The sequence below is a fragment of the Onychomys torridus genome, chromosome 1, assembly GCF_903995425.1.
Source record: "Onychomys torridus chromosome 1, mOncTor1.1, whole genome shotgun sequence".
NCBI classification, from domain to species: domain Eukaryota; kingdom Metazoa; phylum Chordata; class Mammalia; order Rodentia; family Cricetidae; genus Onychomys; species Onychomys torridus.
In genome coordinates, this window is record NC_050443.1 from 14357364 (window position 1) to 14501542 (window position 144179).

Consider the following 144179-nt stretch of genomic DNA (forward strand, 5'->3'; position numbering starts at 1 on the left):
CAGCTAGCTCTCTCTCCTGAACCTTTGGAACCTATCCGAATTGATATCCGTTGCGCACTACCTTGCACTCTCCTGCGTCCTGTCATCCAGTGTGTCTCCTAGTGGGCCTTCAGGCACAAGTCTCCTATTGAAAGTTATTCCTGAAGAATCGGTGGACATGAAAGCTAAGCAGACTGGAGGCCAGCTCAGTGTGCTGCCGCATTTCCTCTCCTACGGCGACTCCCTCCTGTCACCCAGCGCCCACGTCGGCAGATACATTAATTGTACACGGCACTGGACATTAGAGCCGTCACCTGGCAGCGCCCTGCGCCCCTACGACGCGTCCGTGTGTCGAGAGGGGCCGAGGGACTCACCCCCTACAAGCGGAAAAGTACCCGTGCTAATTCGTCCGGTTCCCAACAGGCTAAAAGTTCGGCATTGGGGCAGCAAGAGTCACAGGCCTGCCTGGCACTCGGCGCTTGGCGGGACCGTTCGCTCCGCCCGTCTTCACCTGTGACCGAGGCCCAAGCATAATAGCCACGGATGCGGAGAGATCAAGCCAGTCCTAGCACCATCTGCCCGATGCTACTCGGTAGGCTACTACCTTTCTCGCCCCCTCCACAGTCACTCGCCTCCGTCACCACACGATGAAGTTACCTCGCCCCTCACTTACTCCCCGACCCTGTGCGGTGCCGGACGACACACTGTTCCAGTACGGCATCACAAAGGGTAACTGAGCTTGTACGCCTGATGTGTGTATTCCATGTCTCCGCCTGTATGGATTCGTGTGTGGTGCTCTCGCACTCGCGCTCTCCTTTCTCACACACACGCACTCCTTTTGCTCTCTCTCCTATCCTGGTCAGCGCAGATCAGGCTAGGTCACGTTGTGGCTCTCATGCGCTCGAGTACCTCCTACTTAGGTTAGATCAAATCGAGCGAGGTACTTTTATGCTCCCTAAATCTCTTCTACAGGCCTTATTAGAGCACTCATCTCACTCAGTCTGGCTAGCCTTCCTCTGTGGTCATTCACGGGTAGAGTGTCGCTCTTCTGTCCAACGCCTCTTACAGTGGTGCTCTGTGGAGCTCATCACACTTACTTGTTGACCAGATGCTCGCGCACGGTCTAGTGCTGTTAATTGTTGTCTGAGTCACGTTAAGGCGACTATCTCTTCTAGCTCCCACCTCTCGGTCCTTGTTTGCGTCAGGCGGCCTCTCTGTCAACGAAGCGGGTGTGGGGGCCACTCAACACCGGGGCGGATGGCTATCAGACTTTCAGCATTGTGCCCTCGAGCCCCTGTGCCGAGTTGCTGCTCCCTTCTCCGTCGCGCGTCTTCGGCCTCCGTCACGCCCACGGTGTGTCGCTTCCCCGCCCGGTCTCCCTTCTCTCCTCGCCTGCGGTGTCGGCTGTCCGTTTCTCTCCTCCTTCTAGTTCTTAGGGAGCTGCTGAAAGGCACGCGCGCGCCTGGTTAGTCCAAGTGCATCGGAGAGGTCTTCTTCATTATCAGCACGAACTGGGTTTGGAATCAAATAATGGTTTGTTGAACTTGTCTTTCCCTAAAGGTTAAACCTGAGAATGGGAAGACTTCCCTGAAACCGTGGGTAATCACGTCCAATAAAACTGGGGCCCCAGGCTGGAAATAAAGGGGACAGGCCTTGGCCTGAGTACCCGTAATTCTCTTTTCCTGCTACCATGACCTGAACTCATGTCACTTTTCAAGCATGCGTTTTCCCCACCATGATGGAGGGTTACCTCAATCCTATGAAGCCCAAAGCAAACCTTTCCCTTAGCTGCTTTTTGGCAGGGATGTCAAATACAGTAGTGGAAGAAAAAATCGTCTATTCGATGAGTTTCAACCTGCGGGTTGTGGCCGAAGTCGATACTTGCGAGAGAGTATCTTCCATACATGAACTGCTAGAGTGTGCTATCGTTTTAGAGAGACAAGAGAGCGCGCTAGTTCATACATGGGGGTCATCGTGGTGTCTCGTCTAGCTCGCAATTATGCCTGAATATCATAAAACTGATAGAATGAGTCAGTCAAGCGAATAATCTGAAGATGCGCCGCAAAGATGTGAATTATCTGTAGCATTGCTTAGGTTTCACGTCTAGGATCGGGTCATCATTATCTGTTGTGTGAAAGAGCTAAGGGATGAAGCTGTGATGCTCAAAGGACTTAGAGAGATCTTGGAAGGCAATGGTTAATAGAATTAGCGAAGTCATCTAGCTAGAGTACGTCCGTAGGTTAACTACGGAGCTGCACACTGATCGCACTTAACCGCAGTACCATTATAGAGATTGGTTTTAGCCTTTTTCTCAGAAGTGTGGAGAGAGTCCATTTATATATAGGCTACTTGCCTGAGAGCACTGAGCGCAATAGCGGTTATGAGTTCGGTAGCGGATAGGAATATTCACCACATTAAGTGCACGGCAGGGGCCCTTGGCCCTGTTGATATAGATAGACATAAATGTGATATAATACACTTGCAGTTAGGATGAGGAAGGATCGACAGTTGTTAGTTTCAGTCTAAGAACTATTTATATGGTACCATCCCTAGTTCCTTCTCACGGGACATGACTAATCTCGACAAGATGGTCAAGAATAATCTTCACTGGGGTGCTCACTGATCACTCACAGCTCCCCAGCGGCCTCAAAAAGCTGTTTGTTGGGGCAATTACACTAGGGTCGCATGGCATGAGGCTCGGCCCTACGCTCTGAGCCAACGGAGACGCAAAGGACCTCATGAGAGGCAGTCTGCGGCGCTCTCGGTTGCGCGATATCGTAGACTTACACAGCCCGGCAGGCGAGCTTGGTTAGAATTCCAGTACTCAAGAATCATAGGTTGCTAGCTTAGTAGGACTTAGGAGATGTGAAATTAACACTGGACCCGGACAAACGAGCTACGAACACAGTGTGGAACTTCGATTAGTAGATATGATACTTGGGTATGGACGTCATTCTCACATTTTGAGAAGGTTTGTTTGTTATTTTGATTGGAGTGGCTCATTAGATTCTCACGATTACACAGAACAGTGGTGATTGAAGCAGTTGCTGTGTCATTCTCGCCCTCCCATACCCGGGAGCTCGGATCGACTCAGGGAGTATTACGAACGCCACTTGCGGTATACGGAGCAACTGTGGAGGTTGGTCTCTGTCTCCATTGCGACTGGAGATAACTTTAACAGGACCTAGGAGCAATGATGAGGACACAGCATCTTGTGGACTTCGGTTCACGTCGGGTCACGCTACTCGTGATGTTTTGTCTTCGCATAATGTTTAGTCAAATCGAGGAGATCCAGGTGTTGAGATTAGGTGAGATACTAGAGAGGAAGAAGAGTGATTTGTTTGCAGGGTCTCAGTTAGTAGTGGAGCAGGGTGCCGGACTGCGAGCAGGGACTCTTTCCGAGGCTCCGCCGGCGCTCTGAGTGCACGTAAGGCTATTCGGGTCCTTTTTTACAAAACGCTTACACACTCGTCGACAAACGTTGCGGAAGGAATTTATGGGTCAGCACGATGACTCAACGGCTTAGTGCAGTACTCCCGTACGCAGTTATGTGCAGTCACGAGGTGCTGAGTGCTCGTAGTACGAGTCAAAGCTTCATACAGGGCACACTGTTCCCATTCCTGTGTAATCAGATAACGATCCCGTCTCTAATTATCATGGCGCGTCAGCGATATCCTCACTCCAATACTATGAATCTACCAATTCTCATGATTTCCACTCTATCATAGAACTCATATGCAGGAGAGTCACAAACAACTGAGTCATCATAGATAGAATCTCCAACGGGAGGTAATGCTTACCCTTATTCGGTCGGTTGGAACCAACATATGGCCCCTCCTATTTCTACTAGAGCAGTATTAGACCTCTATGTGCCGCTATACGCAGTGCTTCCACATATAATGCGATGAGATAGAGATAATGTGACTCGAAGATTTTTCACTAGAGGCATCACATTGAGATTGCAAATGGGTTATTAATTAGCGAGAATGTGTTTAACGAATGATATATGTGCAGCTCTGTATTGGGTTTCCCTCAGTGGTTGGCTTTATTTCTACAAGAAATATCATCACTATAGTGTTCAGTCTATATACGATATCACTTATGATACTATATTTTTGCGAGCAGCACACATGAGTGGCATATTCAGTTGGCAAGATCAATGTTCCAGTATTGCCTGTAAATGATCTCTGCCAGAAGGTGTATAGATCATCACCTCCGGATAATTGATGTTCGTCTCACTCTACTGGGGTAAAAGATATAGATCATGAGAAGTCTGGACAGGTTGCTACATAGATTATAAGAGCAGGTAAACACAATCACAGAGCAAGTATTATGGGAGCTATTATACAGAGAGGACTACCTTCATACATGATACGGCCCTACCACCGCGGCATGGGCCCCAATTTATGGTGGTTGGGCATGCATGTGATTGGTCTATCTTTCTCTACTATAGTTCACATACAATCCACAACTGGATAGAGAGAGAGATTGGAGATTTAACTTTACTCAGTCTGTCAATCATGAGCAACCTGATGACGTTATCAATGGATGGGTTCTTCCACAAGGAATGCTAATAGTCCCACTATGTGTCAGTTATATGTTTGATTTAGCTTTGCAGCCTATTAGACAAACAATTTCCTATGCTAAGGATCATTCACTATATGATGATATATTGCTAACCACTTCCTCACAACAGACTCTTGAGAAAGCATTCCAAGCAACCATTCAAGCATCTGAAAAGGAAGGGATTATTTGTTGCTCCAGATAAAATCCAACAGTCACAGTGATAAAATTTTCTGGGGGCGGTTATCCACCCCTTAATAATTTCACCACAGAAGGTTTCTATTCGAACTAGTCCACTTAAAGACACTTAATGATTTTCAAACAGTTGCTAGGAGATATTAATTGGGTTCGAGGGTATTCTGCATATTTCCTCGAGCAGAATTATTGGCCATTATATGCAATTTTAGAATGGCAATCCAGATGTAAATTCTCCTAGGGAAATAACTCCTGCAGCTAAGACAGCTCTGGAGAAGGTTGAAAAAGCCATGATGAAAGCCCAGTTGTGCATGGTTTGATCCTGCACAGCCTTTGATTCTGTGTATATTACAGACAAAAAATTATCCAACAGGTGTGTTATGGCAAGAAGGTCCTTTATGGTGGTTACATGGAAACTCGTTGGGTGCAAAGACCATCCAACATTATCCCACCTTGGTTGCTATTCAAGCATTGACAGGCTTCAAATATAGCTTGACACACTTTTCCAAAATGCCTGACAATTGGTTATTCCCTATACAAAAGATCAAGTGGAAGTTTTGGCTGGTACAGTAGATGATTGGGCAATACTTATTTGTGCCTTTCCTAATGTTATTGATAATCATTTGCCAAAACATGAGTTGCTTACTTTTGTTGATAAAAATGTGGTCTATTTTCCAAAGATTACTTCCAAAGTACCAATAATTTCTGCATTAACCATATTTACTGATGGTTCTAAGACTGGTAAAGGTGCCTTTTTTGTTCAAGGACAAGAACCTGTTGTTTTAGATTTCCAACCTGATACCCCACAAATCACCGAGTGCCAGACTGTTTTGGAAGTCTTCAAAAGATTTTCAGAACCGTTTAATTTGTTCTCAGACTCACAGTATGTAGTGAATGCAGTCGCTTCCCTTGAGGTAGCAGCATCTATTAAACATACTAGCACGGTGTCTAACATCCTGCATCAGATACAAACTTGTATACTGAATAGGGAGCATCCATTTCTCGTTGGGCACATTCGAGCTCATACCTTGCTCCCGGGACCTATGTCCCAGGCTAATGATCTAGTTGACCGTGCTACTCGATTCTTGGCCCTTGTGGTGACAGACCCTGTACAGTCTGCTAAGGAGTTTCACAAATTGTACCACATGCCAGCAAATACATTGAGACAAAAATTCTTAATTCCCAGACATGTGGCGAGAGATATTGTAAAATCTTGTTCTTCCTGTGTAACTTTTCTCCACCCACCACATGTGGGTGTGAATCCAAAAGGACTTAAACCTAATGTATTATGGCAGATGGATGTTACTCATATTCCTGAATTTGGAAAATTGAAATACCTTCATGTATCAGTTGATACCTATTCTGGAGTCATTCATGCCACACCCTTAGCTGGGGAAAAGGTGGTTCATGTCCGGACCCACTGCCTGGAAGCATGGGCAGCTTGGGGAAAGCCTCAGTGTCTAAAAACAGACAACAGTCCCGCATATACATCTCGAGGATTCCGTACCTTCTGTGCACAATTCCAAGTGGCACACACATTAGGCCTGCCTTATAATCCTCAAGGTCAAGACGTTGTTGAAAGAGCCAACAAAAGTATCAAAGAACTACTTCAAAAACAAAAAAGGAGGATAGCAGAGTATGCTTCTCCCAGAGAGAGAATATCTCTTTCACTCTTTACTCTTAATTTTCTAATTTTGAATGATGCTGGTGATTCGCCAGCTAATAGACACATTATGGCACCTCCTTATCAGGAAAGGAGAGTGATGTGGAAAAATGTACTTGATAACAAATGGTATGGACTGGACCCTGTAATATCGAGATCCGGGGGAGCTGTATGTGTTTTCCCACAGAATCAAGAAGATCCAATCTGGGTTCCAGTATGCCTGACTCGACCCGTTGATGATGCCCCTGAGGACAACATGGAGTCAGATTCGAATCAGGCTACTGAGGTGCCTGTTATGGATAATGTTGACCAACTGCCTCGGACCGGTAAAGTCTGAACAAATATTGTGGGCCCTGATGAAAGCCTGGCCTTATCCAATGCCACTTACATCGCAATCAGGGGTGTTCCCTTTTTTCTTTAGCTCTAATGAAACATTAGGATGGCCATCTGTGCCTGTGGATAAGAGTAAGGTGATTAATAATTTTACCACAGCTAGCCTTGTAAATACGCTCTGCTTCACGGTTCAAAACTGATCATGCTTCAACCAATCCTTGTGTTGTTCTTATCAAGCAGATGCTGGGATGGTTTGGACTCCCTAATATTACCCAGGGGAGAGAAATCGGAAAAGCTATTATCCTCACTGGATTAACCCCAAGAGCAGTTAGTAAAGGTAACGGCTCTGCTCCCTGTAGACAGCCCTCAGTTCTACCACGATGTGGTGCCTTTAAAAACTGTAGCTATTTTTTTCATTCTGGGGAGACATTTGAACAAAATGTTACAGTAAATTGCAATAAGCCCATGGAATTCAAATCCACACCAGTTTGTGTGTGGCCCCCGTTTCTTTTGATGGTTTTTAATTATATACAGAGTGTTTTAAATTGCAGTAATCAAACATGTTTATTAACCCAATGTTGGAATGCTTCATTGCATGATGCCATGGTTGTGGTGAGGATACCCACTTATGTGCCCATGCCTGTTAAGGTACAAGAAGGAGAATTGCCGATGCTGCTAAGTAGACATAAAAGAGATTTTGGTATTACAGCGGCCATTGTAACTGCTATTGCCCTTTCTGCCACTGCCGCTGGGGTTGCTGCAGCATCTCTTGCCACCTCTGTCCCTACAGCAAAAGCTTTAAATAAGCTGACAGGGAATACAGCTCAAGCCCTCAGCACTCAGACAGCTATTAATGGACAGCTGCACCGTGGCATAGTCCTAATCAATCAGCGAGTCGATCTACTTCAAAAACAGGTAGATATATTGCAACAAGTTGTCACAGCAGCCTGCATAGTCTCTATGAGTGGCCTCTGCTTGACGACGGTCCAATATGAGAATTTTAGTAGAGCTGCTAACTATTCTAAACAATTGAGTGCTCATTTAACAGGAACTTGGACAGCTGAATTTGATAACCTAACCAGCATACTGCGACGAGAGATCATCCTGGTTAATTCTACTCGGGTGCACCTGGCCACCGTGGATGAGATGCTGTCTTGGCTGCGGTCTTCTATTAGCTTCCTGAAGGAGTGGGCGGGAGTGGGATTACTTTTAGCCTGCTGTTTGGGAGGGAGTGTGTTGTGCCTGTGGTTGATCTGCCGTATGCGAGCACGTGCTCACAGGGACAAGGTCTATATGACTCAAGCTCTAGCTGCCTTGGAGAATGGCTCCTCTCCCGCCATATGGCTAGCAGCCCTTAAGAATGCCTAACCCTCTTTACACAACACTTGCACCCATAGGACTAAGTAGTCCATTGCACTCGGGAGGGTGTGTGAGAGATTTGTCTAAGCATAGCCTTTGTACCCCTGGGGCATCGGCCCATTGCACATGGGAAGGTATGCTTTTGACTTTGCTGTTCTACCATCCTCGATCGGTTCACACATCATGAGGTGGGGACCTGATTGGATGATCTAGTACAGTGCTGGCATTCTATTAAATAAAGAAGGGGGAGATGTTAGGAGCCGCCAACCGCCATTCCGAGATGGCGCTGGCCTTGAATCGCCAGTTCATAAATAACTCCATATTAGGCAATTGCAGAGCTCTGTGGCTGATTTACACTGCACCTGCGAGAGTGTTGATATCATGACCTTGTGTCCCCAAGCCTATCCCGTGGCTCCCCGTGCTTGAATTCTGGCGGAATCCAATCACAGAGTAACCCGTTCCCTTAGTTTCCCATATAAACAGCTGCTCTTTTGTTCTCGGGGCCCCTCACTTCCCGCTCTCCCTTAATCAAGAGGTGCTCCAATAAAGTGTAATCTGAGAAGAATCCTCAAGTGGTGGTCGTTCTTCCTCGCTGGTCGAGGAGCTCGCTGCAACTAATGATGAAATTGACAAAATATAAGAATAAAATGAACCTTGGCAAAGAGCTTGCAGTAATTTTTTTAAGAGATTAACAAATATCCCAAAAGCTGGAGAATTCTATTCATAAAAAGAACAAAGTAGATCTTTCCTCACATTGTAAGGGGAACACCACTATCTAAAGTTCCTACATTTTATATTGATGCAAACAAATCAGGAAAGGCAAGTTATAAATCAGGAAATTTAAGTAAAGTGGTTCAAAGCCCTTATGATTCTGTCAAAAAGTCAGAATTATATGCTATTCTGATGTTATTAATGGACTTTACAGAGCCTCTTAACAGAGTTACAGACTCTTAATATGCAGAAAGAGTTGTCTTACACATTGAAACTGTTGAATTTATCCCTGGTGAGTCAGAATTAACTTTATTATTTATTCAGTTACAAGAAATAATCAGGATTAGGAAACAACCCTTATATATAACAGACATCTGAACCCACATGGGTCTTTCCAGCCCTCTAGCACACGGTAATGAAGAAATAGATCAACCATTGATAGGAAATGTGATGGAGGTCTCAGAATCTCACTATAAAAATCATGTCAATAGCAAAAGTTTGAAAAATTATTTTTCCAAAACTTGGCCACAAGCCAAGGAAATTATAAGGAAACGTCCTACTTGTACTTTATATAACTAAACTCCACTACCTGCAGGAAGTAATCCAAAGGGTACTCAAAGGAATGAAATATGGCAGATGGATGTGTTTCATTTTGTAGAGTTTGTAAAATTAAAATATATACCCCACACCACTGATATCTATTCAGGATTTCAATGGGCAACTGCTTTGAGTTCTGAAAAGGCTGATTCTGTAACTACACATTTCCTAAAAGTTATGGCCATCATGGGTATACCTGCACAAATTAAAACTGACAATGCTCCAGCATATGTCTCTGGTAAAATGAAACAGTTTTTTGTTTATTACAATATAATGCATATTACAAGAATACCACACAACCCTACAGGGCAAACAGCTATAGAAAGATCAAATCAAACTCTAAAGGATGTGCTAAATAAACAGAAGGGGGGAAAAAAGACCTCCAGAAATAGATTGCATAATGCTTTATTAACTTTGACTTTTCTCAGTGCTAATGAGAAAAGAACAACAGCTGCAGAGAGACATTGGATAATAGAAAAACTGCAGAATCAAATCAGCCTGTATACTTTAAAGATGTGCTGACCTCAGAATGGAAACCAGAATATGTGTTATGTTGGGGAAGAGGATTTGCTTTTGTTTCCTCAGGAGAAGATAAGCTGTGGATACCATCAAAATTGATAAAGGTTCAATTTGAACAGGAGAGACCTCTTAATGAGAAATGGTGATAGTTCATCAAACAGCATGGCCGTTCAATTTAAACTAACTTTAAGACTCACTAATGCTTTTTGTTTAATCAAATATAACTTGCCAAAGGGAACCTCCCCAAAATTAGGGTTGGAAAAGGGTTTTGTTTTTGTCTTTTCAGGAGAATGAAGGCTAAGGAATCTGAAGAACACTGGTCAAATAAGACATGAAGAAAAAGGATGAATCACCCAGAGAAAATTGTCCCAAGGAAAATAGTAAGTTGGCCTATTGGTATATCACGTCTCCAACAGGATAAAATTTCATAAATCTTTCCAAATGTTTGTTTCTGTTGTTCTCTACAGATATGTAATGTCAATGGTCTTTTTGAAGTCCAAGTCTAATTAAAAATTAAAGCTGGCTTGGGAATTGGAGTGTGACTCTCTCCTTCTCTAAACCCAAGCATGCTGGTTAAAGTAAAATCTAAAATCTGTCTCAAGTCATAAGAGCCACCTGATAGGGGACAGAAGTAAAAACAAAATTTAGGAACTATTTTATTGCCACTAATTTTATAATCCCTTGGTTTTATTTAGACTATTTAATACTTTTTCATAAGATATGAATACTATCTCAAAATGTATTAATATATATATATATATATATATATATGCTTTTTGTCATGATATTAATGGTTGTATAGAATACTAAAGTATTCTATACAAAGACTTCATCTACTTCCTATCCACGATTTCAGGTTTGAGTCTCTATCAAGTAACTAGGAATTAAGTTTTTGTACTCTGGATGGTCATAACAAATATTGATCCTTTAACTCCTTTGAGATCTGCTGCATGTGACGTTTGAAATGTTTAAGTTTTCAGTAGTGAACCATGACCATGCCTAACAGTGACCTTTGAAGTCTCCAAAAGGATGATGGGGCCCCACAACAATGATTCCACCAGGACTATGATAACACCACTAAGCTGACAAACACCACCCAAAGACTGGCTTTGGATTTCAAACTGCTCAGGACAATTATGAGGTGGCCAGCTGAGATGATCCAGCCTCACAGACTATTCTAGCTGGGACGTGAGACAAGCCCTGCACGTTCCCATAAAGCAGAGACTGGATAACAAATGGTGCAGCTAGCTCTCCCGGGACTTGACAACCATTTTATATTTCTTTTCAGGATCGCCAGGCAGCAGGAAGTAATTTTAAGAACATGATGCCCATATTCCCAAGAGGTGGGATGGGTGGTTTGGTCATTCCATGGGTTATGGATATTTGTCATTATTCAGGACAGTTGGTTACAAATTGCTGTTGGTAATGGGTTTTTTTAAAAAAAGCTAAAAAAAAGAGAGAGAGATTAGATTCAGGGTACTTGTTTTGAAAAAAAAGAAAAAGAAAAAATGAATATGGAAATGATCAGATATAAGGGTAGATTATTGAATCTACTCTAAAAAGAAAAAGAGGAGTATATAGATACAATAGGATAAAAGATTATTGAATCTACTTTTCAAAAAGCAACTGCTTATTTTAAATATTTTACATTGATATGGATCTATTGAAATTTTTATGTTAGAACGTACTGTACATACACTCTAATCTTGTTCAAGGTATTGTACCTATATGTCTCACTTAACAGTGTAATGCAAATTGCTAGTCCTTGAAAGTTATTATTACCAACTAATTAGAAAAAGAGAAATGAAGGTTAGTAGGTAGGCATCTATTTCAATTAAACTTGTAGCCATAGTAGGTATGTTTTCAAGGTTAATCAGAGGTACATTTTAGATAGACAGTTGTCTTCAAACACTTCAGAGATGTATACAATATGGCATTTAAGGTGACGTAATAACATAGGTTCTTTTTTTATGATGAGACATATCTGCTCCTGGCAGCACCAATCTACTTCAGAGAAGATGATGGGCAACAAACAAACTCCATATGGAGTTTACTTTCTTTGTGGCAAAAGTTAGCCACTGGGCAAGAAACTGTTCTTGCTTGGACTGCTAACAATATAGTTTCCAAACTGGACAAGCAGTGAGGAGCCCCCTGGCAGTGAGATAGGAATCCATCCCTGATGCATGAGCTGGCTTTTTGGAACCACTACCTATGGTGGGACACCTTGCACAGCCTTGATGCAGGGGGAAGGGCTTGGACCTGCCTCTATTGAATGGACCAGGCTCTCCTGACTCCCCATGGGAGGACTTACCTTGTTGGAGGAGGGAATGGGTGATGGGTTGGGGGAAGGCTGGAGGGCTGGGAGAAGGGAAGAGAGGAAAATCTGTAGTTGGTATCTAAAATGAAGAAAATATTCCTTAATTTAAAAATATTGGGGGCTGGAGAGATGGCTCAGAGGTTAAGAGCACTGCTTATTCTTCCAAAGGTCCTGAGTTCAATTCCCAGCACCCACATGGTGGCTCGCAAACATCTGTAATGAGATCTGGTGCCCTCTTATGGCCTGCAGCGATATGTGCAGACAGAACACTGTATACATAAATAAATCTTTAAAATTAAATAAATAAATACTCCTTATACATGGAAATGGTGTTTAAAAAAATATTGGACAAGCAGGACACAAACAAAAGAACTGCCAGACTTTGCTAAGACAGGGTAGGACAGGCCTTCAGAAAATTCTGCTTCTGAGAATAGTCTGTCAGATATGCGAGGCCTATAGGTCAGAGATGGATGCCCCAATGTTGCTGAGGAACCTTGGGTGACTGTTCAGGCAGCCAGATGTTTCTGTCATTTCTCACATTTTTTGGAATTTGCTTGCTTGCATTTCCTGCTTACTCAGTTAATATTATTTCCACCTCAGGATTCTGATGGAGTTGAAGACTTTATAGTTATATAGTTTTCCTCATTAACAATTTCAGAAAATAAACTCACAAAAGAGGTGTAAATGTATAAGTTTGAGAGATAATTTTGGTAATGCAAGTTAGAATAGAAAGTGAATTAGGTACAACCTTTTGTACTCACCAAGATAGGATAGATATTATTTTCTCTGAATTTGTCAATTGTTAATGGACTATACATCTTTGATGTAATTATTGCCTGTATATATTTTATATATTTATTGTACTTATTGTATATAGCTTTCCTTATATTAGTTATGACATTCTTTTTTATTTTAGACAAAAAAAGGGAAATGTTTTGTTTGTGCCCTAACAAATAAAGCTTGCCCTGAGACCAGAGTGTGGAGCTAGCCTCTAGAGGCCAGGCAGTGGTGGCACACACCTTTATTCTCTCATCTTAGTTCTGTCCCATCTAGGTTCTCATCCATCTAGTTCCTTCCCATCTCAGCTCCTCTCCCATCTTCTTCTTTCTCATCTTGATCTCACTTTGCTCTTCCTCATCTTCCATCTTGTTCCTCTAGTACTCTCTGCTAGTACTTCAAGCTAGTTCTTCCCCATCTCAGTTTATTCCCCTCCATTCTTACCCATCTAGGTCATCCATTCTCTTTTCTCTTCTCCATCTACTTCTCCCAAGTCTCTGAGATTTACAGTTATATACCCATGCAATAGTAATGCTCTGGTTAATGTAAGGTCACCAGGCTTGAATTCCCTTGCAGTTAAAAGGAGGAGCAATAAGATCTCAACAAGGAGCAGTAATTGCCAGCCATCATCTGCAACCCAAAAGGGAAGTGAATAATGAGGAATAGAATCAACTGAGGGCTAAATTCATTTAATATCTGAGCAAAAAGGATTTTATGTGCTCAACTCTATTCTCAGAAGTGATTAGTTAAAGTGTTAGGAGTCCATCAGTGATGAGTGAAAATAAAACAGTCTTACTTTCCTTTGTCCCCTTATCTGTCCAAGCTATCTTGGCTACTGTGGTTTCTGACAGGGCAGGGGAGTGTACTCAGTGGCTGGGCAGCCTGAGTTAGCTTGATGTACCTGTACGTAGAAACCCTTTAGTTCTGAGTTAGTAGTTAAAGGTAGATCTAAAACTAGAGATAAGACTTTGGAAAGGGAGAAAGTTAAGCTTAATTAGCACATCCACCAGGCCTTCTCAAACAGATAATCTGGATGCTTAAGTCTGTTCTCAGAGAGTACAGAGGTATCTCTGATAAGATACTTTCCTCCATCTGGGGATGGCCCTGGCTGAATGCTGCCAATGATGATAATTTCAGGAAGGCTTGAACTGGGGTTCTGGCTGTGTATAGTTGTCAGCACAGAAGGTTGTCTAAATATTCCTTTAGTGGATGGTAAATGGTGTCCAATAAATGATGGAAAAGCTACAATAGCACATGAGAAATTCATAGCAAGAAATGGCTAATATTCAAAAACCAAATATCACCAACACTTCTTAATCCTCAGCTTGACTTCTGGAATGGCCGTTGGCTTTATCCAGGTATAGCTTTGTCATAATCAGCTGAACTCCTACTTCATATTTTTGCATCCTGCAGCAGAACTGTCATCACATAGAGAGGCCCGGGGTCCCCAAGGAGGCCTTGCTTCCTTCTGTGACACAGCTGGTCACCTGGTTTTCCCAGTGTCTGATGCTCTCTCAAGTAGGATTTACTCCAGTAGAAAGGGACAGAGGTGCTCTGCACTATGCTAAGGGACCATTAGAGTCACATCTGACTTGAGGAATGTCCTATATGCCTGTTACCATCACAGCATCTGCCCCAGGGACAGACATGTAATCACTTCTCTCAGAAGGAGCTTCATGTCCTGAGCATAGAAGAGGAGATGACATGTGTGTCCTAGAAAGGATGGGGTCTGGTAGTGAGAGGTTGGGTGGCCTTGACCTCAACTGTCTTCAGGAGAAGGTTTAGGAAGACACTCTGTCTGGGGGCGGGTCTGCTCCTGCCCTGGCTAACCCTTATGGGAAGCTTCTTTCCTCTTCCCAGTGTAGTGGGTAGCTGTTCCAGCTTTGACCTTGAAGCACCACCTCAGTGAGGCAGCCAGTAATTGTCACACCTACCTATGGCCTGCCCCTGTGGCATGGCTGAGATGGGAGCCCTTAAGACTGAAGATCCATCCGAGCAGCCCTCTTGATTCCTCGTGATCCTGGATGCTGGATGGCAGACTGAGTGAGAGTTTTCCAGAGAACCCCACTGGACTGCACCTCACCTCTCCTGGATCCTGTAACCAACCCCATTACTGACTGTAAGTTACCCCAACATAAACCTCCTTTTAACTACATGGAGTCACCTTGTTAAATCCTCGAATTATCTGGCCCTCATGTGTGGCAAACTCCAAATGCCTGGGTGGCTTCCACCCTCAGCCTCCTCTGTGACTGCTGTGGCATGCTTTCCACACTTCCCATGATTCCCTGTCTCTTTTAAAATTCCCACCCCTCTTGGGGACCAAGCACTTCCTGCCCCTCCTGGAGACCCATTCAGCTCATAACCACCCAGTACTCCTTTTTCCCTTCCTTCCTCCTTTCTGGCTCTCGGGCACATGCACTTGCCTGCTGAGTTCCATATGGCTAACAACTCAGCTGCACCTCACCTCTCCTGGATCCTGTAACCAATTCTTCTACTGGCTGTAAGTTACCCAAAATAAATCTCCTTTTAACTACATCAGGTTGCCTTGTTAAATCCCTACATTGTCTGGTGCCCAACATCGGGCATGAACTCATAACCCTGAGATTAAGAGTCTCTTGCTCTGCTGATTAAGCTAGCCGGGCCCTAATGCTCCAGGAAGACTCGGGAAGATCTGCTGCTGCCTCACTGCTGCTGCTGCTCCTCCACACTTGCAGCTGCCACCAGCCAAAGACCTGCTTTAGCACTACACCAGCAACACCTGCTGGCCAAAAAGTGCTACTACACCCCCAAAAAAATCACAAGACTGGTAAGACAAGCAAGCCAGTCTTTCATTTTAGGTAAAAGTACTTGATAATTTTACACCTGGAAAATGATTAACAAGTTTTCAATATTTCTTATGATATGGCCAAAAATATTACTTCACAAGAATTTAAAACTTTTTTACCTGTATGATGAATGACATTTTCCTGGAAATACACGACCTTCCTAGGACATATCTGGCATGTAATGTTTTGGCATTTACCATAATAATTCACACAGCATTCAAATACTGGTTTAATAATAATAACAAAGATGAGTCATTATTGGGACTAATACAGGCTTTACAAGATATCAATGAAGGCTTACATTAAAGGATTCTTTCTCCAGAATCTGCCATCTAGGACTTACAAATTAGTAAGATTTACAAAACAGGCTCCTTAGTTTGGAATCTGCTAACTTATTACAAGAACTTCAGTCCATTAAACATAAATGTATAGCCAGATTTGATTTTATTTATAATAAATATGAATAGTTAATGGATAGAACAATAACTCTCCAGTTATCAATACTCAGACAACTTTACAAGGAAGAAAAATTATCATTAACTGATAAAAATAAGGTCTATAGAATCATGTATTTTAGAAGAACATAAAAGGTTGCATGATTCCAATAGAAATCAGGAATCCCTTGCAAGAGAGGGGGTTCACTCCCTAGGACAGACCCTAGGTGTTTGTTTGCAAGACCTAGAAGAAACTCTCAGTAAAGATGGCAAGGGACCTAATAAGTAGAAGGGTAAGACCATATAGATCATAACATCTCTAGATGGCTCTCATACAATGGCTTATTCTGCCATCATCCATGAGAGGCCAGCAGATGATAGACACCCTGAGCCATACGTGGAATACAGATGACAACATATTCCAATGAGACATTTTTAAACATATGAAGGAAGTGGTAGTCACATATGGTATACACTCAACATTTGTAAGACAGATGTTAAATTCGTGGTCTACCTCAAACAGAATTATACAAGATGACTGGAATCAGTTAATTTCAGCTGTTCTAGAATATAGCCAGCAGTTGCAATGAAAAAGGTGGCTGAGATAGGAGGCTACAAAACCTGGTACAGGAGGTTAAGATCAGAGGTTTTGAGATCTCCCAAGATCAAATTCTTGGTGAGGGACATTTTGCTGATAGAAATGTACAAGTCACTTATGATGAATATACAATATTCCTATGCCATACAGCAGTTCCAAATGCTTGGGGGGAAATTCCATAACCAGGAAAACCAACTGAGATAAACACAAAGATATTCCAGGGACCACAAGAAACTTTCGCTGATTTTTTTTTTTACAAAGACTGACCACAGCTATAATGAAAGCTGTGCCAGATAATGAATATTAACTGAGTCCTTGACATTTAACAATACCAGTACAGAATGCAAAAGAATACTTACACCATTAAAGGTCAGATTTGCTTCTTTGGAATAATAGACTCAATATACTAATGGTATTTTGTCTCTTATCTATAGTAATGAGGCTTGAATAGAAGAGGCAATTCCCAGAAGTAGAAGAAGCCCCAGGGTACCAAACTCTTTAAATGTAGTACACCAGGACATATAAGTAAAAACTGCACATAGGGTGCTCCTAGAAGTAATACTCCTTCTAGAAATAACCCAAATGGGAGACCCCAAACTTCTGGATTATATAGAAGATGGGGCAGAGGCCAACATTGGACCAATGAGTGCAGATCAATAATAGATATACAAGGCAACTCTTTACCATTGGGAAATGCCTCAAGAGGTCTCTTGTAGGCTCCCAAATCAAATGTGATCCAAACATTTTTAGCCACTATGGAGGAAATTTCTCTCCAGGACAACTAAATAACCCAATGTCTAATGTAAAGAGCGACACTGCACAGGATGAGAGAACAGCTCTGATAGATGAATAAAAACTTCCAAAAAACATAACAAAATGAATATTTTGGCAGACTTCCATAAATGAAAAAAAGACCAAAGCTTAGAATTTGAATTAATGGCACTGTTCTGGAGAGCCTGTTCGACATGGGTGTGGATGTGACTATAATTACATCAAAATCATGGCATCTGAATTGGCCTCTTCAAGAGGTAGATGTCCAATTTCTAGTGATTGGAACCCTATCTCAGATAACACAGAGTTTGAGATGGTTGAATGCATAGTGCCAGAAGGAATGAGAGGAAGGCTGAAGCCATATGTAGCAAATGTAGCAGTAAATATTTGGGACAGAGATCTGTTACAACAGTGGAATACCCAGATTAAAATGTCTACAATTTCAGAAAGGGAATACAGCACAATGCATGATTCTAGGAATAATATCATAACATGTTATAAAAAACAGTCACCCGGCTGTACATAAACAGAGCACAACTGCTCTTGAACTCTCAGAAGTGCCAAGAGCCTTAACTTTAAAATGACAAACTAGTAAGTGCCTGGGGTTATGGCCAGAGAGGCAACTGCCCCTGGGTCCCATCGCTGGACACAGGCCACCCCGGGAGGATCTACCAAACTTGGCCCCAGTTTCCGGCCAATTGGCAGGCCCTACAGGAAGGCTCCCCTTTTCTAAGACTGCAGGCAGACCCTGCAGTCTCCACACCCTGCCCCCACATCCATCTGCTGGAGACCCCAGCCACTATCTGAGAATCAGAGACCAGTCCCCAACTTCCATCCTACCCTGGAACTCACATCTGGACCAGAGACCAGAGGAACTCCCATCTGGACAAGAGGAGCTCCCATCTGGACAAAATAAGGAGACCCCAGGGACTTCCCGAGACTCAGAGTCCAGCCCCGCAGCTCCTATCTGCCCAGCACTCTCATCTGGACCAGTGCTCCCATCTGGCCCAGAGCTTCCATCTGGACCAGAGAGAGGCTCCCTAAATCTGTCAGCTCTCTCTGGACCAAGTACACTGATAAGACCAAGAAGGAACCCAACAGGAGATGGGCAGAGGTCAATGTAGAAGTACATACAACAAAATACAGAACAATACACCATCACCAGAACCTAGCCCTTCTCCAACAGCTAGACCTGAACATCACAGAATGGAAGAAGAAGAAGAAAACAACCTTATAAATAACATCATGAAGAGTCTAGAAACTTATATAGAAGAAATAAAAAATAAAGTGGAGTAACAGACAAACAAAAACTGGGAAGAAGGCTATAAAAACTAGAGGACAGGATAATTAAAGCAGAAGAAAACAATAAGTCCCTGAAGGAAAATAATGAAAAAGCAAGGGAGACAGTCCAAGACCTGAAGAGGGAAATAGAAAAAATGAAGAAGACACTAGCAGAAGGAATGCTGGAAATAGAAAATCTGAGTAAACGAACAGGAACTTCAGAGGCAAGTATAACCAACGGAATGCAAGAGATGGAAGAGAGGATTTCTGGTGTTGAAGATACGTTAGAAGAAATAGATTCATCAGTCAAAGAAAACACTAAAACCAACAAAGTCATGACCCAAAATGTCCAAGAAATTTGGGACACCATGAAAAGGCCAAACCTACGAACACTAGGGATAGAGGAAGGAGAAGAATACCAACTCAAAGGCACAGAAAATATATTTAACAAGATCATAGAAGAAAACTTTCCCAACTTAAAAAAGGAAATGTCTATGAAGATACAAGAAGCCTATAGAACACCTAACAGACTAGACCACCCAAAAAAGTCCCCTCACTACATAATAATTAAACAACTAAATGTACAGAATAAAGAAAGAATATTAAGGGCAGCAAAGGAAAAAGGCCAAGTGACTTATAAAGGGAAAACGATCAGAATAACACCCAATTTCTCAATGGAGACTTTGAAAGCCAGAAGGACCTGGACAGATATAATGCAGACACTAAGAGACCATGGATGCCAGCCTAGACTAATATACCCAGCAAAACTTTCAATCATCATAGATGGAGTGAACAAGACCTTCCAAGACAAAACCAGATTTAAACAATACTTACCCACAAACCCAGCCCTACAGAAAGCAATAGAAGGAAAATTCCAACCTAAGGAAGGCAGATACACTCATGAAAACACAGGCAATACATAACACCACAGCAGTAAACCACAAAGAAGAGAAGTACACATACACTACCACCAAAAAAATAACAACAGGAACGAACAATCACTGGTCATTAATATCCCTTAATATCAATGGAATTAATTCACCTATAAAAAGACACAGACTAACAGAATGGATATGAAAACAGAACCCATCTTTCTGCTGCAAACAAAAAACACACATCAAATTCAAAGACAGACACCTCCTAAGAATAAAAGGCTGGAAAAAGACTTTCCAATCAAATGGTACTAGGAAGCAAGCTGGTATAGCCATCCTAATATCCAGCAAAATAGACTTGAAACTAAAATCAATCAAAAGAGATGATAAAGGACATTACATACTTATCGCAGGAAAGATACACCAAGATGAAGTCCCAACTCTGAGTATTTATGCCACAAACACAAGGGCACCCACATATGTAAAAGAAACATTACTAAAGCTTAAATCACATATAAAACCCCACACATTAATAGTGGCAGACTTCAACACCCCACTTTCAACTCTGGACAGGTCGGCCAAATTGAAACTTAACAGAGACATAATGGTCTTAACTGATGTTATGGCTCAAATGGACTTAATTGACATCTACAGAACATTCCACCCGAACAAAAAAGAATATACCTTCTTCTTAGCACCCCATGGAACCCTCTCTAAAATCGACCAAATACTTGGCCACAAAGCAAATCTCAACAGATACAAAACAATTGGAATAATCTCCTGTGTTCTATCAGACCACCATGGTTTAAAGTTAGATTTCATCAACAAAAACTACAGAAATCTTACAATCTCATGGAAACTGAATAATGCTCAACTGAATCACCAATGGGTTAAGAAAGAAATTAAAGACTTCCTAGAGATCAGTGAAAATAAATACACCACATACCCAAACATATGGGATTCTATGAAAGCAGTATTAAGAGGGAAATTCATAGCACTGAATGCCCACATAAAGAAGCTGGAGAAATCTCATGCTAGTGACTTCACAGCAGACCTGAAAGCCCTTGAACAGGAAGAAGCAAAGTCTCCCAGGAGGAACAGATGCCAGGAAATTATCAGATTGAGAGCTGAAATAAATAAAATAGAATTAAAGTGAACAATACAAAGAATTAATGAAACAACAAGTTGGTTCTTTGAGAAGATCAACAAGATAGACAAGCCCTTATCCAAACTAACCAAAAGACAGAGAGAGAGCATCTAAATTAACAAAATCAGAAATGAAAAGGGGGACATAACAACAGACAATGAGGAAATCCAGAGAATCATCAGGTCATACTTCAAAAACCTCTACTCCACAAAACTGGAAAATCTAAAAGAAATGGATAATTTTCTGGATAGGTACCACATACCTAAGTTAAATCAAGACCAGATAAACCATTTAAATAGTCCAATAACCCCTAAGGAAATAGACTCAGTCATTAAAAGTCTCCCAACCAAAAAAGCCCTGGAACAGATGGTTTCAGTGCAGAATTCTACCAGATATTCAAAGAAGACTTAATACCAATACTCTTTAAAGTGTTCCACACAATAGAAGAAGAAGGAATATTACCAATCTCCTACTATGAGGCTACAATTACCCTGATTCCTAAAACAAACAAAGATGCAACAAAGAAAGAGAACTACAGACCGATCTCCCTCATGAACATTGATGCAAAAATACTCAATAAAATTCTGGCAAACAGACTCCAAGAACACATCAAAACAATTATCCACCATGATCAAGTAGGCTTCATCCCAGGGATGCAAGGGTGGTTCAACATACGAAAGTCCATCAATGTAATACACCATATAAACAAACTCAAAGGAAAAACCCACATGCTCATCTCACTAGATGCAGAAAAGGCATTTGACAAAATCCAACACCCTTTCATGATAAAGGTCTTGGAGTGATCAGGAATACAGGGAACATACCTAAACACAATAAAGGCAATCTACATCAAGGCAGCAGCCAACATCAAATTAAATGGAGAGAAACTCAAAGCAATACCACTAAAATCAGGAACAAGGCAAGGCTGTCCTCTCTCCCCATACTTATTCAATATAGTACTTGAAGTTCTAGCCAGAGCTATAAGACAACATAAAGAGATTAAGGGGATACAAATTGGAAAGGAAGAAGTCAAGCTCTCCCTATTTGCAGATGACATGATAGTATACTTGAGTGACCCCAAAAATTCAACCAAGGAACTGATACAGCTAATAAAAACCTTAAGCAACATAGCAGGAAACAAGATCAACTCAAAAAATCAGTGTCCCTCCTATATACAATAGACAAACAGGGTGAGAAGGAAATCAGACATACATCGCTCTTTACAATAGCCACAAATGATATAAAATACCTTGGGGTTACTCTAACTAAGCATGTGAAGGACCTATATGATAAGAACTTTAAGTCCCTGAAAAAAGAAATTGAAGAAGATGTCAGAAAATGGAAAGATCTCCCATGCTCATGGATAGGCAGGATTAACATAGTAAAAATGGCAATCTTACCAAAAGCAATCTACAGATTCAATGCAATCCCCATCAAATTATCAACACAATTCTTCACAGATCTGGAAAGAATATTACTCAACTTCATATGGAAAAACAAAAAAACCCAGGATAGCCTAAAGAATCCTATACAATAAAACAACCTCTGGAGGCATCACAATCCCCAATCTCAAGCTCTACTATAGAGCTACCTTAATAAAAACAGCTTGGTACTGGCATAAAAACTGACATGTGGACCAATGGAATCAAATTGAAGACCCTGACATTAACCCACACACCTATGAACATATAATTTTTGACAAAGAAGCCAAAAATGTATAATGGAAAAAAGAAAGCATCTTCAACAAATGGTGCTGGCATAACTAGATGTCAATGTGTAGAAGGCTGCAAATAGACCCATATCTGTCACTGTGCACTAAACTTAAGTCCAAGTGGATCAAAGACCTCAACATAAATCCAGCTACTCTTAACCTGATAGAAGAGAAAGTAGGAAGTAGTCTTGAACGCATGGGCATGGGAGATCACTTTCTAACTATAACACCAGTAGCACTGACACTGAGAGAAACAATCCATCAATGGGACCTGTTGAAACTGAGAAGCTTTTGTAGAGCAAAGGACACGGTCAACAAGACAAAGTGACAGCCTACAGAATGGGAAAAGGTCTTCACCAACCCCACATCTGACAGAGGGCTGATATCCAGAATATATAAAGAACTCAAGAAATTAGACATCAAAATGCCCAACAGTCCAATTAAGAAATTGGCTGTAGAACTAAACAGAGAATTCTCCACAGAGGAAGTTCAAATGGCTGAAAGACATTTAAGGAATTGCTTAACATCCCTAATTATCCAGGAAATGCAAATCAAAATGACTCTGAGATACCACCTTACACCTGTCAGAGTGGCTAAGATCAAAAAACCAGAAGACAGCTTATGCTGGAAAGGATGTGGAGCAAGGAGAACTCTCCTCCACTGCTGGTGGGAATGCAAGCTTGTACAGCCAATTTGGAAATCAATAGGTGCTTCCTTAGGAAATTGGGAATCCATCTCCCCCAACACCCAGCTATAGCACTCTTGGGCATATACCCAAGGAATTCTCAGTCATATGACAAGGGCATTTGCTCAGCTATGCTCATATCAGCATTGTTTGTAATAGCCAGAACCTGAAAACAACCTAGATGCCCTTCAACTGAAGAATGGATTAAAAAAATATATGGTACATATCCACAATGGAGTACTACTCAGCAGAGAAAAACAATGACATCATGAGGTTTGCAGGCAAATGGATGGATCTAGAAAAAATCATCCTGAGTGAGGTAACCCAGACTCAAAAGGACAAACATGGTATGTACTCACTCATAGGAGAATACTAGATGTAGAACAAAGATGACTAGACTGCTACACAACTCCAGGGAGGCTGACTAGAAAACGGGACCCTAGGAAAGACCCAAGGATCACCCAATGACAGAGAAATGGATGAGATCTACATGAACAACCTGGACGACAGTGGGAGTAATGAAGGGCAAGATTTGAGGGAAAGAAAGCTTAGGGGAGCAGGAGATCCCAGCTGTATCAAGAACAGAAAGGGAGAACAAGGAATAACAGACCATGATAAATGAAAACCACATGAGAACAGGAATAGGCAGAGTTCTGGAGAGGTCCCCAGAAATCCACAATGATATATCCTCTGTAGACTGCTGGCAATGGTTGAGAGAAAGCCTGATCTGACCTAGTCCGGTGATCAGATGACTAAACACCTTAACAGTCATGCTGGAACTCTCATCCAATAACTTATGGAAGTGGATGCAGAGATCCTCAGTCAGGCCCTAGGTGGAGCTTCAGGTGTCCAACTGTCGAGAAAGAGGAGGGACTATAAGAGCGTGAATTGTTGAATCCAAGATTGCAAAAAGCACAGGGACAAACAGCCAATCGAATGGAAGCATATGAATTATGAACCAACGGCTGTGGAGCCCCCGGCTAGATCAGGCCCTCTGGATAAGTGAGACAACTGCATAGCTTCAACTGTTTGGGAGGGCATCCAGGCTGTGGGACTAGGACCTGTCCTTACTGCATGAGCTGGCTGTTTGGAACCTTGGGCTTACATAGGGACACATGCTCAGCCTGGAAAGAGGGGACAGGACCTGCCTGTACTGAATCCACCAGGTTTAAATGAATCCCCAGGGGTGTCTTGGTCCTGGAGGACATGGGAATGGAAGGGAGTGGCTGGGGGGAAGGTGGGAGTGTGGGTGAGAGGGGGGAGGACAGGGGAACCCATGGCTGATGTATAAAATTAAAACACGTAATAATAATAATAATAATAATAATAATAATAATACAAAAATAAAATAAAATGAAATGACTAATAAACCTGTCTGGGTTGGACAATGGCCTTTGACAAAAAAGGAGCTACAAGCTTTAGAGCAGCTGGTTCAAGAGCAGTTAAATGCTCAAAACATAGAAGAATCTACCAGCCCTTGGAATTCTCCTGTATTTGTTATTTTTAAAAAAAGTCTGGTAATTGGAGAAAGATGGCAGATCTGAGAGCTTAATAGATAATTAATAAAGTAATTCAGCCCATGGGCTCCCTACAGACTGGGGTACCCTTGCCCTTTCTTCTACCCAAAGAATGGACTACAATAGTTATTGACCTAAAAGACTATTTCTTTACCATACCTTTACAAGAAAATTATAGAGAAAAATTTGCCTTCACAGTACCTAATTATAACAATTCTAAGCTAGTCAAGAGATTTCAATGGAAGGTCCTCCCACAGGGAATGTTAAACAGTCCTGGCCTGTGCCAATATTTTGTACAAAAACCATTGGCGATAATTCATGTGAAGTTTCCAGAACCCATAATTTATCATTATATGAATGATAACTTATTAGCTGATCCAAAGTTAGACACATTAGAAAGCATGTTTGAAGAAGTAAAAAAAAAAAAAAAAAAAAAAAAAAAAAAAAAAAAAGCTTTTGCCTTGCTGTGGACTACAAATTGCTCCTGAAAAAATACAAAGAGGAGATTCTATTAATTCCTTAGGATATAAGATAGAGCTACAAAAAATTAGACCCCAAAAGGTACAACAAAGCAGAGATCAATTGCAGAATCTTAATGATTTTCAAAAGTTGTTAGGAAGCATTTCCAACTTACTGGGTATCATGGGAATACCCAAAGATGGACTACAAAATTTGATTAATACTGTAAAAGGGGACAAAGAAATTGTCCAAGGGAATTATCAGCCAAAGCTGAGAAGGAATTGGCTCTAGTAGAAAAGACAATATGAGAAGCAAATGTGGATTATGTGAATCCAGAACTTAAATGCTTTCTGGTCATACTCCCATCCAGACATTCCCACACAGGTATTTTGATGCAAGGGGAAGATATTATATTGGAATGGATATTTCCACCATGCAAACCAAGTAAGAAGTTAAAGACTTATACAGCTGTGGAGAGACACTGGCAACAGACAAAACTTCTGAGCTAAGTTAATTATTTCAAAGATGTGTTGACCTCAGAATGGAAACCAGGATACATCCTTTGTTGGGGAAGGGGTTTTGCTTTTGTTTCTGTAGAAGAAAAGCTATGGATACCAACAAAATTAATAAAAATTTGATTCGAACAGGAGAAACCCCTTGATGATGACAAGTAAAAGCTCATCCACCAATGTGACATCTCTACAAGTTGTAAGAAAAATTTAACAAACAAGAGTTGGAGCAGGGTTCTGTTTTTGTCTTTCCAGGATAATAGAAATTCTCATCTTCCAGAAATCATAAGGCCTTGGATATCTAGACATCTACAGTAGAAAGGAAGATTCTATTGGTACTAATCCACACAGGGTAAAATCTCACTGCCTAACACATATACTTCTTTAATTCTAGAAAAGCTGTGGTTCCAATTCAATTATATACCAAGCTAGCTTTGGAGTTGGAATTGGCTCTAAACCCAAGCACATTGCTAAAAGAAAAGGTTGAGAGATTCTGTCTCATATCAGAAGAGCCATCTTGTGGGGGACAGAAGAAAACCAATAAATAAATAAAAGGGACTATTGTCTTCAAGATTCTAATTCTCTCCATACTTATTCTTTATTTATTGGAATCCTTTCTTACATATCATGTCACCTTTAAATGCAAACTTTCCATTTTGATATTAATAATGTTCAAGCTTTCCATAGTAAAAAAAAATGTCATTTTCAATAGCAATCTCTGAAGTCTCTAGAAGGAAGATGGGACCCCACAACAACAACTCTACCCAGTCTAGAATGATGCCATGGTACTTACAAACATTGATCAGTGATCAACCTTGGATTGAAACTCTCCAAGATAATTCCATAAGATGGTTCATCATACTACACTTCTAGCCAGAATCTCAGACAACCTTACCATTACTCTGAGACTGGCTGCAGAATCTACCTTTTCCCAAAGGTTTCATGTTTCTCAGGGTTATGGATAATGATTATAGGGTTGGGGGTGGAAGAAAACATTGGACTCAGTATTCCCCTAAAAAGGGGGGGATGGATAGGTATAGGATATTAAGGTATATTATTGTATATACTAGTAAACCAATTCAGTAAAATATCAGTCTCAGATAAATTGCACTGTTATGGATTCTTACATATTGATAAAAATGTAAACTATTTTTATATTCTTATTCCAGATAATTTGTATATTGATACAAATACAGAATCATATTTGTTGTATTGTACATACATTTCTACTCTTATTTGAATGTTTTTATATTGATACAAATGTAAACTTTTTATATTCTTATTCCAGATAATTTGCATATTCATACAAATACAGAACCATATTTGTTGTAATGTACATATATTTCTATTCTTTTTTTCTGGATTGTATATCATGCTTTATTAATTTTTTATTCAGAACTTATATTTTATTGGACAAGTATAAAATAACAGTTGATTTCTAAAAATATGTTTATTTTATTTTTTTCATATGGATATTTGTGTTTTAATTCTACATATCAGCCATGAATTCCCCTGTCCTCCCCCTCCTGCCCCCACCTTTCCCCCAGCCCCGCCCCATTCCCATCTCTTCTAGGGCAAAGACTCCCCTGGGGATTCAGCTCAACCTGGTAGATTCAGTACAGGCAGGTCCAGTCCCCTCCTTCCAGGCTGAGCAAAGTGTCCCCACATAAGCCCCAGGTTCCAAACAGCCAGCTCATGCACTAAGGACAGGTCCCAGTCCCACTGCCCGGGTGCCTCCCAAACAATTCAAGCTATTCAATTTTCTCACTTATCCAGAGGGCCTGATCCAGCTGGGGGCTTCACAGCCTTTGGTTCATAATTCATATGTTTCCATTGGTTTAGCTATTTGTTCCTGTGCTTTTTCCAATCTTGGTCTCAACAATTCACACTCTTACAGTCCCTCCTCTTTCTCGACAATTGGACTCCTGGAGCTCCACCTGGGGCCTGGCTGAGGATCTCTGCATCCACTTCCATCAGTTATTGGATGAGAGTTCTTATTTGAATGTTTTATATTGATACAAATGTAAAATTTTATTTGTCATACTGTATGTATGTTCTACCTCTGTTTAGGATATTTGGTATAGTGATACATATTTAGGATTATTGCCATATTGCATATTATACTATACATTCCTACCTCTGCTTTAGCTATTTTGTGTATTTTCACAATTTTGAGGTCATTGTCCTTTTACTGTTCATTTGCTTACAGACTGTTTACCCTGTTTACATGAAGCATTAGTCCCTAGGTTATCCAGGTAGATAAGACTTACAGATTTATAGTCACCTATGCTTGTCATCTCTTTAGTTATGTTAGTTAGGTTCTCCAGACTTACAGAAACATATGCTAGATGGATAGGTAGTCTTCAAACACTTCATAGACCTGGAGAATATGACATTTAAATGTTTTGATAACTTGGAATTCTGTTGACATGTGACACAAGTGCTCCTGGCAGCACTGATCTGATCCCAGGAGAATGTTGGGCTTCTGAGACATTTCCATTTGGAAGTTTGTCTTCACCTTGGCACAACATGGCCTCCTGGGCAAAGAACTGCCCTTGCCTTGACTGCTGACAGTAACATGGCTGACAGATACTCTAGGCCTGCAGCCAATTTGAATGCACCAGTAATGCTGAGAAACATCAGGTGACTGTCCAGGCTGTCCCTGTCTACTCTCACAAGACTCCCAAAAGTTGCTTGTGTCCTCCCGTTTCTCAGGTATTATTATATTCCTTCTCAGGTCTTTGATGGGATTGAAGACTAACAGTTATAGTTACAATCTTCTGGTATCTTAGCTAGAACATATTAAGTATTAGATTCAGGTACATTAGGATAGGACACCTTTTGGAATGATTTCTGTAACGTGCCACTTACCTATGCTCTGGATTTTAGTATGTGTGTTTTGTTTGATATTGTTCTTGTTGGTTGTAGATCCATCTTGTCTAGGTCATTATCCCTTATTACTCCTGGACAATATTTGATAATCATTCCGATTGTATATAGTTTACATTAGGTTAGAACTTTCTTATTTAGACAAAAGGGGAAGATGTAGTAGGTAGCTGTTTTAGCTTTGACCTTGAAGCGCCACCTCAGTGAGGCAGCCAGTAACTGCCACACTTACCTATGATGTGCCCTGGGGCATGGCCGAGATGGGAGCCCTCAAGACCTGAGATCCATCCGAGCCAGCCCTCTTGGTTCCTCATGATCCTGGATGCTGGATGGCAGACTAGTGAGAGTTCTCCAGAGAACCCCACTGGACTGCACCTCACCTCTCCTGGACCCAGTAACAAACCCTTTACTGGCTGTAAGTTACCCCAAAATAAACCTCCTTTTAACTACGTGGAGTTGCCTTGTTAAATCCCAGAATTACCCCAGGTAACTCTCTTGTGGTCTATGGCATTTGTCTGTGAGAGATGCCTGAAGGGAGAAAAGTGCACCCCTGACAGAGCAGGTCCAGGAATGGGTAGTCAGGGTACAGCAGGCACCTGGGGGAACTACTAGGATCTGTGGAAACAAAGGCTGGTGGACAGGCTGTGTCTCCACCTCCTTAGCCAGCACCATGTCCATGTCTCCAAGATTTAATTTGATGAGTGTTGGTGCCGTGTCCTGATGTGGCCTCTGGAAGACAGACAAGGTGGACCCACCTCTCCTTGGAGCACTGGGCCCCAAGTCTGTTGAAGTCCTATTAAGCACTTGAAGTCAATACTAATAAAAGCTGTTATCTTTAGTGCTACTTATGTTTGCTTTCCTGGATATGAGCAAGAATATCAGTGGGGACGATGGTCAGTTTGACTCACCAGCTGCCAGCTTTAGGCCCTTCCAGGTGTCCTGCTTGGCTGAGTATGAGATGTCAGTCAAATCACCACCTGATCGAACCTTGTGGGAGCACAAGCCCCTTGGACACTCAGGGATGCTTTGAGGAAGCTCTAGTGGCAATCAGGTGTGGGCCTGGCACAGCTGTTTCAAACAGCTCTCCCCACACTTTCCCTGTAACCTCTCCACACAGCTGGGGTGTGTACTGCAGGGAGAGCCAGCAGAGGACTGTTGGGCTGATACAGCAGGGACAGTGTCATTGTTGTCAACACGACCCTCCCTTTCCATGGAGGTCTGCTGTGGCTGCTACACACACCGCTTTCCGGCTGTGTGAGCCAGCTCTTGGGTTCAGGTTTTGAGCTGCGGGGAGACAGGCCCCTGCGCTGCCTCCCCTGCTCTCCCCTGCCCTCCCCTGCCCTCCCCTGCTCTCCCCTGCCCTCCCCTGCTCTCCCTTACTCACCCCTGCTCTCTCCTGCTCTCCCCTACTCACCCCTGCTCTCCCTTGCTCTTTCCTGCTCTCCCCTGCTCACCCCTGCTCTCTCTTTCTCCTCTCTCCTGTTCCCCCTGCTTACTCCTGCTCACCCCTGCTCTCTCTTTCTCCTCTCTCCTGTTCCCCCTGCTTACTCCTGCTCACCCCTGCTCTCCCTTGCTCTCCCCTGATTTCCCATCCTCACCCCTGCTCTCCCTTGCTCTTTCCTATTCACCCTTGTTTTCCCCTGCTCTCCCCCACTCACCCCTGCTCTCCCTTGCTTTTCCTTTCTCTCTCCTGTTCCCCCTGCTCACCCCTGCTCTCTCCTATTACCCCTGATCTCTCCTGTTCCCCCTGCTCTCTCCTGCTGCCCCACCCTCCCCTGCTCTCCCCTGCTCTCCCCTGCTCACCCCTGCTCTCCCCTGCTCACCCCTGCTCTCCCCTGCTCTCTCCTGCTGCCCCGCCCTCCCCTGCTCACCCCTGCTCACCCCTGCTCTCCCTTGCTCTCCCCTGCTCTTCCAGCTTTACCCAGGAGAGGCCTCTTGTGAGGATCCTCTTCTTGCCTACTTTCAGTAGTTTGGGCTGAGTTGAAGACACCAAACAGGAAGCAGCGGCAATGGCGGCAGTAGAGTGATGACAAGTGACAGGAATGTTCCACGGGGCCGAGCAGAATGTGGCAGAGAGTCTGGCTGAGAGGTGGAGCTGCACTGAGAAGCCACCAAGGCTGAACTAGTGTAGTTGGGGATCAGGTGGGCGTGGCAAAGGAGGAGCTGTGGGGAGAGGCCTGTGGACCAAAACCAGAGTCTCGGAGTATCCAGCTGCTTTGACGATGGTACAAGGGGCAGGAGCCACAAGACCAGTGGCTGACAGTGGCAGGACCAACAGCAGCAAATGAAATGATGACAGAAGCCACAATAAAAACTGTAACTCTGGCTGCTATCAAGGGCTGGGGCATCAAGAATTCACAGACCCAGAAGTTGTACCAGGGTTGTGGAATCCCAACTTCCTAGACACACATAAGAACTGGGACAGTTGTCACACTGGGCTGAGGGTTCCAGTCCCAGAGGCCTGCATAGCTGGTGGCCCTCCCACCTCTGCTCTGGCCTGTCTGCTGCCACTCCTTGCTGCTACCAGGTTGTGGCGGGTGCTGACGCTGCCAAATGGCAACAGTGAGGGTGCCTCCCCTCACCCACCCACCTTTGCCTCACTGAGTTCAGGATCCAGCCCAGCCGCTATGCTTGTGGAGCAAGAGCATTCATTAGCCACCAGCCAGCTCCCAGCCCCATCTTTTTCTTTAAAAATAGAACTGTTGACCCCACACACCATTCCACCTGGGAACCACATGGCAACCTGCAACTGGGATGCAGGGTAGAAACCCCCAGAGCCAGTCTGCCTGCCAGCCGGTCAACACACCCACTGTGGCCCCTCTTTTGTGTCCTGTAATTGTGACCAGGTAGGAACCCCAGAGTCATTCTACCTGCCCACCAATCATTCCACCTATGGTGCTGCATAAGGACTATATGGCATTCTGGTATCTTGACCTGATGAAGATACCCTGGAGCCATCCTGCCACCCCACCCATCAGGGGGATCCCCAGGGACCATCTGTCACATTGTCCCCCTAACCACAGGTAGGAACCCAAAGCCTGGCTTCCATCCCAGTCACCTCCACCTAGGGACTGTGTGGCTTCTTGAACCCTGTACTCATGGAGGCCTGGCCACTCCCACAGTGACCCATCCCTGCCATCCTGAGTCCACCCATGAAACTTCACAGACTTCTGAAGACCAGCAGCAAGAGTCTCCTAGTTCCTTGTATCCAGAGTCCCCCAAAAACCACCAAGAGACTGAATCTGATGCAAAAGCAAAAAGTCTTTGTATTGTTACAAGTTAACTCAGGCCTCTCTGTCCATCTGAGGCAGCAGCAGAGCATGACCCTGAGTAGCAATGGGGCATGGTTTTTAAAGCAAGGAGGGCTTGGGGTCTACAGACTACATAGGAACAGACTCAGGATTAGTTTATTTGAATGGCAATCATGTTAGTAACTTTTAATTGGCTAGGGTCAGTTGGGGGTTATAGTTTCCCATTTTTATCCAGTCCCAGGCTTTGTCCTTGAGCTGCCATGGAGGCTGACTAGTCTAGCATGTACTGACTGGGGGGGCTATGGGACAGACAGACCAATCCCCAGAGCTTGAAGATAAAGGCTCTTTGCTTTTACATGCGGGATTCAGTCTCTGTGGTGGTCTTTTGGGGGTCCCCAAGATCTGGGAATAACAAGAATACATGCAGAAAGGGAGCTACTGCAAGGACTATGTCTTTTGTTCATGGCCCTCCCAGAAACTGCTTGCTCAAGTCTCAGGAAACTAAAATTGAGGCCTGATCTCTGGGAGAAGACTGTGCAGCCTGTTATGGTGTCTACTTGGTTCTTTAACTCCTGGGTTCAGAAGTTGCTCCTGTCCCTCGCTGATCGAGGAACTCTACTCATACCCTATTGGCACCATTCAGCTGCTACCCAACGTGACAAGTTAGGGTCACAGTAACCACGGACCAAACACCCACTCATCCACAGTGAGATCAGACAGAAGCACAACATGAACAACCAAGTGTCTCCTCCGGGATTCAGTGCCGCTTCATAATGCTCAGCGAAAAGCAGCATGGCTGATGCCCAAGGCAATGATTTCAAAAGCAATAACAAGTATGTCCAAGGAACTCAAAGAGGATACGACTATCCTCTTTGTTGAGATCAAGACTACAAAAAATGCAGTTGAAGGAAATAATGGAAACTATTCAAGATATGAAAATAGAGTTTAATAAAGAGATAGAATCTTGGTGGTGGGGAGCCAAAGGCAGATGAAACTTGAAACGAAAAGCTGAAGTCAAAGAGCTCAGAGGAAAATATCACCAGCAGACTGTCTTTAAATGTATTGCATTTGTGTGTGCGTGCTCCAACCCTCTCTCTCTCCCTCTCTCCCTCTCTATCTCTCTATCTCTGTCTCACTCTGTCTCTCTGTCTGTGTCTGTCTCTCTGTCTGTCTCTGTCTCTGTCTCTCTCTCTCTCTCTCTCTCTCTCTCTCTCTCTCTCTGTGTGTGTGTGTGTGTGTGTGTGTGTGTGTGTGTGTGTGAATATCTGCATGTGTATAGGTCCACCTATGTGTATATGCATGTAGAGGCCAGAGGCTGACAATGAGACTCTGCCTGTGTTGCCATCTCCCATATTAGTCATCATCTCTCACTGAACCATGAGCTTACAGTCTGTGTTAGTTTGTCTAGCCAGCTTGTTCTAGGGATCTCCACATTGGCTTTTTTTCCAGACAGGGTTTCTCTGTTTAGCCCTAGCTGTCCTGGAACTAGCTCTGTAGACCAGGCTAATGTCGAACTCACCTCCTCCCGAGTGCTGGAATTAAAGGTATGTGCTGCCACCACTGCCCACTACATGCTGGCTTTTACATGGATTCTAGAACCCATACTCCAGTCTTCACGCTTCTGCCACCAAGTGATTTACCAGAGGGGCCTCTCCCCAGCCACTATTGCTGCATTTGTTGCCCACATAAATACACTCCACAGTCTTATCACTAAGTCAACAAAACTGAACAACACTTAAAAGCCTGTAAGTGACCTTGGGTCTCAAAAGGGGACCAAATGGTTCTTCTGCACCTCTGCCCTGGCTAACAGACATCAGGGCTTGCTGAGAACTTCTCTGTGTTCAGTTTTTGGATTTTTAGCTTTCTAATCAGGGATGCTACCTTGGTAAAATGTATGCAAATCTGAAAAGCACTGTAATCTAAAACACGTCAGGGCCTCAGCATTTTGAATAGTATTCAGCCTGTGTAGTATCAGCTGGATGAACTGTGGTGTGGTACTTACTTGTAATGGGCATGGTATTGTGGTGGTATTGTGTTCCCCAAGATATTGTGCACACTCTAATAAACTTATCTGGTGTCAGAGAACAGAACAGCCACATTATTAAACCTAGAGGTTAGGCAGTGGTAGCACATGCCTTTAATCCTAGCATTCCAGAGGCAGAGATCCTCCTGGATCTTTATGAGTTCAAGGCCACACTGGAAACAGCCAAGCATGGTGACTCATTTCTTTAATCCCAGGAAGTAATGGTAAGAGGCAGAAAGGTATTTAAGGCATGAGGACGAGGAATTATAGCTGGTTAAGCTTTTAGGCTTTTGAGCAGCAGTTCAGCTGAGATTCATTTGGATGAGGACTCAGAGACTTCCAGTCTGAGGAAACAGGATCAGCTGAGGAATTGGCAAGGTGAGGTTAGCTGTGGCTTGTTCTGATTCTCTGGGCTTCCAGAGTTGACCCCAATAACTGGCACCAGGTTTGTTTTTATTAATAAGAACTTTTAAGATTCGTGCTACATGGTATCACTTCTAACCTGTTCATGATGATCTATTGCCAGTATAACAATACAGTTGATTCTTGTATATAGTGATCTGCTGCCTCTTTACTTTTTTTAAAGAATTTTTAAAGATTTATTTTATTTTATGTGTGTGTTTTGCCTGTGCATATATTTGTGCACCACTTGTATGCGTGCCTGATCCCAGAGGAGGCCAAAAAAGGGCATGGGTTCCACTGGAACTAGAGTTACAGATGGTTGTGAGCCACCAAGTGGGTTCTGGGAGTTGAACCCAGGTCCACCGCAAGAACAATATATTCTAATCATGATTTCCCATCCCCTAACTCCTCCTAGATCCTTCTTACCTCCCCACCCACCCAACTCCATACCTTCTCCCCTCTCTCTAATAAAGCAAAGAAAAAGTCCAAGAAACACATGCAACAAACAAAACCAATAAAAACACAAAATAAAAAACATTATGGATTTTTAGGGCACGTGTGTGCATATTGTTATTATACAAGCAAAGACCAGCAAGGCAAAAAAAAAAGTGCCCAAAGAAAAATGAGACAGAGGGTCTACAGAAAATAGCATTGAGTTCATTTTGCATTGACCATTGACTGCTGGGCGTGAGGCCTGCCCTTAAGTGTGGTTAACATACCCAGGGGGCCTCCATTGGAGAAAACTAAGTTTTTTACTTTGCAAGCAGGTGTCAATAGGAGCTAGCTTCTCAGTTAAGTGTGGGAGCCCATTTCCACCTCCCTCACTCAGCACCAGGACCCTGTATGGCTCAAATCTGTGCAGGCTCTGTGCATGCTGCTACAGTCTCTGTGAGTTCATGTGTGCATCAGTCCTATTGTGGAAAACACTATTTCCTTGGAGTGAGCCATTTTCTATGGCTCTTACCATCTTTCTGCCTCCTTTTTAGCAGAGCTTCCTGAGCCCTGAGGGGAAGAGTTTGATGAAAACATCTCATTTAGGACTGAATGTTCCAAAATCTCTCACTCTCTGCACATTGTCCAGTTGTGAGTCTCTGTGTAGTTCTATCTACTGCAAGAAAAAGTGTCTCTGATCACGGCTTGGTGAGGAGTTGAGCTATGAGTACAACAGTATGTCATTAAGGGTCACTTTATTGCTATGGTCCCTTAGCAGAACAATAGTAGTTGGCTTTCCCCTAAGCACATGGCCTATACAGTCTCAAGTTCTTAGCCACCCAAGCAGTGTCAGGCATGGGTTCCACCTGATAGAGTGGGCCTTAAAGCCAATCAGAGAGTGTTTGGTTACTCCTGCCCTGAGCAATTTGTGCCACTATTGCACCAGCAAAATGTAGGTTGATCACTGCTGTAGATTCCAGGATTTGTAGCGGGGTGGCTGGTTACCTTTTTCCTCTGGTGGCATGCAGAGTACCCTCCAGTCCCATGAACACTAACTCAGTAGGAGTGAAGGCTCTAGTTAGGCACCAGCTCAACTGCTCCTGTTTAGTGAGATATATAAATGTGTCTTCAGCAACAGGGCCTTCCCATCAGTTCATTGAGAGCAACCAATAGCCTTGGCAATAGCCTGGGATGTTTGTGGTTTCCATGGGTCCCTTTTGGCCAGTGACTCAACTAGATATGGCCCAGCACTAGAGGTTTCACTTGGTGGTAAGAGATGTCTATGAGAAGAGAGACTTTTGCAATTAGCAGCAAATAGTCCCAGATGTCAGGTTCTACCTCCTCAGACTGGCAGGTAGGACTACTCCTTGTATGAGCTCCAGAGAGACAGTTTAGCTTGCAGGTCTTTGAGAACACACACACACACACACACACACACACACACACACACACACACGCACGTACGCACGCACCACGCACGCACACACAGTGTCTACATTTGCAAATTCAACCAACCATGAATCAAACTGTTTAAAAAAACTATTACATCTCTGTCTGGAGTGATGGTGAGGTGGCTCAGAAGTTAGGAGCACTGGCTGCTTTTGCAGAGGACTTGGGTTTGGTTCTCAGCACCCACATGGCAACTCACAACTGTAACTCCAGTTCCAGAAGATCCAACATCCTCTTCTGGCCTCCTCAAGCACAGCATGCATGTGACATATATACATACATGCAGGCAAAATGCCCATGTTGAAGAAGGAGGAGGAAGAGCAGGAGGAGGAGGAAGAGGAGAGAAAGATTACATCTGACTAGAGTTGTAGCTCAGTTGATACAGTGCCACCTGGCCTGTGTGGGGCCATTGGTTAGATCCTCAGCACTATATAAACCACATGCCTGCAATCCCATAACTCTGAAAACAAGGGGAAGGATCAAGAGTTCAAGATCATCCTCCAATACATGGAGAGTTGGAGGCACCTGGGCTACAAGAGACTCTGTCTCAAAAAGAAATTACAGGTTTGTTAAACACATACTGACTTCTTGTTAGTCATTAGTCTCTAAACCAGTGGCCCTCAGATTTCCTAATGTTTAGACCCTTTAGTTACAGTTCCTCATGTTGTGGTAACCCCCAACCATAAAATTATTTTCATTGCTACTTGATAACTGTAATTTTGCTACTGTTATTAATAATAATGTAAATATTTGTGTTTTCCAATGGTCTTAAGCAACCCTTGTGAAACGGTCCTTTGACCTCAAGGAGCCTTGACCCATAGGTTGAGAATCATCCAACATCACTACTTGCATTGTAGTTTTAGTCTATGTATCTGGAGACAATTTTAAAAACACGAGAGACTGTGTGGGTGTTATATATAAATGCCACACCTCTCATACAATACATCCCAAGCACAGTTTCCCATCTCTCCACCCCTCCTAGATTCCCCTCCCACTCCCTTCTTCCCTGGATCCACTTCTCCTCCAGCTCCCATCAGAAAAGAGCAGGCCTCCGAGAGACAAAACCAAACACAACCAAACAAAACACAATCAGACAAGGCAAAAGCCCTCACACCGCGGCTGGACAAGGCAACCCAACGTGAGGAAACGAGTCTCAAGAGCAGGGCAAAGAGTCAGAGACACACCTGCTCCCAGTTAGGAGTCCTCCAAACTAACAGTCATAACACAGATGTAGAAGACCTGGTGCAGACCCATGCAGGCCCTGTGCTTGCCTCTTCAGTCTCTGTGAACCCATGTGAGCCCTGCTTAGTTGATTCAGTGGCCATGTTCTCCTGGTGTCCTCCATCCCCTCTGACTCCTACAGTCTTTCCTCCCCTTTTTCTGCACAATCCCCTGAGCTCCAAGGGGAGGGACCCGATGGAGACATCCAGTTTAGACTCTCCCTCTTCATAATGTCTGACTGTGGGTCCCTGCACCTGCTTCAGTCTGCTGCTGAAGGAAGCCTCTCTAATGATGACTAGATAATACACCAAACTGTGAGTGCAGCAGAGTATCACCAGGAATCATTTCATTGATTTTTCTTTCTTTAGATAGGTCATGTTTGGTTCTACCCTAGGTCTCTAGGCTATGCAGTCTTCAGTGCCCAGCCATCCAAAAAATGTTGGGCATGTGCTCCCTCTAGTGGATTGGGCCTCAAGTTAAATCAGTCATTGGTTGACCACTCCCACAAGTTCTGTGCCACCATGGCCCCAACACATCTTGCAGACAGGGCAGATTGTAGGTCAGAGGTTTTGTGGCTGGGTTGGTGTCCACATGTCTCTTTAGATAGCCTGCAGAATACCTTCCTGCACCAAAGAGACTAGAAGCTAGGGGTAGAGGTTCCATGCAGGCACCAGTTTGACCTCTCCATATTCAATGAGCTGTGTGGATGTTGTTCTAGGCAACACAGCCTCCCTGCTGTCAGTTTATGGAGAGCATTCCTCTGTCACAACATCAGCCTGGGTTATTGGGGAGCTCCATGGAGTCCCTTCAGCCAACAATTCAACTGAAATGCAACCCAGTCCTGCCACTGGAAGACTTGCCTAGCTACAAGAGTTGTCCAGTTCAGACTCCATATCTTCCATTACGAAAAGTCCTCACTAGGGTCACCCTAGGCTCCAGAGTGAGAGACTGTCTCAAAAAGAGGATGGAGAGGGAGAAAAGGGGGAGGAGGAGAATGGCTGATTATTCATCTTGATTTGACTGCAAAACCACATGGATCGAAAAGCACACCTCTGGGTGGGTCTGTGAGGGGGTTCGTAACCCAACAAATGCACTCATCAATGGATTCCAAATCTGGACCAGGGTGCTGGCTCCTAGTGGAGCTGTGGGACATTATTGGAAGCCAGTTACTGGAGGGGGCATGTCCTTGGGGGCTAGCTCTGGTGCTGGTCCCTCCTGCTCTGTTCTCTGCCTCCTCTCCGTCATGGCGACTCAACCCTCTCCGCCCACGATGGGAGGAAGCCACTGGAGGAGGAGCACAGTAAGCTCTGCTGTTAGGTGTCTGCTCACAGCAGTGAAGAGTCTGACATAGCTGATCCCAGAGAGCAGAGTCCAGAAGGAGCTAGGCATGGTGGGGCACGCCTTCAATCCCAGCACCAGAACCACAGAGGTGAGAAGAGCTCTGTAAGGTTAAGGCAAGACTGCTGCTCTACAATAGTGAGTTCCAGGAAAGCCAGGGCTATATTGCGAGACCCTGTGTCAAAGGGTTGTTATGTTTGTTTTGTTTGTTTGTTTGTTTTAAAAAAAGGACTTAATTTTCACATATGAGAGACAATATGTGATACTGTCTTTCTGAGTCTGGTTTGTTGGCTTAACACAATGTCTTCCTGTTCCATCCATTTTTTAAAAAGATTTATTTATTCATTATGTATACAGAAGAGGGTGCCAGATCTCATTACAGATGGTTGTGAGCCACCATGTGGTTGCTGGGAATTGAACTCAGGACCTCTGGAAGAGCAGTCAGTGCTCTTAACCTCTGAGCCATCTCTCCAGCCCTGTTCCATCCATTTTTGCTTCTAGCAGCAAAAATTATCTTTGTGGATGAATACTACTCCACACAGAGTATAAAACATCTAAGCTGATTCCTGCTGCTGGTGGCATGTGGGCATGTGGGCAATTGTTGTGTGATATTTTGATCGAATTCTGACAAAGTTTGCTTTGAGTCAGAAGACACAACTAGTTGCTAGCTGACCAAAATTAACCATAGAGAACTATGATGTCAAGCTCTTTAATGTTCAAGTGGGAAATGCAGAAAAGAGTCAGGGTTTTAGGTTGAGGTCAGGGCTCAGCCAAGACAGGGTCAGGAACCAGTCTTGAAAAGGTGTTCTGGTCCAGTTCAGAATGGCATGAGGGATGACAAAATGACACAGGGGTAAAAGGCGATGCCAGCAAGCTTGAGTTCAATCCCTGGGACCCACATAGTAAAAGGAAAAACAAACAAGAAACTAAAGAACGGCCAGAAGTGTATGGTGGAGCATGTGCAAGCCTGTATTCAATCCTGGTGTGTGTGTGTGTGTGTGTGTGTGTGTGTGTGTGTGTGTGTGTGTGAAGCTAGCTCATGATTCTGCAAATAAATAAGTCAAATCTACACCCTAATATTTTCTCCTGTGACCGTGGCTCAGTGTTTATTCATTTATCCAGCAATGGTTGGTCATTTGCAATAGATCTCTCTAGCTCTGTGACCTACTTACACAAGTACAATAGGGCAGACACTTCTCGCAAGAGGAAATCAGTCTTGGCTGGCACTGAAATAGGATCAGATGTCGATACATGTGAACACATTCAACATCAGACCAGAGATGGCAGACGGACCCTGTGGGATGAAACAACAAGTTATACAGAGGATGAACTGTCCAAATCAAACAGACTCGAACGAAATTAACCACAGTGCCACTGGGTGCTGTGGATATCACTCTGTGTAAATAAAGTTCTGATTGGCCAGTAGCCAGGCAGACAGTATAGCGGGACAAGAGAGAAGAGAATTCTGGGAAGTAGAAGGCTGGGGAGAGACACTGCCAGCCACCGCCATGAAAAGCAACATGTAAAGACACTGGTAAGCCACAAGCCATGTGGCAAAGTATAGACTAACAGAAATGGGTTAGTTTAAGATAGAAGAAGAAGATAACAAGACGCCTGCCACAGCCATACAGTTTCTAAACAATGTAAGTTTCTGTGTGCTTTCTTGGTTGGGTCTGAGCGACTGTGGGACTGGCAGGTAAGAGAGATTTGTCCTGACTGGGCCAGGCAGGAAAACTCTAACAACAACTGGGACTGTGAAGTATTCTTCTAACTGGCCTTTGGCTAAGTGTGTTTAGGAATAATGAGTGACGGCCAGATCTGCTGGTACACACCTGTAATTCTAGCATTTGGAAGACTGAGGTAGGAGGACCTCAAGCTGGGGGCTAGCCTGGGATACATCATAAGGCAGCGGGGGGGGGGGGGACACATGTGGGAAATGCAGCAGGTTTTTTAACAGGGCCTCTTGGAAACTCCAACAGGAGAGTCATAGTGCTGAACTGCAGGTCTAAGAGAAAAATCTGTCTGCTGAAAAAAAACAGTTTCTTATCTGGAAGGTCATTTCTGGCTGTGTCTGGGCCCAGGTTAAGCAATGTCCTGGACCACAAAACATCAAGGGCATCATGACTTGGCCTGAACATCCTGTCCCAGGTCCAGTCTGTGCCACAAAGCCCTGACATTGTGGACATGCAACGGACTTTATCCCCCAGGGCAAAGATGTTAAGGGATCAGATTCTATCAACCTGGAGGACTCAGGAAAATGCTTAGTGTGTGTCTCAGACTCCTGTAGCACCTGCTCCTCCTCCTCCTTCTAACGCCCCATCTAGAGCTCATGGGAATGTCCTGTGACTCCTTCCAGAAGAAGGAAAATGCAAACTGGGTTTCTGAGTGATCCATCATGGTGGGCGGACACCAGGCACATGTGGATGGCAGTTGCACTAGGCTCCCACTCAGAGGAAGCAGAAATGAGAGATGTAGGACATCCTTCTAGTAGGCAGAACCTCAGGAGTCCAAGCATGGCCTTCTGTCCACTTCGGTGTGGGTCTATGCTGAGCTGCATGGCTGAGTGTTGTGTCGGGTGTTGAGTTCACTCAGGTCCATGGGAGAACCAGTGTCGCTCTAGGATGAATTCTAGCCTTTTGAAGCCACAGGGGAGTCAGCCTCTGGTGAACTGACTGCCTGTAGCTTTGCAAGAGGTTATTTCTTTGGTATACAATTTGCACCTTAGCAAGTCAGTTTCTGAAGACCAAAGCCACTTATCTGAGGCTCCCCAAAAAGACAAATACCAAAGCAATTCCCAGCCACAGGACACCTCAGTTTTCTGAATCCTCCCACAACCAAGTTTTGCATAGGCTTTGAACCTTTAGGAAACTCTCAGATAAGATTTACACACTTCAAACAGAATGTACCAGACCCAAGAGGCAGCAGTCACAAAAGGCATATCAAAGCTGGTACTAACATTCCAGGAATCCAACCAGCTGCAGAGCGCTGCAGAACTCTCAGTACAGCTAAGGACTTGAAAAGAATAAAAATATAACTGGGAATGGGGAGGCTTTCGGATGGCCATCTGGAGATGGATACAGAGTGTGAGCCAGAGTGCCCCATGCACATGCCCCTGAGAGTCCATTTGCTGAGGAGGAGGCTCTTGGGTGGGGTGGACAGTGTCATCAGCAGCTTCCCAGATCTGTGGGAAAGGCACACCACCAGGAAAGGGGCCACACTAGTCACACCGCACTGATCCCCAGGAAGGGCTGCTTTGCTGGAGAGCCTTCTGTGGATTCTGAAGAGGAAAGCAGCGCAAGACCGTCTCTCAATGCTATAGTCTGGCTGCTGCAGAGTGGAGCTGAGGACTAGAAACTGTGTTCTTAGCTTTCCCAAAATGATTACCTCTGCCCCCGTGAGCATCAATAGCTTCTTTGGAAATGGCGGGACTTTTTTTTTTCTATCTCGACTGACTTGGGTTTGAAGTCCTGCCTTGTTGGCCAGAGGCTGTCATTGTTTGGGAGGCTCTGATGAGGGGGGTGTGAGGCAGTGGAAATAGGTGATACCACTTCCCAAGACACACCTCTGAGGTCCTTGTATTAGCATCCTCCTGTTGCTATAACAAAATGTCACGGACTGGGTGGCTTAAAACACAAAATGTTCTCACATTCCCAGGGACTGGAAGTCTCAGACTGCCTGCTGCACTTTGTGTCTTGGTGTGCATGTGGCCCGCCCAGTGTCGTGGCACACTTGTGAAGGGCAACTCACGGGAGTCTGTTTTCTCCTTCCACCATGCGGGTCCCAGGGATTGAACTCAGGTCTTCAGGCTTGGTGACAAGCACCTTTACCCACTGGGCTGTTTTGCTTCCCTCACTCTTTGTGTTTCCCTGTTAACCATGAAATTGACCCAAAGTCTTCTGTGTGCTAGCCAAGCACTCTGTCAATGAGCCACACTTCCAACCCTTCATGAGTAGATTTCAGGCAACTGTTCTACTCCCAGACTATACCTCCAGCTCTAAATAAATAAATAAATAAATAAATAAATAAATAAATAAATAAATAGAGAGAGAGAGAGAGAGAGAGAGAGAGAGAGAGAGAGAGAGAATCAAAGAAACAGAAAAACCATATTACTTTGAGACAGGGCCTCATTAAGATTCCCTGGCTAGGGTTGGGGATTTAGCTCAGTGGTAGAGCACTTACCTAGCAAGCACAAGGCCCTGAGTTTGATCCTCAGCTCAAAAAAAAAAAAGATTCCCGGGCTAACCTCAAATTTAAAATCTGCCTGCATCAGCTTCCCAAATAGCTGAGATTACAGGCCTGTGCCACTGAGTTCTGCTCAAAAGGTAATCTTCTCTTGACTATTTTTATTCAAATATATTGGAGCTGAGAAAAATAGAAAGAATTTGTGCATAACATATCAGGAAGACACTTGGATCTTACATTCATTTATCTCTATAAATGCACACAGCACAAATATCCCATGGAGACCCCAGTGATTTACAGAAACATGTTTCAAAGTATCCTTGAGGTCATGTGTGACTTCGCATCCTACAACAGAAAATGCTAACACGTGGGGTGTCCAAGAAGTGTGCCAACTGCTCCTTTTCCTTCCCTTCTGGTGTGTGTGTGTGTGTGTGTGTGTGTGTGTGTGTGTGTGTGAGAGAGAGAGAGAGAGAGAGAGAGAGAGAGAGAGAGAGAGAGATGTGTGTATGGTATATGCACACTCATGTGGGGGAACATGCACCTGTATGCACATGTACAGACACCTTAGGATGATGTCAGTTTCCATTAAGACATGTCTCTCACCCCACTGAACCTGGCATTAGAGTGGTGGCCAAAAAGTCCTAGTCATCCTCCTGCCTCTGCCTATCACGACACTGGTGTTACAGGTGCATGCCACCACTCCTGGCTTTTTACATGGGTTCTAGGGATTAAAATCAAGTCATTGAACTTGCTCAGAAATCACTCTTACCCCCCCCCCCAGCAATCTCCCCAGCCCAGGTCATTTCCTGCTTACATTTTAATTCTGATAATGTGTCCCAAGGGTCTAGTGTGGGTCAGGTGCTAAGGAACCAAGGCTAATAGACATTATTTACTGGTCTCCAACTATATATTTGACAAGTTGTTGGTTTGTTGGTTGGTTGGTTTTGAGACAGGCTCTTTCTGTGTAACCCAAGCTGGCCCAGTACTTGTGCAGCCAAGGCTAGCCTCAAACTCACAGCAATCCTCCTGCCTCAGTCTTCCAAGTGCTGAGAATACAGACATGCATGACCACACTTAGAAACAGCTGGTACTGTCACAGAATCAACTAACCTGGGCTCATCAGGGCTCACAGAGACTGAACCACCAACTCGGGAACCTGCCTGGGACTGACCTAGGCCCTCTGCATATGTTACAGTTGTGTGGCTTGGTCTTCTTGTGAGACTCTGAACAGTGGGAGCAGGGGCTGTCTCTGACTCTGTTGCCTGCTTTTGGGACCTTCTTCTCTTACAGGGTTGCCTCATCCAGCCTTAACAGAAGAGCAGGTGCCTAGTCTCACTGCAACTTGATATACCAGGGGTGGTTGATAGTTATTGCAGGCCTGCACTTTTCTGAAGAGAATCAGGAGGGAGAATGGATGGGAATGGGGGTGAGGGGAGGGGAGGGAACTGGGAGGAGAGGAGGGAGGGGAAACTGTGGTTGGGATGTATAAACAAACAAATAAAAACAAAAAGAATAAAGGAAGGAAGGAAGGAAGGAAGGAAGGAAGGAAGGAAGGGAGGGAGGGAGGGAAGGAGGAAAGGAGGGAGGGAGGGAGGGAGAGAGGGAGGGAGGGAGGGAGGAAGGAAGGAAGGAAGGAGAGAGAACTGGTACTGAAAAATCATTTAAAGATGGCTCTGGGTTCTGTCCTTTTTGTGTGTTTGTTTTTTGTTTTCTGAGTGTTTCTCCAGTAGCAACTACAACCTGACATTAACCTGGGCATTAGGGATCTGAACTCTGGTCCTGACACTTGCAAAACAAACACTTTAACCTCTGAGAAATCTCCCATTCTCTCCCCTGATATGGTTTGTGTTTTAAGATAGAGTCTCTCACTGGGACCTGGGGCTTGCTGATTAGGTTAGGCTGTGTCTAAAGGACTCCAGAGTCCTTGTGTTTCTGCCTCCCCAGTGCTGGGATCGAACTCAGGTCCTCATTCATGTAAACGTCCAGTGATGTCCTGACAGAACTTTCTACCTTCTTTATCATATGCAATCAGTCCTTCAACCCAAATGCAGGTCACTCTGCCAAGTGCATAACTTTCATTTTCCAGAGAACCCTGGGCACTTGGCAGGTGAAGAGATTCTAAACGGATCATTCAAGTGACTTGGAGATCATCTGAGCAGAGGAAAACAGTGTTAAAAGCCAGCCTTCCTGCTCATGGCCACATTTCCTGGCTTTGTGAAGCAAGCTTTCACTTCTCTTATTCTGTCTAATTTTTTTAAATCATGTGTATTCTTGTGTCTGTGTGGGTATGAATAGGTGTGTGTACATATCCTTAGAGGCCAAAGAGGGGGTTGGATAGCCCCTCCAGAACTAGTTATAGGCAGTTGTGAAGTGTCCAACATGGGTGCAGCAAGCCCTCTACATGCTGAGCCATCTTCCCATCTCCTGTTTCTTTTCTTTTCTCTTCTTGTCTTGTTGAGACACAACTCTCCCTAGTTAGCCTAGGCTGGCCTTGAACTTGAGATCCTTTAGCTTCAGCCCCCAGAGTGATGGGATGACAGGGGTGTACCACCAGGTCCAGTTCAGCTGGAGCTGAGGATCAAACCCAGGGCTTTGTTCACCCTAAAAAAGCCCTTGTCCACCCATCCAATGGCCCCTGAGTGTTATTAATTAGCCAAGAATTTAATGACTAAGAGGTAAAGACTGTTGTTGAGAACCAATAAAATTAGGGATGGGCTGTAGCTCAGCAGCAGAGTGCTTTGACAAACACCTGTGAGGCTTTAGGTCCAACTTCTAGCACTCAGTAGTAGTAGTAGTAGTAGTAATGATAATAATTAATATTAATAATAATAGAATAATAATAATAAAATGGAAAGGAAAACCATGCCTTAGGCAGTTCTGAAGATGAATGGAATGGGAGACCCTTGTCACTCTACTGACCTTGTGCATAGAGAGGCCTCATACAGGGCCCTACTTAGAATTAGGGAGGGAGAGACAGTCATACCCCAGGGAGATTAGACATGTGACAGGTGCCAAGGTTGGAGCTGGAGGAAACCCAGAGGGAAAGTACTTCCTTCTCATGTCAGCAAAGAAGTCTGGGAAGGTGTTATGTGGCATCGTTATCTCTAAGGAAGAAATGTTCATATGATGCTTTCTAGAATCATACCAGCCTCCATGGAGAAATCGCCACTCAAGTGCTCAGGAGTCTGGCTCTAAACTCTGGGCAAATATCTGGTTCAAGTTCTAACATGATCTGGCCTCCTTATAGTGGATGAGTCCCTCTGCCAGTAGAGAAGGAAAAATTAAGCAAGTGATTCAGCCAGGGCCCAGAATTGATTCTAGATTGAACACAATGACTGGCCTCCAAAGCCTTGAGCAGGCCCCTCCCCCCCACTCAGGTCAGTTTCAGGACCCCTCTAAGACAAAGAACTGGTAGTTTTTCAATCTTTGCATCTGCCAGACAGGCCTGTCCTCTGAGTCAAACTGCCACTGTCTTCATGAGTCCAGCTGTGCCCACTTGCAAAAGACCACCACAGCTGGTCTTGTTGACTGTTGATCATTCCCTGCCAGGTGCCACTTGTAGCAAGAGGTCTTGTATAATATTAGAGGGACCAGCCTTAATATTCTACTTCCCAGGGACTCAGGAGAGAAAACTACAAACAGTGAGGACTATTTTCAGGAAATAGAATCTCAGCACACCGAGCTCTTAGTCCAATCATCATTTATTCTTCCAAATTTTCTTCTCCATCTTTCCATGCCCTGGAGTCCTGATATATATATAGTCCTGATATAGATAGATAGATAGATAGATTCACTTACAAGCAGTAATCCCTTGGCAGTGCAAAGCCAGGCTTCCAGGGTCAAACTGAGGGGTGATAATAATCACATAGAGGGGCAGTAATTGTTAATTATCATTTGCAACCCAAGAGGGAAGTGACTAATGGGGAAATGAATTAACTAAAGGCTAAATTCGGGTAATATCTAAGAAGAGGGATCTTATATACTCCGTTATAGTCTTAAATGTGATTGGTAGAAAATGTTAAGACTCTATAAGTTGCTAGGTCAATGGGAGAAAATAAAACTGCCTTCTTTTTTCCTGTAGCTCCTATCTGTCTAAGATATCTGCTGTTTTTTTTTCTGCAGGGTGGGGGAAAGTGTGCTTGGTTGCTAGGCCACCTGTGTACAGCTAGATGCCTCTGATGATAGTTAAAGGGAGATCTGGAACTAGAGGTAAGATTTGGGAAAGGAGGAAGTTAAGCTTAATTGGCACATCCATCAGGCCTTCTCAAATGGATAGTCTGGACAGTTAAGTCTGTTCTTAGTGAGTACAGAGGTATCTCTGATAAGGTACTTTCCTCTGTCTGGGTATGGACCTGGCCGGATGCTGCTAATGACAATAATTACAGGGAGGCTTGAAGTGGGGTTCTGGCTGTGCATAGCTGTCAGCACAGAAAGTTACCTATATATTCTTAGAAGTGGTTAGTTAGGTAAGGAGCTAGAGGTCTATAAAGTTAGTAAGGCTGTAAGAAAAGGAGGATCCAAGCTATTCCTTAAGGTCCACCAGACCTAGGCAGTGTCTCTGTGTGGAATTTACCTTAATTCCGAAGACTTATTATGTAGTGGTTTGGACTGTTGTTCCTGTTAGTCCTTGAATGTGGCTAAGGGAGATATCTGATTCCAGTGCTGAAAGTGGAGAAATGGGTGGGCTGGGGGGAAGGAAGCCTTTCCTGAGGCTGTTCTCCAAATACCTTGAACGTATATGTCTAAAGAGGGATCAGTCCACACTGTTAGCAATTTTAGAAAAAATCATTTGGGAAAACTATAAAGGCAAACATGATTTTCTTAACAGAAGAGAGCTGATATATAACAAGCCAAGTAAAACCAAATGCTCCTTGGAATGTGGCTTCCTCTGGAGGAATTCCTTGATCCCTTCAGGTAGTGGCTTTGCCATAACCAACTGAGTTCTTATGATATATTTCTGCGACCTGTAGCAAGGAGGGGGAAGGGAAGAGTGTCATGGGACCTTCACCTGAGTATCAGGCCCAGTCTCCCAACAGGTGTATGCAATTCTTCCCTAATTACATGTGGCCTCAGAGACAGTCTGGAAGTACATAGACTGGGAAAGACTAGGGAGGAGGCTCCATCTATGTGGCCTTGAGGGAGTCAGCCACCTGCCAGTGTGGCCTCCTTAAAGCCACCTAGGCTCCTGTCTGTGACCTCCATTGCTCTGTCAATGAGCCTAATAAAGTCACTGGTTCCCAAGGTTGAACTTGGTGAAAAGAGGGCTAGATCCTAGACTCCTGGCTCTGAGGAGGGTGTTAGGGTCTGGACTCTTAAGTTAATGGTAAGAAGACTGAGACCAGGACCTTTGAGGCTAAGGGAGGAGGGTCTGGGAGCTGGAGTCCCCGAAAGCCGTCTGGTCCCTGTTTCAAATGTGGGAAGGAAGGCCATTGGGCCCAGGCCTGCACCATTGCCCAACGGAGGGCACCGACAAGGCCTTGTCCAAAACGTTGCCAAAGGGGTCACTGGTCAGCTGACTGTCCTAATGTCCCAAGCGACATAGGAATGCCAGACGAAGACCACCCTCCGGCTGACTTTGTAGGCTTGGCTTACAGCGATGACTGACGCTGCCCAGTTTCCACCCCAGCCACTCCCATCTCACACAGGGAATCTAGGGTAGTAATAGAGGTAAATGGGCGCCCCATCTCGTTCCTTTTGGACACCGGAGCTACCTACTCTGTCCTGAGAGAGTTTTGGGGGCCTACCTCTCTTTCTCATCTTCCTATTGTCGGGGTTGGGGGACAGCCTTACCTACCTCACCGGACACCACCACTCAACTGCATTTTCAGAGGCATCCCTCTCACACGCACATTCTTAGTGGTGCCAAGCTGCCCTGTACCTTTAATGGGAAGGGATCTTCTAGCTAAGGTAGGAATGTCCATTTATTTTGCTCCACACATTTGCCTTGTCTCAGACATGCCAGCAGCTCCTCTTCTTCTCCTAGCCACTCACTCTACTGATTCTAACAATTCTTTTCCCTTGCTAGCCTCTCAGGTAGACCCAAAAGTCTGGGATACCCAGAACCCCTCTATTACTAGACACCATCAGCCTATTATTATCCAGCTACAAAACCCTACCAGATATATCACCCAAGCTCAGTACCCTCTCTCACTCCAGAGTCTAAGGGGACTTAAGCCTATCATTTCTGACCTTCTCAGGAAAAAACTGCTCTGCCCAACCTCTTCACCCTTTAACACCCCCATACTTGCAGTTAAAAAGTCTAATGGAACCTACCGCCTGGTTCAAGACCTCCGGCTCATTAACTCTGCAGTGGTCCCCCTCCACCCTGTAGTGCCTAACCCTTATACTCTCCTGTCCACTATCCCTTCAGGAACCTCTCACTTCTCTGTTCTAGATCTCAAAGACGCCTTCTTTTCTATCCCTCTCAGTGCTCAGTCTCAGAATATCTTTGCTTTCACCTGGACTGACCCTGACACTCACCTGTCCACGCAGCTGACCTGGACTGTTCTGCCACAGGGATTCAGAGACAGTCCACACCTATTTGGACCTGCTTTCCCTGTCTCTCCCTGGCTCTAAACTAACATAATATGTAGATGATATTTTACTCTGTAGCCCATCCTTACAGGTTAGCCAAACTAACATCTCTGCTCTCCTAAATTTCTTATCCAGCTGAGGTTACAGGGTATCTCCTTCTAAAGTTCAGCTGTCAACTCCCCAGGTCACCTATTTGGGTCTAACTATTACTCCAACCCACAAGGTTATTGCTGTAGACAGGAAGCATCTAATCCAGTCTCTTACAGTCCCTTCTACTAAGCAGGAGAGTCTGTCTTTCTTAGGAATAGATGGCTTCCTACAGTCGTGGGTTCCATCTTTTTCTCTCCTTGCTCACCCCTTATATGAGGCAGCTCAGGGCTCGCCACACGAGCCCCTCCTCCATCCTGTCACTAAACCTTTTCAGAGGCCCCAACAGGCTCTTCTTCAGGCCCCAGCGGTTCATCTTCCAGACTTAACCTGTCCCTTCTCCCTCTACGTAACAGAGAAAGAGGGATTTGCCCTGGGAACCCTAGGGCATCAGCTGGGACCCTCCTTTGCACCTGTAGCCTATCTGTCAAAGAAGTTAGAACTTACCAGTCAGGGCTGAGCACCTTGCATCCGTGCCTTAGCAGCTGCAGAGCTCCTTATTCGGGAATCAAAGAAGCTAAGCTTTGGGTCACCCATTACTGTCTTGTCTCACCATAATCTGTCACATCTCTTGACTTACAAAGGCTTACAAACTTTACCTCCTTCTCGGGTTCTTTCTCTCCAGGTGGCATTACTAGAGGATGCCACACTTACTTTCCAGACTTGTCCACCTCTTAATATTTCAAATCTCCTCCCTCAACCTACTGCTGACTATTCTCCTTCTCATTCCTGCACTGAAACCTTAGAGGAACTGTTACCTCACCCTTCACACATACAGGAGGGCACATTGCCCCAGGCCACTTATACCTGGTATACAGATGGCAGCTCCTTTTTATACGAAGGGACCCGTAAAGCGGGTTATGCCATAGTGTCAGATACTAAGATAATAGAGGAACAGGCACTACCCACACACACACCACTAACCAACAGGCTGAGCTAATAGCTCTCACCCGTGCCTTCCAATTGGCACAGGGACAATTTCTAAATGTCTACACAGACTCCAAATATGCTTTTCATATCCTCCTGTCCCACACTGCTATTTGGAGGGAGTGTGGCCTTCTCACAGCAAAAGGGGGATCCACATCTAACTCAGGCCAAATAATGGCCATGCTGGAGGCTTCCCACCTCCCCAACGCTATAGGAATTGTCCACTGCCGGTCTCATCAGACCAATAGCTCTATCATCTCTAGGGGAAACAACCGGGCTGACCAGGCAGCCAGGACAGCGGCCCACCAGGGTCAAGTCTCACCCCACCCACCACAGGGAATCCATACAGTACAGCCTACACCCTCACAGGAAACTCCTGACACTAAGCAAATTCTCTCCTACCTACACCAGCCCTTTCATCCTAATAATCTTGTTCTGTCTCAATTCATAAAGGCTTACCTGCAGCTCACCTCTGAGGACTTACAGTTTTAAAAAACTATTACTGCCTCTTGTGAGATCTGCCAAAAACAGATCCCAATACCAAGTACAGGAGTCAGCCTTTTCCCACCCACCAGGCTAGACGTTCCCTTCCAGGGACTGACTGGCAGCTCGATTTTACCCATATGCCCACTGTCAGGAAAGTTAAATATCTCCTCGTGATGGTGGACTCATTTTCAAATTGGGTGGAGGCATACCCGGTTTCTAATAAGCAGGCTCAGACAGTTGTAGACCTCCTTCTCTGAGAAATTATTCCTCGGGTTGGGGTTCCTGCTTCTCTTCAGTCTGACAATGGCCCGGAGTTCACCTCTCAGATTTCTCAGAAACTAGCTAAGGCTCTTAACATCCCTTGGCATTTTCATATTCCATACCGTCCTCAATCCTCAGGAAAGGTGGAACGTACCAACCGGTCTTTAAAAACCATTCTTACTAAGATGTCACAGGAGCTTCACCTCGACTGGGTAAGATCATTGCCTCTAGCTCTTTTCAGGCTCAGGGCTCTTCCTAAAAAGCCTCTTTCAATTTCTCCGTTTGAACTAATGTATGGAAGGCCAGTTCTAACACCAGGTCTTTTATCCAACCCTCCAGCTATTCCAGATAGCCTGTTAACTCCTCTCTTATGTCACCTAAGATCTATCCTATGGAGCTACACAGACTGGTCATTACCCCAGCCGTGTGACAATCATTGTCCACCTCCAATCCACACCAGGGACCAGGTTCTTCTCTTTCCTCCAGGCCAGCACCCTTCACCCTTTTCCCCTAAATGGCAGGGACCCTTCAAGGTAATTCTTGTGACTCCAACAGCCGCTAAACTCGAGGGCTTTCCTCACTGGGTACACCTGTCTCATCTAAAACCTTTTATCTCACCTCCATCCCAGAAAAATCTCTACTCATATACAGTAAAACCAACAGGGCCTTGCACTCTCAAGCTCCAGAGGACAAACAGGGCCTTGCACTCTCAAGCTCCAGAGGACACCAGGATCCACTGCCTTGTCACCAATTCCAGAGGAATAAGGTATCACCCCTTCCTTTCCCAACTAGGGCCACACAGAGCCAGAGGCAAAAGGGACCATCAAAATATCCAGGCAGTAAGGATATAACAATCTATCACTGTTCAATACTCAGCAACTGATCACCTGTATATCCTAAATGCTAAACTAATAAAACAAATAGGTGCCTTAAATAAACCACCTTAAATAATGCTTGTCTCAGGTAAAAATCAAGCAGAGTACTAGAACATCACAGCCACCTTTTTAACATGTCTTCATCTGGACAGGCCAGATCTACCTCAGATAAGTGTCTTGTCTCCATCCGGACAGGCCAGATCCACCTCAGATTAGTGTCAACTCCAAAAATAAAATAATAATGAATCTTTTCTCTAAGCTTTTTATGTCACCAGTGTCCTGTCAGACAGAAGGTTCCCAGCCACACCATGAAGGATGGACACAGCTGCAGGACTTCATCCCAGGATTTCAGGAGCCAGCTTCCCCATCTCCCCCCAAGAACCAATCGACACCCACCATTCAGCCTGAAGCAGTCTTTGAGAGAAACAGCACCCCATACCCACTCATACACATTTTTTATCTTTTTTTAAGAGGAAATGAGTCAGGAATGATAGGAAATCACAACATGTCCACACATTGGGGCTTGCCCGGTGGACTGCCTAGTCATTTCCCGTTCAAAATAGCCATTTCCGGGTCAAACATCTCAAGTGGCTAGGACTCCGTGGCTTTACATGGTTGCGTAAAGCATGCACAAGGCCATGTAATCTATGTGCATGCGTGAAGTAGCCACATGAGTTCCTGTATGCATGCGCAGCCCAACCTTTATAAAGCAGGGACCATCTTGCATGATCTTCTTGTCTCCTTAACCACGTGTGTGTTTCATACAGGCCTGTCACATTCTCTATCCTCTTTTAATAAAAACTCTTCTGTGGTCTTGTCGTGTTCAGGACGTTTTCTCGCAAGGTAAGAGCGGCAAAATAACTAACACTGCTAGCAGCAGAATTCTTCTGTGATGTTTTGCAAAAATCAGATCAGGACCATGTGCTGGGGCTCTGGTGCAACAAAAGCCTTTAAGGGCCAGCCTTAAAGACCTCCTCTCAGGGTCCAAAGGAGACACTACAATAAGCTTGGGAAAGCCCAATGGCAAAGGAGTAAATCTGCTCACACTGTGATCCTTCTGTGCGTGTCTCTCTACTCTTCTGCTCTTCTCCTAATTTTCTTGACCTAATTGTCTCTAATTTCTCAGCTCTAGTTCTCTGTTCTCATTGTCCTGCTTCTTCTCCTCTAGCCTAATAAATCTCCTTTCACAAGAAGCTTGAAGCAATAGAAAAAGTTACAAGAGTTACCTCTCATTGGTCAAAAGCACATTCCTGGGAGAAGCGATAAGGGCAGAGCCATTTACCATGGCAACACAAGCTTCCAAGGTTACAGGAGAAAGACTGAGCAGACCCCAAGGGAGTGGAGCACAGTGCCCAGTGACAAATTTTGAGACTCAGGTCTATTGTCAGCAGACTTGGCCAGTGAAGACTTGGCACGCTTTTCTTAGGGTGCTTTGTGTTAGTAATCTTGGTAGGCACCTATGACTCTGACCTTGTGCATAACTGTAAAGTTTTAAAATTATGATCTATATATAAAGGCCTTTAGTCTAGTTTGAACTTGCTCTGAAATAAAAATGAGCTAAATATGTGCAGTTTGTGTTAGTCTGAGATGAGATTGTTTTCTGTGTTAGTCTGAGCAAAAGGAACAAAGCAGGCTTTGAGTGTCTACAGTCTCATGGGAAAATGGATCTGTCTATGAAGCACATTCTAGTGTATTTTCTATATATCAAAATTATACAGCTAAATGAAAAGTCATGTTCCTCACCACCCAGGGATACATATGCCTATAAGACTGAGATGTAATCATGAGATTACATATACACATTATATGAATATGCATATACTGGGGAGATATCATAGCTTTTGTTGCTATGATAAGAAGTTACAGATGGAAGCAACAGTATTCTGAGTCAGTGGACTGTAAGCCTTGCCTGACCGGGCACCCCATCTGAAAATCATTTCCTATGGTCGGTTGACATCTGAATTATCAATTGCTATCAACTGTAATTGCCTTGTGGGCTGCAATAGCTTGTGGTAATGGCTCCTGGCACTGGAGGAAGTGGCGAGTTCTTTCTTTGCATGGCCTTGAAAACACCAGGTTTTCTGGAAGGTTTTATTTCAGTGAGTGTGACTCGATGCATGTGTCATGTGTTCGTGTGTGTGTGTGTGTGTGTGTGTGTGTGTGTGTGTGTGTGTTCATGTGCACTTGTGTATGGAGGTCAGAGGACAACCTCAGACATTACCCTTAGGAACACATCCACCTCCTTTGAGATGGAAGTCTCTCAAGGGTCTAGAGTTTGCCAATTAGGCCAGACTTGTTGGTCAGTGAGTCCCAAGAATCCATCTGCTTCTCCTTCCCAAAAACTAGGATTACAGGTGTGTGCATACACCCAGCTTTTTAAAAAAGATGTTTTTAATGTGTGTGTTTATGTGTATAGGTTCCCAAAGAGGCAAGAAAAGGGTATCCCAGGAGCTGGTGTTAAAGGTGATGTGGGTGCTGGGATCTGAACTCAGGTCCTCTGCAAGAGGAGTCACTTCTAGATTCCCAACACACACCCAGCTTTTGCATGAATGTTTGCGATCCCAGACTCAGCCTTTACAATTGCATAGTCAACACTATACTGACTGAAGCACATCTCCCCAGCTTAGTGTTGATCTTCCTTCTTCTTCTTCTTCTTCTTCTTCTTCTTCTTCTTCTTCTTCTTCTTCTTCTTCTTCTTCTTCTTCTTCTTCTACTACTACTACTACTACTACTACTACTACTACTACTATTATTATTATTATATTTGTGCTACAATTCCACACATCAGCCATGGGTTCACCCATCCTACCCCCTCCTACCCCCATCCCCACCCTTCACTCCCATCTCCCCCAGGGCCAAGACTCCCCTGGGGATCCATCCAAACCTGGCAGATTCAGAACAGGCAGGTCGAGTCCCCTCCCTCCAGGCCAAGCAAAGTGTCCCCAAGCAAGCCCAAGGTTCCAAACAGCCAGATCGTGCACTAAGGACAGGTCCCGGTCTCACAGCCTGGATGCCTCCCAAACAGTTCCAGCTATTCAGTTGTCTCACCTATCCAGAGGGCCTGCTCCAGCTGGGGGCTCCACAGCCTTTGGTTCATAATTCATATGCTTCCATTCATTTGGATATTTGTCCATGTGCTTTTTCCAATCTTGGGCTCAACAATTCACGCTCTTACAGTCCCTCTTCTTTCTCAACTATTGAACACTTGGAGCTCCACCTGGGGCCTGGCTGAGGATCTCTGCATCCACTTCCATCAGTTATTGGGTGAGAGTTCCAGCTCGACTGTTAGGGTGTTTGGCCATCTGATCACCAGACTAGGTCAGATCAGGCTTTCTCTGGACCATTGCCAGCAGTCTACAGAGGTTGTATCATTGTGGATTTAAGGGGACCTCTCCAGCACTCTGCCTATTCCTGTTCTCATGTGGTCTTCATTTATCATGGTCTGTTATTCCTTGTTCTCCCTTTCTGTTCTTGATACAGCTGGGATCTCCTGCTCCCCTAAGCTTTCTTTCCCTCAAACCTTGCCCTTCATTACTCCCACTGTCGTCTAGGTTGTTCATGTAGATCTCATCCATTTCTCTGTCATTGGGTGATCCCTGTGTCTTTCCTAGGGTTCTGTTTACTAGGTAGCTTCCCTGGAGTTGTGTAGCAGTCTAGTCATCTTTGTTTTATATCTAGTATCCTACTATGAGTGAGCACATACCATGTTTGTCCTTTTGAGTCTGGGTTACCTCACTCAGGATGATTCTTTCTAGATCCATCCATTTGCCTGCAAACCTCATGATGTCATTGTTTTTCTCTGCTGAGTAGTACTCCATTGTGTATATGTACCATATTTTCTTTATCCATTCTTCAGTTGAAGGGCATCTAGGTTGTTTCCAGGTTCTGGCTATTACAAACAATGCTGATATGAACATAGCTGAGCAAATGCCCTTGTGGTATGATTGAGCATTCCTTGGGTATGCTAGGTCTTGGGGGAGATGGATTCCCAATTTTCTTTCTTTTTTTTGCAGATAATAAGTTTTTTTTATTTTAGGTTTTTCTCTATTATTAATACATTCACTGAAGTATAATTGATATTCTTAAATTACACAAATTTAATACAACAATTTAATGAGTTTGAACTCACACTCACAAAATCACCATCCAATCAAAGTAACAAATATATCTATAATTTTTTTCCATTGCTCCAAGGAACAATGACAAATCGTGTTCTGATAGCTTAAAAAACAGTAAGCTTCTTGGGGCTGAAGATGGCTCTGGCATACAAACATGATGACGGGCACCAACCATGCATTGGGCATGGTGACGCGGATCTGTAACAGATTCCCAAATTTCTAAGGAAGCGCCATATTGATTTCCAAAGTGGCTGTACAAGCTTGCATTCCCACCAGCAGTGGAGGAGAGTTCCCCTTGCTCCACATCCTCTCCAGTATAAGCTGTCTTCTGTGTTTTTGATCTGAGCCACTCTGACAGGTGTAAGGTGGTATTGATTTGCATTTCCTGGATAATAAGGGATGCTGAGCAATTCCTTAAATGTCTTTCAGCCATTTGAACTTCCTCTGTTGAGAATTCTCTGTTTAGTTCTATAGCCCATTTCTTAATTGGACTGTTGGGCATTTTGATGTCCAATTTCTTGAGTTCTTTATATATTCTGGATATCAGCCCTCTGTCAGATGTGGGGTTGGTGAAGACCTTTTCCCATTCTGTAGGCTGTCGCTTTGTCTTGTTGACCGTGTCCTTTGCTCTACAAAAGCTTCTCAGTTTCAACAGGTCCCATTGATTGTTTCTCTCAGTGTCTGTGCTACTGGTGTTATATTTAGAAAGTGATCTCCAGTGCCAATGCGTTCAAGACTACTTCCTACTTTCTCTTCTATCAGGTTAAGAGTAACTGGATTTATGTTGAGGTCTTTGATCCACTTGGACTTAAGTTTTGTGCACAGTGACAGATGTGGATCTATGTGCAGACTTCTACTCATTGACATCCAGTTATGCCACCACCATTTATTAAAGATGTTTTCTTTTTCCCATTGTACATTTTTGGCTTCTTTGTCAAAAATTATATGTTCATAGGTGTGCAGGTTAATGTCAGGGTCTTCAATTTGATTCCATTGGTCCACATGTTGGTTTGTATGCCAGTACCAAGCTGTTTTTATTACAGTAGCTCTATAGTAGAGCTTCAGGTCAGGGATCATGATGCCTCCAGAGGTTGTTTTATTGTACAGGATTCTTTTGGCTATCCTGGGTTTTTGGTTTTCCCATATGAAGTTGAGTATTATTCTTTCCAGGTCTGTGAAGAATTGTGTTGGTAATTTGATGGGGATTGTGTTGAATCTGTATATTGCTTTTGGTAAGATCGCCATTTTTACTATGTTAATCCTGCCTATCCATGAGCATGGGAGATCTTTCCATTTTCTGACATCTTCTTCAATTTCTTTTTTCAGGGACTTAAAGTTCTTGTCATATAGGTCCTTCCCATGCTTAGTTAAAGTAACCTCAAGGTATTTTATATCATTTGTGGCTATTGTAAAGGGTTATGTATCTCTGATTTCCTTCTCAGCCTGTTTGTCTATTGTATATAGGAGGGCTACTGATTTTTTTGAGTTGATCTTGTTTCCTGCTATGTTGCTGAAGGTTTTTATTAGCTTTATCAGTTCCTTGGTTGAATTTTTGGGGTCACTCAAATGTATACTATTATATCATCTGCAAATAGGGAAAGCTTGACTTCTTCCTTTCCAATTTGTATCCCCTGAATCTCCTTATGTTGTCTTATAGCTCTGGCTAGAACTTCAAGTACTATATTGAATAAGTATGGGGAGAGGGGACAGCCTTGCCTTGTTCCTGATTTTAGTGGTATTGCTTTGAGTTTCTCTCCATTTAATTTGATGTTGGCTGTTGGCTTGCTGTAGATTGCCTTTATTATGTTTAGGTATGTTCCCTGTATTCCTGATCGCTCCAAGACCTTTATCATGAAGGGGTGTTGGATTTTGTCAAATGCCTTTTCTTCATCTAGTGAGATGATCATGTGGGTTTTTTCTCTGAGTTTGCTTATATGCTTATATTGATGGACTTTCATATACTGAACCACCCTTGCATCCCTGGGATGAAGCATACTTGATCATGGTGAATAATTGTTTTGATGTGTTCTTGGAGTCTGTTCGCCAGTATTTTATTGAGTATTTTTGCATCAATGTTCATGAGGGAGATTGGTCTGTAATTCTCTTTCTTTGTTGCATCTTTGTTTGGTTTAGGAATCAGAGTAATTGTAGCCTCATAGAAGGAGTTGGTAATGTTCCTTCTGTTTCTATTGTGTGGAACAATTTAAAGAGTATTGGTATTAAGTCTTCTTTGAAGATCTGGTAGAATTCTGCACTGAAACCATCTGGTCCTGGGCTTTTTTTGGTTGGGAGACTTTTAATGACTGATTCTATTTCCTTGGGGGTTATTGGACTGTTTAAAAGGTTTGTCTGGTCTTGATTTAACTTAGGTATATGGTATCTATCCAGAAAATTATCCATTTCTTTTAGATTTTTCAGTTTTGTGGATTAGTGGTTTTTGAAGTATGACCTGATGATTCTCTGGATTTCCTCATTGTCTGTTGTTATGTCCCCCTTTTCATTTCTGATTTTGTTAATTTGGATGCTCTCTCTCTGTCTGGGCCCAAGTTGGGCAGGTCCTCCCAGGATGGTGCCCAGGGGTGGGACCCAGGGGCGGTTGCCTCTCTGACTATAACCCCAGACACTCACCTCTGGTCCAGATCGGAGTTCCGGGGTGGATGGGAGCTGGGGGCTGGTCTCTGCATCTCAGGAAGTGGCTGGGGTCTTGGCCAGATGGGTGTGGGGTCAGGGTGTGGAGACTGCAGGGTCTGCCTGCGGTCTTGGAAAAGGGGAACCTTCCCACAGACCTGCAGTTGGCCGGAAACTGGGGCCAAGTTGGGCAGGTCCTCCCAGGATGGTGCCCAGGGGTGGGACCCAGGGGCGGTTGCCTCTCTGACTATAACCCCAGGCATTCACCTCTGGTCCAGATGGGAGTTCCGGGGCGGATGCGGTGTTGATCTTTTTATCCAAGTAGATGGAAAAGCCTGAAGACGTCAGCTGGATGTCACTAACGCCAAGGATTCCTGCCTCAATTACCACAAGAGATGGTGCATAAAGGGTGCCAACCTGTTAGTGTTTCTGATTCATGTCCCACCAGGAAAGTGTTTTCCGGGGCATGAGCTGGGGAAGCCCCTGAGGTGTATTTGATCTCCCTGTCCAAGTCCACAAGCTCTGGACTGCAATAGTGGGACCTTAGACACTTTAAGGAATATATTGGATCTGCACCTGAGCTGGATAACTGGCTGGAAAACCTGTGAGGCCAACCAGGAATGCCAGGAAACATTGATGCTAATACAGAATGGTAAGAAGAGGCCCCGCCCTTCTCACTAGCCCCTCCCACTGCATTCCACTCCCACTGCATCCTGGGAATGATCCATGGCACTGAAATCTAGGCCTCTTCATGATCAGATGAACCCCCTCCTGTGCCCAGTCCTTTCCTCACCAGCTTCTAAACCACCTCCCACTAGGATAATAAAGGTCTGTGCTAACAACAGCCTCCCTCTTTTTTCAGGACAAGAATTTCACTTGGTTCTCACTAAAGGATGCACTAGTGATTCAAACAAAGAGGCTTGAATCACCAGGCATAGGACAGGCCCCGGAATCTCCATAATCACCTACGTCCATGTGTGCTGCCACAGGGACTTGTGTCTACCTGTCTATAACTAGAAATCTTTGGACCCCACCCTCTGGCACAGGTATCTGAGTAGGCAGATCCCCAGAGAAAGGAAGAGGTTGTCTGGAGGAAAGACAGGGCTGTGGGGGTAGAAATAAGTACACAGGGGTTATTCACTTTATTGTAATTTATATATATATATATATATATATATATATATATATATATATATATATATATATATATATATATATGGTGGTACTGGGGATGGAATCCAGGGCCTTGTACAAACTAGACAGGTACTCTACCACTGAGCCACATCCCCAGCTCCTCACTGGGGGATTCTAGGCATAGGTTCTACCACTGAGCCATACCCCCAGCCCCTCACTGGGGGATTCTAGGCAGGGGTTCTACCACTGAGCCACACCCCCAGCCCCTCACTGGGGGATTCTAGGCAGGGGTTCTACCACTGAGCCACACCCCCAGCCCCTCACTGGGGGATTCTAGACAGGGGCTCTACCACTGAGCCACACCCCAGTCCCTCACTGGGGGATTCTAGGCAGGGGCTCTACCACTGAGCCACACCCCAGTCCCTCACTGGGGGTTCTAGGCAGGGGCTCTACCACTGAGCCACACCCCAGCCCCTCACTGTGGGATTCTAGGCAGGGGCTCTACCACTGAGCCACACCCCAGCCCCTCACTGTGGGATTCTAGGCAGGGGCTCTACCACTGAGCCACACCCCAGCCCCTCACTGGGGGATTCTAGGCAGGGGTTCTACCACTGAGTGACATCCCAACCCTTGGGGCTGTTTTAAAATCAACTCTACTGGCTGGCAGCCTGTTAGCTCCCTCCACCTTGGCCTTGAATATTTGCACACCCTCCAGGTTCCTACTGTGTGTCTCTTCTGCAGTTCCTTCCTGTATCCCCACACTAGCCTTCTCTATGTGTGCCTCATTAACTCCCCTGTAGGTTTTCTGGTGCTGAACCACCAACCCAGAGAGGCCTTGCTCCCACCTTGCTCCTTCTGCTTCCTCTAAGGCTGATTTGGAACCCTGATGTCACAGTTCATGTATTTCACACTTCCTCTTCCTGTTTAATATGAGCCTAGAACATTCCCTTCTTGTTGCCTGGCATCGAAAATAGCTTCAGATGGTGCTTTGCCTTTTTGTAATCTGAAATAGCTTGAGAACAGGACAGTCTTCTTTCCCTTGGTTATTTGACAAACACAGGGAGCAACTAGGATGGGGGGGGGGACGGTAGAGAGACAGTTCAGCAGTTAAGAAACCTGTTGCTCTTAAAGGATACAAGTTCAGTTCCCAGCACTCACCTTGGATGGCTCACAACAAGACTAGTTCCAAAGATCCTGAAGGCACCTAAACACATATATACAAACCCACCCCTCACCCTCCACCAATACACAAATACACATGAATAAAAATAATAAAGATAAATCCTTTTTTAAAAAGAAGTTTGGCGGAAAGTAAGTGGTCACTTTAGGGTATCCCTTCTTCCCTATCTAAGTTCATGTCTCTTGTCCAACCTGGGAAACTCCCTGCAGACCCCACCTAGGAAAATAGCACCTCTGGTGTTCCTGGCCTATCCAGAGAGACTGAGGCATGCTGGGGGAATGAGTTGAGGGTCCTCTGAACCAAATCCTGAAACCTCCCACTGTCCCTTACTGCATCTGCTGCTTCCAGTGCCAGGGAAGCTGCCCACACTGCCTTTCAACCCATGGTTGTGAGAACGCCCCTTAGCAGGTCTGCCCCGCAGGACCTGCTACAGTGGAGTCCTCAGGCTTAGGGGAGGTAAGCCTGGTCAAGGGGACCCTGGGAGAGTGGGCTAGGCATTGATATCGGAGTGTCTGGAGAACAAGGGTAAACTGAGACAGGGTATAAGACCCAGAGCAGAGGAGGGCTTGCCTCTGAGGCTTGCATGAGCCTTAAGTCAGTGTTTCTGTCTCTCCCCATCTCCTCCTTTCCTAGAGGGCATTGCTATCAGCCTGAAGGTACAGGGCTGCATGCCACAGGCAGGCTGAAACCTGTTTGATGGTACCAAGGCAATTGGACCTATAGATGTGCGTGAGAACTGAGGCCCCCAGTCAGGTGAGTTTCTCATAGGAAAAGAAGGCAAATCATCTGCAGTGCAGCCTGGGACAAGATGGCCCTTGTGGGGTGTGGGACACTCAAAGCTATCCAGCATGGCTAGCCAGTCCAGAGCATCGGTCACTCAGATGTGTGCAAGCAAGTCAGGGGCTGTGGGGATTCTCCAGGGAGGCTGTAGCAGCAGCATTGAAAGATGTCCATGTAAAGGAGAGAGGAGGTGTGGCCCAGGAGAAAAAAGCTTTGAGGGAGCTTCAAATAATTCTGCAACAAGTGAGCTCACATGGCCTGTACTTGTGGAAGAACAGGCTCAATGGGAAAGTGCCTGGTTCACAGCCACCTGCTTGGTTGTCCCCATTCTACACACCCAGACCTGCTGTTATGCTGGGTCTCATGGTTCATTTTGACCACCTCCAGTCTCTCCATCACCTTCTGCCATCCTCATCTATGATACCCAGCAGCCTCACTCCATTGGAAAGAAAATCAGAGAGAGAATCAAAGGGGTCTGGGTATGGCAGAGAATGCAAGAGTCAAGTGGGGGCTCCGGGCCCAGTGCATTCACAGGCAGCCACAGTGGCATTCACTTGGGAGATGGGGCGGCAGTGGAGCTTCTCGGAAGGGATGCAAGGGAAAGAGAAGCTATGGTAGAGCTGGAAAATAGGTTTGGAGTCTTATCCTCCCTAAGCGTATGGTCTCGTCTGTCCCTGCCTCGGTCTCCTAATAGGCCTGTGTCGTCTTAACCCTCAGAGCTTCAAGGAGAGAGTGTAGAGGGACCTAGGGAGATGGCCCAACAGAGAAAGTACTTGACACAGGGCATGAAGTCCAGAGTTTGAAACCCCAGCACCCATGTAAAACTGAGCATAGCAGCACACATCCAAAACCCTAGACCTGGGCTTGAAACAGGGAGGGAAGAAACAGATGAATTCCCTGAGTCCCCTGACTGGCCAATCAATGAGGTCCGGATTCAGTGAGAGTCTGTGTCTCAAAGATAGAGTGAAGATACCATCATCAAGCCCTGGCCTCCACATGCTTGTGACACACCAAGCACACACACATGCATGTTCACAACCAAGTACACACACACACACACACACACACACATGTGCTCACACCTCCATACATACACATGCATGCACACACAAATAAAAACTTCAGACATCTGAGTGGGTTCCTCAAATGCTCCGTTTGCATTTTATTTATTTATTTTTTTAGTACATTTACTTATGTGTGTGTGCTCGTGTGCACACACATGGCCACGCTGTGCAAGTGGAGGTAAGAGAAAAACTTCTTCCACTGTGTCAGTTCTGGGGATCAAACTCAGGACTCAGGTTGTCAAGCCTGACAACAAGTACTTTAACCTCCTGTACCTTGTTTGAGTTTTAATCTGTCTGCCCACATTGGTTGACTTAAGGACTTGAGTTGGTGTCAAGGCTTCATGTAGCATAGAGGCAGCTTAGGGTGGCTAGCCGAGCCCCTAGAAGTCAAGCTGGAAGACCTTCTGCTATGGGTTTGGTCCTCCTGTCCCAGGTGTTCAGGTACTAGAATGCAGGAGTGGGCAAGCAGAAGGCCTAAGGAAAGTGTCATCGCTGCCTCTGGAGCGGACAATGGGCTGGCAGACCTATAAAATGGGCGAGGGGTGCCAGGAAACTGTCTTGCTCACAATGAAAGGTGAGATGAGAACCTTGGTGTGAGACCCTTCCCTTCTGGATCAGCCCCACCCCCCCCCCCCCCCCATCCCATTCTGCCTGGATTACTGAAGCCACATTCCTAGTACCCAGCCCCCTTCTAGCTCAGCCCTCCCTGATCCCCAAGAGTTCTGCTTGGAATTTCCATAGCCATGCCTCCAGCTCCCAGCCCCCAGTCCCCAGCCCCCTCTTCTGGCTTAGCCCTCCCTCTGGGAGTTCAGCCTGGAATTCCTGAAGCCATGCCCCCAGCTCCCAGCCCCAATACACCATCACATCACCAGCACATACCCCCACCATCCAGAGGCACAACATCCACCATCCCTACTCTTCCCATCTCCCTCTCTCCTTCCAGGACCTAAGGTAAACTTGGTGCTCACCAAAGGTTTTACAAGGGACATAGACCACAAGCCCCGAATCACTGAGTTCATTGCAACCTCCCCAGCTCTGGCATTATGAGAGTGCCCACCCCAAGCTCTTTGCAACAAGCACTTTGCCTACAGAGCCATCTTTCCAGCACACTAGGTGGCTTTTCTGATGTTAAATCACCTCAGACTGTCACAGTCTGACCCTGCTCATCCTGAATAACCCTTTTCTCTATGCTGGGGTTATTCACAAATTTGACTTTATCACATTTCTTCTCCCTAAAGGATGCTGGCCTATGACTTCCCACTGTCCTGACCTGGTGTTTGTCAAACAGAGTATGAGATGGTCTTCTCTGGAACATTGACACCTTGTCCTCCTTCACCATTAATAAACTTTAACGTCACTGGTACCTTCCAGGACACCCCCTTCCATCCTTGACTAAGTCCACATCTCTGTCCAGTCACACAGAAAAGACACTGTTGGTCAGCAGGCTCTGGCACTCAGGCCTGGGGCCTCTACAGGTCTTTCCTGCCTTCAGGCATGGTGCCCCCTTAGGACACAGAATTCCTGTCCTTGAGCCCCCATGAAACCCAGAGAGCACTGAGGAACTTCATCACTGCCCCTCACTGTGTCTGTCATCTCCCAGGTTGGGAGAACCTGAGCTGCCCACTCTGCCTTTCTAAAGATGGCTGTAAGAATGCACCCCAGCAGGTCTGCCCCACAGGCAGCTCACACTGCTACAGAGGAGTCCTCAGCCCCAGGGGAGGTAAGCCTGGATGCAGGGACACAGGGGGACTGAACATGGTAGGCTGGGAGTGGAGACCAGAGTGTCTGAGAAGAAAGGTAAACTGAGTGAAGGAATGAGCTTCCAGGAGTGTGGGGCCAGCCTCCCAGAGCTGGGCTTACCTCTGAGACTCCCATGATCTGCTTGTGTGTGAGCTCTGTGTGTGAACATCTCTGTCTCTCCCCTCTCCTCCTGTTCTAGGAGGGCTCATCTCCAATCTGAAGGTGCAGGGCTGCATGTCCCAGCCAGGCTGCAATCTGCTCAATGGCGCCCAGACAATTGGACCCATAGATGTGCATGAGGACTGAGGTCTTCAATTAGGTGAGTCGCATGTGGGAAAACAAGGCAGAGCCCTATACCGAAGCCTCCAAGCGGAAGGATACCCCACACCACCAGCAGAGGCTATCCATCCCAGCCATTTAAATGAGATCACTTTCTCAAGTGCGTGCCAGGGAGGAGATTCTCCAGAGGGTGCTGGAGGTTGGGAGGTGGAGGACCAAGGAGAGACTGTGGCCCAGGGGACAAGGGGCCATTGAGAGGAGCTTTAACTGATTCCGGGCCAGTGACTAGTGATATGGCTTAGTGGGTATAATCCTTACTGACCCGAGTTCTGTCCCTGAGACCCACATGGTGGAAGGAGGGAATCCACCCCAAGTTGTCTTCTGCTCCCCACTTGTGTGCCGTGGTGTGCACATACCCACAGCTCATGAACAAGCAATAAAACATGAGTCTGGCCCAGGTGAGCCTGTGGGTGTTAGAGATGAGGGGTGAGTGTGAGGAAAGTTGGGGTTCCATGCTGTTGTCAGTGCTGTGACAATGACAACCCCACAGGGTTCATCCTGAGAGCTTCTTTGTAGAGAGCTGCGTATAGCCGCACCCTAAAGATGGCGCTGGCTTCTACCCTCTGCCTTCCCGATGGCAAACACTCTTTGTGGTAAACAGCTCCTTATTTGGCTATGGCTGGATTCGTGTGCTGCTGGCATATGCGTGGACCTGTGGACAGTGCCCACGTGGCTGTCTGGGGTTGGCAGCCCAGACCTACTTAGGTGCTGGGAGAGGCTTGCCCCAGGGGAGAGACAACGCAACTAACAAAGGGTTCTGAATAAACTGTATTAAGGAGAGTCCCGTTGTTGCGTCATCCTTGCTGGTTGAGGCAGGCGGACACTTCTTTCTGATTGCATCTCTTTTTAATTCATCATCACCATGCATTCATTGCAGAGTGGTGGGTTTCATGATGGCGTTTTCATTCATCTGTGTCATGTGCTTGGACCTCAGTTACCCCTGGTCCCCTATTTCCTCTTTTGCTAGGTCCTCTCTATTCCCCAGAGAGTCCCCTTTCTTCTTTCACATCGTAAGTATTCAATTTTAGGGGTTGCATGTGTGTGCGTGAATGTGTGTGTATGAGTGTATGCGTGTGCATGTGTTCTAACAGGAGAGAACATAAGAAATGTTTGTCTTTCTGGATCTAGTTTATTTCATTTAAATGTAATGATCTCCAGTTCCACTCATTTTGGTTTTTTTAATGACATTTCTTTCTTGTTCTTTTAAATTTATTAACATGTATTTCATTACTATTAATGTAATGCACTTACGTATTTGTGAGTGTGATGTGTATATGATATATGCTCACTAGGCTGGCTAGCCAAGACTCCCTAACAGTCACCTGTCTCCACTTCCGAATGCTGAGATTTTGTGGGATGCTAGGGACTTCAATTCAGGTCCTCTTATTTCACTGTAAGCACTCATGCACGCATGAGGCTTTGGGCTCTGCCCCAAGTACAAAGTAAACCAACAATGGTAGCACACACCTGTCATCCAGGCACTTGAGAGGTAGAGGCCAGGGGGATCAGATGTTCAAGGTCATCCCTGGCTATACATCAAGTCTGAGACTAAGCTACATGAGACCCTGTCTAAAAAGAAAACAACAACTCCACTGTGTATGTATTCTGTGGTGTTTCCACAAGCCTGACTTGGGGTAACCTTGGGTCTCCAACTTCTATTAGACAAACTCCCATTGTCTCCTCCATCTTCAGCCATCCACACCCACAGCACTGGAGACCCCAGTGCCCTTGCTTCATAGAAATGAAAATCAGAGGGAATCAAGGGGGCTTTAGGTATGGGGCAGTAGGCAGAGTTAAGCAGGGACTCTACAGAGTCCCCACAATGCACTTGAGTGTATTGCCCATTACAAACAGGACAGAGCACTGTGGGCATCCTCAATAATGATAGCAAGGCAATAGAGAGCCATGGTAGGGAAAGAAGATCCAGTAGGAATCCTGGCTCACCTGGAAGCACAGTCTGCTTTGACCCTGTCTCCATGTCCTCATCTGCCTGTGTCTCTCTAACTTTAGGCCTTCAAGAGAGGACTGAGTTCAACCAGCATTAATCTTCATGTTGGCTGGTTTTCCCACAGCTAGATCCAGGGACTTGAGGGCATGGGCTGGATGTCACAGGCACCAAGGTTTCCTGCCTTGAACAGCATGAGAGAAGATTCTGGAAGGGTCCACTTTTTGCTGCCTGTGAATGAAGTCCCACCAAGCAGGGTAAGTTCAATACTGAGAGGGATTTGTTCTCTCTCCTCTTTATAGCTGCAGAGGCTCTGAAATGCCAGCATGGGACATTGGAGATCACAAGGGATGTATCCCAGCTGCTGCCCCAATGACAGCTGGCCAGACAACCTGTGATGTCGGTGAAGGCTGCCAAGTCATGCTGATGATGATAGAGAATGGTGAGAAGGGCCTTCTGGGTACAGACACGCCCCCTTTCCTGGCCCTGCCCCCTTAGCTCTGTTGGTCAACTACCCTGACCTCCACCTCAGCCTGTTTCTATCTGTCCAGGGGAGAAGATGAATTTGGTTCTTACCAAGGGATGCAAGACTGCTGAGGATCAAGAGGCCAAAGTCACAGAGCACAGGACTGGCCTGGGGCTGTCTGTCACCTCCTACACCCAAGTGTGCCTCCTAGGAGACCTCTGCAATTACCTGTCTACCACAGCCCCTCTCTGGGCTCCAACCCCTGTGACAGGTGCCTGAGGGCATCAGGGGAAGCTGGGTGCTGGGGAGAAAGGCAGGGTGCCAGCTACTGAAGTGAGTTTTGAGGGAAGATGTTCATTTGCAGACTCTCCCTTGCTGAACAGCACCCAGCCAGCTCACTTCCTCCACTTTGCCAGCCCTTGCTTTCTCCACAGCCCACAGTTCCCAGTCCCTCCTCTTCAGGGCCCTTCCCTCTCCTTCTGATTCCTTCATCTGCACTTCCCTGAGACCCACAACTCCAAACTCCCCTGGCTGACCTCTTCTAGCAACCCTGAATGAAATGGATTTTCCTTTTTTTTTTAAAGATCTTATTTTGAGGTGTGTGTGTGTATGTGTGTGTGTGTGTGTGTGTGTGTGTGTGTGTGTGTGTGTCCCCAGAAGAGGACATTGGGTGCCCTAGAGATGGAGTTATAGGTTGTTGTAAGCCTCCCAACATGGGTGCTAGGAGCCACATTTGGGTCCTCTGCAAGGGTGTTATCCTTGTTTTATTATTTATTTTACATCCTGGCCAAAGTTTGCCCTCCCTTATCTACTCCCAGCCCCTCTCCCCCACCCTGCAATCCACTCCTCCTCCATTTCTCTTCAGGAAAGGCAGGCCTCCCATGGACATCAGCACCACATGCCGCATCAAATGGTGGTGAGACAAAGCCCCTCCCCATGTTTTAAGTATGGAGCCAGCAAAAGAGTCAGAGACGGCCCCTGCTGGCGCTGGTGTTATCCATTCTTAACTGCTGAGCTATCTCTCCAGCCCCAGGCCATTTTGTCTTTTTCTTTTCTTTTATTTAATTATGAGTGGGGGCTGCCCACGCCCACCAGTGAGTCTGTGGAGTACAACCCACGAGAATCTGTTCTGTCCTCCAACAAGTGGGTCCTGGGGATTGAACTCAGGCTGTCTGGCTTGGTGGCAGCTTCTTCACCTGCTGAGCCACCTCACTGACCCCCTGGGTGGGTTTCCTGCCAAACTCCCGGCCTCACACTCTAATCCTGAGCAGCGAGGCTTTTTCTTGTATATTTCCCCACTTTCCACATGGCTGCCTTTGGTTCATTTGGGACTTTTCCATTTCTTCTTCCTACTGGACACTGGGTTGGGGCCTTCCATGGTCCTTGTCTGGTGTTAAACTGGCAGGCTTCATGTTTCTGTGTTCTGGAATATTTTGTTATGAGGGGATTTTTCTTAACTATTTAGTAAAAGTTGTGAGTAAAGCCACTGGCTGCTTCTGCGCCCCCTCCTCCCTTACTCAGTGAAGTCTGTGCTCTTCCTACACCCAGTCCCAGGGTCTCTGCAGGCTTCCCCTGTCCTCCTAATCACAGCCCCAGTTCCTGTAGTCAGGCCTGCCTGAGAGGAGCCCAGGAGGGCTTGCTAGGGAAAGTGAGGCACTTGGGGGTACTAAAAAGGTATATCTGATCCAAACCCAGAGCTTCCACTGCCCCTCACTATGTCCTTTGCCTCCCAGCCCCAGGGACCACACGCTGCCCATGGCTGTGAGAATGCACCAGAGCAGGTCTGCCCTGCAGGCAGCACACACTGCTACAGTGGAGTCCTCAGCCTCAGGGGAGGTAAGCCTGGATGGAGGACCCTGTGGACTGAACATAGTGGGCTGAGAGTGGGGATCTGGGTGTCTGGGGAGGAAAGATAAACTGAGTGAAGGAAAGAGCCTCAAGGAGTGTGAAACCAACCTCCCAGAGCTGGGCTTGCCTCTGAGGCTCGCATGACCTACATGTGTGAGGTCTCTCTCTCTCCCCCTCTTGTCCTATCCTAGGAGAGATCATCTCCAATCTGAGGGTGCAGGGCTGCATGTCCCAGCCAGGCTGCAACCTGCTCAGTGGCACCCAGACAACTGGACCCATGTATGTATATGAGGACTGCTGTCCTTAGAAGTGTGAGAAGCATATGGGGAAAAGTAAGCCACACCTTACACTGTGACCTCAAGGCAAGATGATACTTATGGGGTGTGGGACACCAAAAGTTATCAACTGAGCCAGCCACCCCAACATTTAAAAGAGCATCATCCTTTCAGCCATGCACACAGGAAGTAATTCTCCAAGGTTAGAGCAGGTTGGGAGGTAGAGGGCCAGAGAGAGGTGTCCTGTTGAGAGAGGGAAGGAGTGTGGCCCAAGAGCCCTTTGGGGAGAGTTTTAAATAAGTTTGAGAAAACTGAACTTGGGTGACCCGTCCATGTGGGAGGTGAGATGTAGGGAGGACAGTTGGGGTGCAGAGTGGTCACCCTGCTACTGTCACCGTCCTGGCAACTGGCCAGGTTCCTTCGGAACACAAGTGTTTATTTCTGATTACATTTCCATGCACCCTGACCTCTGGTCACCCCAGATATCCCACTTCACTTAGGTGAACGGCCCCCCATTCTCTCCACCTCCTTTCATCCCATTCATGAGGCTGTAGAACTCCAATGGCCTTGCTCCATGGGAAAGAAAATGTAAGAATGGGTGGCTGTAGTTGGAATTCCAACTTTGGGCTTCCACCCAGCTCCCAAATAAAGACACTGAGCATCCATAATTAATAATAAGACTCTTCCTTAGCTTAGGCTTGTCCCACCAGCTCTTTAACTTAATTTAAACTGTTTCTATTCATCTATGTTTTGCATCAGGGCTTTTCACCTTTCTTTTTTCTGTTTGTGCTACTTTCCTGCTTCCTCCCTGTCTGTCTGTCTCTGGTGTCTCTTCTCTTTCTCCCCACCTCTCCTCCCCCACCCTCCACCCCCCACCCCTGCCCAGCCTAAATTCCTCCTCCTACTTATTCTCCCTACCTGGAAGTCCCACCTATACCTCCTCCCTTGCTATTGGCCATTCAGCTTTGTATTAGATCAATCAGATGCCTTACGCAAGCAAGGTAAGATAGCAACACATCTTTACATAGTGAAACAAATATCCTGCAACATAAACAAATGCAGCACACCTTCACCTAAGTAAACAAACATTCCTCAGCATGAACAAATGCAAACATCTTTACAGAGTTAAACAAATATTTCACAGCATAAACTAATGTGGCACATCTAAGGGGCCTCCTGGGCTGTGTGGGGGAGATACTTCAGCTTGATCATTCTGAGCTGAGGCAGTTCTGAATATGGAGCCCACAACTGGCAGAGACTGACGATGGTGTCAAAAAGAGCTTTGTCAAGGAGGTGACTTGTCTTAGCTTTCCTGGTAGAAATGGTTTGTCAGGGACTGTGGAGAGTGTAGACAGATTTTTCTTTTGGGGCCACCAGCTCACAGAAAATGGCATGGAGACTTATTAATTATGAAAGCTCGGCCTTAGCTTAGGCTTGTCTCTAACTAGCTCTTATAACTTAAATTAACCCATAATTTTTAATCTATATTCTTCCACATACTTGTTACCTCCTCTCTTCATTGTGCCCATCCTGGTTGTCCCCCATCTGGATCGGGACTCCACCTCTCTTCTTCCCAGAGTCCTCTCTCTGTCCAGGAGTCCCACCTATACCCCCTGCCTAGCTATTGGCCGTTTAACTTTTTATTAAACCAATCACAGTGATACATCTTCACACAATGTAAGGGAATTCCACACCTTAGGAGAAGGCTCTGTGGGTAAGAGTATTTGCTGTGTAAACATGAAGACATGAGTTCAAGTCCATAGCATTCACCTACAAAGGTGGGCATGGCCACACACACACACAAACACACACACACACACACACACACACACACACACACACACACACACACCTATAACCCAGTGCTGTGGGAGGCAGCGACAGAAGACTCCTGCTGATTGCTATCTCCAGGCCAATGACAGACACTGTCTCAAGGGAGGGAATAAGATGGAAAGCAATGGAAAAGGACATTTCACATTCTTCTCTGACACATATGTACACACACACACACACACACACACACACACACACACACACACACCTATAACCCAGTGCTGTGGGAGGCAGCGACAGAAACTCCTGCTGATTGCTATCTCCAGGCCAGTGACAGACACTGTCTCAAGGGAAGGAATAAGATGGAAAGCAATGGAAAAGGACATTTCACATTCTTCTCTGACACATATGTACACACACACACACACACAGAGAGAGAGAGAGAGAGAGAGAGAGAGAGAGAGAGAGAGAGAGAGAGAAAATCCCATACACATAAGAGTAATTTTTTAAAAAAAGAGAAAACACATTCCACATACACTATGCATACCACACAATGCACACAACAGCCTCACAGATGCACGACACTGTGCTTCATAATCCTGTCTCATGCATTTTGGATCCTGTGTTCCTCATATACATGGAAATCCCAGAAACCTCATGTGCCCACGCCCCCATAGAACCCATAGTGCATTATACACACAGCTCATGGTACAGGCCACACACAAGCTAAATACTGACAATACAGAACACCCACCTCGCCCAACACACATACAAAGCTACACCACAAATCACACATCTGCACATGTGCACCCCTCACATCCCACATAGCATACATACATAGAAACCCCATGCAAGCTGCATAAAACATAGTCATTAACCTGCAGGTAATGAGCTGTTGGCATTGGAACCAAGCCTTGGAGGAGCATTGCCATCCCAGGCTGGGTTCAGCTGGGCAGTTTAGCAGACATTTATTGGGGATCAGCAAAAGCCAGTGGCAGATGCTAGGAGCACAGGATGTGTCAGGTGGGGAGGTGTGGAGGAACGGAATAGCTCATGCAAAGGTTCAGGAGTGAGAGAGATTTAGGTGTGAGCTGTGTGATTGCCCAGAGCAGACTGTTTTGAAGATGAACCAAAGAGTTAGATCATGGAAGCCACTGCCCAGCCGTTAAGAACCTGTAGTCTACATCAGAGAGAAGAGGAGTCCCAAATACCATTTGAATGTCAAAACCACAGTTCCCTGGACCTCTTAGACCAGGCTGAGGAGGGTGGAGGGAATGCTCTGTGACACTGGGGACAGAGCCTGGGAAGTACCTAGAGGTGGGCCATGTGCCTGTCACATTCCATGTCTGTACTGACACACCATTGGTCACCAGAACCCTGCTTGGTCCTTAGGGAGGCAGTGCTTGATTAACAGTGATGCTCTACTGCCTCTGCCTTCCTCCCCTTGCTGTCCCCAGAGGACATCCTCTGTCTTCCATTAGTCCCTGACACTGTCATCCCCCTAGCCTTAAGGTCTGTGGCATAGTGATCAGGCAGAGAGGAGGAGGATGCATCCATGAAGAAGTAGGAAGGCCAGGTCACATGGGAGCCTGGGGGCCATTTTAAAACAACAGATTTTATTCTGGGGGAGAAGGGGACGTAATAGAAGCTTCTGCCTTCGCAGGGCTTCTCGGGATTTCTCAGAGGCCTGACATGATTGCCTTATCCTTCAAGTGGACACCTGTTATGGGTGGTAAATAGGTGGAGGAGAAGTGAGGGGGCTCAGAGAGACCCATGACAGTCAGGCAACAGCTCTGGGGTCTTGCAGCTGGATCTTACAGCACATTCGAGGTGGTGACAGTGCTCAGGTTCTGCAATACTGTGCAGCATAAGCCACAGGGTTTCCTGGAGAAGGCAACATGGGCTGGAGAGGAAACGTGGGTGAGAATCCGGTGGCTGTGCTCCTTGTGCTATAGGGGAGAGGCCACCTTTGAGCAAATGGGGAGGGTGTGGAGGGGTGGAGCAGGGAGAGTGCACATCTGGTTTGCAGAAGCAGAGCAGCTGGAGCTGCTCATTTGTCACCTGCGAAAGGAGGAAATGGCCAGCACCCCACTGTGAGCCATCGAGAAAGGTGGGGTGCTAGTGGACACCCAGTCCCAGCTCTAAGAATTTCTTCATTACTGGGTACTCGACATTATGTGATGATCATGTCAGGTCCTTAGGGAAGGCCAAGTTCAAGGTCCTCAAACTAGACTGCTGTGTTCAACCCTGACCCTAAGGGGACAGAAAGCCTGAATTCTGAGTCCAGCTCTGCCACCTAATGCCTGGTGACACTGGGCAAAGTCCTCAGCACTTACTGCTCTGCTTCCCTGCCTTGAGATGCTGCCACTTGCTGTGTGGGTTGTGGTGGGGAAATGAGACAGCCCAGTCAGCAATGAAGATAGGGCAGCTCTGCAATCCCAGTGCTCCAGAGGCAGAGGCGAGAGGGCTGCCAGCTGGAGGCCAGCCTGGACCACTCAGCGAGAGCTCACACACACACACACACACACACACACACACACACACACGCGCACGCGCACACGCACGCGGGGGACACAGTGGGCTCATCTGTGGAGAGTCACTTCTGTACCCTAGCACTCAGCGACCCAGTGCTCACCAGAGGTGGATCCAGGGATTTGTTTGTAATCTAGGGTTCCTCAGTCCAAAGAAATGTCTTAGGCTGGGGAGATGGCACTGTGGTAAAGGGTCTACAATCCTAGGGCTGAGGAGCCCTGGGCTTACTGATTAGTGGGTCAAGTCAAATGAGTGAGCTCGATTTCAGCAAGAGACCCTGTAGAAATGGGTTGAAATCTGAATAAGGAAAACACCAGGCATTGACCTCTGAGCACACACACAGGCACACACACACTTGGGCAAGCACCAGTACACATACACGCACAGAAAGAGATGGCTCCAGGCCTCCCTCCTTACTATTCTAGTATGTAATCTAGCTTCCCTTGGGTTGCCTGCTCACTAATCATGACACAGAGTTTTTCTTACTAATTATGAAAGATCTACCTTAGCTTAGGCTTATCCCACAAGCTCTTATACCTAAAATTAACTCATTTATGTTCATCTACATCTAACCTCGTGCCATTTTACATTTCTATCATTCCATATGTCTGACTCCATCCATGTCTCCTTTGTGTCTGGTGTTCACTAGGTTCATCTCCCTCCTTCCTCTCTCTCTGCCCAGAGGTCCCGCCTATACCTCCAGCCTAGCTAATAGCCATTTTATTAAATGGCTTTTTATTTTTTATTAAACCAGTCTCAGTAATAGTGGGCTTGCTCCCCAGTATCACATGAACTGGGTGTGGTAGCACCAGCCTGAAATGGCAGCATGGAGCTGTGGGTGGAGACAGTCAACTTCATCTGCTGCTGTATAGGGAGCTGCAGAGCAGCCTGGACTGGATGAGACTCAGGACTGGGGAAGAGTGCAGACCTGGGGAGGAAGGGATTAAGGAGAAGAGGAAGGATGGAAAAGAGGAAGGAAGGATGCTGAGTGCCCCATTGGGACTCTGCTAAGCCACTGAGTCCTTTTGCAGCTTTACAGGGAAGTGGGAAAGGAGAGAAGCAGACCACAGGGAGCCAGCTGTGGGTGTGAAGGGCAGAGTGTGGAGAGAAATCCAGCAGGGTAGAAGAGATGGTAAGCAGAGTGAGGCTGTAGCCTGTAGGAGGGGCTCAGGGCAGACTGTGGAGACTGGTCAACAGGATTTGCATGGGGCAGGGCAGAAGGAGCCAGGCTTGTGCTTCAGGCTTTGGCTGACACAGAACATGCTGTGTCCCATTGTCACTGGGGATTGTGCTCTCCCCGTGACTGGGAACATCAGGGGACCCAAGAACTGAGCTCCCAAGCCCAGCCATCCTCCCCATCCAAGCCTGGCTTTCATTCTCGTGCCTCTTAAGTGAAAAATCTCTACTACCCACGATTTCAATATGTATGGCGATGAGTTTCCTGATGCAGGCCATGTCCAGGTGTATGCCAATAGACCTGGAATCTGGGCGCCATGTGTGAAAATACTGTGAAAGAGACCTGCACAATAGTGCTGCCAGCAGCCAAGTCCTACTGGACTACATCAGTATTTCAGGTTTGGGATCTGGGCACAGAGACTTGAGGGATCTGCCTGGGCTGCAGCTGAGAGCACACTGTGCAGCCACCTCCTCCTCTCTCCTCAGCCTCCTATCAGTCAGATAGCAGCAGGTGTCCTGTCTGCTTGCACTATCAGGGCTCCTGCTGCCAAAACTTTGCCTTCTGTCCAAAGGACACTGGTTGTTATGACGGTGAAATTGCCATTGAAGGAGGTGAGTGCTGGAGGCTGCATCCCCAGGATGAGGGAGACAGAGGCCATGACTCCAGGGACTCAGCAGGAGGGATGGGGACTGACCCCTGGGTGTGAGGGGAGAGGTCAGAGGTCACTCTGCTGTAGCAGAGGGAGTGTGGATGGAATCTAGAACCCTGGGACTGAGGGAAAAATTCAGGACTCAGGGCTCCTGCATCCATAGAAGGAGGGCTGGAGCATGGACTCCTGGGTATGAGGTTTTTTAGGTTTCCTGAACTATCCCTTCATTCCCTTTGAACCTGACTGGATCTTCATCTCCTAGATGGGGTCAATGCCAATTTTAGCATTAAAGGATGTCTGGACATGACTACTAAACATATTTACGAAAGACGAAACACTTGAAATCTTTAGCATGTTAGAAAATGTGAACTCAATGACTATAAATTCATTCTCACATATGTTTGTCCCTGTGCTGAGGACTATTTTAAGAGCCATGCCATATTGCCTACCTGAGTTAAGTTTCTGTTGTCCAGTATTGAGCTACTAACCAGAAACTTTTGATATGCCTGGACAAGTCCTGAATTATTAGAAAATAACATTCCCTTATCTTTCTGCTACAGTGACCATTAGTAACAATGTTTTGTGGTTATGTGGCTTGGTTGGGTTGCTTGGCAACTCAACAGTCCCCTGATCTTTTCCCAAAGAAAGTTTCCTGGTCTGCTTACTATAAGACCCACCTGAGAAAAATAAAATTTTGCAGCTTGATCAGAATACTGTCTTGCTGTCAGTTCTTTGTGTCTCTTGTCCCTTTCATTCGCCATTCCCCTTCTAGTGTCTTTGCTGAAGATCTTGATGGCCGGGACATCCCTGTCACTTGGCTTGGGTGTTAGGGCAGGGGCTCTCCTTAGCCCTTTGTCTGGAGGTCTGGGTCCTCTCTGATAAACCCATTTTCCTGTGATTCCTAATCCTTATTGGCTGCCCACACCCATCCCTCCTCTGACATCTAACCTATGATATGACCTTACATTTGAAAGGCTCTCAGCATCCTTCCTTCCTCTTTTCCATCCTTCCTCTTCTCCTTAATCCCTTCCTCCCCAGGTCTGCACTCTTCCCCAGTCCTGAGTCTCATCCAGTCCAGGCTCCTCTGGAACTCCCTATATAGCTGCAGATGAAGTTGACTGTCTCCACCCACAGCTCCATGCTGCCATTACAGGCTGGTGCTACCACACCCAGTTCACGTGATACTGGGGAGCAAGCCCAGGGCTTTCCCCCTTAATATCCCAGGGCTTCCTCATATACTCCCATCAAAACCCAGAGAACAAGGCATGGGAGGAGAGTCCAGGCCTGAGGGGAGGTGGGCATGAGGTGCAGGACACAGAATCCAGTGCAGGGCTGAGCTGGCCAGTACACAAGTGTGGCCCCCTATCTCATCCCACACACCTCTGTCTACTATCAGGAGTGTCTCATTCACTGGTTAGAGATGCATGTGTCATAGGTTTTTCAGGTAAGAGTCTATGGTTCCTGGAGAATAATGTGCCTTCCAGTTCCTGAGAGACCCACATGCTCTGTGGGAAGTGAAGTGTTCAGGACACTTTGTGTTTCTCTGCATAGTCCCTTATTAGTCAAGGAAGCATGCTTGACCGTCAAGCATGGAAGCTTCACAGGACAATTGGTCTTAGTTTTTAATTGGTGTACCCTGTACAGCTTACACACTTCATTGTATCCTGACAACCACAACTGTCTTGACCCTGGCAACCGCCATGACATTCTCTCTCTGATAAGGCGAGAAAAAGCCTGATTGCTCTCAGTAAAGTTTCCGTAGCCTCAGAGTGGCTGTGCACACCCTACCAGTCTAGCTTAGGTCCTCTGGGCCATATCAGGTGAATGCGTCCGGGGAATAAGCAGGTCACTTAAGGCATTGCCTCCATGGTGCTCTGTGACCAAATGTTTCCAGGGGAGACTCAACATACACATCCACTCACCCCAGATAGGACACCTTGAGAGAACACAATACAGATACCGCCAAAGTCCAACGTGGCGAAGCGATCCACTTTATATTGGAGTTACTTACAAGAAAATGTTTGGGTCAAGAATTACTTACAGGAGCAGTAATGACTCAAAGACAGCTCATGACCGACGCCCACCCCTGCATGAGTGACAGCCCCAGAGCTGGGATCCTGGGGAACAGCACAGCCTGCAGGCAGCTCCACAGGCTGAGGGTGTCCTTTCCAGGTGCCTCAGTTGGTCTGCACCTCTTGCAGGCAGCTCGTCTGGGTTCTGCTTCTACCAGGCAGCTGGTCTGGTCTCTGAGTCTCCTTTGCAATTTACTGCCTGCCCTGGCTGAGAGGGGCCTGGAGGAACTGGTTGGATTCTGGGACTTCCTGAAGCTACTCTGAGTTGTTTAGCCTCCTGCTAAAGGAGCTGCCCTGACTGGTGGAGTGTTTCCACCTGGCTACACTGTTACACAACACTCCACCCCTTCCTCTGGCTCTTACATTTTTTCACCCCCTCTTCCACAAGGATTCCTGAGTCTTGAAGGGGTGACTATAGATGTCCACCTAAGATATAGGCCACTGTGCACAGTAACAGTCATTGGTTCTCAGGAGCTTCACAGGTTGTTGAGTTGAGGCTGCTAACAACTGATCAATGGGTGTAAACACATTTTGAACGCAGTTTGATGGGCACATCACACCCATCTAGAAAAGCCACAGAAGTTGCTTCCTCATTGAGAACCTATGACCTCCCCAGCTAAGGTGTTCTCCTGGTGTACCACGTGTGAACTTCCTCTTGTGGAATGGACCTTACATTCACCCCGAAGGCTTTACCCCTAATCACAAAAACACTATTGAACAAGCAGGCACATTCTGTATGCTTTTGGTATTTCAGCACTCAGGGTCCACAGCTGTGGTGATATTTCCTTTGTACTCTAATAAAGTTTGCTTGAAAATCAGAGGGCGGAGCCAGCCACTTGTTAACCATAGAGGCCAGGCAGTGGTGACACAAACTTTAATCCCAGCATTTGGGAGGAGGAAGATCAGGAGTTCAAGGCCACCCTGAGCTCCAAGAAATTGATCTAGTCTAAAAGAGAAACAGAGCCAGAAATTGATCTAGTCTAAAAGAGAAACAGAGCCAGGCGGTAGAGGTTTATGCACTTGGGATCTCATGCTTTTGATCCCAGCACTAGGGAGGTGGAGACAGGAAGTGATATGCCTAGACAGAACAAGGAATATAAGGCAAAAGTACACAGGATTTGGCCCTTTTGGGGCCTGAGGATGCAGTAGAGGTAAGAAGTCTCTCTAGTGGCTGCTACTTTACTTCTCTGATCTTTCAGCATTTACCCTGATATCTGGCTCTGGGTTTCTATTATCAAGACCAATTAAGATTCGAGCTCCACCAGCAGCCTCTATGGCTCCTTCCAGCACTGTGAAAGTCAGCCAGCAGGTTGGGGGTTTCCAACCAAGTCCCAGCTTAATCTCTCCATGTCCTGCACTGTCTTTAGCAATAGGGTCTTACTGTCTATGTCCAGATGCCTCTGGCTGTACTATCCCTCATATCTGAGACAAAAATCCTTCTCAACCATTCCTTGGAGCCATCATTTCCTAATTTTCATTCATGAGGTTCCTGGAGCCGGTGTTCTCTTATTGCTTAGGTTCAGTACCACATCTTCTGTGGGGGAGGGGAGGTCCTCCATGTGTTTCCCAGTCATAGACTCCTCCCCATCCTTATGTTCTCAGTCTATGATCATATGGCTTACTTGTCCTCGCCTATAGCTGTAGCCCTTGAAGGGCCTCCAGCCGGCCTGGGCATGACCAACACAGCTCTGGCAGGTGGTGCCCCTCCCCCATTCCCTGTGTTACATTGACTTGTCTAAAACACCTGACGGTCTAATAAAGAGCTGAACAGCCAATAGCAAGGCGGGAGAGAGGTTAGGTGGGGCTGGCAGGAGAGAGGATACATGGAAGGGGAAAAAGGGGCAGGTGAGGAGAAAAAGGGGCAGAGGATTCTAGAAGATGCTAGGAAAACAAGGAAGTCTCGTGCATTATAGACCCATGGATCCTGCCTGTTGGAAAACAGGCCACCCCTCCACAGAGCCAGCCATGGAGTGAGAGTGAACGTAAGATTACAGAAGTAAGAACAGGAAAAGCCCAGAGGCACAAGGTGGAAGGGATAACTTCAAGTTAAGAAGAGTTTGCTAGCAGCAATCCAAGCCAAAGCTGGGCATTTATAATTAAGAATAAGCTGTTCTGTGTGATTTATTTGGGAGCTGGGTGGAGGCCAGTCCCAAGAAGAGCAAAAACAAACAACAAAATTATGATGTTCCTATGTGGGGTAGAGTAAAAGAAAATCCAACAACACACTATACTAGATACAGTTGGGTCCTTTCACACAGTATTCACACCATGTCACATACAGCAGGAACACAGCAGCAGCAACTGGAGGAAGCACAGAAGCAGCAAGGGGCATTCTGGAGACTATTCCACTCCCCAGGTGCCTCTCCAGCCTTTACCTTTGTGATTTGGCAAATCAAACTCCATAACCCCTTTGAGAGGGGTTATGAACTACCCACTGACAGGGGTGGCATATCAGATATCCTGCATATCAGATAACTTACATTATGAATCACAGCAGTAGTAAAATGATAGTTATTAAAATAATTCTATGGTTGGTGGGTCACCACAGCATGAGGAACTATATTAAAGGGTTGCAGCATTGGGAAGGTGGAGAACCACTGCTCTAGAAGGCAGACATGCTCCTTTTTGAGATCATGTGACCCTGTCACCCCTGAGACAAGTGTGGCTGCTTTTACAGTCCCAATCTCAGTTCTCAGACAGGCCTGAAATTAAAATTCCTGTTACAGTCCCTGGCCCACAAGGGCCTCAAGTGGAAAGTGTGATGGCATGACCTGGTGATGGGGAACCAAGACAGGACCCAGATCACTTAGAGGGGCAATGGTCTAGGCACAATGGTTGGACACACAGAACACAGTTCTTCTGTCTGTAATTGTGAAACTGTGTCCCCAAGGGCTCAGTCTCTTCAGATCTATGTACATGGGTCTTGAAGGAGATTCTGTGGAACATTCTAGACAGTATCTTAAACAGTGGGATCAAGGTCTTCCCAAGGACTTAAATTAGTACCCACAACTGGAAGATCAGAAGTGTTTGAAAGCCACAAAGGGACAGATGCTATCTGGTCCTGAGGGAACAGATGCCTCCTGGGTTTCAGGATCACCCTAGAAATGGAATGTAGTTCTGCACACTTCCCCTCAGCACACCCCATTCTCAGTTGTCTATGAAAAGCTGGGTCTCCCACCACCCCCTGAGGGCCAAGGAGTGGGATCTTCCCAGAGTAAGACAGTAGAGAATGCAGGTGAGCTTTGGCAGGTGGAGCTGAGGAGCAGCTGCAGGTCCTGGTGGTGAAGCACCTGGCTGATGGTCACCAGGAGGTGATGCACAGGCTGCTGGGTACTGTAGAGTGAGTCTATTGGCAGAGTGGCTCCTCTGAGAATACAGCCTTGTGCTACAACTTTAAGGAGTCCTTCCTGTTGAGTGCTTCTGGGTAGAACTCCCTGACTTTATTCTGAGCTTCCAGGCACAATATCCCCCAACAATTGAGGCCGCTTCATAAGTCACTTGTCCCCATCACATTCTGTGCTCTTGTTGCCAACTACCTTTTCTAGAACCTACAGGTCTTCACAATGACTTTCCTCTTGCCCCTGTCCCTAGCAAGGTGACTGTCTGGCTGGAGGCCAATGTGAGACAAGCTCTTAGGTCCTGAGTCCTTGTGGTTGTTTGAATATAATTGGTCCCTATAAGCTATTGGGAGGGCACTATTAGGAGGTATGGCTTTGTTGTAGTAGGTGTGGCCTTGTTGAAGGAAGTATGTCACAGTGGGGGTGTAATTTGAGGTATCCTATGGTCAAGCCATGCCCAGTGTCTCAGACCACTTCCTGTTGCCTGTGGATCAAGATGTAACAGCTCCTTCTCTAGTACCATGTCTTCTGCTCACCACCATGCTCCTCTCCATGATGATAATAGACTAAAGGTCTGAAACTATAAGCCACCACCTCAATGAAATGTTTTCCTTTGTAAGAGTAGCTGTGGTCACAGTGTCTATTAACAGCAACAGAAACACTAACTGAGACAGAAGTTGGTACCAGGGACTGGAGTATTGTGATAGGCTGGACCATGTTTTTATTTGGAGTAATGTTGGGTATGGGAGTTTGGATTAGGAAAGCTGTAGAATGCTTTAAGTACTGCTTAATGGGCCAGACTAGTAGGAAGGAACATGGAAGACATTGGTGTTGAGTTATTTGAACTGTGGGGGACTGGTCAAGAGATTTCAGAGGAGAAGAATATTAATATGTGGCCTACAGATTGTTCTTGTGATATTTTGGTGAAGAATATAACTGCTGTTTGTCCTTGTCCCAAAAGTCTGCATGAGGCTAAAGTGAAGTGTTTTGGATTAATTCCATTGGCAGAGGAAATCTCAAAACAGCCTAGTATAGATTCTGTTGTGTTTTTATGACTGGCCACTCTTATACACATTTATAATGAAAAAAAAGGAAGCTGAGTAAGGAAAAAATACAAAATGTACAATTTGAGGAGAAAGAGCACCAGGAAGCTGAATGGAACTAATTCTTCTGTTCAAAGAAATAAACACATTAAGAAATGGAATACAGGGAGTGGTGGTCTCAGGGCAAGATCCTACCAAACTAAGTTTCCAACAGGTAAAAAGAAATTAAAGAAAAGCTTAAATTACTGTATGGTGGTATATGACTTTAATCCCAATACTGGGAAGGCATAGGCAGGGGGATCTCTGAGTTTGAAGCCAGTCTGGTCTAAAGAGAAAATTTCAGGACAGCAAGCTTAGGCAGTGAAGGAAACCAACAAAAACTGAAAATTGGTGGAAATGTAATTAAACAAGGGGGTAACAGTACAGCACCAGTGAGCAACAGAACATGGCAGCTTTGGCCACCTGGATCTGGATTAAGGATGGAAGAAATGGACTATGGAATTTGCCTCCTAGACTAAGGAAAACCACTAGGACAGTCATGTTTCAGGGATGTCCCTAAATGGAGGATCAGAGAGGCCATTGTGTGAAGCTGTGAAAAAGAAGCCTGGATTGCTTTGGAGACCCCAAGATGTCAGAGATGCCAGAGCCTTGAGATACCTGCTGAGAGGAGCTGTAACAGGGAGTGGAACCAGCCAAAGAGAGAGAAGTGTGTTGTGTTCAACATAACTGAAAAAAGCTGTAGATCTGAAGAGCAGTTTGAAGTAAGACCTGGAGATGCAGAGTTTGGAGTTTGCCCAGATTACCTTCAGTCTCACTTTGGTCCAGTATTTCCTCGTTATGCTCCCTTCCCCATGCTTTGGAAGAGTAAGGTATATCTTGTGCCATTATATGCTGGAAGCACATGATTTTTTAATTTTGATTTTATAGGAGATTATAGTCAAGGGATTGCATGACTCTCATAAGGAACTTTGCACTTTTAAACATTGTTGATCTGTGATAGACTATGGAGACTTTTGAAGTTGGACTAAATATATTTTACATTATGATTTTGTTACAAGCTTATGGGGGCCAGGAAGTGGGATGTGGTGGTTTGAATGTGATTGGCCCCCACAAGATCACAGGGAGTGGCACTACTAGGAGGTGTGGTTTTGTTGGAGTAGATATGGCCTTTTTGGAGCAAGTGAGTCACTTAGAAGCAGGCTTTAAGGTCTCCTATGCTCAAGCCATACCCAGTGTCTCAGATTAATTCCTATTGTCTCTGGATCAAAATTGTGGAATCTCAGTTCTTTCTCCAGCACCGTGTCTGCCTGAAGGCTACCATTTTCCACCATGATAATGGACTGAGTCTCTAAGCCAAAAGGACTCCAATTAAATGTTTTCCTTTACAAGAGTTTCCGTTGTCATGGTGTCTCGTCACAGCAATAGAAATCCTAAGACAGTCCTGATTATCAGTCATCCTCCAAGAGGTACCAGCACTGTGACAGGACCCAACATCAGACTGATGTGGCTGCAGGTCATCCCAGGGAATGCTGGAACTTGCTCAGTGAGAAGGTGGTGGCTTGTGTTGTGAGAACCTGAATTATAATGGGAAATGTGAAGTTGTTTTCCCTCTTATTTTAGATTAGCTTTTATTCTCCCTGTCTCTCAGTCTGTGTCATTGTCTCTGTCTCTCTCTCCCTCCCCTCTCACTCTGTATGAGACTATGCCACATGTGTGCAGGGTTCCTACTGAAGCCAGAAGAGGGCATCAGTGCCCCTGGATATGAAGCTGCAGGCAGCTGTGAGCCTCCAGATGTGTGTGCTGGGAACTGAACTCAGGTCTTCCAGAAGAGCATCAAGTGCTCTTAGCTTCTGAGAGTTTGGAAATTTTGTGTTTGGAAGGTGTTTAGTTTGCAGGTTCTCTTTGCATGTCTCTATCAATCTCATTCTCCCTACCTGTGACACAAACCTCATATTCTACACTGTAATAAGGAAGACAGTTGAGCTACCACCGGCCTGTCTCTATCCAGAGATACTCAGTTGTGCCCTGTTGTGGCAATGTGTTGAGAACAGTTACCTTCTCCAGGGAATCAGGACTCCACTCCTGCTTGCTCACTGCAGGCCCATCTTCTCTGCTAATTCCAGGCCCCTCTCAGCCCCCACAGAATTCTGAACTGGCCATCTCAGCACCATCCTGTTAACAAGTGTTTGCTCCTGGTGCTGGTCAAAGCTTTTATATCATCCTAGGAGAAGCAAAGGTGTGCATGCATGCATGTGCATGTGTGTGTGTGTTCACCTGGACACATGTACAGTCTCAGGTATGAGAAGTTAAGAACTATTCAGCAAATATTTATTTAAATGGAAAAATTCAGGGCTGGGGTATAACTCCATAGGCAGAGCTTACTCTGTGTGCACAAAGCACTGGATTTGATCCCCAGGACTTCATTGAATGATGATACATGCAGGAGTAGGAGGATGCGAAGCTCAAACTCATTCTTGGTTATGTAATGAGTTTGAAGCTATCCTGGGCTATGTGAGACACACTCACAAAAAAATAGTAGGAAAGAAAATGCAGTAGTAAATAGTGGTCATTGGATGGGTAGTTGACACAATTTTGTTTGCTTTCTGCTGAATTGTTTGTCCTTGTCCTTACATACACCTCCACCTAACAAAAGTGAAGCATTTGACCCATGCCACATCTAACTTGGCATGACCATGAAGCTTAGTCACAGTGGCCAAGGGGGATGAACACAACCTCACTCTTCCAATCTGACATTCGAAATATACCCTCTGATTGGCCCCTAGGACTTTTGTGCATCCATGATACCTGCTGTATGTCACAAACCTCAGTTTACCTCAAAGGCATGGGATTCATACCTGGAACGGCCCAGAACACTCACCTTCCTGTGGTCTGACGTGAGTCATGAGCCAGTCCCTTAAGCACATGTATCTTCTAAAACTCTCTCTACTCCAAATGAGGATTCTGCTCACCAAACCTGTGGTGGCTTTGGCCTCAGATTCTGCATCCTCTGGGTGTCAGGTGTGTGCTCTCTGCTTTTGTGATGTTCCCATGGGCTGGCCAGGGAGAATGTCTGTAGGAGGTGGGTGTGTTGCTGTCAGTCAGTTTTCTCGTGGGTCCCCATTGACCCTGATACTTGATATTTTGTCAAAAGGCCAGATAATAACTGTGTGAAAGACAGACACTGGCTTCTATTCTGTTTCTAGAATGAGACTGTCCTTAAAATTAGGACAGGTTAAGAAATTGTGGGGCTGCAATGTACTCTGAAAGAATTCACAGGTGGAAAACATGAGTGAGATATCTCAAACTTAAGGGTTTGTTCAACCCCATCTGATACCCATGACCAACACCTATGACTGAGTGAATTCTGGCTTCTCTAACTAGCAAACACCAGTCCACAGGTGACATATGTGCACTACTAAGAAAATTAGGCAAACAGTGTGAGTGACTCCATATTGGACTGACTGAGAGATTAGTCCAAAACCACTGGATTATACCAGTATTTAATTTCATGTTTAGTAGAAGTCTGTATCATTCCAAGGGGTGCCCTTCTTCTATAATCTGTTTCTTTGGTACCTAAATCACAGGTGGGTGTGATTCAAAGGCCATTTTCCTACTTTTCAAATGATCATGATTTTCTGGTTAATAGGTTAATTTTCTAAAAGGCAATGGTTGATTTTCTAATGTTAAACTCATCCACATTCCTGAAACATAGTCAAGACTATAATTCTGAAACTGATTTTGGCGGTATTTCATTTAGGGGTTTTCACCTCACTGAGGTAGACAGGAACAAGGTTTTGCCTCCTCATTTGTTCTGGAAAGTTTTGACATTGTTCCTGAACACTCAGTTGCCTGGTAGAATTGTGTAAGGAGGGCACGGACTACTCCTGATGTTTTGTGGATAGTGCTTTTTTGTTTAAACTCCTTCTCTGGGAAATAACAGGACCACTGCCTATCTTAGGGTTTCTATTGCTTTGACAAAACACCATGACCAAAAAGCAAGTTGGAGAGGAAAGGGTTTATTTGCCTTGTACTTCTACATCATAGTCCATTACTAAAGGAAGTCAGATCAGGAACTCAAGCAGGGCAGGATCCTGGATGCAGGAGCTGATGCAGAGGCCATGGAGAGGTGCTGCTTACTGGCTTGGGAAACATGACTTTCTCTGCCAGATCTCTTATAGAACCCAGGACCCCAGCCCAAGGATGGCACCACCCACCATGGCCTGGACCATCCCCATTGATCACTAACTGAGAAATGCCTTACAGCTGGATCTTATGGAGGCATTTTCACAATTGAGGTTCCCTTCTCTCTCATGTCTCTAGCTTGTGTCAAACTGATGTACTATTAGCCAGTACACAGCCCCTAAACTTCTGCAAGTGTGCCCCACAACTCACTGCCAGACCCCAACAGAGAGTCTTATCCTGTTGTTTTGAGTTGGGTTAGATTGATTGATCTCTTCTTGTTTTAAATTTGGTAGTTTGGGTGAATCTAGTAATCCCTCCATTTCTTTTAAATTTTCCAACTTAATGGGGTATAAATTTTTAAAGTATTCCCTTACAATATTCTGCATTTCTTTGGTGTCAGCTGTGACGTTTCATTATTCATTTGTGGTTCTGTCACTTTGGGTCCTCCCTCTCTTCCCTTTGGTTAGTTGGGCCCAGGGCCTGTCAATCTTGTTTACCCTCTCAAAGAACCAGCTCTCCACATGCCCAGCTGTTGATCTTTTCCAAACAGGCACAGTAGGAGTCCTGAGTATGGGAGCTGACTGACTCAGAAGAGAGCTGCTGGGTAACACTTCCTTATTAAAACAAAGTCGAGTCCACACTACATGAATAGATTAATATAACAAATTAAGTCTAGTTCACACATCTTTTAATTACCAAGCTTTTTCTGATTCAAGTATAAAGCAACACTTTTGCTTGGACTTTTATATCCCTTTTCTAACCTGACAGGAAAAAAAAATGTTCACATTGTAGTAAGCGTCTTAGCACATTATCAAAAATGATCTTGATGTGAGGGAATACTCTATATATACAAAACCCAGAAAAGAAGGCACACATATACTGACATGTTAGCTGTTATTACAGTTTTATATCATAGAAGACATTTATTCCACTTGTTTTAACTAGAAAAGAGGAACTTCTAGCCGCACAGTAGAAAAGTCATTTTCTCTTCCTCCAATCCTATGCTTAAATCTATCAGAAGTTCCTGGTATATAAAAAAAAAAGAACCTCTGACTCTCCATCCTCTTCAAAATTTATGAGTGATAAGTCTTATATATTATTTTGTATATGTTTATAAGTGTCCAATTTTTCTATATTGGTGATGTTTATTGACCATCTTATGTTTTTATATTAGACAGAGTGTTCTCTCATTGTTCTCTCCATTAAAAGACTGTCAGTTTGAAAGTGTTAGCTCCTGTTGGTATTGTTGGAGGCACATGACTGGGAAATTGCAAGTCTCCTAAAGAAAGCTGTAAATATATCCTGCAAAACAATGTGCCAATCCAAAAACTGCACCATGGCCTTTGGGTATACCCTCCTTAAGACACACATAAAGTGGGTGGGGGTGGCACACAACTTTAATTCCAGCACTGGGGAGCCAGAGCCAGGCAGATCTGAATGAGTTTGTGGCCAGACTTGTCTACAGAGCAAGTTCCAGGACAGCCAGAATTGTCACCCAGAAAGCCCCTGTCTTGAACTGCCCCCATTGCCACAATAAAATGACACGAGTATTGATTTTTATCATGTGGTAGCAGAGCCCACGTTGGAGTCTCTTCTGAGTCTCCCAATTCCATGACCCCATAGGAACACAGAAGATGAAGTTAAAATGGAAAAGTTGGAAGAGGAGGACTGGGCTGTGTACCTGACTGCCTGTGGCACAGAAGTCCCAGGAGTGCGGTGATCCTCTGAGGCTCTCAATACTGGCAAATATTTCAATTACGTCACAACCAAGATAATGGCCAAGTCACGTGGTCACCTCTCTCTTGATGAAGTCACCAGCCAAGATGGCAGCAAAGTCACTTGGTTTCTTTCTGTGTGGTGAGCTCAGCTCAGATAAATGAGCCCACACCTCACCAGGGCACGAGTCCATGGGGAATATAGAAATGTGGGTGGCCACTGCTTTATTTCTAACAATGGATCTCAAGCATGGATATACCAGAAGAAAGTACCCAGAGTACAGGTGTGTGGGCCCCAAAGGGCAGAGTAAAGACACGGAGGAAGGACAGCCATGGTCTTGATCCAAGACAGGGGGTCCATATGTGTCAGCACAGAGGTAACTATGAATGCAAAGTCATCTCATTTGGATTTTCCTTTGATCTCACTGAGCTCCTAGGTAGAAGCTAGGATCCACAAGGCCCTCTATAGGAGTTTACTTAGCAGTCACTGCTCTGTGTTTGTGTACACTCCCTGCCTATCCCTCTATGCCTGTGTATGTGGGTGGTGCTGGTGGTGGTGGTGATGGTAGTGCTGGTGGTAGTGCTGGTGGTGGTGGTTTGCTGAGGTGTATGTCTGTACATTATGTATACATCTGGTACCCACTGGGGAGAGAAGATGGTATCAGATCCCCCGAGACTACAGTTACAAAAGGTTTTTAGCTGTGTGGTTGATGGGGATCTGAGTCCTCTAGAAGAGGAGCCAAGTGCTTAAATCCACCAAACCACCTCTCCAGCTCCTATCTCTGGTGTCTCTTCAGTATGCTCGAATGTATGAAGTCAGGTGAGGACAGGCTTCTAGTCTTCCTGGTCAACTAGTTTCTTTCCTGATGCACCCTTTTCTGTCACTACTCTCCTGTCACTGTAGTGGGGCAGAGGTGTACAGGGAGACAGACGCAATTAGAACAGAAGCTCCACAGAGCTAAGTGGTAACAAGAGCTGGAAGTGTGAGCAAGAGAGGAATCTGGAGTATGTGAGCAAGAGAGGAATCTGGAGTATGTGATAGGACACTGGACATTCCCCAGTAGGAGAAGGAGCAAGTTTCAGGGAGCTAAGGAGACAGTAGTGTGTGTGAGGAAGACCTGAGAACAGAGTGGGCAAATGTTGAGGAGTGCTTCATGTGCTTGCTGAAGGCTTGGCCATTTAGTTTTGTGGGACTAAAGAACAAGTCACAGCTGAGAGGTGAAATAGAATCCCAAACAAACATGCATGGGAGATTGTATGTCTCCACCATGGAACTACAGCTGTGACCAACAAAGACAGTTCCTGTTTGCAGGACCCTAGATTTCATGGCCCACCATGTGTACAGCAAAAATCCCATGTCAGGAAATAGGTACAGAGTGGCTGCCACTGGACTCCTAGACTGTACACAAGCCAATCTACATCGTCACCCTTCTTAGGGCCGAGTTCGCCTGCTAGGAACCTGCACACATAGTCACCTAACTGTCAGTGGGCTTTCCCCAGTGGAGGTCATCCCCTACCACAGTGCATTTTTCTCTGCCACAGCCAGTTTTCTGATCACTACTTAGCCGGCTCCCCGGCAACAGTGGAATTCATAAAGTGCTCTTGTTCTGTGGTCTAAATGGTGCAATCTGTCGCTAGCAATCCCTTCCTGCTAGCCACTGGCTACCCAATCCATTATCTGCCTTTCTCTCTGCTGACTCTGAAAGCTGGGGCTACAGGGTGGAGTACTTTGGGGACTCTCCTCCACACATACACACACACACACACACACACACACACACACACACACACACACACACAGTGAGGGGCAGGACACTGGGAATAAATGAGCAGCAGCTAATGGGACAGGTCACATCTTTGTGTTTTTACTTTGGAAGAACGTTGCTGTTGCTGGTGGAGATGGGAAGACCGAAGTTAGGGATCTGGGTTGCTGGACATTGTTTTTCAGGAAATAATGTGAAGTTCCGTCCACCTAAGACATATGACCATACAGTCAGTCTAAAGACAGAGAGAAAGATACAGAGACAGAGACAGACAGATAGACAGACAAACAGACAGACAGACAGAACACGGGTGCATCTCAGAGGACAACTTGCAGGAGGGGTCTCTCCTTTCACCTCAGGTTTTGGGGACTGAACTCAGATGTCAGATTTGAAAACTGCCCTTTACACACTAAACCATCTCATCTGCCCTAAACCTTGTGTGTGTGTGTGTGTGTGTGTGTGTGTGTGTGTGTGTGTGTGTGTGTGTGTTGGTGTGAACCGGCTCTCACATAGCCCAGGAAGTCCCCATGTTCTCCAGGGCCCAAGTGCTGTGGCTGTAGGTGTGCTCCACTGTGATTCTGTGGATCAAACCTAGGCCAGGGATAGCCAGCCAAGCATTCTAGCAATAGGACAACATTTCCAGCCTTTAAATTCTCTAAGTGACCATCTCAATTGCTAAGAAGAAAATAAGTTATTATGTGGCAGGTGCCTTCTTGCAAAGAACAGAGACACACAATAGTCCCCTCCTTTAGAGTCAACCCACATGGCCTGTCTGTTCTGCACAGGAAAACATCCCAGGAAGGCCTCCTATGCCAGAGACTTTAGAAGACAGCACCCAGCCTACTTTAATGTGCAGTCCGTGGTCCCTGGCCATTGTCCACTCTCGCTCCTTGAGGGCCTTTCATCTGCAGTGGCCCTTTCGCCAATGTCCACCCTCACTTTTGAGCATGCCTCCCATCATTCTCTAAGAAACCTGCCAGTCTTTTACATGACAGGATGTCTCCTGTCTGAATCCATCTGCCACACTACAAGGAACTAGGGTGCCAAGCAGAAGTGGGATCAGAGTGAGATCCCAGAGCCTGCACTTCTGCCTGGTTGGAATGGAGTCTTTCCTTTGAGAGCCAGAGCATGTTCAGATGAGGAGAGACAAGGGAAGGGGTGTGGCCCTTCCTCCTTTGGTCTGTGCTGGGAACTACACAGGGGCTAGCTCACCCACCCCTGTAACCTCTTTTGTAGTGGGCAGAGTGCAGGTGAGCAGGCTAAGGGTGAGAGCGGTGCAGCTCCTCTTCTCCTGCACGAGGAACTAAGGACACACAGTTGTGGCTCTGAGTGTCCCCATTTCTCCAGAGACATCTGAGAGGAAGCAGGCAGTGAAAGTGGCGGTGCTTACCTCATTAGGAGAGTTGTCACGTGACCTGGGGAAGCAAGAGAAGAGTCAGCAGAGCATGGAAGTGTGAAGCTCATCTGAGACTTGTGATTGGTAGATGAAGGAGGTAACAGGAGGTGGTGGTAGATGTGGGGTGGCGGTTCAGGGGGGTGATGCCCAAGTCCATTTAGAGGATTTGCATCCTACAATGTCTGTTTCACAGACCTAGTTTATTAGGACAGAGGAGAGTTACCATGGACAAAGACCTGGATTATTCAGTTCAGGAGTTCTCCCAGTTCACAAAGCCTTGATTATTCTTTCCTCATTGATATTTGTTACTGACATGTTCCTATGACAAGAAGGAGCACAGTGGTCCTTGGGACCCAGACATACACAGTAGAGAGTCTTCCTAAGGAAGAATGAATGCTCACAAATTCCCACACAGCAGGGAAGGCATTAGGTTCTGGAACCTGCTCTTGGACGTGTGGTTCCCTCATGCAAATAGGTGGACTGAGTATCCAGAACTGACTTGGTCTTCTTTGGCTGGGAAGGCTGTGAGGACCTACAGCACCTGAGGGCTGGTGTTGTGCAATATTTGTTTAACAATGTAAACATGTGTTGTGTTTGTGTAACTATGTAAAGATGTGTTGTATTTGTGTAACTATGTAAAGATGTGTTGCTGTTTTACCTTGACTGCCCAAGGCACCAGACTTCTCTGAGAAAAAGCTGAATGGCTAACAGTGGGGGGGGGACATATATGTGGGACATCTAGGCAGGGAGAGTAAGTAGGAGGAGGAATTTAGGCTCAAAAAAGAAAGAAAAAAAGAAGAAGCCTGGGAGACACCTAGGGCCAGACAGACAGACAGGGAGGAAGCAGGAAAGTAGGACATACAGAATGAAAGAAAGGTAAAAAGGCCTGAGGCAAAACATAGATGAATACAAACAGTTTAAATTAAGGTAAAGGAGCTGGTGGGAAAAGTCTAAACTAGCCGGGTGGTGGCGCACACCTTTAATCTCAGCACTCGGGAGGCAGAGGCAGGTGGATCTCTGTGAGTTGGAGGCCAACCTGGTCCACAGAGCAAGATCCAGGAAAGGCGCAAAGCTACACAGAGAAACCCTGTCTCAAAAAAAAAAAAAAAAGCCTAAGCTAAGGCTGAGCATTTATAATTAATAATAAGACTCTGTGTCTTTATTTGGGAGCTGCTTGGCAGCCTAAAGAAAATGCCAGCCAGAGGCTGGGAAGAGAAGAACTGCTCTGTAAATCAGACAGGAGACAGTGGCTGGTGTCCAGGATGCTGTGGAAGGATGGGCAGGTGGTGGGACCTTTGAATCCTGAGGGTCAGTGCCTTTACTTACTGTGGGTGGACTGGTCCAGTTGTCCTCACTGAGCATGCTCTTACTTCTTGCCCTAAAGAAATGGGAGACACTGTCACTGTTGTTTGGTTCCTCAGTTGGGAAGGACCCTGGGAGCTGATGTTTCCTGAGAGCTGCTTGGTGTCCCTGCTGTGTGTTGACACCATGGCTGCCACTGCCTTTCTTGGTGCTGCCTCCTTTTCCAATCTAACCAGCACCCTCCTAGCCTTTGATCCTTTTACCCCATCATATGTGTTGTTTTCTAACTGGTTCTAGGAGTTGGACTTTGGTTGAGAATTTACTTTTGCCTTCTTTTCCTTTTGAGGTTTCACATTTGAGGCTACTTTTGAGGTTTCATTGAGGTTGGTTGGCTCATTGTCCACTTGCTTAACGTCGTTCTCAATTTGTGGCTCCCTGGTGAAAGATGAAGTCAGTTATTCCAAACTTCACAGGGAAAGGAGTGGCCATGATCATCAGACAGTGGGGTACAGGGCACAGGAAGGCAGTGATATCAGGAACACAGCAGACACATAGCAAAGAGAAGAAGATGGTGTCCAGACACAAAGTGAAGGAAGCCTCTTCCCTTTCCCAAGCATGGAGGGAATGGAAGATTAGGTGGAAGGGTGTAAGACACTTCACCTGCGTCGACGGCTGCGCCACAGGAAGAACAGTACAAATATGACTGCAATCAGCCCCATCAGACATTGGGCAATAATGCCAATAATACCCCTTGATGAGGGTCGATGTTTTGATTTTGGAATTTCACCTGTCATGGACAGAAAAGAGAAGAAGCATCATGATAAATCATCCTCACCAAGCAAGTAGACAAGAACTCTCTGATTGTATGTGACATCTGTTTGTTCCTTTGAGGAGTGCACTTCCTGTGAAAAGGTAGATTAGAAGAGGTGAGGCAATAACCAGGGTATTCTCTCCTAGTAGTCCCATAAGTACTGTGTTTCTAGGCTTCTTTCAAGTCCTTGCCTGTGGTGGGTGGGGAGAGAGTGTGCTTTACACTGGAATCTAATTCATATCTACTCTGGCAGTCCTTAGAAGACTCTGAAGCTGGGAGAAAGTCACATAGCAATTTTTACATTAAAATTACAGTTATTTTTAATGACCACATCTTTTTCTTGTTGTCCTAGTTTTGGTAGATGTAAATATTCAGCTCTCTGGTTCCTGTGGCCAGGAGTTATCTGAAAGAATATTGAGGCTCCATACCCAGAGAGACTTGCCCCCTGTCCCCATCCCCGGGACACAGAATCAACAAGCTTTGGTTGGCCCAAAAGCAGCTCCCTGAGACACAGAATCTGCCTGCTCCATTTAGACCAAGAACTAAGATTGGAACTAGAGGGGCCCCCAAAGACACAGACACAACAAGCACAGAGTGGGCCAATAGCAACTCACTCAGACACAGACCTCTTATACCTATTAGAAGAGGAGATGGGCAGATGTCAAGGGAAAAAATACATACAACAACATAAAGAGCAATACAGCATCATCAGAACCTAGCCTTCCACCAACAGCAAGACCTGAACATCACAATGTAGAAGAAGCAGAAGAAAGCAACCTTAAGAACAGCATTATGAAGATGCTAGAGTCCATTCAAGAAAAAAATGAAAAATGAAATTGAGAAAAACACAAACAAAACATTGGAGGACATCAATAAACAAATAGAGGAAAAGACAAATAAAAATTGGAAGAAATAAATAAATCCCTTAAAGTAAGCCAAGAAAACCATGAAAAAGCAATTAAACATGTGAGGGAAACACTTCAAGACCTGAAAAGGGAAATAGAAACAATGAAGAAGACACAAACAGAGGGAATGCTGGAAACAGAAAATCTGAATAAATGAACAGGAAACACATATGCAAGCATAACCAACAGAACAAGAGATGGAACAGAGAATCTCTGGTGTATAGGATACAATAGAGGAAACAAATTCATCAGTCAAAGAAAATACCAAAGCCAAAAAAAGTCATAACACAAATGTCCAAGAAATCTGGGATACCATGAAAAGGCCAAATCTAAGCATAATAGGGATAGAAGAAGGAGAAGAATACAAACTCAAAGGCACAGAAAATACATTCAACAAGATCATAAAAGAAAATTTTCCCAACTTAAAGAAGAAAATACCTATGAAGATACAAGAAGCCAGAGAATACCAAACAGACTAGACCCCCCAAAAAAGTCCCTTCACCACATAATAATTAAGCAACTAAATCTACAGAATAAAGAAAGAATATTAAGAGCTGTAAAAGACAAAGGCCAAGTGACTTATAAAGGCAAACCCATCAGAATAGCACCCAGCAAAACTTTCAATCACCATAAACAGAGTGAACAAGATATTCTAAGACAAAACCAGATTTAAACAATACCTATCCACAAATCCAGCAATACAAAAAGCACTAGAAAGAAAATACCAAACGAAGGAAGTCAGATACACCTACAAAATACAGGCAATAGTTAACCCCACAGCAGCAAAACCCAAAGAAGAGAAATATACACTCACTACCACCAAAATATAATAGGAACTAAGAATCATGGGACATTAATATCCCTTAATATCAATGCACTTAATTCACCTACTAAAAGACACAAGCTAACAGAATGAACACAAAAATAGGACCCATCTTTCTGCTGCATACAAGAAACACACCTCAATTTCAAAGATAGACACTACCTCAGAATAAAAGGCTGGGAAATGTCTTACCAATCAAATGGTCTTAAGAAGCAAACTGGTGTAGCTATCCTAATATCCCCAAAATAGACTTCAAACTAAAATCAATCATAAAAGATCAAGAAAGACATTACATACTCATCACAAGAAAGATACACCAAGGGGAAGTTTGAATTCTGAACATTTATGCCCCCAATACAAGGGCACCCACATATGTAAAAGAAACATTACTAAAGCATAACTAAATCACACATAAAACCCCACACATTAATAGTGGGAGACTTCAACACCCCACTATTACCACTGGACAGAAATAAAGGGCTTAACTGATGTTATGACTCAAATGGACTTAATATCTATAGAACATTCCATCTTAACAAAAAAGAATATACTTTTTTCTCAGCACCCCATTGAACCTTCTCTAAAATTGACCACATACTCGGTCACAAAGCAAACCTCAACAGATACAAAATAATTGGAATAACCTCCTGTATTCTATCAGACCACAATGGTTTAAAGTTTGATTTCAACAACAACAAAAATTACAGAAAGCCTAAAATCTCATGGAAACTGAATAATGCTCAATTGAATCATCAATGGGTCAAGGAATAAAGAAAGAAAGAAATTAAAGACTTCCTAGAGATCAATGAAAATGACTGTACTACATCCTCAAACTTATGGGACACTATGAAAGCAGTGCTAAGAGGGAAATTCATAGCACTGAATACCCATGTAACGAAGCTGGAGAAATCTCACACTAGTGACTTGACAGCACACCTGAAAGCTCTAGAACAAGAAGAAGCAAAGTCACCTAGGAGGAATAGATGCCAGGAAATAATCAAATTGAGGGCTGAAATCAATAAAATAGAAACAAAGACAACAATACAAAGAATCAATGAAAGAAAGAGTTGGTTCTTTGAGAAGATCAACAAGACAGACAAGCCCTTATCCAGACTACCAAAAGGCAGACAGAGAGCATCCAAATTAACAAAATCAGAATTGAAAAGGGGGACATAACAACAGACAATGAAGAAATCCAGAGAATCATCAGTCATACTTCAAAAACCTGTGCTCAACAAAATTGGAAAATCTAAAAGAAATGAACAATTTTCTGGATAGGTACCACATACCTCAGTTAAATCAAGACCAGATGAACTATTTAAATAGACCAATTACCCCTAAGGAAACAGAAACCATCATTAAAAGCCTCCCAATCAAAAAAAAGCCCAGAACCAGATGGTTTCAATGCAGAATTCTACCAGATCTTCAAAAAAGAGTTAATACCAATACTCTTTAAATTGTTCCACACAATAGAAACAGAAGGAACGCTACCTTCTGTTTCCTTCTATGAGGCTACAGTTACTCTGATTCCCAAGCCAAACAAAGATGCAACAAAGAAAGAGAATTACAGACCAATCTCAATCATGAACATTGAAACAAAAATACTCAATAAAATATTGGCAAACAGACTCCAAGAATACATGAAAATAATTATCCACCATGATCAAGCAGGCTTCATCGCAGAGATGCAAGTATGGTTCAATATATAAAAATCTGTCTATATAATACACCATATAAACAAACTGAAAGAAAATAACCACATGATCATCTCACTAGATGCTGAAAAGGTCTTTGACAAAAATCCAACACCCCTTCATAATAAAGGTCTTGAAGATATCAGGAACACAGGGAACATACCCAAACATAATAAAGGCAATTTACAGCAAGCCAACAGCCAACATCCAAGTAAATGGAGAGAAAGTCAAAGCAATTCCACCAAAATTAGGAACAAAACAAGGCTGTCTGCTCTCTCCATATCTATTCAACATAGTACTTGAAGTTCTCGCTAGAGCAATAAAACAAAAGGAGATCGAGGGGATACAAATTGGAAAGGAAGAAGTTAAACGTTCACTATTTGCAGATGACATGATATTATGCATATGTGACCCCAAAAATTAGACCAAGGAACTCTTACAGCTGATAAACACCTTCAGTAATGTGGCAGGATACAAGATTAACTCAAAAAAACCAGTAGCCCTCCTATACACAAATGATAAACAGGCTGAGAAAGAATTCAGAGAAACATCACCCTTTACAATAGCCACAAATAATATAAATTACCTTGGGGTAACTCTAAGCAAGCAAAGGACCTGTCTGACTAACACTTTAAGTCCCTGAAGAAAGAAGTTAAAGATGTCAGAAAATGGAAAGATCTCCCATGCTCATGGATAAGATCGGTTAACATAGTAAAAGTGGCAATCTTACCAAAAGCAATCTACAGATTCAATGCAATCCCCATCAAAATACCAACACAATTCTTCACAGACCTGGAAAGAACAATACTCAACTTCATATGAAAAAACAAAAAACCCAGGATAGCCAAAAGAATCCTGTACAATAAAACAACCTCTGGAGGCATCACAATACCTGACTTCAAGCTCTACTATTGGCTTGCAAAGGAGATTAGATTTAGGGTGCTTGTTTAAAAAAGAAAAGAGAGAGAGAGAGAAAAGAAAAAGACAACTAGTTTTAAATACTTTACATTGGATTGGATTGTTTTATATTGTATACAAATTATATATATTGAGGTTGAGATTGTTAGAATATGCCATACACATATTTATAATCTTGCTCAAGATATTGTACTTATACCATTCATTTAACAATGTAATGCAATTTGCTAATCCTTGAATGTTATTATTACCAACTATTAGGATATATAGAAGTGAAAGTTAGTAGTTAGACATTACAATCGAACTTGTAATCATATTAGGTGTGTTTTCAAGATCAAACAGATATATTTTAGACAGACAGGTCATCTTAAAACCCTTCAGAGATCTACAGAATATGGCATTTAAAATGTTTTAATAACTTAGGAATTTTTCTTTTTTGCTATGACTATGAGACATGTCGCCTCCTGGCAGTACCAATCTACTTCAGAGAAAATATGGGCATTGAAGAAACTGCATATGGAGTTAACTTTCATTGTGGCAAAAGTTAGCCACTGGACAACAAAGTAACTTCAAATCAACTGCTGACAAACAGGACAGACAGGATATGAAACAAAGGACTACAGATTCTTGCCAAAACAAGTGTGGTTGTGGCTTTAACAAAAGGCATCTTCTGAAGCCAGGACAATATGGCACCATCCCTGAAGTGAGTGGCCTTTGCAATCTGGAAAAGGTACCACGCCCTTTTCTTCGAAGGCAGCTGAACAGGGAGTGGGCCGATGGCTTCTGATGTGCAATGGAACAGCAGATGAAACAGTTATTCTTGAAGAATAACTAAGCTCACCCCTCTCAATAGTAGACTGGCATTTAATAGAGGGATGTGGAGAAGAACGGGATGCCAAGATGAAGCCACATATACACAGCCAAGAAGAATGGACAGATGAATTTTTAAAAAAATCAACAATTTCCAGAATTTAAAATCCTGAATCCATGACCTGACACTAATGGAATTCAGGTGTTTCTGGTACATGGACTGCTCTCACCAAATGTGAGGGCAAACTGTTGACCTTGTATACATCCTAGGTCACAAATGAATTTGTCAAATATGCTAAGCCTATAGGCTGAAGATGATGCCCCAACACTGCGGAGAAACCTCAAATGACTGTCCAAGCAGCTGGCTGTTTCTGTCAACTCACATTTTTTTGGGAGCTGCTTGCATGCACTTCCTGTTTTTATTTTTTATTAGGTAGTATTATTTCCTTCTTGGGTCTCTGAGGGAGTTGAAGATCAGTTAGTTATAGTTATAGTTTTCCTTGTTAAGAATTTCAGAAAAGAAACTCACTAGAGGTGTAAGTGTATAAATTTGAAAGATGTTATAAGACAGTTCCATTAGTAATATAAGTTAGGATAGAAAGTGAATCAGGCCAGGCGGTGGTGGTGCACACCTTTAATCCCAGCACTCAGGAGGCAGAGCCAGGAGGATCTCTGTGAGTTCGAGACCAGCCTGGGCTATGAAGCAAGTTCCAGGAAAGGAGCAAAACTACTCGGAGAAACCCTGTCTTGAAAAAAAGAAAAAAGAAAGAAAGAAAGAAAGTGAATCAGGTACATTTTGGACTTACCAAAATAGGATAGATAATGGAATTATTTTCTCTGAATTTATCAAATGCAAATGGACTAGACATTGTTTAGGTATTTATTGCTTATATATATGGTATATAGTTATTGTACTTTTGTATATAGTTTTTCTTAGATTAGTTATAACTTTTTTCCCTTTTTCTTTTTATTAAAATAGAAAAGGGGAAATATAGTGATATTTTATTTGTATTAAAATATGATTTTATTTGTATATTAATAAAGTTGCCTTGGGGTCAGAGCAAGCCATAGCTGAAGCTGGGTGGTAGTAGTGCATGCCTTTAATCCCAGCACTTGGGAGGTAGAGCTAGGCAGGATCTCTGTGTGTTCAAGGATACAGCCAGCATGGTGACATATGCCTTTAATCTCAATACCAGCCATAGAAGACCTGGAGGTCTGTACAGACATGCAGCGATGAGGAGGTCATGTGGCTTGGTTTACAACCAATGAGAAGGCAGAACAGAAAGTCTATATAAAAGACAGGACATAGGAAGTAGCTCTCTTGCAGAGAGGAAAGACAGAGCAGCTGTGAAGGGTAAGGTTTTCAGTTCTCAGCCATTACTCTGACCTCTTGGCTTTTAACTCTGCAACTGGCTCTGTGTTTCTTATTTAACAAGATGGTTACATCTGCATTCCTACAGTAATAAAAACAGCTTGGTACTATTATAAAAACCGACATGTGGATCAATGGAACTGAACTAAAGACCCTGACATTAATCTGGACACCTACAAATAGATGATTTTTCACGAAGAATCCCAAACTGTACAATGGAAAAAAGAAAGCATGTTCAATAAAGAGTGCTGGTATAACTGGATGTCAACGTGTAGAAGGTTGCAAATAGATCCATATCTGTTACCGTGTACAAAACTTAAGTCCAAGTGTATCAAAGACATCAACATAAATCCAGTTACTCTAAACCTGATAGAGGAAAGTAGGAAGTAGTCTTGAACACATTGGCACTGGAGATCACTTCCTAAATATAACACCAGTAGTTCAGACACTGAAAACAACAATTAATAAATGGGACCTCTTGAAACTGAGAAGCATTTATAGGGCAAAGGATATGGTCAATAAGACAAAATACAGCCTACAGAATGGGAAAGATCTTCACCAACCCCACATCTGTTCAAGCTTGTACAGCCACTTTGGAAATCAGTATGGCAGTTTCTCAGAAAATTGGGAATTGATCTCCCTTAAGACCCAGCTATACAACTCCTGAGCATATTCCCAAGGAATACTCAATCATACCACAAGGACACATGCTCAACTATGGTCATAGCAGCATTCCTTGTAATAGCCAGAACCTGGAAACAACCTAGATGCCCTTCAACTGAAGAATGGATAAAGAAAATATGGTACATATACACAATGGAGTACTACTCAGCAGAGAAAAACAATGACAGCATGAAATTTGCAAGCAAATGGATGGAACTAGAAAAAAATCATCCTGAGTGAGGTAAACCACACTCAGAAAGACAAACATGATATGTACTCACTCATAAGTGGATACTAGATGAAAAGCAAAGGATAACCAGACTGCAACTCAAACTCCAGGGGGGTACCTAGTAAAGAGGACCCTATGAAAGACACAGGATTGCCCAGAGATGGAGAAATGGATGAGATCTACATGAGCAAACTGGGGTTATGAGCAGGTAGTGGTGGATAAGGGTCAGGGGAAAGAGAGCTTAGGGGAGGAGGAGGTCCTAGCTGAATAAGGAACAGAGTGAGAGAAAAAGAAAGAGATACCAGGATAAATGAAGACACCATGGTAATAGTAAAATGCAGAGTGCTAGAGAGGTCCCCAGAAATCCACATAGATGGCTCCACTATAGACTACTGTCAATGGTCAAGAGGGTGCCTGAGCTGACCTATACTGGTGACGGGATGGCCGAACACCCTAACTGTCATGATAGAACTCTCATCCAGGGACAATGGAAGCAGATGCACAGATGCATGGCCAATCCCCAGGTGGAGCTCCAGGAGTCCCATCGATGAGAAAGAGGAAGGATCATATGAGCAAGAGATTTTTTTTTTATTTCTTCTTTTTTTTGTTTTCTTTTTTCTTTTTATTATGTGTTTTAATTTTACACATCAGCCATGTGTTCCCCTGTCCTCCCCCCTCCTGGCCCCACCCTCACCTTCCCCCCCAGACCCTCCCCTCCATTCCCATGTCCTCCAGGACCAAGACACCCCTGGGGACTCATTTAAACCTGGTGGATTCAAAGAAGGGACTGCAAGAGTGTGAATTGTTGAATCCAAGATTGCAAAAAGCACAGGGACAAATAGCCAAACAAATGGAAGCACATGAATTATGAACCAATGGCTGTGGAGCCCCCAGCTGGATCAGGCCCTCTGGGTAAGTGAGACAATTGAATAGCTTGGTCTGTTTGGGAGGCGCCCAGGCTGTGGGACCGGGGCCTGTCCTTGGTGCATGAGCTGGCTGTTTGGAACCTTGAGCTTACACAGGGACACATGCTCAGCCTGGAAGGAAGGGACGGGTCCTGCCTGTACTGAATCCACCATGAGCAAGAGATTTTGAGACCATGATTGGGAAAGGTACAGAGACAACTAGCCAAACTAGTGGAAACACGTGATCTATGTCCAATAGCTGAGGAACCCCCATGGAACTGGATTAGGCCCTCTAGATAAGTAAGACAGTTATGTAGCTTGAACTGTTTGGGAGGACCCCAGGCTGTGGGACTGGGACCTATCCTTAGTGCATGAGCTGGATTTTTGGAACCTAGTGCCTATGCTGAAACACTTAGCTCAGCCTTGGTACAGGGAGGAGGGGATTGGACCTGCCCCAACTGAATGTACCAGGCTTTGCTATCTTCCCAGGGAAGACCTTGCCTTGGAGGAGGTGGGAATGAGTGGTGGGTTAAGGGGGAAGACTTGGAGGTAAGAGGAAGGAGGACAGGGTAATCTGTGGTTGATATGTAAAATGAACAGAACATCTCTTAATAAAAAAGAAAAGAAAAAATATATGTATAAATTCATTTCTGCTGGCTCTTTTGAATTAATTGGTGTGAAACAGAGTTTTCCTTTTAGTTTTACAGAAATTGGAAGGTATTCTTGCTGTCCATCTGACCCTCTGTGACCAGATGAGTTTTGATCAGGCTGTTAAGACTGCACAATGTTGGAAGAATAATCAGTTAAACAAGGGATGTTAGGAAGATGTGATATCCAGGTAAAAGAATGAAGTTAAGCCTTCACCTAACAACACATACAAATCAGCTCTAAATGGATCAAAGACCTAAAATGGATCAGAGCTGAAAGTCATCAGACTTTTAGGAGACAGGATGAAAGCATTTTGAAATTGGATTTCAAATGGTGTCTTTGTTATGATGCCAGATGCATCATATAGGCATTTTGGCTGCTTATATGTCTCTGTACCACATATGTGTTTGGTATATGAGGAGAAGAAAAGAGGGTGTTGAATTCCTTGGAACTTCAGTTACAGACGGTAATAAGCTGCCAGGTGGGTGCTGGGAACTGAACCCCTGTCCATTGAAAGAGTTGCTAGGACTCTCAACTACTGAGCTATCTCCAGTCCCATAATCCATATACATACACACACATGCTACTACACACCACAAAAAAAAGTTATTAGCAAAAAGCATCTTGTACAGGGATATCATGCTTCAAATGTCAGCATAAGGATAAGAAACTCAGTATATGGGCCACCAAGATGGCTCAGTTGAGAAGAGTGCCTGCCATCCTCCCTCCCAGTACCTACCCCCAACTGCCACACAGGAATAAATGGACAACAAATGTGGGTCAGTGAAATGGCTTAGCAGATAAAGGGCTGGTTCACCCACCTGAGTTCAATCTTCTGTCCCTGGAGAACTGGCTCCCACAAATTGTCCCCTGACCTCCACTCATGGGTGTGGGAAATGCACACAAAATGAATAAATATGTAAATGTAGTAAGAAACTCATTACAGGTCCTTTATATCTATTGATTTTATATTTATGGATCGAAACCTTGGAAACAAACTACCTGAAAAAGTATCTCTACAATGAAAAATGTATTGTTTCCTCCTATCCTTGTCCTGGACTCAACACAGTAAGATTATGGTCTATGCAGTATTCATATTAGGCATTGGAAATAATCTAAAGAAGATCTAAATGTGTCAAAGAGGTGTAGAGTAACATGAATATTTTACTAGTTTCTGAGTATTGACTGTGTGACAGACTCAGACCCTAAACTCTTAATCACTTTGCATTTTCATTTGCTATATTGACATCTAATGTTGTTATTATTGACCAGATCTCACAATTTAATCTGCACTGGCCTTGTACTTCTATGCCTCCTGCTTTATGCTCTCTCTATTTTGATACAGGGTCTCACTATGTAGCTCTGGCTGACCTGAAACTGGCTACAAAGACCAGGGTGGTTGGGAATTCATAGAGTCCAACTGTCTTTGCCTCTGGTATGCTGGTATTAAAGGCATGCAGCACTGTGCTCAGCTTGCTTGGTGTGTTATCATGAGATTAACATGCATCCATCACCAAGCTGGCTGTATTTGTTTCCTGAACAATGTTTTTCTTCTTGTGACTTTGACCCATTCTGCACTCTGTTAATAACAAAACTGCCCTCACCCCCAACACTATGGAGTAAGAGGGGAACAGAGGTCACTTACGTATTATGTCCAGCTGGATGGGGTCACTCCTCTTGAAACCGAGTGAATTGTATACTTCACACTGATAGATTCCAGAATCCTCAATCCTCACAGAGTCTATTTCGAGGATGCTGTTGTTCTGGGACAGATTCATCCTGTCTGTGAGCTCCACATTCTGGCCTTTGAAGAACCAATGGAAGGAGATCCCAGTGTCATTTGACAAGCAGGTCAGGAACACAGAGATTGTATCTTTGACTGTGCTGTTGGTGACTTGGATGGAGGGTGGAGTCAATGGAGCTGTGGATAAATAGTGGAGGGGACCAGTTGAGAGTCCTTCACCCTCAGAGATCTCAGCCAGTTCCCAGGGCCTGTAAAATGAAGGAGCCCTCTGCAAAATTGCATGTTTGGGTTCAAGATATGGTCTGTATGGAGAGAGCTGAATCTTATTCTTACCAAGTTCACCCACAGTGACCCTGACTCAGGGTATTTGTGTAGATTCCACAATGGGAGCCTCTTCAGCCCAAATGACCAGAAATCTCATGGAGGGGGGAATGTATTTCCCAATGATTTTTGTGGGAATACTTGCACACATTTTCTGTGAGTGTGAACAGGCAGGGCCCTCTTTTATGAAATAGTCTTCTGTTTATATTTAATTAAATAATTTGTCATGGGGTTAAGATGGCCCAACTAATCTTGTAGTTTTGCGCCCTTCCTGGAACTCGCTTTGGAGACCAGGCTGGCCTCGAACTCACAAAGATCCCCCTGGCTCTGTCTCCCGAGTGCTGAGATTAAAGGCATGCGCCACAACCGCCCGCGGCCCAGCTAATCTTAAAGGAGTTAAAGGTTATACCTCAGGATTGGAAGAAATCCCTAAATGAAGGATTTTTCTTTGTAAAAAAAAAATGCATTTCCTGCCCCTTGGATATGGATTAAATACTACAGAGAAGAAATGAATAATCACAGTGCTGACCACAGCCTACAAGTCTAATTCTCAGTATCGATATTTTTTGAAACAGGGTCTCACTGTACAGTTATTTCTAGCTTGCTTGGAACTTGCTATGTATACCAGGCTGGCCTAAAACTCATACTATCTACCTTCTTCTCCTTAGTGCTGGCATCAAAGATGTGTGCTACCACACTCAGCTATTGTTTTATGTTTTTTGTTATTTTTTTGTTTTTGTTTTTTGTTTTGTTTTGTTTTGGGTTTTTTGTTGTTGTTTTTTATTTTTTGAGACTGGGTTTCTCTGTGTAGCTTTGTGCCTTTCCTGGACCTCGCTCTGTAGCCCAGGCTGGCCTCATAAACTCACAGAGATCCACCTGTCCCTGCCTCCCAAGTGCTGGGATTAAAGGCATATGCCACCACTGCCCAGCTGCAATCAATAACTACCTGTTGCTCCCTCCTCAGTGCTGGCATCAAAGATGTGTGCCACCACACTCAGCTGACATTTGTTTTTTGAATATTGAGAAGAGTAAGCAAAAGAACATCATCAACTGTCAGTGACATGGTTCACCCTGACTCAGAACAGGGCTCCCAGACACCTTCTCCACCCACTCTTCCCATTCCATGGAGTCAAAGCTGAGCCAGCCACCCCACCCATGAGATAGGAACAGACCTGGGAGCAGAGATCCAGTCCCCATCTGTGGGAAATATTCTCCTTCAATTTGGAGAATAAGAATGTGAGCACAGTTGAAAGCCCTGGGTGTTCCTTGTAGGTCATGGAGGTCATAAAATGAAAATGGAGAGGGCAGGAAAGCTTGTGTTAGGCACAGAAGGAAATCTTGACCTCGAGGCTCTCCTAACCATGGAAAGTCCCTCACACAACCTAAGGCTTTCCAAGACTGGGAGAACCTCCTCCTCACATTGCATGCTCCATCCCTATCAGCCAGAAATCAGAGATCCAGGAGGCCATTAGTCATAGGGATGGAGCAGGAGGCTTGGGGGAAGACTGAGTTTTGCTTGTTCCCAAAGACATGGGCTGGAAATTAAATGCTTCTGCCACTTCCCAGAAAGCCAAAAGACTCCACTCCAAACCTGGTGCTGATATTTCAGAGATCCACTTACTAAGAACTGTAATTTGCTTCACTGTGGTCCTATTGACTCCAGTAAAAACATTATAGATGAGGCAGGAATAGGACCCCTATTACTAGTATTGATATTGGGGATAAAAAGCTCTTGGGAGGTTGACTGGAGCTCTCCATTGACAAACCAAGAGTACTGTGGAGGTGGGTTACCATCTGTGTGGCAGGAGATGTGAGGTTTGTCCTTGAATGGAAATGAATATTTGAGGGGGATATGATCAGGACATCTGGATAATCTGGAGCAAACAGAATAAAGCCACACGTGATGTCAGCAGAGGGAAGTGGAAATCCTGGTCTGTAGAAGGACATAGTATCTCTTTGAGCTGTGCTTTAACATTAGGTAAGCAGGGGAGTAGATTAGTAGAAGAGTACTCATTCAACAAGCATAAGCCCTGATCTTTCTCAAGCACAACATGCACACATCCCCACTGCTTACACATGTGTGCACTGAGACTGAGTCTGACATGACCCCTGTCATCCATCACCCTGAGTCTCTCCAGGCAGAATTCCGTGCAAAACATTCAAGCTTAGTGCTGGGCCTGTCCACATGTGTTGTGCTGGGACAGGATGCCCTGGCAGCCAAGGTATCTGTATGGTGGGTCTGTGTCATGAACACAAGGGGACTAGGACCGAGTACGGTAGCTCTAGCCCTCTGTATTTATACAGTTGGGGCCAAGATGAAACAGAAAATACTTACAGGTAATATTCAGAGGCACTCCTAACCATAATATAATATTCACAGTCACTTGCAGAGTCCCTCACTGGGTTCCAGATTCACATTCATAGGGTCCTGTGTCAGTCCTCACAGCACTGAGTAAAGTGAGAGTCCTGTTGTCCTCAGCTTCAGCCTGTCCTCTTCTGAGAGTCTTTGGTCATTTATCCTCCACAGGTAGGCTGTATTCTGAGTCTCAGGCTCACACATTAATGCTACTGAATCCCCATGCTCCATGAGATTGGAATTGTTGGTTGTGATGTTGGGCTTGGGTAGTAGTGCTGTGCTGACCACAGAGAGATGATTGCCCTGTGTGGTGTTTCTGATTCTTACAAAGGCCTCTTACAACCAGAGACAGTCTCTTAACTTCCAGCCAATCTTGATCCATAAACAATCAGGCAGGAAGCAAATTAAAGGCAGATGGAGTGGCTGAGTGCTCAGAGATAATGGTGGCTCCTGTGCTGTGTATGGAGGAAGCAAGGACTTTCTCATGAGTGACCTGAGCTGCAGTGTTTGGTGATGGTCAGACTCAAGACTTGGAATCAGAGACCTTGTTTTATCTTCTGGTCCTCACTGACCCATTGCCTACCTTGAGGCACATGGTTCAAGTCTCTCCAGCAGCACTCACCTCCACTACTCAGTGTAAACCAGAGCCCTCCCAGCCTTTGCTGTTCAGGGCTGTCCTACAGATAGTTATGATTAGTCTTCCCATTGAGCTTCCCTGAGAAACCTGACAGCCTGTCAGAGATCTCACACAGCTCAGGATCTGCCTGACATTTAGGTCATGCTGTGCCACAGGTGGGCCATTCTTGTCAGGTGTTTGACGTTGATTGACATGAATCAGGGAGCCCTATAAGAAGCCTGAGTCTATGAAATGTTCTAGAAGAGTGAAGGCCACCTTGTAGGTCTCCATGATGGGGACCTGGTGATGCACTTTTTGACAAATAGCTTTTGCCACTGATGGCCAATGTGACCCTGACTCAATGACTGTGTTTGCTGTCTCACATTTTCTTTAATAGGACACATGGTAAATGATCATTGCTATGCCTGCACATTAACCTTAAATGTGAACAATGACCTGACCTTCCACCAAGCAGTATCTACTAGTATTTTCCTGCAGGAAATAATCCCTGGACTGCGGTTGGAAAGATGGCTCAGTGGTTAAGAGCACTGGCAGCTCTTCTAGAGGACCTGAATTCAATTACCAGCAACCACATTGTGGCTTACAACTATCTATAATGAAATATGGTGTCCCTTTCTGGTGTGCAGGCAGAACACCTTATATATAATAGATAGATAGATAGATAGATAGATAGATAGATAGATAGATAGTAAAATAAGGCTAAACCGACTGTGGGAAGGAAACACCAAGGAGCTGTTGGTAGCAATATGTAAATTTCACATTGGAAAGAAGTGCAGGTTAGACAATTGTAGTCAATAGCAGTGTATATTTCAGAGTAGCTAAGACAAATTTCCAATGTCTCACCATAGCAAATGGGAGATAAATGTGTAGCAGGTGTTAAATAGTTGACTTAATCATTTTCTCCTGTACACAGATATCACAGATCACACTCTATATGTACAGACTAGTAAGTACAGTTGGGAGGCCATTTAAAGCACTATTAACAAGTAATAGACCATGGATGAAGAAAGTGGAAAGATCATTTTCAAGTGCCAAAAAATGTCACATATTGTACACCTGCACATGGGCCAAAATATATAAAGAACTCCCACAGTTCAACAATAGTAACAATCAAACCACAAGCAGCTCAATCCAAAGAGAAGGAAAGGACCTGACATTCCTTTTAAAGACAGAGGAACAGATGACTAATAAATACATGCTGCTTAGTTTTTGTCTATTTGACAGACTAAATTCACATGGGAAGAGAAAACCTCAGTTGAGGAATCACCTCCACACAATGGCCAGCAAGGCATTTTCTTAATTACTGTTTGGTGGAGGAGGACCCAGTGCTATCCCCTTGCAGAAAGCCCCTTTCTTATGGAATCTATAAGAAAGGCAACTGAGCAAGTTGTGGGAGGAAGCCAGGAAGCTTTCCCCATGATTCTTGCCTGAATTTCCCTCAATGACAGACCCTGATCAAGACATTTAAGTTAAATAACCCCTAACTACCTAGTTGGTTTGGCATGTGGCATTTCGTCACAGTAACTGGAAAGCTAACTAGAACAACACATAAAGAAATGCTGTGGGAGCCGGGAGTGGTGACACACCCCTTTAATCCCACCACTTGGGAGGCAGAGGCAGGCAGATTTCTGTAAGTTTGAGGCCATCCTGGTCTACAGAGCGAGATCCAGGTCAGGCACCAAAACTACACAGAGAAACCCTGTCTCAAAATACCAAAAATTAAAAAAAGAAAAAAGAAATGCTCATAGGCCAGGCATGGTGGTGCACACCTTTGATCCCACTACTCTATGAATTCCAGGCTGGCCAGCCAGGAATATATAGTGAGACCCTGTCTCACAACCAAAAAACAAAAACATGCTTAACACCAGTAGTCATTGTAAAAATGCACATGATTGGCCGACCTAAACTGTACATTCTTAAGGATAAGTCATATATAAATTATAAGCTATTAAAGATAGTTTTTTAGGATACAAGACAAAGCTTGATCATCTTATAAATGATCAAATTCTCTTTACAAATGTATGTTTAAAAATAGGCTAAATATGCTGAATATCAGCATAATAAATTGCTTACTTCACCCATGACATTGTAAAAATATTTAAGCTTCCCACTTTAAACTATACCATACCTCTTACTGCCAGGGTTTAGTCCAAATTATACTTTGAGATCATTTAGATTATATTTCCGTTTACCAGTCTAAAGATAATTTGCCTTGCTATCCAATTTTGAATAAAGAGAGCTCACCAAACAGATTTCAGAATAAGCTTTTACTATTCCTTCATTAAAAGAAATTCATTTTACATTGGCTGTTCTCAATAATCAATCACCTATGTCTCCTGACTAATTAAATACATAAATGGTTTTGGATGTAAAGGTTTTTTTTAGATTTATCTATTTATTATGCATACAGAAGAAGGTGCCAGATCTCATTACAGATGGTTGTGAACCACCATTTGGGTGCTGGGAATTGAACTCAGGACCTCTAGAAGAACAGTCCATGCTCTTAACCTCTGAGCCATCTCTCCAGCCCAGATGTAAAGTTTTTATAAGAGTATGAAAGTTTAGATATAGAGACCATTTAGGAAAGTTTAAAAAATAACATGACATATGAATTGTCAGTTATTGGGACAGATAAATATAACATATAAACATCTGGATATGGTATAAATGATACCCAAGTCTCAGTAAATAACCCAGAGATACTGAGGATGTATACCTAAGTTAGATTTATGGATAATGTTTTTATTGAGATCTGAGATATATAGGCTTTAGAAAAAGATGTATGTATGCATTAATACAGTAGTCTATAGACCTCCCCCATAAGAGACCTGGAGCTAATAAAAGTCCATAGCTCCTCCACTGTGCAAGGTATAATAATTGTCCAAGGAATGATTGATCCTGACTTTACTGGGAAAATTAAGATTATTGTAAACCTCCTACAAAAACAATTCAGATTCTACAGGGCAGTGCCTAAGGGAGCTGCCAGTTTGGATTCTAGTTTTATTATTTATTCTAGTCTTCTGGGTTCAGGAAAGTAAATATTCCAAACCAACTAAACCCTTAAAATATGGGGAAAGAAAATAATTGACTTGCTAGACATAAGCATAGACATTTCTTACATTTTAGAAAATGATTGGCCAAGTACTTAAGACGACTATTACTCCTTCATCTCTTATAGGTCTAGGTCAAGCTAATATTGTAACCAAAAGCTCAGAAATATTAAAACGGTCAGATAGATAAAATCATGGCCTATTCTGCCCACAGGCATCTCCTTTATACCTAACACTCTGTGGAGAAGAGATATGCTGCAATTAATTTGTGCATCATTAATCTCTGCTATGGACTAATATCAGTTCAAATGCTATAGATGAGTGAAAAAGAACTTGGGTAAATAAACCAAAGGCATAATTGAGCCCATTATTCTAGAAATTATAAATGACAGACATGGCCTAGGGTATGAAAATTAATCTGCTGACCCCTCTACATGGAAATCTGATGCTCTTATCTGGGTTAAACAATGGACTTTGAATGCTGAGAGAATTGTAGCTGCTACTTGTCAGGTGGAGGAGAAGCTTAAAAATAGGGCATGTAAAGCCTCCCATCAGCCCTTGAGTCACCCCAATACTTTTTGGTTAGAAAAAAATCAGGCTTATAGGCTGTTACAAGACCTAAAAAATTAAATGATGTTAATGGAGCCAAGGGGAGCTTCACAGCCTAGCTTGCCATCTCCCACGGCCATCCCTAGAAATCAAAATATAATCATTATAGACTTACAAGATTGCTTCTTCACCATACCTCCTCACCCTAAAGATTGTCAGCATTTCACTTTCAGCTTGCCTTCTCACCCTGACACAATGGAAGTCAAAAGCTGACATGCAGAACAGGAAATATGAGTTCTCATTTATTGACTTGAGGTCCTCATCATATATACAGATTAACTATCAGAACTATCTGTAGATTATAGTTTCCTCATAGTCCTCCAACCCAATTATATTTCTGGAGCCCAGAAATGCTGACTAGCTGCACATCTGCACCCCATCCTCCATCCTCCAGCCCACATGGATGTGCTGTCCAGCTCAGCCGTGCATCATGCTCTCTAGTACATGAGACAGAAAATCCTGCTACCCATGTCTAACCCTGCAGAGTCTGAAACAACTGCTCTTCCTGGGTTTCCACTGCATTCCAGCCTTCAAGACCCTCAGCTTCAGTCCCATATCAGCAGGAAGTAACCATGAATTATTTTTTTAAAAAAATTTTTTCCCGAGACAGGGTTTCTCTGTGTAGCTTTGCGCCTTTCCTGGAACTCGCTTTGGAGACCAGGCTGGCCTCTAACTCACAGAGATCCACCTGGCTCTGCCTCCCAAGTGCTGGGATTAAAGGTGTGTGCCACCACTGCCCAGCAACCATGAATGATTTCTATAGCCCCACTGTGACTGACCCCTCTTCAATGCTGAACTCCCCAGCCCAGGGGCTGTACAGCCCTTAAAAAATGCTCTATTATTAATTCTATAAATTCTGCCCATGATCCTGAAATGTATATACTATCAGATTTTCTCCTCAACTACTTCTGAAAATTGTTCTGTAATAAGTCTTGCTATGTATACTCTGACACAGATTATCACAGTCCTCCCATAGCTAAATGGGTCAATATTGCCTTGATTAAGAATTTAAATTATGAGGATAGTTTTAACTGCAGCCTTGGTCCCACAGGTGCTCATGAGTAACTCAAGTAATTCCTTATCTAACAATGCCTCTTTTAAATGCAGTTTAAACAAATTAATACCACTAATCAGAGATTGATAGAGGTATGTTCCAAACTAATCATTTTTTGATAAGTCAACACTTACAGTATTTAGACACATTTGACCATGTTATGCTATACTAGCTAATGATAGATTTTTATGGTACTCCTCTGCTCCCTTCTTGGGACAGAGATATTCTGATTATGTACAACTACACCTATTAGATGGCTAAACTAATTCTCAGCTTGCCGTCTACATAGATTATTGATTATAAATATTAATTAACCATCTTTTCATTTTTCAAGTCATCTCCAAATTTAAATTTTCTCATGTTTTTTGCTACCCTAGACAGAACTAAACATTCTCCTTTTTTTAATGAATAAAAACACTGGAACTGCTGCAAGCCATAGGAAAACATAATGGAATTCAGCTCCTATTACAGAAGCTACTACTTGGAAAAGTCAAGAAATTTTCTAAAGGTCAAGTTGTGGTTTAAGAAGTCTTGGTGATATTTTAGCTTTTGTATATATATTAGCTGGTTCCTACAATGATTTTCTTGTATGCTATGTGTGCTCCCAAGAACTCCCAACTGTGGATTTATCTAAAACACCTATCAAGCATCCAAAGCCAAATAATCTCCTCAACTAAGGTAACAACCTTATAGAAATAACACCTGTCTCCTAGGTCAGGCGGCTAGCTTTATATCTTGTGCAATTTAAGCAGACACCCTCTTTTTGTACACAACCTCACTAACACTATAGACTCTCAACTTCTTAACTAACCACTTCTAGGAATGTAGACTGAGTATATAAATCCCCTTTTGATCTACTAACCAATCATTATCTCTCAGTTGACCTCCTCTTTTACCGCTCTCTTTTTGGTTGTAAAAGAAAGCCTGATACTCACTCCTTGAGGAAAATCTGTGAGTTCGAGGCCAGCCTGGTCTATAGAGCAAGATCGAGGAAAGGCACAAAGCTACACAGAGAAACCCTGTCTTGAGGGGAAAAAAAAGCCTTCATGTCTGCTGGTTCTTTTGAATTAATTGGTGTGAAAAAGAGTTGTCCTATTGAGTTACAGAACTTGGAAGGCATTCTTGCTGTCTATCTGACCCTCTGAGACTAGATGAGTTCTGATCAGGCTGCTAAGACTGTTCAATGATGGACAAATAATTAGTTAAACAAGGGATGTTGGGAAAAGGGGATATCCAGATAAAAGAATGAAGTTAAGCCTTCACCTAACAACACATACAAATCAACTCTAAATGGATCAAAGACCCAAAATGGATCAGAGCTGAAAATCATCAGACTTTTAGGAGACAGGATGAAAGCATCTTGTAATTGGATTTCAAATGATATGTTTGTTATGATGCCAGATGCATCATATGGGCCTTTTGGCCGTTTATATGTCTGTATACCACACGCATGTTTTGTACATGAGGAGGACAGAAGAGGGTGTTGAATTCCTTGGAACTTCAGTTAAAGACAGTAATAAGCTGCCATATGGGTGCTGGGAATTAAACTACTCTCATTTGGAAGAGCTGCTAGGGCTCTTAACTATTGAGCTATCTCTCCATGCATTTGGTTTATGGAACTGGAGAGATAGCTCAATAGTTAAGAATCAAACACACACACACACACACACACACACACACACACACACACACACACGCATGCACGCACGCACGCACGCACACACGCACGCACGCGCGCATGCACACGCACACACACACATGCACAAACACACTACTACTACTACTATTACTACTACTACTACTACTACTACTACTACTACTACTACTACATACCACAAAAAAAATAGTTATCAGAAAAAAGAGTCTTGTGTAAGAGCATAAGGATAAGAAACTCAGTATATGGGCCACTAAGATGGCTCAGCTGGGAAGAGTGTCTGCCATATTCCCTCCCAGTACCTACCCCCTAAGGCCAAACAGATATAAATGTACAAACAAATGTGGGTCAGTGAAATAGCTTAGCAGATAAAGGGCTTGCTCACCTACTTGAGTTCAATTCCCTGTCCCCAGAAAACTGGCCCCCACAAATTTTCCTCTGACCTCCACATACTAAATGTGGAACACCCATACAAAATGAATAAATAAGCAAACGTAGTAATAAACTCAATACATGTCCTTTCTATCTATGGATTTTATATTTATGGATCAAAACCTTGGAAACAAACTACTTGGAAAAGTTTGTCTACAGTGAAAAATGTATTGTTTCCTCCTGTCTTTGTTCTGTATTCAACACAATAAAATTAGTGTCTATGCAGTATTCACATTAGGTATTGGAAATAATCTAAAGAAAGTTTGATGGTGTGGTATGGGGTGTAGAGTAACATGAATATTTTACTAGATTCTGAAGGTGCTCTGTGTGTCTGACTCAGACCCTAAACTCTTAATCACTATGCATTTTTATTTGCTATATTGACATCTATTGTTGTTATTATTGACCAGGTCTCACTATGTAATCTGGTCTGGCCTTCTTTTTTATTAAGAGATTTTTCTATTCATTTTACATGCCAACCACAGATTCCCCTGTCCTGCCTCCTCCCGCCCCCAAGTTTCCCTCCAATCCACTCCCCATTCCCACCACCTCCAAGGCAAGGTCTCTTATGGGAAGTCAGCAAAGCTTGGTACATTCAGTTGAGTGGCCTTGTACTTCTATGCCTCCAGTTTCATGCTCTCTCTCTTTTGAGACAGGGTCTCACTATGTAGCTCTGGCTAACCTGAAACTGGCTACAAAGACCAGGGTGGTTAGGAACTCATAGAGATCCAACTGTCTCTGCCTCTGGTGTGCTGGGGTTAAAGGCATACAACACTGTGCTCAGCTTGCTTGGTGTGTTATATTGAGGTTAACATGCATCCATCACCAACCCGGCTGTGTTTGTAACTTGAACCATGATATTCTCCCTCTAACTTTGACCCAGTCTGCACTCTGTTGATAGAAACTGCCCCCACCCACAACACTATGGAGTAAGAGTGAAACAGAGGTCACTCACCCATTACATCCAGCTGGATGCTGTCACTTTTCTTGAAACTGAGTGGATTGGATGCTTCACACTGATAGACCCCAGTATCCTCCATCGTGGCAGGGACTATTTGGAGGATGCTGTTGTTCTGAGAGAGCTGCATCCTATTTGTAATCCTCAGAATCTGGCCATTGAAGAACCAATGGATGGAGTTATCAATGTCATTTGACAGGCACTTCAGGAACACAGATACCAGGTCTTTGTCTATGGTTCTGTTGATTTGAATGGCAGGTGTAGTCATTGGATCTGTGGATAAACAAAGGATGGGGCCAAATGAGAGTCAGCTCCCAGGGTCCATAGAATGAAGTGGCCCTCTGCAAGATCACATGTTTGGGTTGAAGATATGGTCTGCAAGAAGAAAGCTGAATCTTACCCCATCAAGATCACTCATAGATATACCAGCACCATTTGTTTAAGATGCTGTCTTTTTTCCATGGTACAGTCTTGGCTTCTTTGTTGAAAATCATATGTTCATAGGTGTGTGGATTAATGTCAGGGTCTTCAATTCAATTCCATTGGTCCACATGTTGGTTTTTATGCCAGTACCAAGATGTTTTTATTACTATACCTCTACAGTAGAGCTTCAGGTCAGGGATCATGATGCCTCTAGATGTTGCTTTATTATACAGGATTCTTTCAGCTAGCCTAGGTTTTTTGTTTTTCCATATGAAGTTAAGTATTGTTCTTTCCAAGTCTATGAAGAATTGTGTTGGGATTTTGATGGGGATTGCATTGAATCTGTATATTGCTTTTGGTAAGATTGCCATTTTTACTATGTTGATTCATTGGAGAAGATTGCAAATAGATCCATAGCTGTCACCATGCACAAAACTCAAGTCCAAGTGGATCAAAGACCTCAACGTAATTCCATAACTGAACTTGATAGAAAAGAAAGTAGGAAGTAGCCTGGAATGCATTGGCACAGAAGGCCACTTCCTAAATATAACACCAGTAGCACAGACACTGAGAGCAACAATTAATAAATGGGACCTCCTGAAACTGAGAAGCTTTTGTAGAGCAAAGGACACAATCAATAAGACAAAATGACAGCCTACAGAATGGGAAAAAAATTTCACCAACCCCACATCTGACAGAGGGCTAATCTTCAAAATATATGAAGAACTCAAGAAGCTAGACATCAAAATACTGAACAATCCAATTAAAATTGGGCTACAGAGCTTAACAGAGAATTCTCAATAGAAGAATCTGAAATGGCTGAAAGGCATTTAAAAAATTGCTCAACATCCTCATTCATCAGGGAAATGCAAATCAAAATGACTCTAAGATACCATCTTACACCTGTCAGAATGGCTAAGATCAAAAACACTGAAGACAGCTTATGTTGGAGAGGTTGTGGAGCAAGGGGAACACTACTCCACTGTTGGTGGGAATGCAAGCTTTTACAGCCACTCTGGAAATCAGTATGGTGGTTTCTCAGAAAATTGGGAATAAGTCTTCCTCAAGACCCAGTTATACCACTCTTGGGCATATATCCAAGGATTCTCAATCTTACCACAAAGAACACATGCTCAACTATGTTTACATCAGCATTATTCGTAATAGCAAGAACCTGGAAACAACCTAGATGCCCCTCAACTGAAGAATGGATAAAGAAAATATGGCACATATATACAATGGAGTACTACTCAGCAGTAAAAACAATGATATCATGAAATTTGCAGGCAAATGGATGGATCTAGAAAATATCATGTTAAGTGAGGTAATCAAAACTCAGAAGGACAAACATAGTATGTACTCACTCATAAGTGGATACTAAATGGGAGGAAAGGGATGGCCAGACTGCAACCCACAACTCCAGAGAGGCTAGGTAATAGGGAAAGACCCTAGGAGGGACACATGGATGATCCTGTGAAGAAGTGGATGAGATCTACATGAGTGGACTTGGGGGGGATGACAGAGGGCAAGGAGTGGGGGGATGAGAACATAGGGAAATGGGAGGATCAAGCTGGAACAGGGACAGAGTGGGAGGGCAGGGAGGAAGATACCATGATAGATGAGGACATCATGGGAATAGAAAGAGGCAGGGTACTGGGAAGGCTCTCAGGAATCCACAAGGTTAAACCCACCTTGGTCTGCTGGCTGTGGCCAGTGGGTGCCTGGACTGGTCTACTCTGGTGACAAGTCTATCAAATAACCTAGCTGTCATCATAGAGCCTTTGTGCAGTGACAGATGGAGGCAGATACAGAGATCCACAGCCAGGCACCAGGCTGAGCTCCAGGAATCTAATTGATGAGAGAGGAGATACTGCATGTGAGGGACGTCGAGATCATGATGGGAGGATATGCAGAGATGACCAGCCACACTAGTGGATGCCCAAGAACTGTGGACTGGTGGCTGTGGAGCTCCCATGGCACTGGACTAGACCCTCTGGTCATGGATGGTGGTTGTTTGGCTCAAACTGTTTGGGGGGGTACCCAGGCAGGGGGATCAGGATCTGTCCCTGGTCTATGGGCAGGCTTCTGGAATCTGGTGCCTGTGATATGACACCTTGCACAGCTTTGGTGCAGTGGGAAGGGGCTTGGACCTGCCTAGGCTCAGTATGCTGGGATTTGCTGACTCCCCATGGGAGACCTCCCATTGGGGGATGTGTGGATGCTAGGTGGCTTGGGAAAGAGAGATGGGGTGGGAGGAGGGAGAAGGGGGTCTGTCGATAGCATGTAGAGTAAGTAGAAAATTTCTTAATAAAGAAAGTGAAAAAAAAAAGATCACTCATAGAGACCTTGACTCAGGGTATTTGTGTAGATTCCACACTGGGAGCCGCTTCAACCCACATGTCCAGAAATCTCATTGTGGGGGGAATGTATTTGCCAATGATTTTTGGGGGGATTCTTGCTCACACTTTTGGTGAGTGTGAACAGTCGGGTCCCACTTTTATGAAATAGCCTTCTGCTTCTTTTTAATTAAATAAGATGTCATAGGGCTAATCTCAAAGGTGTTAAAGTCTAGACCTCAGGACTGTGAGAAATCCCTAACTGAAGAGTTTCTATTTGTAGAAAAAAATTGTATTTCTTGCCCCATGGATATGGATTAAATACTACAGAGAAGAAGTGAATAGTCACAGTGCTGACCACAGCCTGACACTCTAATACTCAGTACTGATAATTTTTGAGACAGGGTCTCACTGTACAGTCCTAGCTTGCTTGGACTTGCTATGTATACCAGGCTGGCCTAAAACTCATACTATCTACCTTCTTCTCGCTCCTCAGTGCTGGCATCATAGGTGTGAGCCACCACATTCAGCCAACATTTGTTTTTTGAATCTTGAGAAGAGTAAGCAAAAGAACATCATCAACTGTCAGTGACATGGTTCACCCTGACTCAGAACAGGGCTCCCAGGCACCTTCTCCACCCACTCTTCCCACCCCATGGAGTCAGAGCTGAGCCAGCCACCCCATCCATGAGACAGGAGCAGACCTGGGAGCAGAGTTCTAGTCCCCATCTGTGGGAAATATTCTCCTTCAATTTGGAGAATAAGAATGTGAGCACAGTTGAAAGCTCTGGGTGTTCCTTGTAGGTCATGGAGGTCATAAAATGAAAATGGAGGGGGCAGGAAAGCTTGTGTTAGGCACAGAAAGAAATCTTGAACTTGAAGCTCTCCTAACCATGGAAAGTCCCTCACACAACCTAAAGCTTTCCAAGACTGGGAGAACCTCCTCCTCACATTGCAAGCTCCATCCCTATCAGCCAGAAATCAGAGATCCAGGAGGCCATTAGTCATAGGGATGGAGCAGGAGGCTTGGGGGAAGACTGAGTTTTGCTTGTTCCCAAGGATATGGGCTGGAAATTAAATGCTTCTGCCACTTCCCAGAAAGCCAAAAGACTCCACTCCAAACCTGGTGCTGATATTTCAGAGATCCACTTACTAAGGACTATAATGTTCTTGACTGTGGTCTTACTGAGGACAGTGACAGTTATAGACGAGGCAGGTATAAGATCCACTATCATTAGTATTTATGTTGGGAATATAGAGCTCTTGGGAGGATGACTGGAGCTCTCCATTGACAAACCAAGAATACTATGCAGGTGGGTTAGCATCTGTGAGGCAGGAGATATTAGGTTTGACCTTGAATGGAAATGAATATTTGAGGGGGATATGATCAGGACATCTGGACCATCTGGAGCAAACAGAATAAAGCCACATGTGATGTCAGCAGAGGGAAGGGGAAATCCTGGTCTGTAGAAGGACATAGTATCTCTTTGAGCTGTGCTTTAACCTTAGGTGAGCAGGTCCTACCCAGAGTTGGGGTGCAGATTAGCAGAAGATTACTCATTCTGCATGCACAAGCCCTGATCTACCTTAAGCCCAACATACAAATACCCCCACTGCACACTCTTGTGTGCACTGAGCCTGAGTCTGACATGTCCCCTGTCTCCATCACCCTGAGCATCTCTAAGCAGGAGAAGTCCCTGGAGCCCATTCATGCTCAATGCTGGGCCTGTCTGCATGTGCTTGGGCTGGGCCAGGATGCCCTGTGAGCCTAGGTATCTGTATAGTAGGTCTGTGTCATGAACCTAAGGAGACTAAGTTACTAAGTATGGTAACTCTAGCCCTCAGTATTTAGGCAGTTGGGGCCAGGATGAAACAGAAAATATTTAAAGTAATGTTCAGAGTGAATGGGTCACTTGCAGAGTCCCACACTGGATTCCAGATTCACATTCATAAATCCAGTGTCAGTCCTCACAGCACTGAGTAAAGTAAGAGTCCTGTTGTCCTCAGCTTCAGCCTGTCCTCTTCTGAGAGGCTTTGGTCATTGATCCTCCACAGGTAGGCTGTATTCTGAGTCTTAGGCTCACACATTAATGCTACTGAGTCCTCACCCTCCATAGAATTGGCATTGTTGGTTGCAATGCTGGGCTTGGGTAGTGGTTCTTTGCTGACCACAGAGAGATGATTGCCCTGTGTGGTGTTTCTGATTCTTACAAAGGCCTCTTACAACCAGAGACAGTCTCTTAACTTCCAGCCAACCTTGATCCATAAACAATCAGGCAGGAAGCAAATTAGAGGCAGATGGAGTGGCTGAGTGCTCAGAGATAATGGGACCTCCTGTGCTGTGTATGGAGGAAGCAAGGACTTTCTCATGAGTGAACTGAGCTGCAGTGTTTGGTGATGGTCAGACTCAAGACTTGGAATCAGAGACCTCATTTTATCTCCTGGTCCTCACTGACCCATTGCTGCCTTGAGACACAAGGTTTGAGTCACTCCAGCTACACTGACCTCCCCTGCTGAGTGTAAACTAAAGCCCTCCCAGCCTTTGCTGTTCAGGGCTGTCCTACAGATAGTTATGATTAGTCTTCCCATTGAGCTTCCCTGAGAAACCTGACAGCCTGTCAGAGATCTCACACAGCTCAGCATCTGCCTGACATTTAGGTCATGCTGGGCCACAGGTGGGCTATTCTTGTCAGGTGTTTGATGTTGATTGACATGAATCAGGGAGTCCTGATTCCATGAAATGATCTAGAAGAGTGGAGGTACCTAGTAGCATTTCCATGATGGGGAGGCTGGAGATGTGGCTGTGAACAGGTAGCGTGTGCTATCCACAACATGTATGACCCTGACTCAGTGACTGTGTTTTCTGTCTCAGTTTCCCTATAATAGGACACATCATTGCTATGTCTGTAAGTTAACCTTAAATGTGAACAACAACCTTTCCTTCCACCAAGCAGTGTCTATTAGTGTTTGCCTGCTGGAAATAATCCCTAGGCAGGACCCCAAGAGGCAAGGAGCTGACATTTGTACGCTTTTCCTTCTACCTCTTTAGGGCTCTTGACCTTCCTGTGAGGTCTCAGAAGACCATCCAATGAGGTGGCTGATTGCCTTTCCTACCTCTCCACCTATGCTGAGCACACTGAGTCTCAGGAGGAGATGCCCAGGTGACCTACCTCAGACATGGTTCTCAGGGGCTCACTGTCAGCAGGCTCCCAGTCTACAATCCAGCATTGTCCTCTGTCAGCTCCAACAGGAGATCAAATTCCAACCCAGTCTACAAGCTTCCCAGGATTCCTGGTCCAGTCGGCCATGGAGTTCTTTAGCAAAGCTATTGGGGGGTCATCTCTCTGTGAGACTCTCATGGTTTCCTCAGCCAGGCTCTAACTGAGTCCTGAAGGGTCTTTCTCAAGGTCATGCTCATGATGAGCATCTAAGACCCTGGGCAGAGTCTACCATGCCTGAGCTCAGTTACCTCACCCCCTCTTCTTTGAGGGTGGATTCAAGTGAGGCATCCTGATTTATTTTGTTTTCTCCACTGTGTGTCCTTTACTAAATGTTTGTATCACAATGTGGGGACCATAACACAGAGTCATCCAGCCATGACAGCTCTATAGGTCAAATAGGATTAGCTCCACCCAGGACCTGGAGGTTACAAAGAATTACTTACAGTATACATGAAACTTCACGGAGAAAATCTTATCAGTAATGTCTTCAAATCGCACTGTTGCTTTGTATATTCCTGAGTCTTCCTTACTGACATTTCTGAGGAGCAGGGATTTATTGCTGAACATTGTCGTTCTATTACGGAATTCAATCCCATAACGTATTTTAGTCCATGAGATGTTATCAAGGGCTATCAAGTAACTCTTTTGAATATGGTGCAGGTACCAGCCAAAGGCATAGATAACTTTCGGCATACCATGGGCATCTAGACGAACGTTATCCCCTACAACAGCATTGGGTGGAACTGCTTTAAGAGTGATGTCTTGGGCAGTGGTGGGAAAGTTCCAGTGGGTTAAAAGAGAGACTAAGAGGGAAGAGAGAAAAAAAATCAATCAATGTCAGGAACTTTGCTTTTGTAGACATTTGAAATGTGAGTGTTTAACTCTCAGTCTTGGTGTGAGTGTCCTGATGAGGGGAGGTCAGCAGCATCACCCCAATTAATCAGTACCCCTGAATCTTTCTACTTCATTATACTGGTTTCATAGTGTCTACACAGCTCACCCCACACTGCCCTCAGATCCCTACTCATACTCAGAATCTATGGTGAGTGTAGGCATGTCTAGTCTGACCTCCTCCTCTAAAAGACTCTGCCTTCATTTTCTGACCTTTCCCTGCTTTGTTTCTTCTGAAGTGCTTGTCAGTCCCTGGGCCCACCTTCTAGATGTCCTTGCTGCTCTGTCTTCCTGCCCAATAGTAGCAGGGCTTTGTGAGGAGGACTAGTTTGATTTTGGTTTAAACCTCTCTACCTCGGACAGGCTCAAATACCTGTGAGCAAATGAGTGTCCCAGAGCCTGGGGTTTATTTACAGATTCCCCAGGGTCCTACATAATGATGTTGTTTACTTGCCCACTTTGAGTTTTCCTTGGAAAGTCACCCTGATGGAGATGTCAACTTGAGTCTTCAGGATACAGTGGCCAGTGCTGATAAACTTAAAATGGGGAACTGAGTTTTTCTTCCCCACTTCCCAATTCCCAACCACTGTGAGCTTCAAGCAGAGCCAGATGTCATTTCTCAGGCTCTTTCCCTCTCCCAGAAGACCCCCATCCAGTCTCTGAGCTCCCCAGCTCTCTACTCCGAGTAATGTCTCCTCACCTGTGAGGAGTCCCCTCCAGAAGACTTGTCCTTTGTGGAGAGGGGCTGAGGTGAGCTCCATAGTCTCTGCTGTGGGCTAGGCTCTTCCTCTGGAGAGGAGGTTTGTCTCTCAGGCTGCTGCCAAACTGGACTCCTCTGGTGTCTGCTCTGCTTTTATTCCTAGACCTCAGCCTCCTCCCAGAGGAGGGCACTTTCTGGAGTCAGATGGTCTGGGGGTGGAGTCTGTGTGTGTACATTGCTCTGTTCTTCTGTCTGTGAGTGCTGCCTCCCATCCTTCTATTCCTTTGTTGTTTAGTGTTCTAGAACATACTTTGAGCTGAAAGGCTGAGAAGTCCTGTGTCCCGCAAGAACAGCAGCTCACCCCAGGGCCTTGTCCCTGAACTTCCTATAGACAAGAGTGTATTTCCTTGAGACCCCAAAACCTAGCAGACCCAGTCTGCCCTGTGATCTCAATGCTCAGGGAAGGTGGGATTTATTCCCAGCAGAGAGAGGCCGTATACTTTAGGGGCAGGAAAAGGTCCAGCTGAGTGATGCCTGTGGAGGGCCCAGACCTGTCATCACTGGTGTCACCAGTCAGGTGTCTGATGAAGGAATACCTGTTATCTCAGGGATTCATATTCTGCTATGCAGGAGTAGGTGACCTGTGTGTCCTAGGAAAAGGACCCTGTGCTGCAGCTTCTTATGGAGGGCACCAGGGAGATTCCCCAGCTTCCTTTGCTGCCTGAATGTTATTATGGTCTACCCATGCCATCCCTGACATTCTGGGTTGTCTTTGCTCTCCTTGGTGGTTGACCTGTGATCTCCCTGTCTTTCCTCATGGGTGATGAGAGGAGGGAGGGGACTACATAGGGTCTCCTGGCACAGTGGGGGGTCTCAGTGAAATGATTATGTGAGGGAGCTCCAGGTCTGTTGGACCTGGGATGGAAACAAGGCTGCAAGATAGGTTCACACCTCAAGGAGTTTTCCCTGTTGAATATATGGTTTATTGTCACCCCCTGTTGTTCACTAGGAGACCTGCAGCTCATTTTTGGGCTACTACAAGGATCGTAGCCAAGCTCCAAATGCTGGAATGAAGCTGAGCACCAAGTTTCCCAGGAAGGTCCCAGTGTGCAGACGCCTTTGAAGATCTAGGCAGATTTTTGCTGGAGACCATAATAGCTGAGGTGAGACTCATTACCATTTTGATCTGCCGTTCCAGGAGTACTGATGATGTTGAGCCCCCTTTCCAATGTGTTTTTATTAGATTTTTCGTACATCTTGTTCAGGGCAGGAATATCTAAGTCCTTTGCTAACTCTAAAATTGTCTTATTCCAGCTTTAAATTTTAAAGCAAAGTACATTCATTCACTAACAATAACACATTCTAGACTTACAACATAAAATGAAGACCAAACCAAACACTGCAAACTTTTCAGTGTTGGTAATTCCTGGTGTGCTAGTCTTTGTGTTCATCATTGAAGGAAGTCATGCCAGGAACTCAAACAGGGCAGGAACCTGGAGGCAGGAGCTGATGCAGAAACCCTGGAGGAGTGCTGCTTACTGGCTTGCTCCTCATGGCTTGCTCAGGCTGTTTTCCTATAGAACCCAGGACCACCAGCCCAGGAATGGCTCCACCCACAATGGGCTGGGCCCTCCCCCATCAAGCACTAATTAAGAAAATGGTCTTCAGGCTTGCCTACAGCCCTTTCATGTTGTTGTTGTTTTCATTTATTTTACATACCAACCACAGTTTCCCCTCCTTCCTCACTTCCCATTCCCTCCCCTCCCCTCCCATCCTCCTTCACATCCATCCCCTCCTCCTCCATTCAGAAATGGTAGGTCTCCCCAGGGAGTCAACAAGCATGGCATATCAAGTTGAGGCAGGACTTAGTTCCTCCCCCTGCATCAAGGCTTCACAAGACATCCTAGCATGGGGAATATGTTCCAAAAAGCCAGCTGAAGAACCAGGACACCTGATCCCACTACTAGAGGCCCCACAAACAGACAGAGCTACACAACTGTCACTCACATTTAGAGGGCCTAGGTTGGTCCCATGAAGCCCCCATAGCTGTTGGTCCAGAGTCTGTGAGCTCTCACTAGCTTGTTTCAGTTATCTCTGTGGGTTTCCACATCCTGATCTTGACCTCCCCTGCTCATACAATCCCCCCTCCCTCTCTTCAACTGGACTCCTGGAGCTTGGCCAGCTGTTGACTGTGGATCTCTGTGTCTCCTTCCATCATTTACTAGATGCAGGCTCTCTGATGACAATTAGGGTAGTCACCAGTTCAGACCCCCCTTTCCACTATTGCCAGTGTCTTAGCTGTGGTCATCCTTGTGGATTCCTGGGAGTTTCCCTTGCACCAGGTTTCTCTATAACCCCCATATGGCCCCTTTATCAAGATATTTCTTTCTTTACATTCCCCCTCCATCCCATCCCAGCTCAACCAGTATGTTCATTCATGCTCCCATCCCTCCATCCCTTTCCTTCTTTCCCACGAGCCTCACTCCCAGTTTATCCAGGATATCTCATGTATTTCCCCTTCCCAGGGAAATCCATGTGTCCTTCTTATGGTTCTTTTTGTAACCTAGCTTCTCTGGAGCTGTGGATTGTAGACTGGTTATCCTGTGCTTTACATCTAATATCCACTTATGAGTGAGTACATACCATGTTTCTCTTTCAGGGTCTGGGTTACCTCACTCAGGATGATTTTTTTCTAGTTCCATCCATTTGCCTGAAAATTTCATGATGTCATTCTTTATTACTGTTCAGTACTTTCATGTGCAAATGTACCACATTTTCTTTATCCATTCTTTGGTTGAGGGCCATCAAGGTTGTTTCCAGGTTATGGTTATCACAAAAAAAAAGGCTTCTATGAACATAGTTGAGCAAGTGTAGTGTGATGATTGAGCTTCCTTTGGGTATATGTCCAAAATCTGTACAGCTGGGTCTTGAGGTAGATTGATTCCCATGTTTCTGAGAAACCCTCATACTGATTTCCAAAGTGGCTGTACAATTTGGCACTTTTACCAGCAGTGGAGCAGTGTTTCCATTACTCCACATCCTCTCCAATATGGGCTGTCATCAGTGTTTTTGAGCTTAGCCATTCTTAGAGGTGTACGATGGTATTTCAGAGTTGTTTTGATTTGCATTTCCCTGATGGCTAAAGATGTTGAACATTTCCTTAAGTGTTTTTCTACCATTTAAGATTCTTCTGTTGAGAATTCTCTGTTTAGATCTGTACCCCATTTTTAAATTGAATTATTTGTTATTTTGATGTCTAGTTTCTTTAGTTCTTTATATATTTTGGAGATCAGCCCTCTGTCAGACGTGGGGTTTGTGAAGATGTTTTCCCATTCTGTAGGCTGTCGTTTTGTCTTATTGACCATGTGTTTTGCCTTACAGAAGCTTTTCAGTTTCAGGATGTCCCATTTATTTATTGTCGATCTCAGTATCTGTACCACTTGTGTTATATTCAGGGTGTTGTCTCCTGTGCCAAGGCATTCAAGGCTACTTCCTACTTTCTCTTCTATTAAATTCAGTGTCACTAGATTTATGTTGAGGTCTCTGATCCACTTGGATTTGAGTATTGTGCAGGGAGATAGATATAGATCTATTTCCATTCTACTACATGTGAACATCCAGCTATGCCAGCATCATTTGTTGAAGATGTTCACCTGGATCTTATGGATGCATTTTCTCAACTGGTGTTCTCTCTTCTCACATGACTCTAGCCTGAGTCAAGCTGACATAGAATTATCCAGCACACATACTAAATCTGAATAAACTAAAGGTCAATACTCATCACAAAATCAACTTTAGCACTTTATATGAAATTATTCTAGAATGTAAAGCAAATTAATTTTCCACATTTGAAAATCTTTTAAAATATTTTTATGTCCTTTAAAAAAATTTTTAAAAATTGTGTCCTTTTGCTTTTCAGAAAGCCTAAGGAGATAAACCAGTTCTCTATTCCTTTTTTTTTTCTTTTTCAAGATTTCAAAGGAAGAGTCAAGAGAGTTCATTTTGTGTCCTAAGTATCTTTCTTTTTCTTCCACAATCCCTGTGATTGTTCAGACTTCAGGAGTCTGATTCCAGTCAGATTATTTGAGACTGTTTTAATATAGTACCATTTGGATAAAAAAGTTTCCGTGTGCACAAGGAGACATGATTACATAGAAACTTTTCTTAAAGTACATGTCAGTTCTTCCATGAAATTGGGCTCTATAGATAAGCAATATGTGTTATCTTAAGAACCTAGGAGAGTATCTGGTGTGGTCTGTGCCATACAGAGAGCACAGAGGTCACCTAGGTTATTAACCATCTCTGGTCCTACATGTCAGTACCTTGGGGAGCCCCTGGCCATGAAAATAGCACAGAGGTCATCTAGACTATTAACCACTTCTGGTCCTGCTTGTTAGAGCTTGTGGGAGGCAGATCATGCAGAGATCACCTGGGCTATGGGTCACCTCCATCCCCAGCCTTCTGGGCAGAAAGCAGGTTACAACTACCCAGCATGATTAACTTCCCTGGTTATCCTAGTGCTTCTCAATTTTCTCATTGAGGTTTCCTCTTCCCAAGAGACCCTGGCTTTTGTCAAGTTGACAAAAACATAACAAGCTCACCAGGCTTTGAGATTGTGTGTCTTAGGAAATATTCTTCCATGTGTCCCAGTGTCTCCATCTGGCCTTCCTATGAGATCTCAGCTCATCTGTGAGGTGTCAAGGAGGATCCAGATGCTGTGTGGGCCTTTATAGCTGTCTGTAAGGTGCCCAGGGAACCCTTGAATATCTATATAGCTTTCATTAGAAATTGGTATGGCCATGGAGATGTCACTGTGATTTTGATATGTATTTCCACAATGGTTAACGATATTGAACTTTTTATTTATGTGTTTTTATCCACTATTTTTTTAATCTTCTTTGGAGGTATGTCTGTTTGAAACTTTTGCTGACATTACCTTTTTTTTTTTTTTTTTTGCTGTCTTTTTTACAAACTTTTATTCTTTTCTCATACATTGCACCTCAAGCTCAGTTTCTCCTCCCTACATGCCTCCCCATCTTTCCCCATATCTCCCTTCTCCCTCAGATCGACTCCATCTTTGTTTCCCCTTTTAAAAAGAAAGGAGGGAGCTGGAGAGATGGCTCAGCAGTTAAGAGCACTGTCTATTCTCCCAGAGGATCTGAGTTAATTCCCTGGAACCACTGTGGTTCACATTCAGTAACGAGATGTGGCGCCCTCTTCTGGCCAGTGTACGCAATAAATAATCTTTAAAAAAAAAAAAAAAAAAAACCAGGAGGAGGAGGAAGGAAAAAGGGAGCAGGCCTCCCAGGAACATTCAGCGAACAAGACCTAAGAAGATACAAAAGACGGGGCACGAACCCTCATATCATGGAGGAAAAGTGCCCCAACCACAAAGGACAGAGTCAGACACCCCGATGTCCACTGCTGGGAGTCCCACTAGAACACCAAGCTGCACAACCCTAACATATGCAGAGAACCCAGCTCAGACCCACACAGGGTCCATGTTTGCTGCTTTGGTCTCTGAAACCCCTGAGAGTCCTGCTTGATTCTGTGGGCCCTGTTCTCGTGGTGTCCTGGACCCCTCTGGCTCCTACATCCTTCCTCCCCCTCTGGCTCTGCCTAGTGTTTGGCTGTGGGTCTCTGCATTTGCCCACTTTAAAACTAGATTTTGTTTTCTTTTTTCTTGATGAGTTGTATTTTGCTTTGGAGTTCTTCTCTTTCTTCTATCCTCTAACCCTGACACTAGGTGTTTCTGTCCTATCCCCAGACTCCCCTGTCCTGTTCATACTTTTGGTTAAATTCCTTGACATTTCCTAATGACACAATTTCTCTACTTGGTCTTCCATCCCCAGCTCTCTATTTTCTACCTGGCCCATTATGTTGGTGAGGCTTCCCAAGGAATTTTGTTTTGTGTTATTTCATTTTGTTTGGAGACAGGGTCTCGCTATGTAGCCCTGGTTGTCCTGGAACTTACTATGTAGACCAGGCTGGTCTCCAACTCACATAGATCCTCCTGCCTCTCCCTCCTGAGTTTTGGGATCAAAGGTGTTCACCATCATCCCTGACTCCACTGAACTTTTTAATTAGTTTATTGGTTTCCATTTCCAGAGTCATTTCTGCTTAGGTTTTCTTAAAATCTACTTTTATGTCTTGTATTGACTTTGTAATTTACTGTTCCTTTAGTCCTTAACTGTTTTGAGAGCTCATCCAAGTCATTTTCAATAGGAGTTTGTACTGTGGGGTTGGTATCTTTTTGTTTTGTTTTGTTTTGGGTAGAGATGTGTTATTTTGTTATTTGTGTTATTTTCATTCCACGTTAGGATTTGTGCACCTGCAATTGGTTATCTTTTTAGTTTTTTTTTTTTTTTTCTGTTTTGTTTAAGGTCATCTTCTATTTGGCAGAGGTGTTTACAGTGTTCAGGAGGGAGCTGATTCACAGCAGGTTAGAATGTCGATTTTTCTCTGGTATTCGGGCTACAACCCTTACCCCAGATTTTCTGGTTGTCAGCTATAATGTAAGATCTGCATCAGCTTGGCTAGAAAGTTGGAAGAAGTTTCTCTGGCAGTGTGCACTGGTCCTGGGTCTCAGGCTGGGTAGGAAAACTAGAGGGTCCCAGTTAGACAGCTGACAGGACACTGGTGAGTCCCAAAGAATAAAGTCACCTGGATCTCCCAGCCAGTGTGGTGGTTGGAGAGTTCCTCCTGGGGAGCAGGCTAAGAACTGGTGAGTCTCAAAGGGAGAGAGAAGAGCCAGAGGAGGTAGGAACTCCTAGCAAGCAGCTGTGGGGCAGTTGGGCACAGCAAAAAGGAAGGTCCTGGGAAGTGGAGGACAGGTCCTCTCCATGAGTCTCTTCTTTTGTGGGCAGATTCTTCATATTGGCTTATTGTGTGTGTGTGTGTGTGTGTGTGTGTGTGTGTGTGTGTGTGTGTGTGTGTGTGACACAGGCTTTCTCAGTGAACTTGGAGGTAGGTGAGAATCACCTGACAGTTGTCATGTACACTTTTGATTCACAATTCCCTGGTGGATAAGAACACTGAATTTTTCATGTATTTACTCCCCATTTGCACTCTTTCCAGGACTCTGCTCTGCACCTTTGTCTACTTATTGCCCAGATGATTTGAGCCTCTCTTGGTATCTGATTCACTTTGTGAACTCTTTCTATAGACTCTGTGTTGATTCCTTGTCAGAAGTGTATCTGGCAACCTGCCCACCCATTCTGGCTGACTCTTCACTCTGTTGTATCCTTTGCTGTGCAGAAACTGCTCAGTTTCATGCAATCCCATCTCCTAATTTTTTTAACCTTTATTTATTTATTTATTTATTTATTTATTTATTTATTTTGGTTTCTCAAAACAGGGCTTCTCTGTGTAGCCCTAACATTCCTGGAACTCAGGCTGGCCTGAATTCACAGAGATCCTCTTGCCTCTGCCTCCTCAGTGTTGGAATTAAAGGCATGTGCCACCACTGCCCAGCTTCATCTCCCAATTCTTGTTGTGATTTCTGAGGCAGTGGAATCCATTCCAGAAAGTCCTTGCTGCTGCAGGTATCTTGATGTTTCTTCCCAGGTATCTTGATGTTTCTTCCTTTGGAAGTTTCCGAGTTTCAGGTTTTTTGTGCAAATGACAAATAGGGACTTAGTTCTGTTCTTCTATTGAGTTTCCCCTTGAATATTTGTCAAAGAGGCCGTCTTTACTCGGATGTATTTTTTGGCAATGTATTTTTCTTCTCAGATCAGCTGTAGCTGCTCAGTTTATCTCTAGATCCTATGTTCTGTTGCACTGGTTTGAATGTCCGTGTCTTGCCAGTAACAATACTATTTTGTTAGGTTTACTTTTGGGGATATTTGACATGGAGTATGGTGATTCCTCCAGCATTCCTCTTTCTGCTCAGGGTCACTTTAGCCATTAGGGTCTCATTTGCTTCTGTGAGAATTAGTGTTTTCTATTACTCTTCACAGATAAATTTTTGGAATTTCAATACCCATTTTCACTGATGTTTAGATCGCCTTTGGTAACACAGATATTTTCACACTTTAGTTCTACCAACTCATGAGTGTGGAACTCCTTCCCATTCTCTCTGGTGTTTTCATTAGTTCCTTTCTTCAGTGTTGTACAGTTTTCAAATTTATTTTTAGTATGTATATGTGTGTATGATGTGTGCTTGTGTGCATAAGTGCACACATGTGTGTCTGCATGCCATGGTGCACATGAGGAGGTCAGAGGATGTTTTGGAAGCCAGCTCTCCTCTTTCAGCCCAGGTTGCCAGGCTTGGGTGGCAGGGCTTGGACTCTCCATGCCACCTCTCCAGCTGTGCTTTTATGTTTTGATTTAGAGTCTCCTGCATTGTTTCTCAGGTTACTCTTATTTTTTATTTATTAGTTTATTATCTTTAGATATTTTGTTTATTTGTTAAACTATTTCTGTGAGATTTTTGCCCTGATTTCTTTTAAATGTGTCCAATTTTGTTTTTCTCTTTCAAGATTATTTTGAATACTCTATTTAGTCTTTTTAAAACTGTATTTCTGCAGTTCTTTTTTTATCTTTTTTTTTAATCTTTTTTTATTATGTGTTTGAATTTTATACATCAGCAGTGGGTTCCCCTGTCCTCCCCCCTCCCGACCCCACCCCCACCTTCCCCCAGCCCTTCCCCTCCATTCCCATCTCCTCCAGGACCAAGACACCCCTGGGGATTCATTTAAACCTGGTGGATTCAGTACAGGCAGGTCCTGTCCCCTCCTTCCAGGCTGAGCATGTGTCCCTGTGTAAGCCCAAGGTTCCAAACAGCCAGCTCATGCACTAAGGACAGGTCACAGTTCCACAGCCTGGGTGCCTCCCAAACAGATCAAGCTATTCAATTGTCTCACTTATCCAGAGGGCCTGATCTGGCTGGGGGCTCCACAGCCGTTGGTTCATAATTCATGTGCTTTCTTTCGATTGGCTATTTGTCCCTGTGCTTTTTCCAATTTTGGATTCAACAATTCACGCTCTTGCAGTCCCTCCTCTTTCTCGAAAGTTGGATACCTGGAGCTCCATCTGGGGCCTGGCTGAGGATCTCTGCCTCCACTTCCATCAGTTATTGGATGAGAGTTCCAGCTTGACTGTTAGGGTGTTTAGTCATCTGATCACCAGACTAGGTCAGCTCAGGCTTTCTCTCGACCATTGCCAGCAGTCTACAGAGGATATATCATTGTGGATTTCTGGGGACCTCTCCAGCACTCTGCCTATTTCTGTTCTCATGTGGCCTTCATTTACCATGGTCTGTTATTCCTCGTTCTCCCTTTCTGTTCTTGATCCAGCTGGGATCTCCTGCTCCCCTAACCTTTCTTTCCCTCAAATCTTGCCCTTCATTACTCCCACTGTCATCCAGGTTGTTCATGTAGATCTCATCCATTTCTCTGTCATTGGGTGATCCCTGGGTCTTTCCTAGGGTCCCATTTTCTAGGTAGCCTCCCTGGAGTTGTATAGCAGTCTGCAGTTCTTAATGAAGGCCATCTCTCCCAGGCCAGGAGCACTTTAGAGGTTATGCTATCTTTGGCCTTTTGTGCAGGGGTCCTGGGGTGTCCAGATTGCCTTCCATTAAGGAATCCAGAACCTTGAGCACCTATTCCCTGGGAAGAGGATGTGGGTTCCAGGCTGAGGGCAGCATGTGCTTTGGCAGTTTCACATATTGGTCTTTCTGCATCCCTGCCACACGTTTCTCCCTGCATGCCTTGGGATATGTGAAGAGATGCTCTGGCAGATTTATGACCTCTGTTGGGCAGCAGGACTGGGCAGGGTGAGTACACTGGGACATGCTGGGCCTAGAGCTCTAACTCAGGAAACATCGTTCAGGAAGGATGGGCTGTGTGGGTGTCTTCTGCTGTGGACTGGAGGGAGCTGGTGGTCCTGGTGTTCCACATGCTCTCTTAGCTCCCCAGCTGAGCATTTGGCCCTGGGTTGGTGCTGTCCCTGCAGAAGGCTGAGGTAGACAAGGATGGCCATAGGTGGGTCTCACCTACCCCAGACAGATGTGGACAAAACTGGGGAGAAAATGAGTCAGTCTGTCTCTGTCTTGCCTGTGGCAGTCGAATAGCTTACAGAAAAGCTGTAACAAAAGCCAGTAGTCATGTGTGTGGAGCTGAGCATCAGCCACTGCAGCTGGATGCTGGACAGTTTTTCACTCCCCAGAGCTCTGTGCACTAACAATGTCACTCCCTCCAAGTGGCAGTTCTCACAGAGACATAATGCCAAACAACTCTAAGGTACAGACAGTCCTATAAGAATGACCATGCCAAAGTATCCACAGGGACAGTTTTGCTGAGAGAACCAGCTTTCATCAAGACAGAGAGACAGGAGAGGAGGTATGGTGTTGTTGAAAATGCATACACTACCAACAGACTTTAATCTGAGGGGGTCAAAGCTTAATTCTTCATTTCCTTTTTCTCTTTCTGCTGCTTCTTCTGTTCTCTGATCTGTTCTTCTTCCCTGATGTTTCCCTTCTTCTTCCCTGATGTTTTCCTTCTATGTTTCTTCTTTTTCTCTTATCTTTTATACCTCCTAAGAAAAATTTCTACACAAGAAAAAATTACTCCTCAGAGCCAGCCAGCACCCGATTGGAGAAGAGACTGCAACTGTTCCCTGAGACAGAGCCCAACAGCACCCTATTGGACTAAGAGGTAAGTCTTTATTCTCATACTCAAATACCCCAACCCCTAGGCTTTGGGCCCAGGGGAACAACCCTGTGCCCCTACACCACCAGCCATTGCAGTCCCAGTATCAGGCCAGTCCGTAGGCAGACCTTTTGCAGACAAGTCAGATTACCACCATCCCCCACCAGACCCTGTAATCCACAAGCCCCACCTCTTCCCAACCCACCCACAAGCCAAGATTGCAGCTACTCCCTGAGACAGAGCCCTCTAGCACCAATTGGACTAAGAGCTGATCCCTGAAACAAAGAGTCCATCAGCACTGATTAGACCAAGCGCTTACATGAATGAACAGTATCAACCAGGCCAAGAGAGGCTCCTTCAGACACAGACACCACTTGCACCAAGTGGAGAAAGAGATGGGTAGATGCCAGTGTAAAAATACAGTCAACAACAACAAAAAAAAAAAAAAAAACCAATGTGACTCCATCAAAACCTACATCAGAAAGACCTGAACATCAGCACACAGAAGAAATTGTTCTTAATAATGAAGATGATAGAGATCTTTAAAGAGGAAATGAAAAATTCCCTTAAAGAATTCGAGAAAAAGTAAAAAAAAATTTTGGAAGAAATCAGGAAATCCCTTAAAGAAAGCAAAGAGAAAGCAATTAAACAATTGTGGAAAACCGTTCAAGATTTAAAAACTGAAATCAAGACACTGAAGACACAAACTGAGAGAATGCTGAAAGTGTAAAATGTACAAGAACTACAGAATATGCAAGAGATGGAAGAGAGGGTCTCTGGTGTTAAAGATATGATAGAGGAGATAGATTCATCAGACAAAGAAAACACTAAAGCCAACAAAGTCATGACTTAAAATGTCCAGGAAATTTGGGACACGATGAAAAGACCAAACCTAAGAATAATAAGGATAAAGGAAGGAGAAGAATACCAACTCAAAGGACCAGAAAATATATTCAACAAAATCATAGAAGAAAACTTTCCCAATGTTAAAAAGGAAATGCCTATAAATATACAAGAAGCTTCCAGAACACCAAATAGACTGAATCCAAAAAAAAAAAAAAAAAAAGTTGGATTGGGGATTTAGCACTTGCCTAGCAAATGCAAGGCCCTGGTTTCAATCCTCAACTCAGGAAAAAAAAAAAAAGTCCCCTCGCCACATAATAATCAAACCACTAAACATAGAGAATAAAGAAAAAAATATTAAGAGCGGCAAAGGAAATAGGCCAAGTAAGTAACATATAAAGGCAGACCCACAAGAATAACATCTTACGTCTCAATGGAGACTCTAAAAGCCAGAAGGTCCAGGACAGATGTTAAGCAGACACTAAGGGACCATGGATGCCAACCCAGACTATCATACCCAGCAAAACGCTCAATCAACATAGACAGAGTAAACAAAATATTCCATGATAAAACCATATTTAAAAATCTCTCTCCACAAATCCACCCCTACAGAAAATACTTGAAGGAAAAATCCAACCTAAGAAAGTTAGGGGCTAGAGAGATGGCTCCTCCCTATGCTAATTCCCTGTGAGATTCCACCCTCCTGAATGCCTAAGGGAAGCTCCTCATCTGTGAATCCAGCATATTGGGAGTTAACTGCTTAGATGCAAGATTGTAAAACATCAGGAGCAGGAGTGGGGATTTAGCTCAATGGTAAAGCGCTTGCCTAGTAAGCGCAAGGCCTGGGGTTCGATCCTCAGCTTAAAAAAAAAATCAGAAGGGAACTTTTGCCATCCCGGATTCCCCCATTGTGTTGTGAGTCTGTATTTAAGACCTCCTCCCTCCTTCAATAAATGACATTCAACATTCAAAAGAAGAAGAAGAAGAAGAAGAAGAAGAAGAAGAAGAAGAAGAAGAAGAAGAAGAAGGGGCCAAGAACATGATGGGGAAACCCACAGAGACAGCTGACCAGTGCTAGTTGGAGCTCACTGACTCTAGACTCAGGAACCTACATGGGACTGAACTAGGCCTGCTGAATGTGGGTGACAGCTATGTGACTCGATCTGTTTGTGGGATCTCTGGCAGCAGGACCAGGACTTATCCCAGATGCATGAACTGGGTTTTTGGAGCCCATTCCCTGCGGTGGGATACCTTGCTCAACCTTGATACAATAGAGAGGGGCTAGGCTCTCCTTCAACTTGGTATGCCAGACTTTGTTGACTACCTGAAGAGTGGATGGGGGCAGAGTGGGAGGGAGGTGAGGAGGCAGAAGAAAGGGAGGGAGGGGGAACTGGGGTTGGTATGTAAAATGGAAAAAAATTAATAAATAAACATATTTAATAATAAAAAGAAGAAAGTTAGATACACCCATGACACAGGCAATAGATAGTCCCACACCAACAAATACCAAAGAAGGAAAACATACAACACTACCACCAAAAAATAACAGGAATTAACAATCACTGGTTATTAATATCCATTAATATCAATGGTGTCAATTAACCTATAAAAAGACACAGGCTAACAGAATGGATATGAAAATAAGATCCATCCATTTGCTGCATTCAAGAAACACATCTCAACTTCAAAGACAGACAGTACCTCAGAATAAAAGTCTGGGAAAAGACTTTCCAATCAAATGGATTTAAGAAGCAAGCTAGTGTAGTTATCCTAATATCTAATAAAATAGACTTCAAACTAAAATCAATTGAAAGAGATCAGGAAGGACATTACAATTTATCACAGAGAAAATTTGACAAGATGAAGTCACAATTCTGAATATTTATGCCCCAAATACAAGGGCACATACATTTGTAAAAGAAACGTTACTAAAGCTTAAATCACACATCAAACCCCATACACTAGTAGTGGGAGACTTCAGCACCTCATTCTTACCAATGGACAGGTCTGCCAGACAGAAACTTAACTGAGAAATAAATAAGGGAACTAACAGACATTATGACTCAAATGGACTTAATATATATCTACAGAACATTCCATCCTAACACAAGAGAATATACCTTCTTTTCAGCACCCCATGGAACCTTCTCTAAAATTGACCACGTGCTTGGCCCAAAGCAAATATCAACAGATATAAAAAAAAAAATTGAAATAACCTCTTATATCTTATCAGACCACCATGGGCTTAAAGTTAGATTTCAACAACAACAAAGATTACAGAAAGCCTACAATCTCATGGAAACTAAATAATGCCTAATTGAATTACCAATGGGTCAAGGAAGAAATAAAGAATTAAAGATTTCCTAGAATTCAATGAAAATGAATGTACAACCTATCCAAACCTATCCAAACCTATCCAAACTTATGTGACACTATGAAAGCAGTGCTAAGAAGAAAATTCATAGCTCTAAATGCACACATAAAGAAGTTGGAGAAATCCCACACTAGTGACCCAACAGCACAACTGAAAACTCTAGAACAAGAAGAAGGAGCAAACATACCTAGGAGAAACAGACGCCAGGTAATAATCAAATTACTGAAATCAATAAAATAGAAACAAAGAGAACAATACAAAGAATAAGTGGAACAAAGAGTTTGTTCTTTGAGAATATCAACAAGATAGACAAGCCCTTATCCAAATTAACCAAAAAGCAGAGAGAGAGCATCCAAATTAACAAAACCAGAAATGAAAAGGGAGACATAACAACAGACAATGAGGAAATCCAGAGAATCATCAGGTCATACTTCAAAAATCTGTACTCCACAAAATTGGAAAATCTGAAAGAAATGGACAATTTTCTGGATAGGTACTCCATACCAAAGTTAAATCAAGACCAGATAAACAATTTAAATACATCAATAACCCCTAAGGAAATAGAAACGGTCATCAAAAGTCTCCTCACCAATAAAAGCCCAGAACCAGATGGTTTCAGAACAGAATTCTACCAGTTCTAGAAGAGCTAATACCAATCCTCTTCAAACTGTTACACACAATAGAAAGAGAAGGAACATTACCAAATTCTTTTTCTGAGGCTATAGTTAGCCTGATACCCAAACCACACAAAGATGCAACAAAGAGAATTACAGACCAACCTCCCTCATGAACATTGATGCAAAAATACTCAATAAAATGCTGGCTAACCAAATCCAGGAACACATCAAAAAACTTACCCACCATGACCAAGTAGGCTTCATCCCAGGAATGCAAGGATGGTTCAACATACAAAAATCTGTCAATGTAATAAACTATATAAACAAACTGAAAGAAAAAACCACATGAGCATCTCATTGGAAGATGAAAAAGCCTTTGACAAAATCTAACACCCCCTCATGATAAAGGTTCTAGAGAGATCAGGAATACAAGTAACATACATAAACATAATAAAGGCAATTTACAGCAACCCAACAGCCAGTATCAAAGTAAATGGAGAGAAAACTCAAAGCTATTCCATTTTTAAAATCAGGCACAAGACAAGGCTGTCTACTCTCCCCATACTTATTCAACATAGTACTTGAAGTTCTAGCTAGAGCAATAAGACAACTAAAGGAGATCAAGGGGATACAAATTGGAAACGAAGAAGTTAAACTTTCACTATTTGCAGACGATATGATAGTATACATAAGTGACCCCAAAAATTCTCCCAGGGAACGTCTACAGTAAGGTGTTCAGATAAACTCTTTCAGTAAGGTGACAGAATACAAAATTAACTCAAAAAATCAGTAGCTCTCCTATATACAAATGATAAATGGGCTAAGAAGTCAGAGAATCATCATCCTTTACAATAGCCACAAATAATATAAAGTGCCTTGGAGTAACTCTAAGTAAGTGAAAGACCTGCATGATAAGAACTTTAAGTCTCTGAAGAAAGAAATCAAAGAAGATGTCAGAAAATGGAAATAACTCCCATGCTCATTGATAGGTAGGATTAACATAGTAAAAATGGCAATCTTACCAAAAGCAATCGACAGATTCAATGCAATCCCCATCAAATTCCAAGACAATTCTTCACAGCATTAGAAAGAACAATACTTGACTTTATATGGAAAAACAAAAAACCTAGGATGGCTAAAAGAGTCCTGCATAATAAAGCAAATTCTGGAGGCATCATGATCCCTGACCTCAAGCTCTACTATAGAGCTATAGTAATAAAAACAGCTTGGTACTGGCATAAAAACCGACACATGGAACCAATGGAATAGAACTGAAGACCCTGACATTAATCCACACACCTATGAACATAAGATTTTCAACAAAGAAGCCAAAACTATACAATGCAAAAAAGAAAGCATCTTCAACAAATGGTGCTGGCATAACTGGAAGTTAACATGCAGAAGATTGCAAATAGATCCATATCTGTCGCCATGCACAAAACTAAAACTTTAAAAAAAAAAAACTCAAGTCCAAGTGGATCAAAGACCTCAACATAAATCCAGTTACACTGAACTTGATAGAAGAGAAAGCAGGAAGTAGTCTGGAACACATTGGCACAGGAGATCACTTCCTAAATATAACACCAGTAGCACAGACACTGAGAGCAACAATTAATAAATGGGACCTCCTGAAACTGAGAAGCTTTTGTAGAGCAAAGGACACAAAAGACAAAACAACAGCCTATAGAATGGGAAAAGATCTTCACCAACACCACATCTGACAGAGGACTGATCTCGAAAATATATAAAGAACTCAAAAAGCTAGATGTCAAAGTACTGAACAATCCGATTTAAAAATGGGCTACAGAGCTAAACAGAGACTTCTCAACAGAAGAATCTCAAATAGCTGGAAGACATTTAAGGAATTGCTCAACATCCTTAGTCAACAGGGAAATGCAAATCAAAATGACTCTAAGATACCATCTTACACCTGTCAGAATGGCTAAGATCAAAAACACTGAAGGCAGCTTATGTTGGAGAGGATGTGGATCAAGGGGAATACTCCTCCACTGTTGATGGGAATGCAAACTTGTACAGCCACTTTAGAAATCAGTATGGCACTTTCTCAGAAAATTGGGAATCAATCTTACTCAAGACACATTATATCACTCGAGCATATACCCAAGGAATGCTCAATCTTACCACAAGGACACTTGCTCAACTATGTTCATATATCAGCATTATTTGTAATAGTAAGAACCTGAAAACAAAGGAAATGTGGCAATTATACACAATGGATTACTATTCAGCAGTAAAAAAACAATGATATCATGAAATTTGCAGGCAAATGGATGGGACTAGAAAATATCATCCTGAGTGAGGTAACCCAGACTCAAAAGGACAACCATGGTATGTACTCACTCATAAGTAGATACTAGATGTAAGGGTAGAAATGGCCAGACTGCAACCCACAGCTCCAGAGAGGCTAACTAACCTCAGAGGGACACATGGCTAACCCAGCAAAGGAGAAGTGGATGAGATCTACATAAGCAGACTGGGTGTGGGGGGGGGGGGATGGTGGAGGGCGAGGAGTTGGGGGTGAGAACATAGAGAAATGGAAGGATTGAGCTGGAACAGGAACAGAGTGGAAGGGCAGGGAGAGAGATACCATGATAGATGAGGACATCATGGGAATAGGAAGAGGCAGGGTGCTGGGGAGGCACTCAGGAATCTACAAGGATGATCCCACCTTGGTCTGCTGGCGGTGGTCCAGAGGATGCCAGGACTGGTCCAGAGGGTGCCAGGACTGGTAATCAGTCTAGCAAATAACCTAGCTGTCATTATAAAGCCTTTGTCCGTGACTGATGGAGGCAGATACAGAGATCCAGGGCCAGGCACCAGGCTGAGCTCTGGGAATCCAATTGATGAGAGAGACGAGGGATTCTTCAGGTGGGGAACGTCGATGGGAAGATGTACAGAGATGACCAGCCACACTAGTGGAAGCCCATGAACTATAGACTAGTGGCTGTGGAACCCCATGTGACTGGACAAGACCTTCTGGATACAGAGGATGGTTGTTGGGCTCGAACTGTTTCGGGGGCATCCAGGCAGGGGGATTGGGATCTGTCCCTGGTGCATGGGCAGGCTTTTGGGAATCTGGTGCCTGTGGTGTGATGCCTTGCGCAGCCTTGGTGCAGTGGAAAGGGGCTTGGATCTGCCTAGGCTCAGTGTGCCAGGCTCTCCTGACTCCCCAGGAAGACCTTGATTTGGGGGATGTGTGGATGTGGGGTGGCTTGGGAGAGAGGGCTGGTGGGTGGGAGGAGAGAGAAGGTGGGATCTGTGAGTGGTAATGTAGAGTGATGTAGAAATTTTCTTAATAAAGAAAAATGAAAAAAGAACATAAAAAGAAGATTCCCTCACAACCACAAGTTATATATTTTCCAAAAACAAATTAAAGTCTTTACACATAGAGAAATCACAGTATGATCACAAATTAAATGTTTTCCTTAGACCCCACAAGTAGTTAAACATTTTCGTTGTGTTAATTTTCCTCCATAACATCTCTATCTCAAAGCAATGATTCTTTTATAATTGGTTAACATAGGTTTAAGCAAGCCAAGTATATTTCACCTACTCCTTTTGTACTGGCAGGAAGCTGCTTGCAATTTTAGTGTAGCAGGTACCTACAAAACTTCATTCCTGTGTTCAGTTAATTGTCTATTTTTGTTTACATACAATAGAACCATTCGATTTCCTTTCACAACTTTGCTTTTTCAAGCTACATCCCAGGCCTGTGATTAATTCTGTAAGCTACATAATGGAGGAACTCAGGCCTAACTTATGTGTAGAAACATAATTGCTTTCTTTAACCATCAGCCGGTTTTTCCACACACAGGGTCTATAATGCATGAGACTTCCTTGTTTTCAATTTCCATCCTCTGCAAATCTTACATCTAACCAAAGGGAAGGTGACTCCTAGCCTATTTTTGTCTTTTTCTGTGTGTGTCTTATTGGATCAATTGACAGAATAATCTAAACTATTTCATTAATATTCTTCACCACCTGTCTTAATCACATGTATCTTTTAGGCTAGCTCAGAAAGTTCAGTCAAATTATTGATCTAACTAAGCATCATTGCTCTTATAAAAATCATCTTCGTTATGATCTATAAGTTGCCCAGTGAAGAATGAGATTTTTCTCAAGAAACAATCACACTATTGTTGGAGAATATTATTTGAAGGTGTGTTACTTTTGTTTATGTTACATTTGTTTAACTCTGTGAAGCTGTGTTACATCGACTTGTCAAAAACACCTGATGATATAATAAAGAGCTGAACAAGCAAGGCAGGAGAAAGGATATGGGGCTTGCAGGAGAGAGGATTAATAGAAGGAAAAAAAGAGCAGGTGAGGAGAAAAGGGGCAGAGGATGCTAGGGGACAGCCACTCCTCTACAGAGCCACCCATGGAGTGAGAGTGAAAGCAAGATTACAGAAGTAAGAAAAGGAAAAGGCCCAGAGGCACAAGATGGAAGGGATAATTTCAAGTTAAGAAAAGTTGGCTATAAATAAGCCAAGCTAAAGCAGGGCATTTACAATTAAGAATAAGCCTCCATGTGTGATTTATTGTGGAGCTGGGTGGCAGTTGATCCCCAAAAGAGCAACCCTGTGCCAGTATTTTGTATCACAGCCACTGAAAGTAATACATAAGCAATTTCTTCAATCTATAGTTTACATTTACATGGACAACATTTTACTAGCTTATTCAAAGAATGTTTGAAGAAGTAAAGAAAATTTTTTCTTGTTGGAGATTACAAATTGTTCCTGAAAAAATACAAAGAGGAGATTCTATTAATTATTTAGGCTATAATATAGGTCTACAAAAAATTAGACCCCAAAAGTTACAAATTAGGAGAGTTTATTGCAGACTCCTAATGACTTTCAAAGATTGCTAGGAGACATTTCCAACCTACATACCATTATTGGGGTAAAAAAAAAAAAATCATGAACTGAGTAATTTGTTCAAAACCTTAGATGGTGACAAGGACTTAAATAGTCCAAGAGAATTATTAGCTGAAGCTGAGAGAGATTGGCTTTGGTGGAAAAGAAATTACAGGATGAACATGTGGATCATTTGGATGGGAAACTTGATTGCATTATGGTTATTTTAAACATCTAAGCATTTGCCTACAGGAATTTTAATGCAGAAGGAAGATATTATATTGGAATGGATATTTTTTACCAAATAAACAGAGTAAGAAATTAAAGACATATATGGAAAAGATTTCTTATTTGATTTAAAAAGGGAAATTGAGACTTCATCATCTTTCAGGAATAGACCCAGCAGAAGTACCTTTAACTAATGATGAAATTGAAAAATAATGGGCAGAAAGTGGACCTTGGCAAAGAGCTTGCAGTAATTTTTGGGAAGAGATTAACAACAAATATCCCAAAACCAAGAGAATTCAATTTATAAAGAGAACTAACTGGATCCTGCCTCACATTGTATGGGAAACACCAATTTTTGGAGCCCCTACATTCTATACTAATGCAAACAATTCAGGAAAAGCAAGTTACAAATCAGAACATTTAAGTAAAATGGATCAAAGTCCTTATAATTCTGTCCAAAATTCAAAATTGTATGTCATTTTGATGGTATTAATGGATTTTACAGAACCTCTCAACATAGTTACTGACTCTCAAATTGCAGAAAGATGCTTTATACATTGAAGTTGCTGAATTTATCCCTGGTGAGTCAGAATTAACATCGTTACTTATTCATTTACAAGAAATAATCAGTAATAAGAATCCTCCCTTATATATAACACACATCAGAACCCATACGGGTCTGCCAGGCCCTCTAGCACAGATAATAATGAGATTGATCAACTATTGATAGGAAACGTGCTGGAGGCCTCAGAATTTCATTAAAAAAAAAATCATGTCAATAGTAAGGGTTTGAAAAAGGATTTTTTCCATAGCCTGGCAACAAGCCAAGGAAATTATAAGGAAATGTCCTCCTTGTTCTTTATAAAATCAAACTCTACTACCTACAGAAAGTAACCCAAAGGGTACTCAAAGGAATGCAATCTGGCAGATGGATATGTTTCATTTTGTAGAATTTGGATAATTAAAATATGTATACCACACCATTGATACCTATTCAGGATTTCAATGGGCAACTGCTCTGAGTTCTGAAAAAATTGATTCTGTAATCACTCATTTGCTAGAAGTTATGGCCACCATGGGAATAACTGTACAAATTAAGACTGACAATGCTCCAGAATATGTCTCTAGTAAAATGAAGGTTTTTGCTTATTAAAATATAAATCATATTACTGGTATACCACACAATCCTACAAGCCAAGCAGTCATAGAAAGACCAAACTGAATTCTAAAGGATATGCTAAATAAATGGAAAGGGGTAATAGAGACCCGCAGAAATATATTACATAATGCTTTATTAACTTTGAATTTTCTCAGTGCTAATGAGAAAGGAACAACAACTACAGAGAGACATTGGATAATAGAAAAAACTACAGAATCAAATCAGCCTGTATACTTTAAAGATGTGCTGACCTCAGAATGGAAACCAGGTTATGTGTTATGTTGGGGACAAAGTTTTGCTTTTGTTTCCACGGAAGAAGAAAGGCTATGGATACCATCAAAATTGATAAAGGTTTGATTTGAACAAGAGAGATCTCTTAATTAGAAGAGGTGATAGTTCACCGACTAGAATGACCATCCAATTTCAACTAACTTATACGACTAACAAATGCTTTTCATTTGATCAGATATAACTTGCCAAAAGGGGTTAGGGATTTAACTCAGTGGTAGAGTGCGTTCAGTCCTCAGCTAAAAAAAAAAAAAAAAAACTTCCCAAAAGGGCACCTCCCAAAGT

General features: G+C 44.1%; 1 pseudogene; it reads left to right on the forward strand.

Annotated features, from left to right (window-relative positions):
• Window positions 1-8372: 8372 nt before the first annotated feature.
• Window positions 8373-69785, forward strand: LOC118589739 (annotated as a pseudogene).
• The last annotated feature ends 74394 nt before the right edge of the window (window positions 69786-144179 follow it).